Source organism: Phalacrocorax aristotelis, chromosome 14 (genome assembly GCF_949628215.1).
Source record: "Phalacrocorax aristotelis chromosome 14, bGulAri2.1, whole genome shotgun sequence".
Taxonomy (NCBI): Eukaryota; Metazoa; Chordata; class Aves; order Suliformes; family Phalacrocoracidae; genus Phalacrocorax; species Phalacrocorax aristotelis.
The window spans coordinates 4,867,551-5,000,719 of NC_134289.1; the positions used below are offsets into that span (position 1 = coordinate 4,867,551).

General features: G+C 42.6%; 8 protein-coding genes and 1 long non-coding RNA gene across 16 annotated transcripts in view; 1 reads left to right on the forward strand and 8 right to left on the reverse strand.

Moving 5' to 3' along the window:
• Positions 1–10,788, reverse strand: part of LOC142064593 (hexokinase HKDC1-like) — a 19,252-nt gene extending 8,464 nt beyond the window's left edge. Inside the window, exons 1-9 of one of the 5 annotated variants that reach the window (XM_075109731.1) lie at positions 10,510–10,788; positions 7,546–7,708; positions 4,847–4,995; positions 4,637–4,756; positions 3,755–3,850; positions 2,287–2,386; positions 1,478–1,661; positions 795–950; positions 1–29 (exon numbers count right to left, since the gene is read on the reverse strand). The exon at positions 1–29 is cut by the window's left edge and continues 205 nt beyond it. In XM_075109731.1, coding sequence (XP_074965832.1) covers positions 1–29; positions 795–950; positions 1,478–1,661; positions 2,287–2,386; positions 3,755–3,850; positions 4,637–4,756; positions 4,847–4,995; positions 7,546–7,708; positions 10,510–10,572 — 1,060 coding nt within the window. In that variant the 5' untranslated portion in view covers positions 10,573–10,788. The other 4 variants (XM_075109734.1, XM_075109733.1, XM_075109732.1 and 1 more) reach the window with 4 other exon arrangements.
• Positions 10,789–16,609: 5,821 nt separating this feature from the next.
• SUPV3L1 (Suv3 like RNA helicase) lies at positions 16,610–35,003 on the reverse strand. Its single transcript, XM_075109725.1, has 15 exons — positions 34,728–35,003; positions 29,691–29,768; positions 29,313–29,420; positions 27,776–27,890; positions 27,012–27,180; positions 25,470–25,581; positions 25,093–25,170; positions 23,859–23,950; positions 22,760–22,940; positions 22,275–22,368; positions 21,378–21,597; positions 20,930–21,010; positions 19,244–19,420; positions 17,547–17,695; positions 16,610–17,166 (listed from the first exon to the last, which is right to left on the reverse strand). The coding sequence occupies exons 1-15, from the start codon at positions 34,963–34,965 to the stop codon at positions 16,671–16,673; spliced, it is 2,388 nt and encodes a 795-aa protein (XP_074965826.1). The 5' UTR covers positions 34,966–35,003; the 3' UTR covers positions 16,610–16,670.
• Positions 35,004–35,130: 127 nt separating this feature from the next.
• On the reverse strand, positions 35,131–48,634 carry VPS26A (VPS26 retromer complex component A). Of its 3 annotated transcripts, none has more exons than XM_075109727.1 (9): positions 48,525–48,634; positions 45,153–45,302; positions 43,422–43,497; positions 40,808–40,964; positions 40,190–40,354; positions 39,609–39,715; positions 38,447–38,515; positions 37,741–37,883; positions 35,131–36,895 (listed from the first exon to the last, which is right to left on the reverse strand). In XM_075109727.1, the coding sequence occupies exons 4-9, from the start codon at positions 40,858–40,860 to the stop codon at positions 36,782–36,784; spliced, it is 651 nt and encodes a 216-aa protein (XP_074965828.1). In that variant the 5' UTR covers positions 40,861–40,964; positions 43,422–43,497; positions 45,153–45,302; positions 48,525–48,634; the 3' UTR covers positions 35,131–36,781. The 3 variants fall into 3 exon arrangements, with proteins under 3 accessions (XP_074965828.1, XP_074965827.1, XP_074965829.1); XM_075109726.1 differs by having other exon boundaries at positions 48,441–48,554; XM_075109728.1 differs by lacking the exon at positions 43,422–43,497 and having other exon boundaries at positions 48,441–48,544.
• A 382-nt stretch (positions 48,635–49,016) lies between these two features.
• Positions 49,017–51,729, reverse strand: SRGN (serglycin). The gene is made up of 3 exons (XM_075109662.1): positions 51,527–51,729; positions 49,547–49,694; positions 49,017–49,370 (listed from the first exon to the last, which is right to left on the reverse strand). Exons 1-3 carry the CDS (start codon positions 51,615–51,617, stop codon positions 49,157–49,159), a joined length of 453 nt encoding a protein of 150 aa, XP_074965763.1. The 5' UTR covers positions 51,618–51,729; the 3' UTR covers positions 49,017–49,156.
• A 10,513-nt stretch (positions 51,730–62,242) lies between these two features.
• On the reverse strand, positions 62,243–75,334 carry KIFBP (kinesin family binding protein). The gene is made up of 7 exons (XM_075109666.1): positions 74,945–75,334; positions 72,886–72,984; positions 68,425–68,504; positions 68,130–68,313; positions 66,909–66,993; positions 64,481–64,593; positions 62,243–63,769 (listed from the first exon to the last, which is right to left on the reverse strand). Exons 1-7 carry the CDS (start codon positions 75,293–75,295, stop codon positions 62,891–62,893), a joined length of 1,791 nt encoding a protein of 596 aa, XP_074965767.1. The 5' UTR covers positions 75,296–75,334; the 3' UTR covers positions 62,243–62,890.
• Positions 75,335–75,899: 565 nt separating this feature from the next.
• Positions 75,900–91,041, reverse strand: LOC142064550 (nucleolar RNA helicase 2-like). Of its 2 annotated transcripts, none has more exons than XM_075109664.1 (15): positions 90,615–91,041; positions 90,251–90,430; positions 87,318–87,393; positions 86,186–86,364; positions 84,986–85,103; positions 84,127–84,312; positions 82,598–82,743; positions 82,188–82,337; positions 81,019–81,180; positions 80,309–80,428; positions 79,751–79,824; positions 78,469–78,628; positions 77,538–77,672; positions 76,630–76,674; positions 75,900–76,156 (listed from the first exon to the last, which is right to left on the reverse strand). In XM_075109664.1, the coding sequence occupies exons 1-15, from the start codon at positions 90,993–90,995 to the stop codon at positions 75,962–75,964; spliced, it is 2,307 nt and encodes a 768-aa protein (XP_074965765.1). In that variant the 5' UTR covers positions 90,996–91,041; the 3' UTR covers positions 75,900–75,961. The 2 variants fall into 2 exon arrangements, with proteins under 2 accessions (XP_074965765.1, XP_074965764.1); XM_075109663.1 differs by having other exon boundaries at positions 90,197–90,430.
• A 31-nt stretch (positions 91,042–91,072) lies between these two features.
• Positions 91,073–96,594, forward strand: LOC142064553 (uncharacterized). The gene is made up of 5 exons (XR_012663150.1): positions 91,073–91,210; positions 92,668–92,975; positions 94,484–94,816; positions 96,237–96,308; positions 96,498–96,594. It is a non-coding gene; the product is annotated as an uncharacterized LOC142064553 (long non-coding RNA).
• LOC142064551 (nucleolar RNA helicase 2-like) lies at positions 92,457–107,320 on the reverse strand. Its single transcript, XM_075109665.1, has 15 exons — positions 107,134–107,320; positions 106,263–106,529; positions 104,883–104,958; positions 104,005–104,183; positions 102,395–102,512; positions 101,080–101,265; positions 100,391–100,536; positions 99,244–99,393; positions 97,323–97,484; positions 96,443–96,562; positions 95,608–95,681; positions 95,264–95,423; positions 94,833–94,967; positions 93,882–93,926; positions 92,457–93,027 (listed from the first exon to the last, which is right to left on the reverse strand). The coding sequence occupies exons 1-15, from the start codon at positions 107,236–107,238 to the stop codon at positions 92,827–92,829; spliced, it is 2,124 nt and encodes a 707-aa protein (XP_074965766.1). The 5' UTR covers positions 107,239–107,320; the 3' UTR covers positions 92,457–92,826.
• Positions 107,321–108,503: 1,183 nt separating this feature from the next.
• Positions 108,504–115,188, reverse strand: STOX1 (storkhead box 1). The gene is made up of 4 exons (XM_075109829.1): positions 115,174–115,188; positions 114,084–114,282; positions 109,966–112,285; positions 108,504–108,847 (listed from the first exon to the last, which is right to left on the reverse strand). Exons 1-4 carry the CDS (start codon positions 115,186–115,188, stop codon positions 108,808–108,810), a joined length of 2,574 nt encoding a protein of 857 aa, XP_074965930.1. The 3' UTR covers positions 108,504–108,807.
• Positions 115,189–133,169: the final 17,981 nt, after the last annotated feature.

The following is a 133,169-nucleotide window of genomic DNA, read 5'->3' on the forward strand; positions in this document are numbered from 1 at the left end:
CTTTTGTGTTGCTCAGACCTTCCTTATATCTACCCCAACATAAAAGAATACATAGTCTAATGCAAGGATATTAAGGCAGAACACAAATCAATATCTGCATGTTGTTTCAAAAAGCAATGGGAGAAGACCAGGGCACAACCTATCAGGCAGCGTCATAATTGGTTCCCATAACCCAGTCACGTCTTTCCCGCACTACTCCCAAAAGTACCCAGGGGAGAGACAGACTTTTAAGAGGCTGCTTCCTGGGGTTCAGTTTTTGGTGAGACATACCCATTAGCTGGCCAAGAAGAGAACAGGATAAAATATTCAGTCCACAGAAGGAGAGCACAGGAATAGAGGCACAGCTTCACTAATACAAGAAAGAAAATTATTCCTGGAGCAACAATGTGAACCGGGATTCCTCTTTAAAACACCAGAATCTGTCAGTTTTCCCATGTAGTTATCCATTAGGTGATCCAGAGTCTGTATTACATCTCCACAACTCCAGTATTCTCACATCACAGAAGCTGAAAACTACAACAGTCATCCCATGTGCTCAGCCCTTCAAAGAGGTTATCTAAACAACCTGCATCTGTGTGGGTTACCAATACCTTTGCTGCTGTGGTACTTTGCTAAAACTTAATTTTCCACCAATTCCTACTTACAGAAGGATCAACTTTTCTCCTGGGCAAAAGCAAAATCGGGTTGAACAGTTCAGGATTGTTCCCAGTACTCACAGATTACGTGTTAATTATCATTGCTGTGCTTGTGAAAGACTAACAGCCACTTTCACACAGCATATTGCAGGTTCTTACTTTTCCATTGCAGACACGTGTTTCATTTCAATCTTGCCCTTAGTAAGCAGGGCTGTTGACACTTTCCCACCAAAGAGCAGACCTTCCTTTGTCATTTTTAGGAGAATGAGTCTTACAAGTTCCCCCAAATACAGGCTGCTGATCATCTTCTCAAACCTGGAATGAGGCACAGGAAGGATTACGGCCATGAGAAGTTCGAGCATCTTACGTTCTTATGCAGGTTGATCATATCTAAGCACATACAAAAGGTGTTCGGGAGCTAAGTTGCAGATGGGATGCCATCCTGAGGTCCTGGGACCCAACAACAGCCCCTCAGAATAACTGAGCGGTTAAAGAGAACATTCAAAAGACTTGCGAGCAGCTCAGACAGTAGAAGCAGTTTTGATGAACCAGGCTTTAAATATGCCCTTTGTTCATCTTCCTCCTTCTTTACCCCTCCACAGCATCACAACAGAGCAACCACCTATTTTTAATGACACATTAGCAACTGCGGCAGCAACCCCTTGGCCTGAGACGCAGGGAGGTGTGAAAGGTACCCACCCTTCCCAGAAAGGAAAGGTCCAGGATTAAGTCAACTCAGGTCACTCAGCCTGATTTCTGTTCCAAAGGAGCTCCCAGCGTATGCTGGAAATTCACTCAGAGAACTCAGACTGCTGAGGGAAATCAGCCAGGGAATCACTTACAATTGTTTTCCAGGATTGAGAGATCCCAGATCAAGCTCCCGATCAAACTCTGTGCGGAGGTCATCCAAAGCACCATCATCTCCAAAGGCGCCCCACTCTGTGTTAACGCACATCCTCCCTTCATCACCTTCCACCAGATCAATGTGCCTCATTTCCTCCATGTAGCATGCGTTGGTGCCAGTCCCTGTGCATGTTGGAGCCAGTGTGGATAAATTACCTGTTTGCCTCAGGTCTGCTTTTTGTTGGTTTTAAGTTCACATGTTTGGATAAGTCAATATATTGTCTTTGGAAGAAACTATAAATACATAACCCTGTGGTACAGGATGCTAATATCAAGCCACCTGCACTTCTTAAATAATAATTTCACAGTGAGTGAAAAATACTGGAAATTAATCTAAGGCTTGACTTGTTTTTCTTTTTCAAATATACTTCTATGTGCCTTAAAAAAGCCACCATGGTGCAAGAGGTGGAGACGCTGTGGAAAGCATAGCCGATCCTAACTACCAGACGTGAGAGGAATTCAGCTTTCTCTGGACAGACAATTTTCAATACAGTCAGCAGAAAAGTTTAGCATGCTGGTCACACAACCGAACCCAGACAAAATGGGGACTGTGGTATTTGATGGCAATGTGATCAGCATAAAAACAGCTGCTTTACAGAAGGCAGCCAGGCTTGAAAATCTAACCATTGTTTTTTCTATTTTCTTCCTGCTCTTTCCTGTACTGGGACACTCCCTTCTACTCCAGATCTGTTAGGATTAACAAATGAGGGGGGGAAAAAAAACCTACTTAGTGAACAGAAAAAATTACCAATTATGAGTCCAACTTCACAGCGCTGGTCATCATATCCGCAAGTCATCATGGTTCCCACAGTGTCGTTAACCAGTGCCAAAACATCAACATCTATGTCCTAATAGCATAAAGATGGGTGATTAACAGGAAAAAAGCTTAGAAAGCCTCCTGTGTGTTAAAGCAACAGCATGCAGACATACTCCCCAGGTCGTACTTTGAAGGCCTGGTTCAGGAAAGGCCTTCAGTTGAAAGACACACCACTTCCTTTTATAGTGCTATCCCCACAACCCTGTAAAGTAACAAACATCTCTGAATTCTCAAGTGTTTGGCCAGCCAGGATCTTCGCTTGCAGGACTTGTTTTTCCCCAATCCAACCTTGTTTGCCAGAAAAGCAACATCTTAGTGGTTTGACAATACAATTATTACATATGTATTTAAAATACAGTACAATTTACACACCTGTGTATCTGTCCTTATGGACTGCATGCTAGCATAATGTCTTACCCCTTGAGCAGATCCCACCAAATAGGACAGAAAATACACATACATAAAGGCAGCTATTCAACACAAGGCTACGCACCAATATCACACTCAAGCAAAAAGCATTTCCATCAAAGCTGTGCAGTCTTCCTTTCACACTGAGGTAACTTGATAAAGTAAAAATGAAAGTTACCAAAGGATTCTTGTACTCAGATGCCAACACTAACAGGGGGGTTGACTTCACCCAGGAAGTCTCAGATCCTTTGTTCCTCCTAACTACACCAAGACTGATGCAGAAAAAGAGGTGAATCAAAGTCAAGGCTGGATTTTAACCATGTGAGAAAACAGAAGAATTTCCTTTTTAGTACAAAGATGTCAAGGTGTGGAAAGATGCTTTGTGTTTCTTAGATGATGTTACCAATAGCACCAAACATGAAAAACAAGGCTTTCCAAAATATTAAAACATAATGATATTCAAAGGTATACACTAGTTCAAGGGCAGATTTAACCAGTCTTACTGGTGACCTTAATAATTACCATCAATCACTCCATCCCACAGACTGAAACAGGCTGACAAGCCCTGGTAGAGTTAGGTGTGCCAATCAGACGATAGGTTCCCCTCCCAACCTTTGTCCCACAAACCAAGCTACAAAACACGGCGTGTATGCACATCTTTACAAATAGGTTCACAACAGACTCCCTTTAGTTCAGACGGACAGTGGAGCCACACTGGTCCACCTCCACCGTCAGCCCAGTTTATCAGCACGCAGTTGCCATCACTGTTTGACCTGGGGCAGCCTGATTTGCAGCCGCATGTCCCCTTCCACAGCTTCAGTTCTGAGGGAGAGCCCTGTATACTAGATATACAGCTATGTTGGACATTTGTTACTGGCTGTCCCTGAAGGATGTCCGACAATTCCCAAAACAACCCACACACCAACAGCTGATTTCCCAAGAGAACAATCTGGGGCCACTTTGGTTCACCTCCTGCAGGTACAAAACTTGCCTTATGCTTCTGGAGGGCTTTGCGCAGAGAGCTGACCACATCTGTGTCCTGAACTCCTCGAACTTTGAAGTGTTTTGTCCAGGCAAGAAGAACCCCCTGCAAAGTAACAGTCCAGTGACCCAAAAGCTCCAACTTTAGCATAGAAACCTCCCACAAAGACAGCCAAAGTCTGTGGAGAAGCCCACTATGTCTCTCCACACATTAAAACGTGGGCCAAAATAAGTCACAGCAGAATATCTCACCTGTACTGGCAGGGGTGCCTGTCAGTACAAACACAACTAAACACGTACAGTTACAGAGTCCCAATCCTGCAAATGCATCTCCTTGTGCTTTGTTTAAAGCATGTGTGGCTTTCCTGATGCTCATCACAAAGTAATAGCATTAAGCAAAAAGCATTTGCAGGACTGGAACCCAAAGCACAGATGCCTAGAAATAAAAAAGAGGCTAGAATAAGAGGCCACAGAATAATTGCAACTAGCCCTTCATTTCCTCATGTGGCCTTTCAAACAGCTCTGCTACAAGTCTTTCCTATTTAGAATCAATTGTAAAAAAGAAATTGAATGAGTAATTAAAAAAGAAACATGCTTCAGGACACAAAAGTATGTGGTTTACACTCTAATATGTAGGGCATGTGGTTACTATGGAATCTCATACTAATTAAGTAAAAGAATAGCTTTAGCTTAAAGATCACGTTGCCCTGAGATGGGAAATGAGTGTTTGAACAGTAGCCTAGTTAAATGCTAACGGTTATCCATGCCTTCTTCAGAGAGCTATGTAAAAATGACCCCACAGAAAGGCCACAGGGTAACACTCCCATGCAACAGCTTCTCTGGGTTTTGCAAGGAGCCAGACTTGCTAATAATGTTTCTTTTCACATCTTACCTCTTCCAATTTGGTCTGTTTGCATGGAAAAGAAAATGTAAATCCAAGAGGTAACTTCCTATGCTTCAGGTTTTTGGTCTCCATGAAGTCTAACAGGCAGTCAGCAACGTAATCAAAGAGCTGCATGGAAAGGAGAGGACAGAGTCAGGCTGTGTCTGGCAGGCATGCGCTCAAGCACAGCACCACCACAGAAGACCCTGCGTGCCCTACCTCAGCTCCGTTCCCCTGTATGATCTCCTTGGGTGTGGGGTAAAACTTGCTCTCCAGCTGGCTGCTCTGCTTCCCGTCATCAAACACCTTCACCCGGTGGGCACGAAACTGGGAGCCACCCAGGTCAACAGCAAGGAAGTCACCCTTCTCTGCAACACAAGTGGGCAACCATCACCAGTGATGGCCGAGAACCATGGCCCGGCTGCCACGCTGAAGGCCACAGCCCAGGGCCCCTGCCTCACTGCAGCCACAGCCTCTCCTGCCCCGTCATGGCAGGTCCTTATCCTATGGGCCTGGGAACATTGCCAGGAAGGCTGAGAGCTGGCAAACCTAAAGCAAGGGCATCATGTCCCTCCTGTTAGCCTGCTACGTGGCAACTAATTTCATTTTTATCTAGCAGCCTGGTTTTGCCCACCCTGCTCCTTCCACAGTAGCATGTTTTCAAACTGCAGAGGGATAAGCTTTTCCACAAGAGAGGCCCAAAGCAACTGCAAAGCCAACCAGAGCACACAGGGTCTGCAAAACCTGCTGGACACCTGAAAAGTGGAGAAATGGAGTTCGAAACCATTACCTACATCCAGCAAAGGATGAAGGACTTGCAGTCCCATGTTAAGACTTGGCCCTACTGCAGAAGCCAACTTCCAAGTGGGGCAAGGCTAGTTTGCCAGTCAAAGTCAACCGACACAAGCATTTCCAAATGCCTTTAGGCGTTTCTGTAAAAGTACCATCCTGTTTCTCAGTCGGCAGCTCTCTTAGCTCAAACACATCTAGCAGGAGACCTCAGATGGAAGGACAGTTTGGCGTCAGTGCTACAATAAAGCAATTATCTATTCACCTCATGCACAGGAGAAGGCCATACTCCAAAGGAAAATGCAGTAGCATGTGCATAGCCTTGCATGATCTTTGTGCCACAATCCAAACATCTGACTAAATTTTATCAAATCTGGCCTGAAAGGGAAGGAAGCAAGAAATTCTACCTGTAATACCATGGTCAGATATCACAAAGGTGAGGAGGCAAATTGGGTTATACTCAGTAAACTGTGACATTAGTCAGACCATTAATCCCTAAATTATTAAAAACTGATGATGCTCCACATGGGTCATTTCAGGTAGCAACACTGAGGGCACTGAAAAATCTGAAAGTTTGTTGCTATTGCAAATGGGAAAATCCAGCCATGTTTGAGGTGTTTAAACCTTCTGGAAGCTTTTGTATGGAAAAAAAATAACGAAGAAAGATTTTGCAAGAGAGCAAAAAGTGACAAATCAATGTGATTCTTAAAATAGGCAGTGTATCAATAAGACATAGCTCAGCTTGACTCTGCAGCATGTCCTTGACATACCGGAAAGGTCACGCAGGCCAACAGAGCATTGTCCAAAGCTGGCCTTGAGGAACATGAAGTCTTGCAACAGTGATAACACTACATGCAATTTTCCAAGACTCCTGACCTCAAGTGGTCCCTGCAATTTCAGGACAGGGTCAGTGTCATGTAAGACCTCAGAACCAGTGACAGTCACAGAGCTAGGAAGGGTTAAGCTAATATTTCTTTTTTCTTTGGTGAAGGTAGCAGCAAAAGGAAGAGTGCCCAGTTCCAGCCAGGCAGTTTTCCAGTGGTTTGTATATAATTTCTCTCAGATGTCCCTCATTTCAAAGGACTGGCTTCCAAACATTCCCTTTATGCCATTAAAGCCATTATTTCTCATTTAATTGTGGAAAAGTTACCTTCAGAAGGAATGAAGGAATGAAGTCCTGTGGAAATGAGGTACAAAGCAAACATTTAAGTTTTCTGTATGAACAGCTGTTAAACACAGAGTCCTGACCTAGGCCAGACACAGAGTCCAGCACAAATTCAGAGACTTGGTTAAACCCGGGAAAAACATCATTTTCTGTCAGCCTGCACTGCTGGCAGCCAGCTGAGGCAGGAGAGTTATTTTGGATGTGCACACTTCCCCAAGACAGGCTCTTAGATCCTACCTCACTTCACATCCTCCCAGAGGACACCACTGCACTTTCTCCCTCTCTAAGTCTTGAGGGCAACCAGAAACAAGGATCCAGCTGCAGCAGCAGAGCAGGCTGTTTCCTGGCAGACCTCATCCAGAAGCAGATTTTCCCAATGCAGAAGGCAAGGAAGGGCAAGAGAAGACCATTTTTTGGGACCATAAGAGAAGGCAGTGCAGAGTTTGCTGTCAGAAGCCAAGAAGGGGTCACAGCTCTGAGAACGCAACATTGCTGACACTCTGCAATTTGAGGGGTTTCACTGCAGCATCCTGCTTTCCCTGTAGCTCCATGGACACCAGAGCCACAGCACTGCCCACATCCCCACACCTGCAGCACACTGCACTGCAGGGTCTGAGCTGTAGAGGCTGCCCTTGCCGTGCCCAGCCATAGCTCATGCAGGGAGGCCTGCACTAGGTACAGCCACGTTTGCAGATGAAAGAGGCTGTTTTCTGAGCACTTACTAGGTCCTTTCCTCAAACAAGCAGCACTAGGTCAAAATCCACCTGGTGCAGGGAAAAAACTCTCTGCCAGCACTCCTCCAAGCTGTTGTCTCCTCAATACACACCTGCTTTCTCAACATGAGATAGGCAGTAACCCGAAGCCACTGGCTGCCCTGTGTCTTTGCTGTGCTGTCCTCAAGTACTGGCAGCAACCCATCATCTTCCTAAACCAGCACTGCTGTGATGGAGCAGGGGCAACTCACCTGAGCCGTCGGGAAGTGAGCGCACAAACGACGGCAGCATTTTTACTGTTGCCGTGGGGTTCGTGTCTCTCCCCAGGCCCTTCACCATCTCGGCCTGGAAGCGAGCCATCACGTCCAGCAAGACATCGTCGGAGAGACGCATGTGATACAGGTACCTGTCAACCTGGAAAGATGAAAGATGTTACTCGGGAGGCATGAAGGCTCCTCAAGGCTCAACAGCTGCCTGGGATGAGCACTGCCTTCACACTACACTCCTGTGTATACTGTGGAGGCTTCCTTTATCTCTGCAAGCAGAGAAAATGTAGGAACTTCCTAGCCACCTGCACTAGTTTCTAAGCATGAGGGGTGCAGTTTGGCATGAAGGATCTGAAAATCCTGAACTCCAGTTCCAGCAGCACCCCTGCATTATGCTGGACAGGAATGACTATGCTCATTCCCACGCACTTGATGGACATGAGGCTAAACAGATCTTAAGGAGACAAAATAATTCCTTTCACATAGGTAACAAACTGACAGTGAGCACATCACCTACGCAAACCCCACCCCTCTGATTCTACAAGTTCATTTCATTTTTGAACCCAGCACCTAAATTGTTTAAACAGAGAACGCATGCTGTAGATAAATGGGCCTCTTCTGCAATTTGGACTGGCCACCTATATTAATGAGGCACAAACTAATTACCTATTCACAGTCCCATTTGAAACTGATGGTCAGCAATGAGCCACCTGAAAGAGCCAGGACCCTGAAAGTAACTCCAGCACTTACCTAACAGCAAAACACAGACACACAGAGGAGAAAGTCTTAAACTACAAGACGCAATTGGCAAGCAGCAGCAGCTGCCTTTGGATACAGCTGTGCCTTGAAAAGGCCATTATTTAGGTTTTTCTTTGTAGCCCTTGTTTGCACAAGCACTTGATTTCCTCCAAGGCTTTTTGAGGCCCCATCACTGTGTAGGATCCACCATCTCAGCCCAAGCACCAGCACTGCTTTTTTGGGGATACCCAAAAAAAAAAAAAAAAAAGAAAAGAAAACACAATGACTGGAGACATAGAGCACTTCTGCATTCTCACACAGAGCCAAGTAACCTGTGACAGAAGTCCCTGTGGAAAAAAACCTAAACAGTAATAAAAACTACCAAGTCTATTTGCAGAGAACACGCACTAGCTCCCTGCTCCCCAAAGAAATTGCATTCCTCACCTTGTTTACTTACAACCATAGGAGGAGAGTGTCCTCTCCAAGGAACTAGATAAGGCAGAGCCCAGGAAAGCCTGCTGACTATCTAGCCTGATTTACAGCCAGACCAAGGGCCTGCTCATATACCATTTGCTTGTAAACGCAGCAATGGCCAGGCCATGCAACACCAAGTTCTGTCTCAATGCCTCCCCACCACCACATAAGGACAGTTCTTGTTTCCAAGTGTCTTGCCTCAGTTATGGAAACAGCGCCGCTTTCATGGCAGGGAGGCTCTTGTTCTTGCCACCAGAGAGCAAATAAGCCTGGTGAGGGAGAGATGGGAAGGCATTCTTTCTTTCTACTTAGGGGAAACCACCTCTGCTCCATACACCCTACCCTGCGCATCTTAGAAGACATCTCTTATGAGCACATTTTCCTGCCTCCAGGTAGGGCTAGTCTGCACCTAGCAGAAAGATTTAACTTTTTAAATGGCTTTGCCAGAATCCCACTGTCCCCTCCTCCCCACTGTCCTCACTTCAGGGAAGTCCTCCTTCAACTACACTCTGGATATTCCTCTGAAAAGCCCACTCTACCCAAGCACTGCTCTACAGGGTCCCTCCCTATCTTAGTAAAAAGTAGGAAGAAATAGTGCTGTGTAGATGAGATCTTAGATCAGATCTTTACACAAGGAAAGGGCATTGGGGCCCCCTTCTGACTGTATTAAGCCCTGGGGATAAAAGGCCTATGACTGAGAGACAGTTGAAGACATCTGACTGTTGAGATACCAGGACCTTTCTTGGAATGCTTCTCTTCAAGGCAGAACAAGTGGAAGAATCCCCCCTAAGAACAAGCCACTCCATATTTAAGCAAGGGACAAACCAGTGTTTCTTGCTTTACTGGTGCAGGCATGTCTACCCACTACGACCTTACATTTACCACACTGCCACACATCTGCAAACAGCCCCACCTCCAGCTGGCTGGAAAACAAGAGGACAGAGCCTGGCAGCAATAGCCACAAGAAAGCACTCAGTGGAGATGCCAGGAGAACAGAGGACCCGCAGGGGACATGTCTAGAAACCAGAGGACCTCTGACCCAAGAAGCTTACAGGTCCCACATGGTGTTATGATGGAGAGCCAAAAAACCATCACAGCACAGCCATGAAGGTAGATTAGGGAAGAGCAACCATTAGGCAATTCACTCCCAGTTCTGATGGCTTCAGATCTGTGCCATTTTGAGCTTTTCCAATTGTAATTAAAGGTCACATCTGTAAACATCAGAGTGATCAACCATGTTTGGACAATGAGAAAGGAGACACAGGCACTTCTCCCACACCAACATCAGCTGGAACTGCCTCTTGAGTCCCAGAAGACCTGGCCCAAAGACCCTGGGAGTTTTCCCTACCCCTGCTGCAATGTGAGTGAGTCTGATTCCTACTCAGCTTTAGAAATCCCATCCTTCACACTACACTTGCAAGGCAATTCAGCAAGAGGTTCCCTTCTGCCCTCTGTACTACACCACACCATGCTAGATGAAGTTTAAGCACCACTTTTCCTTACTGAAGATCATTTACTCCATCACTAGAAGAGAACTTAAAACTGTTCAGGGAAGAGCACTAACCAGACCTTTTTCACACTCGTCAGGTGGTTTAGGGTCCAAATACTTATTACCCCATTTGGTTGTATGGCTTTAGTAGATAACGCCATTATCTAGTCTGCATTAAATACTGCAGACCCCGCAGTATCTGAGTAACGCAGTTCTCAAAATAGGAATCAGCTAACGCTGCATCTTACCTTTTTTATTTGATCCTCTTTTAGCTTTGTGAAATGGAAAGCTAGCAAGTGGACAGCAAACATTTTCTTGAAGCAGATGGATGAGTTAGTACTGACAGAGCTGCTGTTACTAACTCCAATGCGACAGGTCTTTATTCCCGAAGCTGGAGCTAGAGAAACTTCAGCTGAGGCATTTCCCCCAGGGATGAGATAGTGGAGTTCCTGGGAAATTGAGTCCAGAAATAAATCTGTCCAGCGTGATCAGTTCAATGACTAAACTTCTGTCTCTTTGTATCACCCCCTCCCATCAACCCAAAGTCCCTCCCTCCCCAGCTACACACTTCATTGTGCCAGAGCAGGCACCTGGAGAGCTGCCAAGCTGAAGGGGAAAAAAATCGATTTTGTGACTGCTCCACTTGGGAATTGTTACCACTTCACAGTGTAGTTGCTACGCAGCCTGTCCTGCTTCGCCCCGCTTCGTTCCCAGGGTGCTGACAAGCTCCCACCGGCACAGCATGCAACAAAGTGCTGCAGGGAATCTGAAAAGTTAGAGAGGATTTTAGGAGGTTTCTTCCATCTGCTCAGCACTCCCACTTGCGAGACAATCTCTTCTGCATGAATTAACTCAGCTCTAGTTCCACACAGTGCACCCTTATCTGCTGCTTATTTCCAATTAAGCTTCAGCCGTGTAAAGGAGCGAAGAGACGCGCAGACCCCTGCCCCCAGCTGAAATACCTCTTGCACAATTTTCAGCAGAGAGGTTTTGTGCAGATTATGCTCCCTCCACCCCTCCCTGAAGACCAAGTTTCAAACCAACATACATCCTGGGTATTGCAAAACCTGGGGAGGGAACAAATCTACCTGGCAGCTAACAGTGCTGATATCAGACTGCCTCACTTGATAAATGCCTTTAACTGGCAGCACAGAGTGCCTACAGCAAGAGCAGCTTCCTTACATCCTCAGAGCTGAATTTCACACAGCCTTTGACTATTACTCTCAAAAGTTCATTCTGAACACACAAGTGTTTCCAGGATTTTGTCATCGTATCAGGTGATACGGACTATAGAAACATCATCCAAAGGAAGCTGAGTGAAATGCTTGGCACAAAGGAGAGAAATAAAAAAGGAAAAGAAAAACATTCTCTTGGGGTAATTAGAGGCTCACTCTCAAACTACACCTACACTCACAGCGTGTTTCCCCCCAGTTACTGTCCAGTATTGCAGCCGGAACTGACCACACTTACTGCACTGGCAGACAATTGTTCTGCAAAATTTTGGGTGGCAAGATTGCAATTAAAAATTATTTTGATAAATTAGAAAAACCGCCTTAGGGCATGGGGAGAAGAGGGAGATGGAAGGGGGGTGTGCCAAGTAATGGGAGGAAACACACAGAACTACTGAGCAGAAGTAGAAAATCGTCAACGCTGATCCTGAGTGAGGCAGAAGCAGCCAGATGGCACAAAAGGATCTCAGGTTATATCAATTCATAGCCTAAAATGGACCTAACAATCTCATTCCATTGTCAAAAAAGTACAACTGATCATCATGCTGGGCTGTACGAACAGGAGTATAATCCACTGATACAGAACAACACAACTCTACACTCGGCACAAGGCACAGGAGGGACTCTGCCCAGTCCTGGCAGCTACAGCACATCAAGAAGGCACAGATCAGAAGGAGATAGCTCTGCTGAACATCAGGAACAGTCACAGGTTACATTTTTTTCAGCCTCTGATGACGAGGAAAGGCTAGAAGAGCTGAGGGAAGGGAAGGGAACTCCCTCTGCAGAGACAAAATACACAGAACCTTTGCTAGGAAAGGTTGAGGTCTTCCTGGCTTTTTTTCCCCCCCTCCTGCCTTGCATCAGGGATGAGCTCCCGACACTGGGAGATCCTGCCAGCTCTATTTATTTTCCACTATTCTAGAACAAGAGTAAAGCAGACAGAGTGGCTGAACAGTCCATAAATAGGGCTTGTTCTAAAATTAGGCCTTTGATCATCAAGACAAAGGAAGAAAAGGAAGAAGAAAAAAAGCCACGCTACCAGCCAGAAAGCACGGTTCACTTCTCCTGTATTCATCTTTTAATAACTGCTGGCTCGCTAAGTCAGACACTGACTCCCAGAGGGACTCATTGTTTACCCATGCCATCCGAGTCACAACCCCTCTGGCCAGCAAAATTGAAAACATCACCTTTCAAGCTCCATCCCACTTTGATCCACAGCTCATTGTGTCTGTAATACAGTAGATTTATTTTTCATTCTCTCTTTTCTTTCTTTCTCTAACAGATGACACTGGAAAAGGGTCTCAAAGATCTAAACGTGACTAAACTGGCAGCAAGCTCTTAAATACTTGACATGTCAGAATCACTGCGTAACTTTTTCGCCCATCCCTGGCACATCCTAGCTTCAGGCAGGCTGTTGTGCAAGAAGAGACAAGACATTATCTCATTTCCACACGGAGGGCAGTTCAATACACTAAGGGCCCAATACCCAAACATGTTACAGTCATTTTGTATGTGTTCTGGACAGCAGAGGGGAAACAATCCAGGACCAAGCGAACAGATCAGCTCCAACTGGATGCAGTTTGGAGGCTTGAGGCAATGCTGGTTTTTCCCTTTGTTAGAGCTGCACCCAATAAAAGTTTGTCACAAACCCTCCCTTCCCCCTTTGCAAGGGCCAACAAGACTTCAAAGTTATAATACCCCTCTCTCTACTTTCTTCTCCTCCATTTCTCCCTTCAAACCCTGTCTCAAGCCACAATGGAGAATCCTGAAGAGGCTGGTGCTCACATAGCCCACCCGCCTCCCACAGCCTTGCAGTCAAAGGCCTTCAGAGAAAAGGTGCTCACAGCCGCAGTGAGGAAATTCAGAAAAATGTCCAAGTACATCAGCTAAACGTGCACTAGCTACCTCCAGGAAGAGGAACCATATTAATAAGCATTTATTGCTGGAGAAACATACCTATCTTTGGTGAAGTATCGAGACAGTGGCAACACCAGTTACTGAGTTTGGCACCCAGGTTAACAAGGAGACAGCAGCCAAGAGTACAAGTGAGTCATCAGGAGAAATCCTTCTTTGTTATAGCCTATGCTTCCAAGACCAACCCTTAGAACACGTTTCCCCTCCCAGTAGCAGCATTGTTCCCCGTTATGTTACCACAAGTTCATCAAAACTCAGAACAGAAAGTGGTCCCTGCATTCATCCTGCATATGCCCCTCCTAGGGCAACACCAGACTGCAAAATAAGGCAGAACACCTAAGGAGACTGACTGGAAATTCCATGCCAAGGATAGACGCTATTTAGAAGGGATGGAGACAGCACAGAGACAAAAGAGCACATTGGCTTAAGAGAAAGCAAGCTTTTACCAAGTAGTGCTGTTACAATCAGCATTTCACATTTGAAGCACAACAAACACAAAAAAATTAAATTGTGAAATCAGTAAACTTCCAAACATCTGTAACCTGAATGCCTGAAATTCATCTGGAAATCTGAACACCCAAAATAAAGAGCTTTGCAAATGTGATTCCCAGATCAAGTGAACAATGTTGTTGACGTTGTTTAAAAAGTTTCAGCACAGCCCCGTGAAGAAGAGCAAGAGGCCAATCAATCCTCCCCCAGAGGCTCACTTGCACAGGGCACGTTAAAAATGCACAGCTGGCATAGCTTTGCACCACACCAGTCCGGACTGTACCACACGGGACCAATTTGGCAGCCATTCTAATGGAAGTCAATGACAGCCACACCATTAGCTCAGAAGAAAAGAAAACTTTCATAAAAAGTCAGCCTGGAAACGCCTGAATAAACTCCAGAGCTCTTAAAACAGTTACTATGGAGTCACTATGGAAACAAGCAATGAATTAAGCCAAGTGCTAATCTCAGCAAAATACAAAAAAGAATGCTTATAGTCATTTAGCTTCCTTATTGCAAGGCTTGCTGCTCAAACACAAGGCTGGCTTATACCCTGAAGTCCCCGCCATTCTTTCCTTGCTCAAAAATATACACTAGTACGCAGCTTAGCGTACAATTAAAGGATAAATTTATCAAAACAGACTAGAAGCAAATTACAGTAGCAAAGTGGGTCTCCTGCAACCCAACCCCACACACACTGGGGGAGAGAAACCAGAGGAGTCGTCCTTGTGCAAGTGTGGTTTTAAAGAGTGGTTTGCAGATTCAGCAAGGAATTTGCAGTCCAAGAGGTAAGTGGGCAAACACGGGCTGTCATAACCCATCTGCAGGCCTCCACAACTAAAACGTCCCTTCGAGCCTGTCAAGTGCAACGGGCACAAGGAGGCAACTGATACCACTCAATCACAGTACCCACATCACGCATCTGTTTGAACAGCATCAAACGGAATAAATTTACAAGGGTTAATTGCAAGGTGATATTCTGTGCAAGTCACGCTGCTGTTAAGCGGAGGCTATCAGGACTCTGGGAAAGCAAAGCAGAATTACTCATCCACAAACCAGAAAATTCACGACATTCACGCAGCCATTGCCACACATACAGAGCTGCTTGGTTTTTCTTGGGGGAAGAAAGATAGATGGGGCTTTGCAGGGGAAGGACCTAAAACTTTCCCTCCCCACTAGTCTGCTATTGAAATCAGCAGGAGCTCACGTGGACTAGAAGTATTTACTCACTGCTTGCTTTTTAGTAAATAATGGCAAAAGGATACATTCAATACACTGAAAACAGCTGTTAAAAACATTATTCAAACTGCTGCAGACTTTTTTTCTGAAGAGCTGCTTACAGGATCGATACTAGGAGGAAGCAAAGGGGATTCCAAGCAAACTTCAACCTGCAGAAATAGGTGGTTGATCGTTTTAGAAAATCAGGTGTTCAATACAGTGGAATTCAGTCTGGCTCTTACAAGTATCCCAACATTAACACAAGCAGGATCTGCAGAGCTGTATATAGCCAACCTCAGGAACGGGGTTGCTGCAGCATTATTCTCCGCAGGCAGCCCCACCAACATGTCCTAGTGCTGAAACACATTTCTGTGAATACACACCAGTTTCAGCATGATTCTTTCCACTCTCCAGTGTTCCTACTGGGAGCCTTAAAGCTGCTCACACTAAAAACAAATGACAGAGCATCTGTGTGTGAATAAAAGGGGCATAGCCTGGTGGTGCACTGCCTTAAACATTATTCAGGGACACTGCATCAGGAGAAAAAAGTCCTCCTCCTGAGAACTTAGTTCCAATGAATTAAATCTTCCTTCAGCTGGCATGCACCTAACTTTTCCAGTTTATGATAGCTGTGATAAAATAGGTACACGGAAATACTACTGGCACAAATATCAACCCACAAGCTGTTACTTAAACTATAAGCTGTTAAGGTGTGCTTAAGTAAAATATTTTATGTCTCCTCTCAAAATTCAGATATCACAAAGTGGCACATGAAGCAAGAAAAAAAATTATGAATTTTAACAGAACAAATTATTTTGTATGAAACTGAATTAGAAAAGTCAAGGAGAAAGATATCTGAATTTCTCAGAAGTAGACAAATTACACCTATGCCTCTAACATCTCCTTCTCCTCAAAAATCATAATCCAACTTGAGCTTTTCCTAGGAGAAATAATGTAATTTAAAGAGCAAGGACAGATTTTGCTTTGTTTCAGTAATTACCCCTCAGGTGACAGAACTGGAATTTACTCAGAAATTCCTGTGGCCAGAATTTCATCATTCCCCAATGCATTAACACAACACTTTTTGCCTCCTTCCACATTGTCACAGGACACAAAGGTTAGAGGTGCATGACTCCTAACACCATTCTGACCCAATTTCCTGCCAAGTTGTTCATTACTTGTTTTTTGCCTGTGCAACTTTGCCCTTTGGGAAGGGATGGAATGAGCAGCTAATTCATTACTAGTGAAATATCTGATGTTTATTAACAATGTGAGGATATCTTGCAAGAAGACATCAAAAGTTCAAATTTTCACATAGCAGTAGATCATACACTTATGCTGAACACCATGATTGAAAACGTGTATAGCTGACTGGTAAAAGCAAATTTATGGCCTCTGCCTGAGCTTTTAAGAGTCCATTTCTCTGAGGGCTTCATGTAACTGGTTGCAGAAGGCAAAACATCAAGGAGCTGCAGCAGTGTAAACATGAAATGCCAAGGAAGTTATTAAAATAGTATTTTATTTTATTAATAAAAACTAAACAGAATTAGGACATGGTTCTATTTTTTCTTTTTCCCTGTTTCCTTTGAACTACTCTGATCATCTCTTTTTGAACCAAGGCCGTATCTACCATTCCTATTCTGATCCTGCCACTCACTCTCCAGCTGTCTCAGCATTTCTTGTGTTAGAAGTCCTTCACGCAGCAATCTGTTGGCAAGAGATCCACGTCCATGGCTTTTCAGATCCTCCTGCCTTGTAGCAGACCGATAGCCTTTCAAGTTCTTTGCTCTTCTTTCTCCCGGAACCTCCACTGCAATAGAGAGTGCTTCTGTGGGTTTTACACTATGATGGTCTGAAACCGCCCTGGTATCCCTCTTAGTCCTTGAAAGAGGAAAGTCTTCTGACACAACTTCTGCTGTCCCAGGAGCAGCTGCAGATTGTGAAGCTCGGATCAGCTTTGTGATGTTGCAGACACCAACTTGTATGATGTTGTCTAGCTTTTTCTGAATATCCCTTACAAGGGCAGCATCAGGGAACATATCCATGAAGCGGTAACTGAAGAGAGGCAAAACAACACACAATTAAACTTTTTCGCTAAAGGACCGCTGACTGGGACAAAAATGAGATACGTACTATGTAAAGTGAAAAAAAATATTACGTGCTACATGGGAAGGCCACTGTATTGTAAGTGGCATTTCAGCTGCTCCAGTCCAGGATCGCCTTGTTTCTAACTTTCTCTGTCAGTCACAAACTGTTCTCTGCAGAAGCCATGACTTGCTCCCACAACATAGCTACATTTGCACGCCTCAAGATCCACTAAAGGGCCAAAGGAGCCCATACTGCACCACACACAGACCGGCTTGAAGACACTGCTTTTCTAGGACTGTAAGTCATAAACATTAGGGAAAAATAATTTCCAAGCACAAAGGCAATACCTTAACCACAGATAGAGGTCAAAAACATCGTGAACAGCTTCAAGGTGTACAAGTTCTTTGATGTTCTTTGGAGCAGCTAATGGCCATTTGGTGTGCCGACAGAGCCAGTCAAACGTCAGAGGCTCATTTCTACTGAACTGTCTTGCAAACTGAAAAACAAGCAGATTCAGTGAAGTCCTCAGTCAGAAAAGAAGAAATACTAAATGAGTTAAATTCCATTGAGCCTATGTACATAGAATACTCCAGAAAATAACCTGCTTTGTTTTACCCAGCCCAAATGCCACACATTCTTTCGCTTAATTACTCCACAGAGGAGTCACTCTCCTTTCCAGGGCCTCATTAACACAATTTGTCCATGTGCCATGCACAGAGTTAAGCAACTTAAGTATACAGCTCTCCAGAAAAGCAGAAATATAATTGCATCTAGTGAAGCAGATGGACTTTGCCTTTTTTCTTCTCCTGCTCCTATTCTGTTAATTATCTTGTTTCAGAATCTCCAGGATTTAGAACATGTTAAATGTGTTCCCTGATTTAGGAAACACACTATTCACAACCCAGATAACTCTGCACTAGAAATCATCCCTTCTGAAACCTAGACATCTTGGCTCTTTTACTAACAGATAAACAAGCCAAATAAGATTTAAATTTAAAATTTTCAGGACCATTAATGACCTGGAATAAAGGATTCCTAACTGGCTGATACCAGAAGTTTGGGGTTTTTTGCCAAGGAACAGGGCTTAAATTCACACAGGCATTCACAACAGCCTACCTCCCTCCGACATCACATTATGCCCCTCTGCACCTTCACTACTTGGGGATTTGAATGCTCAGCATTTTCTAATGAGGCACATCTTTTTTCAACTCTTTAAATCACTCTATTTTTTAAGAACGTTACTAGCAATTTTTGAAAAGCACAGGTCTAATATCTGACATGAGGGCACAACACCAGTTTCATTTTTATACTATTTTACTAAAAATGTTTAATGCAGTCTCTAAAAGGGGACAAAGGCAATACTGTTTCACAAAGTAACAGTCCCAAACAAAACTATTAATCCTGAAAAACTGAAATCAGCTGACTACAAATTCCTCAAAATAATCACTCTGGAGCACAGTGGAAAACAGTTCAACCAGGCCTGAAAAGTGAAATGATGTAATTCTGAGAGCAACTTACAGCACTCTAGTTTCTGAGGTTTTAATTCTATGTAACTGTATTATAACATCAGCAACCACACTTAATCCCATTCTTTTGTTGACAGCTAACACCTTGAAGCAGCGGTGTCTTGATTTTTTAAGGACTACTTTTAGATACACTGTAGTGCAAAGCTTAACAGTGCACAAATGACAAGGTAACACAATTCTTATCTCTCCTAGTTCAAAGATCATCTGCAAGGCAAGCAGTAGGATTCTCTGAGGCAAACAGCAGAAAAGCTATCCGAATTTTAATTTACATCACAAAATGAGAATCAGTTCTCAGAAGTTAAAAGCTTTGGCCAATAAAAATGGTGAAGGACGCAACTGGAAAAAAAATATTTCCCCAGTTATTTTATACTACTACCTGTGAGCACTTTAAGAACGCTCTCAAAACTACTGACAAAACCCACAATAAATATAGCAGCCAGATACAGTCTCAATGCACCAAGACCCACTTGCTCCGATAAAAACAACACATTTTTTTGAGGGGAAAAAAAACAACTGACCTTCAACAACATGGTACACACAAAAGGCTCTTTTCTGTTCAAGGGTGCAGTGCAGAAGACATATCGTGATCGTAAATTTAGTGGAATGTGCTGAATCATATCTGCTAGAAATTTAAAGTCATCAATATTGCAGACAAAGTAAAGTCCATCAACTTGTGAGAGACTCACAAAAATATCCTGTGAAAATATAACCAAATGAAGAGGACGTTATTACAAAAGAGGGTTGTTAAACTTTTTATTACCAAACCAAAAAATGATTTAGTGTTTCAAAGGCTAGTTATACTGAAAGAACAGTTAAAAATATTAAATTTGACCACAGTTAATGATAAAGTGGGCCAGGGATTTCCCTCTAGTCTTTTAATGCGATTTTCCTTAAATTCTCTAAAACAGGATCGGGGAGAAAACATAATGCACTACGCTTTATTTAAGCATTTTCAATTAGCCTCCTAAGTAACAAATACAGTGTTCTGGATGTGTACATTTTAGTTACAAAGAACACCATCACAGGAACCAGTTACTACTATGCTTACAACTTGTTCCAGGTTTGTCACTTAGCATGATCCAAAAAGCTAACTTTACAGCATAACATTCAATAATTGAGGTATTTTTAGCCCAATGTCAGGAACAGATCTATTTTAAGAATCACTAGATAAAAACAGTACTGCAATGGAGAAGTTCAAAGAACACCTGAAACACATCCAAGGTTTGGAGAAACAGGAGATGCCACTGCACACTGCAGGGGGAATTTTTATGGACCCCCAAAATTATTTCTCTAGTGTAAATCTTTGAAAGAATTCTGTTAAAAGATCTTTAAAGGAACACTGAGCTGCTTAGTTAAATAGGTGACTGAATACTGAAGAGATGAATAATAACATAGGGTTTTTAATCTTAATACTCCTGTGCTAGCCCAGAAATTCTTAATAGCAAAATTTTAAAGATGTGCTGTTACCCTGCCAGCCTAAGTCTTCCTGAAAGTCTCCAAGTATCATCTTTTACCTCAAGGATAGAAATCATACACTTCACTATGTAACAGTATATCAGGAGAGAACAATAACATGCATTTAAAGCCATGAAAGCTGCTAAGAATTTCTCAAGTGTACTAAAAACCGTTATACTATTTTTTAAATACAGCATTGGAAACTTAATTCCTACTTTAAAAGGTTTAGGCATTTACAAAAATTCTACTCTCCAGCTAATGATGAGACCGAGCAAATCCCACAAAATCTGTTTTCTCACAGTTAAGCAGACACTGTTTTACCATAAAGTCCACAGAACCAGGAAGAAAATCAGGTAGCTTGCAGATGTACAGAAATCTGACAGAACCAGCCCAGTTTCCCAGGAATTTTCACATAAATTTACCGAAATTTCAATCTCTAATATTTTCAGCCTCAGACCAAAAACTCTATGTTTAAAAAACAGGAAAGGTGAAGTGAAAAAGTTGTTGTACACTCTTCAACGTGTGTGAACATACGTACACACTTCAACAGCTTTCAAGTTTATTATAACACAAAAAAGTTAAGCGTTCTAAACGTATCTGCAGTCGCTGCTGTGGCAGAGAGAAGAATCCAACTGACAAAAGATACACGCAAGGCTGTCAGCTTCACAAAGTGCAGGTTCATACAAAAGCAGCGACTATAAGCAATGCTTAATTCTTAAAGCAGAAGCTAATATTTTGACCATTCTTACAATTAGATTGGATAGAGTGGCATCAGGGAGATGATAAGCAAACATTTCTATCTGCTCAGGCGTAGGATGTAGGCCAGCTGCCTAAAGGGAAAATAAAGAAAAAAGTTTCCATTAATTCTCAATATTGTTCTAAAATTAGAGCATCAGAAACAAAATATAGAAAGACAAAATGCAAGAAACCAAAGCACCCTACAAAAGCCCAGTTTATTTAGCACACTTTATCTGGAACTTAAGAACTTTTGTATTTGAGCTTAAAAGGGCAGCCTAAATATAAATGAAATATTGCAAACCTCCGAATGGGACATATTTTCAAAGTCACTCCAGCATCACACAATCCCTTTTTATTACTAACTTGTAAACGGACACAAGAAAAAAATAATTTGGGATAGAAACGTAGTAAAACAGCTCCAGAGCACACCTTTTACAAACTGGGGACTGAGCCTCTCACCTTCACAGGGCGCACAGGCTCACTCAAAATTTCTTTCAGCTGCATGAGGTCATCACGATGCATTGTAGTGACTTCTCCTTGTTTGAAGGATGAGCCATAACGCCCAGCTCTGCCTGCGATTTGTAGAGCCTGGGAGGTTGTAATGGAGTCTATTTCCTTTTCTCCCTTCTCATTGACAGTTGGCTTTACTATAGAGTTAAAAATTATTCTTTTTATACATCTGAAATATGCGAACAAAAACAAAGAGGAATCCTTTTTTGCAAATTATTTTCCATATACAACCTACTAAAGAAGAATGAAAGGGGCTTTTTTTTTTTTACAGGGGGAGGGAGCTTTTTTCCCCCTCTATAAATCAAGGGGCCACAGCTGCTACTCAGCCACAGGATATTCAAAAGGACAGCACAAGACTACTGGTTAGTTCCAGGAGAATCATCATCCCTACACACATCAATCGTGTTCTAATAGAGTCCCAATCCATTCATCACCATCTGCCTCAGCAGTTCATGGCAATATGACTGCATCGCCTTCAGCAACAAAATACATCTGAAACTGGACTCGACTTGCTCCACATTTTAGAAATGCAGGAGACCGGTACTGTGACCACCTAGCACATCTGATTCCAGTGAATCCAAATTATCTTAACAGTGCCTACTATCACACAGAATTAGGCCAAGTGAACCACTTAATTCTCAGAACCAGTTTTAAAATTAAAGCTTAGTTCTACCCAAACAAATTGATCACTATTTCAGAATTAAAATGCATGAACTGTGTTATCTACACATAGCAGATATCTACCCAACTTAGTCAAGCCGGGGAGAAACAACTGAGGAGATCAATGCAGTTATCACACCTGGGGGGGTGGGTGGAATCATACCATCACCTGCTCAAAGTACTTACAAATTGAGTCCCATTCCAATTGCATCTGTGGCAACCAAAATTTTGCATGGATCATGAGGATCATTGAATTTCTTTGCCTGTTCAAGCTTTGTTCCTAACACAGAATGACAAAATACTTCACATAACAAATTCTTCTTACAAAACAAAGACGATACATGACTAAGCTCAATGCCTTTATAATAGGCTGAGAAAAAAAAAATTGGTATTTGGCTGTTGTTGGGGGAAGCGGGCAGAAGGAATTCAAATCATTCCCAGAGCTGAGGATAGACCTCATTTAGTTAAATCTATCAGAAGATCAATATTACATACATAATAAAGGTCTAATCCCAAGATTAAAACACCAGTCAACAAAAGTTGATTACTTTCTCTAACCATATAGAGATGTAAAACTAGGAAAACTTGTACCCACTTTATTTTGAAAGTTTTTCTAAGAAAGCAGCAAGAGGCAGATCATTCCTTTAAAAATACAAGGACGAGTGCTTTACCTGGTGGCAGACTGCCATATATGACAGCGCATTCTAATCCTCTGGCTTCAATCTGTCGACTGACCGAATAAATGTCATTCTTACTGAAACAGACAATGCAGTCCCCAGGACGGAGGTTGTCTAAAGATTCTAAGGCATAATCGAGCACAGTAAGAGGAGTGAGTCTCTTGTAGTTTCGGACCTAGAATCAAAGGGGTTGTCAAAGATATTACATTTTTAAATGAAAAATTCCTGTGAAATATCAGCCAGCATGGTTATCATCACAACTGGTGGTAACACTGAGGGACCTCTCAGTCCTGAACAGATAATGACTGGGGAGAAGGTGACATACACCTTACGCACTTGCATACTTGCAGCACTTCCCAAACTGAGAACTATACAGCCTTTTCAAGAAACAGAGAACTACATATTTTTACATGTAAAGTAGACTCGAGAAAAGAAGTATACAGGCTATGTAGCAGTTCTATCAAGAAACGCGAGTCTGTTTTCACTCAGTCACCTGAATGCTGTAACCAGTCCCCTTTCAGAATCACACACCCCACCACACACAGATATATACAGCTACAGCTAATTCAAAGGAAATCAAGCAGGCTCGACTTTCTTAGTACCAAATTTTACGGTTTTAAATACTCTTCACAAAGAAATCTTCCCAAGAAAAAAAATACTTATGACAATAAAGTTGGGTTTCAAAGATCTTTCGATCACTTTCTTCTGGAGGTGTTAGCTCTTTTAACTCATTTCCTCATCATATGGAGAATAACTTTCAACAGATCCAGTAACCTCAGCAAACTTGAGGACACTGTGCCCTCCAGGACAAACAGAACTGTGAAGAAAGCCCTAAACAGCTGTAGCATTCCCTGGCAGGAACTTAGCAAAGCACTTATCTTCTTTAAGCAAAACAATACCACTATTGAAAAGATAAAAAATCAACTTTGCAACATCTCCTTTGGTTTACAGGAATTGAGAAACATTCTAACAAGAACTCCTGCAAGAATAACTTTGATCAGTGATACCCCCAAAGACCCTAAATTTTTTGCCTGTTTTCCAGCAAGGAAAACCTGACGTTCTGTCTGTAACTTTACAGAATTAAAAAGCTTACTTCAACTTCCTCCCCTGTAGTGTACATGAGCTCTGTCACCAAGTCAATAGCAGCAGCTTCTCCACAAACATGGATTTCTTCCGCACAGAGCCCTGAGCAAGATAGAATGAAATAAAATGCAAAATGTTACATATTTATAGGCAACAGTAGCTTTAGTTGACTTTTAAGTTACCCAAAAATTACTTTTTCCTTGCTAAACACATCCATGAGGACGGTATTTCACCTCCTTCAACATCCCAAATCAGTACCTAAAGCCTCTCCCACAATATACTACTTCCTTAGAGCTGCTCTTGATCTCATATCAGCAAGGGATGCTTGGAAATCCATTGGTGTGATAAGGAGAGCAGCTAATACCTTGTTGCACCCTCTCAGCCAAAACGAGAGGTACCCTCAACCACAGAACAAATAGAGCAAAGCTTTGAGTTAGTTTTCTTTACTACTAATGTTTTACTAACTCTGAAACCACAGCAGAAATAAAGAGCTTTCTCTTCTGCATGACTGCCTAAAATGTGAACACATCCCTAATGTAGTCAGAATAGAAAAAGGGGAAAAATAAGAGGTAGGGGTAGTGTGATAAATCATCTTGTTAAACTTAGCATCAAAAGCAACGAAGGGAAAGGCAGAGGGGTGGAAATCAGGTTCCAAATTTCTGTTCAAAATCTGAGGAAAAATAAGTTACAAAAATTCCTCTTGAAAATTCTAACATTATCAAATGATGCATTCTTCTAAGAATTTCACAGATAAATGCAGCTCTATAAATAAGCCATAAGAAATTACCATTATAAAATATCTAACGTTCACCATGTTGCCATGCATTTAACAGTATCTCTCCATTATGAAATCTCTGAAAAACTGTGTTGGTTTAATTGAACAAAAAGGGATACTTCTAGAAAATAATCAATGTAAAAGGATAGCATGGTGTAACAACACAAAGACTCCGTATTATCCAAGGAAGCAAAACTAAAAGAGGCATCTGTATAACTTAGAGACTAAAATTTTTAAAAAACATTACTTCAGTAAAACATGACAGGTACCTTGCTGCCATACAGACAAATCCCTTGAGGCAGAGTATCTCTCTGCCTTACTGTGAGAAGACACGTGAAGAAACAACACATGCTTTTATTTTACACCACATATTGTAACCACTTACGAATAAACTGACTGCTAGGCTTGAATTCAATGTGCCATTTATTGTCACATTAAACTAGTTCATTGTCAACACACACAAGCTTACCTAGAAGGGCTCTTGTCCAAGCCCATCCTCTGGCAGGATCTCTGATCATCTGAATTTCATCAATCACAGCAACTTCGTCTTACAACAAAAAAAAAAAAAGAAAAGGAAAAAATATGATGCACCAAGGAAGAGCATCTAGAACAGCAATACAACACAGGAAAGAACTCAAAGGCTTTCTAAAAAAGGTTGCTCAAATCAAGTTAATCCTCTACCACCAAAAAGCTATTTGAGATGATCCAGGTTTTATCAACTGCTCTAAGATAGCTCAGAAACTGTTCAAATAAGAGTGAAAAGGAATAGCTCAGCTAGTTCAGAGTCCAAGCAATAATACACATGAAGATACCATAGATATGACTGAAACAATTACGTATACATACAAGGCGTATTAGTGCTGCACATTTCAATGGTACAAGCAATATGAGGAGCTTGTCTGGCTTCTTCACTGGCATACACACGCTCTTCTCCTGTCACCAAGTCACATGGCACATTCTAAAGGAATTCAGAAACTCATGTTAAGTTTCTTTAATAACAGAATCCCCCTTCCAAAGGGGAAAAAAATATCTGCTTCTTAAAGTAGCTTCTAAGACAGTATAATGGCAGCTCTCTAGAAAATAACTACTCAGCCTTTTGAGAGTTGTGTCCTGTATTTAAGTCCTATCAGACTGAAGGGTATAATGAAGAGGTAGTACCTGTAATTAGATGCCCTCCCCTACGCCCGCAGGAGATTACATCTTCCTCAGAGTGTTTCAGAGCTGTCACATCTGCCACAAAAAACTGTCAGAACTGTAGTACAAAGGTCTCATAGAGCAAGGCCCAGCAGTGAAGTAGCCTTGCAAGCTCCAGCCTCTTCCAGTTCATTTGGTGACTGCCCTATTGGATGTCTCACCTGCTGCCTTATACTCACACAGCAAGAGTTCATGAGGCCTAGCTGTGAGAGATAGCAGGGGCCACCACCCTGTCAGCTCTACACTCGCTGGATCTCAGGCAGATGGCTGCTCCTCCGTATCTACAGAAACCTGTAGAGCCAGGCAGGAAGCCCTGTTTGAGCCTCAAGGGCTACATATGATCCACGAGCTGCCAAGTGAAAAGTCTTCACACACACTAAACACATGGGAGAAAAATGCAGTAACTCTACTAAGAAGGAACATCACTACATGGTATCCACATTGACTACACAGTACACATTACAGATATCTTGTAGAACAAGGCAGTCTTTCTTATGTGTTGCTTTGATAAACCAGTTATAGGAATTGCAAATTCTAAATCATAGAGTTATTAAAAAAAAGAGAAATCACAAGACCATTTGGTAAACACTGATGTGTTACTGTAATGCTTCAGAACTGGTGTGGTTGCAGCTGGAAAAACACTGGTGAGGAGCCTTCAAAAAGAGATACTGGAAGCAATAAAAAAAAGTACTAATGAAAGCTTCCTCTAGAGACCTGATATAGGGCACTGCTCTTCAACTCAGCACATCTAAAGCTGCACAACTTTTTATTAGACAGTTAAGTAAAATATATTTAAACATTGAAGCAGAAGATTGAGGGGAGTTAAGTAGGGTAATTCTTGCATACAAGCCAAAATAAAGGTCATGGGCAAAAGAAGCCATGGCTTGCACACTGAAAAAGCTAATAGTAGGACCTGGTTAAACCCAGGAAGGGAAAAGTTACAGGAAAATGGAGGCAGGTGCCTGCACAGCATGTGCTTTGGGGAAAGTGACGTTCCATTTGGGGAAACAATGCTCCATTCTGCACACCTAAAGCAGCAATGCACAACTGGCACTGACACTACTGCAAAGTAACAGCCCCAGTTCAAGCACACTGCTTCATGGACTACCTTAAGCAACTACAGTACTTTACAAACATGCAGTCATGAGACCGTTCCAGCATTAAGGATGTAGGTAAGTAATATAACATACTGACAGCATTATTACTGTTTTGGAAGATCTCATGAGCCAGAAGTTTTAGTGGACCGCAGTATATTCCAGATTTTGCTGACAGAAATCTCTGGATAGCATGGTAAGTTTTTCCACTGTTTGTAGGACCAGCATGGAATATTATCTTTCTCTGAATAGCCCTGGCGTCTGGATACCTAAAACATACACAAAAAAGCAGATCTGTTGAACATTTACCTGGTGTTCTGGATACTGATTCAGGGGAAACTGTAAATTAGCTTGAACATTTAATTATTAATAGACTTTTTAATGCGTGTTGAAAGCAGAAAGATCAAGTTGTTTAAGAGAGACAGTATAAAGTGGTTACTATGTCTTATGCATTCATCTTCTAAATCATACAATGCTTACAAAGATTTAGAGTGGAATTCACACATTGTGTTCAAAATAGTTCTCATTACTGTGGTCTCTCTCCTTGGGTGTATCAACATTTTAATGTTCTGGCATGCCACCTCCCCAACAGATACAGCCAGGAGAAAGCTTTCTGGAAAGGCAACACCAGCTCAGTGACTTTCATAGCTGATATAATCTTACTTTCCTTCTAACTGATTGCAACATATCTTGTAAGAAAAGTAAGAGCTCCTGACACAAATTATTGTAAAAAAAAAAAAAAACAACAAAAGACATGGAACTGAAAGTATAGTGTATTTGTATTTCATAAAGCTTAATCCCGCAGACAATGAAATTCTATGAAACTAAGAAAAGAAAACACTGAAACCACTTAAACACACTGACCAGTTGGGCGGCAATCTTAAATCACTGATCTTGCGCAGATCATCCATACAGTCCAGCATCGGAAATATCTGCTTTGCATGCCTCAGGAAAAATGGAAAGAGATCATCCACGTGACCTAAAAGACAAATCCTTTTAAGAAAGTTTGTATGTTTGTCTAAAGGTGTATATCTTCATAATAAACTTTAAAATTAGAAGCTATGGAAAAGCTGGATGAGAAACAGGTTTTCTGTCCCAAGAAGATTTTAGCCCTTTCTTCCTGAATTCATGTGCTGCCTTGGAATAAAATAAAATAAAATAAAAGCTTCTAAAATGCTTTTATGAATATACAGTGAAAAACAGTTTCCAGCTTCTCTAAGCTACTAAGACTTGGGAAGCTGGTTCAAAATTTTGAGTCTCCAATCCCTTGGTGAGAAAACAAAATTAGAAAATAGAATAATCAACTCAGAAGAGACATCCACGTTCACTCTTCTGAATGTCTGCAGAGGAAAGATGTGGCCTTAAAGGTCTCATTTCAGGTCACACTCCAATTGCCCAGCTCTCATAGAATTTCAAAGAACTATCTGGATCTAAAAAACTGTTATTATCAAACACACACACACAAAAAAAAAAAAAAAAAGCAGCATTTTTTGGTGGGGTTTTTTTTGTTTGATTTTAATTGAGAATTAGTAGTCAATGAATCAAAATTGTTGTGAAAAATTTGAAGAACTTAAAAACTGTAGTATTTTCAATTATCAGCTTTGGACAAGCAAAACTCAACAAAAAAACTTCAAAACTGCCACAATAAACAACCCTTTACACTCCTATATATGCAAGTTTAAAGGCATAAATGAACAATATATGTAAGTAAATAAGGAGTCAAAGTGAGGAAAACATGTGGAAGATTTTATGCACAATTAATATAAAAAGACGCTTTTAATTTTCTGAGACGGTAAACATTTAAAATCTACATTTACATTTTAAGACAAAACTAACGGCCACTATAACCTTTAAATTATCATCATTAAAAACACATGGACTATGCCAAAGTTCTGCAGTTCAAACTGTGAAGAAGGCTGTTTCTGCTGTTGCCAGCTAGCATCACCTCTTGGTTAAGCGCCACTGATTACAACACAGGATGCACTAAGCAAGCAAACAGCACTCCCTTCTAAAAGTGCCACAAAGAAACAGAGCAGTCACAGGGCGATGTTCCCAAGTAGCCACCTGACCAGGAGAAAGCTCTCAAAGTGCCCCCTAGTGGCTGCTGAATTTTTAAGAGAGGAATAGATGGAACAAGTACTATTTTCATTTCAGCAATGAACAGATGCTATAAAACAACAAGCTGCTTCCTGCTAACACCTTTATCTCTTTTCTTTCCACTTCAGAAGATTTAAGGGTAGAACACTCCATAGGATGGACACAAATGTTTTTGAAGGGGAAGCAGCAATTTTTAACCTCTTTTACAGCAGAGTAGGGGAGTCCACAGGTACGTAGTTAAGCATACAGGCCAAAAACAAGAAGAAAATGCATATTTTATTTTACAAGCATTCCAGATACTTGCCTGCACCACAGCATATATCATTGAGAATAATATGCAAATCAGCACTCACAGAACTGGATTCCATGATATACTTCCTAAAGCTTATAAATGCTTGGTGAAACAGACGAGCTGCAAAAAAAAAGGAACAAAGTGAATGTGACTGGGACCGCAAAACCATATTTGTAAATGCCCAACAAAGCACTGAAGTAGTCTAATAAAAACCTGTACCTTAACGTAAGGTATTACATGTAAATGTAATGGTTATTTGAACCAAATGACAGAGACAACCTAAACAAGCAGTGTCAGGGAGACCCATAAAAGATCAGATCTACCTGATACCATGTCCAAATAAAAACAGATTTCACACTTAAAAAAAAAATCCTTAGAACATTTTCTTACCATCTAGTCCGTTTTCTGCTCCTAGTCTTTGGATTTCTTTTCTTTTGTAGAACTTATTTAAGGATTTCAGAACTTCACCTGCAGAAAAAGAGTAAGTTTTTTTTTTTTAGTTTGCTCAAAATTAAACCAGTTCTGCTGACCCGAAGATCATGGTTCATATGCTCATTACTTTGGAGAGAGGGAGTCTTTGCCACACTGGACAGACTCAAATTATTTCCCCCTAAATTAAATACAATCAATGATTGAGCCTACTGTAGAAAAGGACAATCCTAAACTGCGGCAGACTAAGAACTGCCATCAAGATGAGGTCAGTATTTAAGGGACACTATTTAAGGTACTTGATAGGAAAGCATAAAAGTGGGAACCTACAGCCAACATGTTATGGAAGAAACTAATTAAGGTTTTGGGGTGGATTTTGTTTGTTTTTTATCAGCACCCATCAAGAAACAGCAGTATTCTTCCTATTTCTCAGGCTAGATAAAGGAGGAGAGAAAAAAACCTCACAGATTTTCTTAATATATATCAAAAATTATTCAGATTTGTTTGTATAAAATATCTTCTTATAAAGTTATTCACAAATGCCTTTCCTCCCCTGAAAGGCAAGTTCCGAGTTGCAACAAAACTGTATTTACTAATGTACACTCTGAATTTAGTTTATTAAATGTTAGTTAAATCACAATGGCAAAATTGTGTCCCCATCCCATCTATAACGGATCAGAAATTCACACCAGCCTAGCAAATATCAGCAGTGCTTGTCTATACACATTATCCTCAAAATTCAAGTCTACAAAACCTATATCATAAAATGCTAGGACTGATCCATAGTTCAGCACACCACTGGTCTGCCAGCACAAGTCACTGAACACAACACTGCCAAGCTCTGCTCTCCGCAATTAACTCTGTAACTCTTTGGAGTCTCTGCCACAACATGGAAAGCTTCCCACGAGAACAACCTTGCCTCTCTTTGTAAAAAACTATATTCTAGAACAGAGATAACCCACTTTGCATAATGCGATTCATCAGGTGACAAGAATATGGCAAAGTTCAACTGCAGGCAAAGCCAGATGCACAAGAGCAGTGGCTACGTCCCGTACCCCGTGCATGGTTATAGTAGTCTGTTAACAGATCAGCCTACCGTCTGAAATGTTCACACAGGTAACTAAGCAAGGCTGCCAGCAGGCTTACATTTACTACACAGGCATCCATACTCTCATCAGAAAATGTTTAAGGGCCTGGAAATCAAAGACAGATTGGCATACACTACATTAAAAGTAAGCACCAGGCTAAATTCTCTTCAGAGCTTCCATGAGAAGTTCCAACATTTAACACATCACCGCTTATGTGTCTCAATTCACAACCTACTGGCCTTACTACACTATTAAAAGGTCAATGCCAGAACATTTGTTACTATCCAAGGCAACATGACATTGGGACCATCCCAGCCCTCAACATCCAAGGTCACAATCCTTCCTAAGCACAAATACCTGTCGTAACAGTAGGGTATTATCAAAACAAAACAAAGCTGGCATTGCAGTCCAACTCCACATCCCCGCGTTAGCTTAATCCAACTGCATGTAGTACTGTTCCTACACCAACAACCCTGTAGCAATCAGGGTACATACTCAGGAGATCTGTGTCCTGCCTCTACCATTACACCCTTTTTACCATCCACTCCTGTTTGAAGATGTCCCTTTCTTTACCATTTCCTCATTCTAGAACAGTGTTTTAGACCTTAGTCCTCGATTACTTTGTCTTCTCAGCAGCGTTTTTTAAGCTTCTGTGTAAAAAGACAGCCTGACTCTGCAGTTAAGTTCAGAAATTATGCAGTTAGCCTCCAATGTATCAGGTTCATTTTGATGTCTCAGCCCTATTTGCAGTCATTTTCCTGCATCTGAGGTGACAACAGTCCATTTCAGAAAGTCTGTATGCTACCACTGGAACAGTTGACTGCTTTATTTTAAAATTTCTCCAGAACTATTGTTGTCCGGCCCAAGTGACCTTCTGCATCTAACTAATCCCCTTGTTCAGGCACCTCCTGTTTCTGACAGATGAATTGCTGACAACCACCTTGTCTTCCTTAGCTTGCATGTCTCACCAAAAAGCACAGCCCCATGGTCTGACAACCGAAGCCATAGAACTGACATTCAATATGACAACTGAGCATTAGGGCTCCAAATCAACAACTATATCACGGGTTCTGTGAAGCAACATGGCACAAGGTGATCTTTCATACAATAGATTTTTCTGTTTACGTTTATTTAAAAATCATTAATGGTTCATCCCCATAGCAGGAGGCCCACATTCAAACCAAACCTAATTTGTGCTGCCCACTGAGTTGACAACATTCAGGCCTGGTACTGAAGATCATGAAGGCCAGTACCAATCTTTCAACCTCTGTACCGACAGCAGAACACTTTTCTTTAGAACATCTTGTCTCATTGCTCTTTATGCTCCTCTCTTTTGATACGACATGCATGAGCAGACCTCGTGTCCCTTTCACCCTCCTATATAATTTTAAGATCACAGATTCTTTTTTTTTTTAATGTAACTGTTCCATAGATATTTCACTATAATGTGCTTGTGTATTACCTAGTCACTCAACAGCTACCTTATTCAACGAGGCAATCATACAAGGGGGTTAGCAAACACCTACTTAGATCTTAAATGATTCCATCATACAGTGATTTTCTATTGTTGTATGTTACCCATAACCATCCATTTGGGTTTTTCACGAGGACGTCACCATCACACAAACATAAGAAATATTACTAATGTAAAAACAATGAAAGGCTACAGAAAGACATATTTTGCCATAATCTCTGTAAGAAAAGCTCAGTAGCAAAGCTCCTTCTAACTGTAACATACTTGATGCACCAAAATTGAAAGCATACATCACCACTCATAAAGATCCACTTCCTATGAAGTCATAGGACAGATGCATCCGTGAATCAATTCCACTGCATGCCATTAAGCGTGGTTATAAGGTTTAGCTATAAAGGTTACGGTTTGTTATAAAGGTTTTGCAAAAGTAAGCTTCTAAAATGGCTTCTGTTATACTGACAGTGTTTAGCTAGCATGAAAGCTATAAGCACTCTCACTTCAGCAAGTAACAAAGTTTCTTCACAAGCTATAATCAGTAAGCCTGTAAATACGAGTTTTTCTTTATTAAATCTAGTTCAGCATTTCACAGTAGAATCTGACAGACTATCTTCATTCAAACTACAAAAAAAACCAAACCACCAGATGCATGATACTGTGTCAGGTCAGAATCTGAGGTGGGGAAGCAGAGGAAGATTATTTCATAAAAAAGAATGGATATTTGCTAAGGAAGGTCTCATTCAGTTTCCTCTTTAACATTATTGATGAGTTTCAAAATACAGAATTACTGACAGCACCACAGGCCAACAAGCCACACGAGCACCATACTGGTCACCTGGCTGGTATTCCCTGCCAGCCTCCCATGAAAAAACTTCAGGCTGTTTGAAGTAGTTAATTTTCACCTGCAGGAACAGAAATAATTTTAGCCAATTTGTTCTCTCTCAGGAATTTAGCAGAAAAAATAGAATCTACATTTATTTTCCCAGAGCATTTTAGTTGTAACTTTGAAGAAATCCAACATAACCGCTCATCTAATAAATGCGACGAGTAACGTACAAGTAAGATACCACCACTGATATTTAGTGGCATCTGAGGAATGCACTACTGATTTATGCCGACACTCAAAGGCAAGTCTGAAAATAACATGGACTTTTTGCATTACAGCTGTTCAGGATTATTCCTCCTAGCTAGGCTTTTAGGCCCTCAGGGCCAGGTATTCTTTTCTCAAGGGCTCTGAACAAGTTAAGATCATTTTTCTGTGTTTCCTGTACCTGGGGTTGATACAAATAATATGCCATCAGAACACTTAATTAGGAGAACATACAAAGAAAAAAGTTTCCATTTACACCCTCAATGCATTGGGATCACCAAACACCAAAAGGAGCAAGAACTTGTTTCTTATTTATCAAGTCTTCAAATACAGTGTTCAGGCACAGCTAAACAAAATAAGACAATTCCTGAGCAGAACACTGAACACAGATGAAGAATGAACAGGATGAAAACACTGAAAAAGCAGTTACAACTCAATCGTTCTTGAGATATAATTACACATAAAGACATCAAAGCACAGAAGTATAGAGCATCAACAACAGAATTTCTTCTGTTTCCATTTAAATATCAAAAAATATCATGTGTCAAGTAAAATAACAGGATATATACCTAGCAAGTACATGAAGGAAACATCAAACACTAAGAAAGATGTTATTTTACTTCAAGGTTGAAGTTCAAACTCCTATTCTGCTTCTGACATTCTCAGGAGCTCCCATAACACTTGACACAGCTTTCCCAGCTGATACACAGAAAGCTACACTTAACGTTTACTTGCTCATACTTTAAGACATGCAAACCCAAGAACACTAAAGAGACCTACGCTGCTATAACTGAAAGTTGAACTTATGTTTCTGACACTGACGGCTAATAACTAGAAACGCCGAACGCTTTGCCCAATTTTGAACTAGGTACATTCATACAGAGACAACACTCTTCTGTCTAAAACACCGATATTTGAGAAAACTATGACTTCCGAGTTCAGATACGGTTATGGTTTCAGTTTAGCTGTGGGACCTGCCCCCACGCCATCACCTTTATCCTGACTGCGCCGAAATAGGGAGTGGAGGAACTAGAACGAGATTTTTGCTCGACAGAGAGCACACCTAATGGGCCCTAGTAAAAACCTCACCATCGGTCGATTTACCTCACCCGCAGCTTTCGCCCCGCATTCACCTTCGCGGGCGGGAGCGGCGACAGCGCTCAGACACGCCGCAGGGGTAGCCCCGCTGCCCTCGGGAGAGAAAAGCCCGGGAAAACCCTGCGCCGGGGCCCGCCCGCTCCTCTCAGCCCTCGCGGGCGCCCAGCCCCGCAGACGGGGCGGAGGAGCAGCACGCCTCCGGGTCCCTGCCCAGCGGCCGCCGCCGCCGCCTAACGGCCGCCCGCGCTCACCCTTGTCGAGGGGCCGGGTGAGCTCGGCGCCCACGTCTTCCTCGGCCGCGTCGTCAACGGGCTTCAGCGGCACGGGCACGAAGAGAGAGGTATCGGGGGCCCGGGAGCTGCCGTCCCCGGCGGCCGAGGAGGAGGAGGAGGCGGCGGGGCGCAGGCGGGTGGCAGCGACCCCGCCATGGCGGAGGACGAGACCTGCCCGCGCCGGTAGGCGCAGCAGTGGCCACGCGCACCGCCTCATCGGCAGCCAAGGGCGGCAGCAACGGCGGCGCGGGGCTCTCGCGTCATCGCGCGGCGACCGCCCGCCCTCCCGCCGCCCCGCATGCGCGGTGCCGCCCTCATCCTCGCGCCTCCCTCGCTGTGGCGCCGCCAAAGGGCTGAGGCGATCAAGGAGGCGACGCAGATGTTAGTGAGAATACAGCTGTTTTAATTAAAAGAGCAGCTCAGTATGATTCCCGTTTATTATACATAGTTGCACAACCTGAGGCTGGTTAAATACAATCAAATCTTCAACATCTCTTAGAATCACTTCCAGGTTACAACATGCAAGTGACCATGAAAATATTTGGCTTTTTACTTCGTTTTTTTAAATTTCTGAACAGGCACTTACATGAGGGAGTTAAATTTGCTCTCGTTCAAGGATATCCATGTTAGAAGTATCCTACCATAAAGTACACAGAGGCGTTGTCTGCTTTATCAAAGTACCACAGTAATAAAACAGTTCTTACAGAAATGTAATTTGATTATTTACTTACTCATAAAGTAAGATTACCAATGACACTTGCACTGGAGTCGAGAAGTCTTGGTTTGAAGGCCAAGTGAACTACAAGCGCAAGTAGCCTTCCACGCAGCAGGCTTCATTTTATGCCCAAGCCACAAGTCTGGTAACAGACTGCATGCTCAGTTGTGAGTAGATGAAGGCTAACTCTTTTAAGCTATTTCTTCAAACACTGAATGCATATGAGATGATTAAGACAAATGATCTGCTGTGCCAGACAAGCTTCTAATGGTTTTAAGGCTCACCTGGCTTCAAAACACCTTTCCAGAAGACCACAAAAAGCTTGTTTGCCCTCATCACAGGCCCAGACAGACTAGGAGGAAGATTCTCCTTTGAGGAGATTTTGCCTCTCCTGTCAGGACAGTGAGGAGACAAACTGTGAAGACAGTGGAAGCACGAAGCCAGAAGGGACCAGAGTTTTGTGTATTTGCAAAATAATCAATGGTACCAGCATTTATTTCATCAATAAGAGATAACAACTCTGTTCAAATGCTCACCTGCTCACCACCTGAAGGTGAAATCATGACAACATCCCTACAGTCACTAGTTACTGGGCAAGGAACCCCTAAAAGTCAGGAGTGGCTCACATAGAAGGCTTAGAGAAATATGGTAGAGAGAGAATTGGGGGAGGTAGGGCAAAGATGCTTCCTAACATTCTTTGCTACTGACAGACTGAAAGCTTCTTCAAAAACTTTATAAGGTGTCTGAAGGCTCCAGAGTTATCATAGTCACAGTACATACACATGTGTTTTCAGTTAAACCCTGTCCAACATACTAATTAGAAGTCTCAGGACAAATTCACTGTAAACTTCAATTTTTAGTGTGATTTAGTCAATTGTGTTTTACTGTAGTTTCAAAACAAAACAAATGCAAATAAGCAACATTGGAAAGAAACATGCAATAAACAACATGGAGGAGGGAAGTGCTTTAGTCTACACTGTATAGGTGATCAGCAAAAATCAAATATACCAGCCTGCCATGCATGGAAATAACTAGAATTAAGCTTACACATATCCAAGTGCATATAACATTATCAAATAAAAGTAAATGTGCAGTATAAAATAGTAGCTTAAGAAAGTTCCAGTGTTTGAGAAAGCACTTTATTTTAAATGTATATACATACTTGAATGCTTAACTGAAGAATGCTTTAGTAGTATGGTAAATGCAGCACTGCAAGATGAAGGAAGACAGTTGTAATGGAAATTCTGGCCTTCTTTTCCCACAGGCTGCTGCCGTCTTTAACCCGCTGAAGCATCAAAGTTTTTCACCTTATACCAGTTCACATTTCAGGTTGCTCAGCAGATGCTTGTGATTCTGGAGATTCAAATCGCTGGTGAAAGTTTATTCGTTGTTTCCTCAGCTTCTCGGGAGCTTTCCTCCATAAAATTATTTCCTATTTGAGGAAGCAAACACCTTTGAAACCACCATTTACCATTAAGCCAGCAAAATGAAGTATCTTAAGCTCCTGATAGGCAAAGATTGGGGGGGGGGGGGAAGAAACCAAACCACAAAAAAAACTCTGCATCCCCATTACTTACAGAACAGTGCAGTACATATGGAAGGTAACAGAAACATGACACATAGTTAGTTACTGCCTGAACACTTACCTTTATCAATCTTGAGCAGTCACCTCTTCCTTAACAGCTCTAATCCCCACTTTAATGGTATTAAAAGGTCCAAGAAATTTTTCTTTTCTCAAAATCCAAAGCCCATCATAGCTGTTGTATGCTCAACCTACCTTTTGTTTTCCATATTTAATTATATTGCCTTGTCTATTCTTTAGGAGGAAGATTCTGATCTAATTCACATAACTTCATTCCAGTGACCCTCTTCACTATTCCTTTCCTCAGCACATTCTCACCTTTTGTTACATTTTCAGTCAAATGTCTTGCCCCTTATTATGATTTTGCAATTATTAACATGGGCTAATGCTGGGAGGGGAATCTATCTGCAAGCAAGCAAATGCACCTGTAGCTCATTTTTACCCACGAAGTGTTTTGTCTGGGTATTTGCAACGCAAGGTTGTTCTGTGGCACTGAGCATCCTATCCTTGCTGAAATAGCACCTATCATCCCCTTGGCTCCTTTTTGCAAGTTAACATTTTCTATACAGTCTCCAAGGTGCTCACCCGCAGAAAAGCTTAAGCCATACATGAAGCACAAGTGGCTTCTAATGTGTTGAACATTCAAGGCAGCATGCACAACAGTGCAGACAGTTCTGCAACAAGACTGACCATACCTGTTGTTTGAAGTACCGCCTGTCTTCTTCATCCACGAGCACTAGATTTAAGAAGTACCTCACTGAAAATTTCTTGTTCACATCCCTCATTGTTGGAGTTGGGTCATAGCCTGCCAAGAACAGTCTGATAGGAATTGATTCACCTTAAAAAAGAAAGCTTCAGTTAGTTCCGTAAAACTGGATGTCACTAATGCAGTATCACAAGACATGCAAAACAAAGGCAGTTTCCCAAGCACTGTCTGTGCCCCTTCCTTGGTTTAAAAAAAAAAAGACAAAAATAAAATAAATAAAAAATAAAAAACACCACAGACACTGAGCACAGAGGTGTGTGAAAGCAAAAGTGGGAACACTTTCTCAGTGGAAGCATGGTAGCCAGGCAAGACAGAAGGATCAGTATCTTGAACTCTCTAGAACTGGTCTACACCATGGAGTCAGGTTTGAACCAAAGTGATAAAAGGATTGTAGAATTTCCAACGGTAAACAAAGGGTAAGAATTACTAGGATCCCAAGTGAAATGCCTGAAGTCAATGAAAATATCTGCATTGAATAGGAAAATCCACTATCATTTCAGCAACCTAAGCAGAAGTGTGGTTACTCAAAAAAAAAAAAAAAAAAATCTGTAAAAGTCACCTGCTCTCCCCCAGATTTTTTTTAAATGCAGTTTTAACTCAGAAATGCTTACCATTTAAAACAAGCAGTTATTTACCTTTAACTGGTGCACCATCCATTATTTCATACTTTGCAATGGTTTCAGTCTCTGTTGTGGTACTGGGTCCTGGTAAAACAATTTTTCTGTGAGAACACGTGCTTCAGTTTTAAACATTTACAAAGCTTTATCACAGCAATTTCTGTTCTGCAGCATTTAAATTACATTAAACCACATTTTTTGCTTTTGTCTTGCGTATAAGTTACACACAGCTAAAGCAAGCAAAACCCTCTCCCCAGGCACAGCATCTCTTTCTTACTCTCTCCTCCTCACACTGACACAGAAGAGGCAGTAGCCAGTGCTTCAAAGGAGCCCTGGATACGTGGGCTTCAAACAAAGAACAAGCATGCAGGGTAGGTCTTGTGCAACAGTTCTGTTTGGTGGGCAGTGCTAGCGACTGATATCTTAGGCCGTGATCAGACTAGAAACCCGAAGGGTTATCACCCAGCACAGGAGACACTTTTGTCCAGAGCCCAGGATGAAGAAGCCAGAGTACTTAATTTAGCCACAAAAGCCAACAATAGTGTTTTCTGCCCTTCCTCTGTTGCTATGGAGGCTTTCTCATTCTCCACACAAGCAGCTCACTAGGGCTCCAGCCACAGGGGACTGAAGTCATGAGCCACAAGCTCTTACTGCCTTCCTAGTTCAAGGGTGTGCAAGCCTGAGCTGCAATAATTAATCTGTTTCTGCTTCAAAGCCTCTTAATATTTCCATCATACCCGTTTTAGGCTGACTAAAAATGACATTTCTAAAACATGAGAGGCTCATGCTAATCTTTACCAAGACCACTTTCCCAGCTAATATCAGCAGAAGCAAGGGCGTCATCAGGATGTATTTTACACCTTTCCCCTTGTTCATTATCTATCAAGGCTGCTTAAGCTGCTGCATATTTACGCCTGAGTTTCATTAACTATGGGTCATGTTTGTGAAGCTAGCCCAACATTCACAAGCCCAGAACAGTGCCACAGACCTTAGGTAATGTTGACTACTAAGTATAATTACCAAAGCACAAAATGCAGATGATAGTCAAACACCAGTGAGAAAGAAGCACATGGAGCCCCAGTTTAGCCAAAGCTGCAACTATTGACTTCACTCTCCAGGTCTGCATAAGGCTTAACTGCCGTACCAGGCTGCCATTTCTTTTGGACTTTGTTTCTCTTACCAATTCCAGTAATCTCCTTTTTGATCAGCTGCAGCTCCATGTGCTGAATTTTTATTCTCACTAAGAGGAAATAAATTTTTCCAACAATCACATCCTTTAAGTGATACCTTTAAAAGAACAGAACGGGGAGGGGGATGTTCATTATAGAATAAAGACAAATTTTTACACCTTCTTGAAAACAAGTTATACAGGCAGTTACCACCTTATCTGGACTGTTATTACGCAGAGCTTGCTTCCCCACTGAGCTAAGCATCTCAGCCAGACCAGAGCAATTAGCACCTTTCCATCACTGCACTATTAGTAAAATACTGTAGTCATATGCAAAAAGATTAAATGCAGAAATCAAGTATAAAATATTTGCTAGTGACCTTCCTATTAGTACTGAAGGCAGAACAGTCAAGTATTCTTCAAAGAGAGGCCATTGTGTAATTAGTAACCAAACAGCTCAATAAAATAATCATCGAATATATTGCTTTACATTTTAAGTCACCACATGCCAAGTTGTTCATCAAATATTACACACTCTACCTTTTTATCCCGAGATATTTACCTGAACATGTTTTGTGCTAAGTGACACTTACTTTGACTTATTGTATTCAAACTCTATATGAAGGCAGTCTTCAATGCCTACTTCCATTTTAATGGAGTTATTTACATCTGGGTATGTAGCAAGCTGATGAACAATCAGATCATATTCTTTCACCAAGTCTGACAGCCGTCTCACTATTGTCACTTTTAGAAAATACCTAGGAAGAAAGCCACCAAGTTAGCCATAATTATTCAGATTTGCATAAGTAAAAGCCCTTATGTTCTGCAGTACAGGTACTCTTTGAAAGACAAAAGTACATTCGCTTAAGACTAAGCAGAAAAGAATAAGACTACAAAATATAGGTGGAAATGTGGAGCAGGGGTTGATTGGCTGTGTTTGGGGTTTTTTTAAAGGAGAGGCATGGACTGTTTTCACTCGATTAAACAGAAAGAATTTTATCTACCCAAACAACACAGAGCAGTTCCAAATAAAGTAGAAAAGCATACATTATAACAGGATCTCAACAACTCCAATCAAGGCACACTAGCTACTGGCTGTTACATGTCTGATTTGAAATCCAAAAGGAGGAAGCAGGGGAAGGGGACAGCATAATTGCTAAATTGCATTTGCTGCAGGGGTACAGGGGAGAGAAGGCTTAACTGTTACAAACCTCAGTTTGACATTGGCACCAATGTAGGATTCGTATGGCTTTTCAACCTGCATGAATTCAAAGTCATAGCTTCTGTTCTGGGTCAGTTCTCCAGGTAAGGCCAGTTCTTTCACTAAGTTTACAAATTCATGAGTATTGCTTTTGTCATTGAAGAGCTCTAAAGTTGAGGAAGTTAAAGGAAAACATGTTTCAGTGTTTGTTTTTAGCAAACAGAACTGTCTCTAGTTTGGCAGAAGCAGGTGGAAGAGGACAACAGAAGCAATTTCATTTAAGTTACACATATTTGACCAGATGTTTTATCCAGTTTTTCAAAGTTATCTTCAGTTTCAGCAACCTACAGTAAGCATTCCGAAAGAGCTAACTGCAATAAACACAACACAAATTTGAAGCTTCACTAGCACAGCATCTTTTTTTAATGACAGCTTAGCTAGCTTTAATACGTACTTCTTGCCTTGCACTCTCTGTAATTAGCATTGCCCGAGTTTGGCTTCCAGCATTTATTGCTGAAGGGACAAAACTCTACGCAACATCAAGCCTGGCTTATCCGGGACAGGCCAGCAATCCCAACTGGTATCCCGAAAATCAACACCACCTATACGGTTTATTATTATTACTAGTCTACAATCAAATGGCTTATCATGACCACTGGTCTAAGTCAGTCATTTGGAAACAAGTTCTTAATACATATGCATAGACACACCAGTTTTGCGGCAACGGCATCTCCTGTCCCCAGACTAGTGTTGTCATTATGCATCCCTAGATCTATGTCATACAATTCTCACCAAGATAAAAACTTAGAAAGTTAGAAAAAGCTAACATTACCATAAAAAAAACAAACACACACTTTAGTATATAAAAATAAGCTTCTCTACAATTCACAACCAAAAATATCAGCTAAGGACATTAGTGGTAGCTGGTTTTTCTTCTGAAGCTTTTCAGAAGAGAAAAAATGAACTAAACACACCAATTCCACAGTTTATCATTGCCACTTTGGTAAAAACTGACACTAACTAGTAACTGCTTATTTTCTAATATGACTACAAATTATCTAGGGTATACTTTGTTTGCTATAACAAGCATTTCTATAATAAAAAGTTTATTTACTATTGCATATCCAATACTACTTGTGCCAGTCAGAAAAGTTGTACTCCGAAGATCGGATTTAAAGCAAGTCTTTGACATGCAGCTGGAGCTAGTCTCCAAGCAGTGCAGAGACAGATCACACTACCGGGATGCTTTTTGTATTATTGTATTAAAACCTGAAAGGATGCAAGAAAGCATGGACAAGTATAAAAAGCAGTAGCTTAAACCACTTCTGCATAACTGAGGATTTCTAAACGCCAGCACAAAAAGACCCAGAAACACACAAAATTCAAGAAATACTACATCAAATTAAAGTAATTCAGAGATCAAAATTTATGCAAAGTAGATGAAGCACAGCCTGTACAGCTACTAGAGGACCGACTAAATGAAGTTGACATATGCAAGTTCTAGTTTTTCCCTACCTCCAAATACCTCATTCCCATCACACTGCTGCTTTATTCTCAAAGTTCCCTTTTAGAGCCCCACTGATCAAAACCTCAAAACATAAAGCACTCTGTCATACCTGCTACATAACAGTTCAGACAGAGTACTGGAGCCTACTGACTGATCAGGAATACAGAATTTGTGAAATTCCAATCAAAGTCAATTTTATGAGGCTGAAACTTGAAGATTTCCTTGTAAAGGGGACAATAATGCAAGCAGCCCTCTAGCAGAAGGAAGGAATTTTAGCATCAGCCCCTAAGGGTACAGAGGTTAGTTACCTCGAGTAGTAAGAAGTTAGATGTGACCAAGATTCTTCGTAGTTCAAATCTAACCAGACTTAGATACAGTTGTAGGAAAATTACATTTTTAACTTTGATACCACATTATCTTGCTAAAAAGCACAGAGATCCTCTGAAGCTTCAACAGTATTTTACATTAATAGTAAAAAACTATGTTTTCAAAAACCAACCACCAAAAAAATTATTTTAGAAGTGTTTTCCTGTAGGCTGCCCCATCATTTTTTTCCTAGGCTTCTCTTTCAGAGCCAGAATTAAGGTAGGTTAAATGTCTCTTAAGAAGCAAGAAATCTGGCACAGTAGCTACACCTGATGTTTTGGCTTGGAACCTTAAATACAGGCAAAAAAGGCACAAGCAGAAAAAAAAAAAAATCCAGTGCTGTGATTTTGCTTTTTTCATCAGGGTCATTTATCAGTTATAGTCAGAGGGAAGACTCTGTTTAAGTTAAAAATTAATAGTTTGAAATGTATGAAGCTGAAGCCATTTGTACCATGGTCACAAGTCTAGTTTTTAAGAAATCTCTAGTGGTTCTCAAACTCTTAACTGGGCTGAGACGGATGGAATACTCGGCATCCCAGTTCTCCCTCACTTGTACTCATCTTCCCTCCCAACAATTGTCTGACTAGCACAAATCAGTACATCACTTACATTAAAACAAGTAGGTTATTAATCTTCCTTCGGCACTAACTCGATCAAGTTGCAATGTCTGAGGCAAACTGCTGACAGTAACAAGTGCAAAGTTCCATAAACCACACACACCTAACACCCCTTTTATAGCTTTAAAACTCACCAATTTGTCCTACAAATTCAATTCTAATTCCTTGGTGCTCTAGTCTCTTCCCATGCTGCTTAAAGGAGATGTTCACCTACCAAGGCAAGAAAACCACCAGTTAAACTTTTCAACAATTTTCAACATTAAAATTAAAAATTTTCAACAAATTAAAAATTTTCAACAATACATGACCTTAGTAAAAAGGGAAGTACATTACTACATGCCGATGAAAACTGAGACTTCTTGTCAAAAGCACTGTCTGAGCTTGAAGGCAACCAAATCAAACAGCTGATTATGAAATTAAGCATTATCCATGTGCCACTAAAGCATTTAAGAAAAATCTAATCATCCACGAGACTGAATTTCATAAGTAAGCTTGAAACTTTCAAGTCCCAAAATAAAGAATCTAAGCCAGAGCTTCAGTAGAGTTTGCATAAGTCAGTCATGATCCTCTTGCCATCTTTGAAGACAGAGAGCTTCAAAGCATCTTCTGACAGTCACATTTGGAAGTCCAAAAAAGACCTGCCACGAGATGCATTCCTTTCAAGTCAAATGAACTTCAGTCCCTTCCTCAGCAGATGGCTAAGTATTGGTGTTAGAGAAGTTAATGAAAAAATAACAGATATTGAAACCTACTATCAAGATTTGCATTTGTGAATTTGAGTCTCACTATCAGACCTTGCCTCACTAGAAAACTTTCCATAAGGTGACTTTCTATGGAAACATGTAAATATTAAGCATATATAGTTTACTTATGAGGTAGCAATGACTAGAGGAATTCCTGTATCTTAAAATCCAGTACATCACTGATATCTGAACAGGAAGGAAACCACTTGAAAACTCTTCAAAAACTCAAAAAACAACCTCATCAGGCACCTCTCAGGCATTGCAAGAAGTGCTCAGGCCACAGAACATACGAATGCTAGTTCCTTCAGTTTCCTGAGTTTGAGGCCCATCTTGTCAGAGTTTCACATCCATGACAGAGTCTTTCTAGAGAACCACCATCTCAGCACAGAAAGGTATCTTAAGAGCAGGAAGATACCAAGTGACAATAGGTCAGTCAAGATCCAAGTAGGTATTTAGAAGTCAATCTCAGAACCCAGTACCTGGCTCACATTTCTTGAAGAAAAAGCAAATCATAACAGAAATATTCAGAGAATGAGAATGGCTCCAGTAAAACCAGAGTGATGGCAAGGAGTTCCTAGGTGCAATACTAAAAGTAGAGGAATCCCTCTGGCAATCTCAATTTTTTTTTTCCCCCCCAACAAGAAAAACTCTTGTTGACTCAGCAGCCAGTTGAACTCAATATGTTGCTCGTCCGATGCAATTCCATGAGCCACTGCAGGGCACGAAACATGAGGCTTAGCTTCAGGGTATGCAAAGCAGGTTGGCTACACCAGCCAAAAAATACTGTTACACATGTCACACTGTGCATTTTGGAGTTCAAGGGGAAGGAGAAGCAGGGGGATCCTGTTTGGGACAGTTTTCTCATCAGAAGCAACAACAGGATTTCACACAGTTGCACAAAAAGCATAGTCATAAATACAAGATGACCAGAAACAAATAAAAAGCTACTGTTTAGAACGTTCCATTTTTGCAGTTGCCTGAATGACTATGGTTAAAAAGACTGTATATAGGAAAACACTGAAATTACAGCTCTTGCTTGTATCAGTTTTCATTTAACTTCCTATATGCATCTGCATGCCAGGATCAGTACAGTAATTAATAGCAACCTTAAAAAAATATTACCTTTCCCAAAACAGATTCTCCATCATAGAAGAGAAAATGCTTTTCTACTTTACCATCTTCTGTTTTGATTTCTGCCGTTTTTCGTGTGTCAGCATCATTAAGAATAACATCAATCTCGCAACCAGGACCAAAAAAGCCTCCAAGAAAACTCTGGAATAACAAGAATTAGATAAGTTACTACACAGCGGACACTCCATTTTAAATGTGGTATTTACTTGCAGCTGTACACTATACATTGGGGAAAAAACATTTGAGCTCCCATGAAGTTACAAAGCCGTTAGAGACCCAAGAAACAGCGATGACAAAAGACAGCTGTTCATCTAGCAAATAATGGAAATCAGGTCAGTAACAAGCAGCGACAGCTCTTAGAAAATATAACGTTAATAAAAAAGTACACAGCATAATTGCCATTACTACTAGTACACTGAAATGCTAACAAATATTTAAAATGTTACTGTTGCAAACACAACTTTGGTTTCTGTCACTGCAGTTTCCAATCACTGATTTCACTTTTAAAAAATTAATCATTTTTAAGCCACAGTGCAAAAAAGAATCTTTTTAAGAAATTTATTTCATCTGGTTTAGGATTTCAGATACTATGCCAAAAGCTACATACTGCTTTATACCCACTATAACTTCCGGCATAAACAGCAGTACAAGGATGATCAGAAGCACCAAGAGTAACAGAGCAAAGTAGAGTGAAAAGAAACAACAAGAGGGGATATACTACAAGGCGTAAAGCATCCCCGGGTTGGCAAAGGGGAATAAGGACTTCCATTAGCTGCCTCTTCCTATGCCCCATATTTCTCTTAGCAAACGAAGGAAGCACTAGCAGGTTCGAGGGCAGTGGTTCTTCATCCCACCTGCATTAGCTACACAACTCTGCCATCAGATCAGGTGGATGTTACAAGTTTACCCGCAATACTGCTCCACCTTGTAACAGCATTCCATAGGAATGAGCTCTTGACCGGCACCAAACAGAAGAAATCACAACAGGCCATCCTTTGACCTTGCACAAACATTTCTTACAAGAAGCTGCAAAACACATTAGCAGCTCTATGGGAAACTCAACAAGATTAGTACAAAAGCCCACATTTTCTCCTAAGAATCAGGCACTAATCTGCTTTGATGTACTAAAGCAGTCAACACTTCACTAATTCAGTGTGATTTGGGGGTTTTGGGGAGAAATTACACTATGTTCTCAAACGAGAGCATCTGCTACAACTAGATGCATTTGGTATACATGAAAGAGTCATTCCCACTTCACCAATTTAATCTCAGAAATTGAGTAAGAATACATTTCAAGACATTCTGGGGACCTGAGGTTTGAAATGTAGCATTAATAACAAAGTCTAAAAGAAAGTTTGATCTGAATGCTGCTCCCTAGCAGGAGGTACGCTGAGTGCCCTTCGGCTTAGTCCTACAAGTCAAGCAAAGACACGGTGCAATTTTGAGCAATAAAACAAGACTAAACCAGCTTTGTATTTGTTCAGATAGCAAGCATCCCTAGTTCATTCCACAAAGATGTGTGTAACTAACTGAAACCTAGCTGCATCTACTTCACATTCTCACAGAAAAGAAGAGGCAGATGACAAACAACGTGGTCAAACTAACACCAAATGGTGCTCCAAGTCTCTGCCAAGCACGTATTCACATTAATTGCTGAAACAAGAAATAAAACTTTTTTTTTTAATGACTGCACACTAGAACCATTCTTGATTTTTGGTTCCTGGGGAACGGGGGAGAGAGAACAAAGAACATTTCAACAAGAATTCCAAATCTTTAGACCATTTTAAACTGTTACACAGACTACTTTTGGGCATGCCCGTATATTTTTCTCCTCAGAAATTCTGCATTCGTTCTCCAGATTAGCCTTACACTTCTCCCTCCCATCCCCCCAGCAAACAAGGAAGCACATTACCTTTAAAAAAACATTATACAAGATGGTCTCACAGTGTCTTCCAAATTATGAAGCTGTACCATCGGTTTAACGCAGTCAGCCAAAACTAGCGTTGACAACACATCACTTCAAGACACTGCATATGAATATTTCAGCTCTACCCCTTCGAGATTAGTCATGATCTCACCCAGAGAGGACAGGAATATAAGGAATAAAGGAATCAACAGCTGGTATCCCCTCCAGCTGCTATCGGAGATACCGCTATGGTGAAACTATGCGAAACAAGAAGTACTTTAAGAAGCCATCATATGGCTTATTACATTACAGCTTAAGAAAATGAAGAGAGAACTAAGGTTTTCAGAAGCTGGCCAAACGCTAGCCTATGTTCTTGATTTCTTGCAAAAGACAGATGCTTAAGATTTTGCTACATCAGGACTGAAATCAATCTGCATTTGGTCCTTGTGTGTTATAGATGTGCTACAGGACTTGCAGAACTCCCAGCAGCTGATAAACGGTGCAGAAACCCCAGCCTCAGCTCCACACGGAGCCCTAAAAAGATTTTGCATATCCAAGGGATATAGGGACAGAAGGAATCCATGCGCTTCAAAAACCTGAAGCACGTTGATCTAGCTGATTCTTTAAAATATATCTTTTTTTTTAAATCCGTACAGGATGGCACACCAAGCACTTCACCTAGGCTAAGCCTGCTAAGCACAAAGTGGCTGCTATTTCCCCAGCCCTGAAGAATTACTACCAGCTGCTGTCATTTTAACCGCTGCCTTACGGGGCTGCCGAAGGATTTCCTGATGTTTGCAGGACTATCACATGCACTCTCAAAGCGCCCCCCGGCAGCAGCCGGGTAGGAAACATGGAAGCCAAGTTTCGTGACTCTACCCCGTATTGGCATGTTTGCACGAAGGAGAAGCGGGGGAACAGCCCAAGCCTTAATCCATAAATTATATATATTAAAAAAACAAACAGACCAAAGCTTTGCTTTCCACCCCCCGCTGCTTTGCCAGCTCCCCCCCCTGCCCACCCCCCGTGGGGAGGCCGCCAGGCCCGCCCGCAGCTCGGGGCGAGGCGGGCGGCGGGACCAGCGCGGCTGCGTGGCGCAGGCCGCCGGTGGCGGTACCACCGGGAGCTCCGCGGCCGGGCCGAGGGGTGAGAAGGACAACCGGCGGCACCGGCGGGCACACCGCGCCCGGCGGAGTGGCTCAGCCCGGAGCCACAGGTGGCGAAGGAGGGAGGGAAGGAGGAAGGAAAGGGGCACCGCCCGGCCCAGACCGCCGCTGTCGCCTCAGGCGGCGGCCGCGCACGGCGCAGCGGTTAGCGGGTAACGGCCCGAGTAACGGCGCGGTACCGGCCGCTCCCCCCGCCCCCGTACTCACCATGGCGCGTGCCCCTCCGCGGCCCACTCCCGCCCCGCGCGCCACCAACAGCAGCCGCCCCGGCCCGCGCCCCTGTCATGTGACCTTACGGCACGCCACGCCCCCCCGCCGCACGTGACCTCCTCCCCTTCCCTCCGCCTTCCCGCTGCCGCCGCCACCGATTGCCCCGCGCCCGCCGAGGGCCGGCGCATGCGCGCCGCGACGAGAGGGCGCCGCCTGGCGGGCGGGAGGTGTCTCCGCGGGGAGGGGCTGTCTGACACAAAATAGCGGTCGTGATCCCAAAACAAGCAATATTTTGTGGGGTTTTTTTAGGGAAGCGAGAGCAAGGAGGTGCGAGGCAGCCACTCGGGGGGATTTTACGCCCTTAACTGAGTTTTGTAAAAGCGCAGGCGACTCCCACCGCACAAAGAATTTTAATCTATTATCCCTGGAGCACGATAACATCCACGCAGATTTGGCAGGGCCCCCAGAACCTGTTTTCCCCTGACTGGGACGGTTGCCCCACCCGCAAAAAGCAAAGAGCAAGTTCTGACTGAACACAGATTTTTTTTTTTTAGTGACTGAAAGCAATAAAAATCATAAGGCAAAGTTTTTATTGACTTGGAGTTGGTTTAAAACCGCTCCGTGGCCATCGCCACGTCGGGTCAGGCAGCGGGGAAGGGTCGCAGGAGGCGAGGGAAGCCGCCACCATCACGAGCAGGCACACATCTCCAGCCCTACAGCAGCAAATCCTCCTCCGTTAGCTTTTGCTTCAGCTCGCTGCCCCGCGGGCCCGCCAGGAAGGCAGGCAGCTTCGCCTCGGAGAAGCCATTGCCATCACCAAGCCCCGACCCAGAGGCTGGCTCTGCTTCCACTGCGGCGTCAGACCCGGAGCCAGACTCCTCATCCGAGAGCGGGAATATGTCACCCAGCTCCTGGTATCTCTTCATCCTGAAACACAGAGTGGCAGCTAGTTTATTCCAAATTTATCATTTTGTTTATTATCTCTTAAGTGAACACTCTGAAGCCTCACATTCCCATGGGTGAGCCACAGGACTGTTGAGATGGGAATGCCGGACATTTTCGGGTGCTGGCATTAATGGCGAATGTGCAGCAAATGAACTTACAGGGACGGGTCTGCCATGGGAGGAAGGATCCTGTTGGCTCCACTGGTGGGCATGTAAAACGAGGGCCCCTTCTCTTCAATGCAGTTAGCGGACCAGGCGTCAGGTCGGCATCTCACTCGCTTGTACCTCGCCTTCTGCACTGGAGCACCTGTTTGAATCAGCTGTGTGTTATTCACTGGAACCAGGACGTTATTCACCGGAACCTATTAACTTTACGAGCACCTAGTAAAGCTTAAGGGCGTGGAAGAAAGTAATTTGTGTAGCCCTGATTGCTCAACTGCTGAAAACTAAATCAACCCTGAAGACATTTTTTAAATGGCTACTGGTATCCTAAGTGACATCCTTGCTATCAGAGACGTCAGGCACGTCTCACGCATGGCACCGGGAAGTCCACGGGAATTAGAAATGGAAATCCTGTGGGAAACCACTGCCTCGCACCGACGTCACGGCAGGGCTCATCCCCAGCTCAGTGCGTGACACATCCATGGGGGACCTGTGGGCTTGAACACATGCAGCTCTCCCCAAAGCTGGTGAAGGTATCTCAAAATTTCCTGGGGACAAGCCACTCCAGTGGAGAGGTGGCTCCTGCGCCCTCCCTTTCTCTTTTGGCTTTAGCAAGGGTCAGAGCCAACTCCACTTTGGCTTTGCGTGCCTCAGCTCAGCCCCTTTGAGTTCAGTGGGATGAGTTTTGGTGGGGTGGTCAGAAACTCAAGGCATGCCAAGAGCCACCTGCTGTGGGAGCAGATTTGGGGATTACACAGGCTCTTGGAGTGTGCTGCCAGAGGAGAGACCGTTCAGGTGTCTCCTAGACACAGCCCAGGGTTACGTAAACCCACAGACTCAATTCTGGTGCCCCCTGGGCACCTGATCAAGGCTGACGCTGAAAAGCAGGTCTCCAAAAAATACCAAAAGGAGAAAATAATCATTGCATAGTAAAGATAAAAAAAGCAGCATTTTGTCCTTCCTCTTGGTCTCATGTAATTAATTTGTTCTGAAACCTCCTGGCGTATTCTCCTCCTGGTGGCACTTTATCTATTTTTTTCTCGGTTTCTTGGGAATATCTTTCTGTAATTACACTTCTCTATTGCCCTATATATTTCCATAATGTACTAGATGACTTTCAGCTACCTCCTACACTCTTCTGTAAGAGAAAAAAGATCTCATGGGTATCATTTTCTGTTTCTTTTACAGCACATTCCTTTTTCATACTTGTTTTCTTCTCGTAGCAGTTATTAAGAAGGTTTTTAATAATAACAGCAGCAACAAAATAAACAACTGCAGCTGAATAATTTGCAAATAAACAACGTACAAAAAGCAGGCCATAGTCTCTCAAAGATCTCTGAATGGTAGATACATAATGAAAGCCTATCGCTATCACAGCCTTGTTTTGGGGACAAATTATACTCTACATGCTTGAAAAGCACTTTATTCTTGCAAGAAACAAATCCACAGGGTACATGTCATCATGAATCAACGTTTCCTTTTAGCTGTTTTAGTGCCGCCTGTTGCAATACTGTACCGAGTAAACCGTTTAATTTCCTCACACTTACAACTAGTTTCCTTTTCTGCCCCAACAAGAAAGTAGACTGTAATAGTTATGACATGGGAACTGTTACATACTCTGTCCGTAACTACCTAACTGAATAACAGTACATGACCGGACCACTACGAAAGGGCTGGTTAAAATCAAAAAATATATTGAAATATATGTTTTGAAAATATACCCACATACAGCAATCTGTTTTATGAAGTCTTTTTCTCCTAGGGGCTGGGAAAGGGGCACAGAAATGCTCCAAAAGCAAAAAGCATCTTTGTTACCATTCCCCATCCAGAAAACAAAACGTTAGCAAAACAGATTTTCTGAGTAGATCTCAGTACCCCTAGAAGAAGGTCAGTCTGAAAAATTTGGGGGCTGCCTACTTGGCCTATACTGCATAGCCCAGAAAGAGGATTACCGAGAGAACAACCGCCCCGTTTTACCTTGTGCTGTGTATCCCACAAAGAGGATTAAACAAATAGCCAGGAAAATCCTCCCGTTACATCTGATAAGGAGCTGCATTTTGGCTGGCATCCCCCCGCTCGCCACCAGCCTTCACCACGGCTTCACACTTCAGAAATACGGCAGGGCGAGGAGATCGACTTTTAGAAAAGGTTTCCAAAACCTCAAACCCAACCCATAACCTGCGTCACCGCTTCCTGATTGACGAGAGCGACACATGCACAGAAAAAGTCCGGTGCTCTGGCCTCCCGGCCCTCATCACTCCAAAAACAGAATTCCCACTGCCTTCGTCTCCGGTTTTGCCCAAGGAGAGAAGCAAAGCCGGGACCAACCAGCCCAGCTGAAGGCATGTGCTGCCAGCAGCTTGTGGTCCAGGCGTGAATCCTGCCCGGCGCCTGCCCAGTGCTGAGTGGGGTCTGGGGTGTTTGCTGTTTCATCTGGAGACAAAAAGCAACACTTCGTATCCCCTGATTTTCACCCAACTGCATTTTAGCGTTGGTACCAGCAGCTATTTTCCCTGCCTTAAGCCCATGTCAGTCCACTGCAAGGGTTAGGAGCTGCCTGTTTTGCGGTCAGTGCAAGTTTCACCAACTGGGAAATAATCTTTTTCCCCAAAAGTGAATTACCCCGGGAATCTCTTGCCTTTGTTTTTAGGAAAGCAGGTCCTTAGGCATTCACAGTGTAAGTGAAAAAAATTATTCATTTAGCGAGTAGATCCTGGTAGAAATGTGTCAGCTCCTTTCCAAAAGGGCACAGCAGATTTGCTCAGCCCCGACGGCTGATCCAGGGCAGCCGGCTCACCACTCTGCAGCCTGAGCATCCCAGGGAGATACATGGAAGCCGCCTTTCGGCTGGTTCATAACTTTTGCTTGCTTTTTAGTTGGGATTAAACCAGGCTTGAGCTCACTTAAGCATAAATTCTGTGCAACAAGGTTACATAAGCAGTGGGGGTTTTTCTTAGTCATACCATTAGCTGCTGGATTAACTGGGGCACTGACAGGCGGGCCTAACGTGGTGCCGGCACCTTTGACAGTGCTGTGGCTGATAGTGCAAGCTGTCTGTGGTAAACCTATTTTTACACAGCGGAAAGTCCACCAAGGCCCCCAGTAGGGACCCAGGCTGAGTGGTGACTTTCCCTGGGGCCCTGCACCAAAACCCCGCGAGTGGCGGCGGAGACCCCTCCAGCGGCTCTGCTCTCCGGGCTGGGATTCGCCACCGAACCAAGGGGTCGAGATGCGCATTTGGCATCAACGCAATTAATTTTGAACCGTCACATGTGAAGGTTTTTTCCGGCATGGGAAAAATAAGAGATAAACCAAACAGGCACAGAACTGACATGCAGAGGTTAGTCCTAACAGACTCTTTTCTACTTTGTATTTTTAGCATCAACTCTTTTTTTTTTTTTAAGGTGGTGCTCAGCATCGGTAGGAAGCCGGGCGAATGCGTGCGGGGAGGTGATCAGCCTCCACCCACTGAAGGCTGCGGAAGCCGTTCCTGCAACAACACCTCTCATTTTCCACTGGTCGTGGGCACGTCCCAACCCCTTCTACACCCCTCTAGCGTGAGCAAACAACTCCCCACACAGGGGAAAAGCTCCCCTCCGCCAGCTATTTCTGCCCTTTGCACCACCCCGGTACTGGGAGCCCCACGGGATGCAGCCGGAGTGGTGCCCACCAGCGGGCACAGTCGTGGTAGGCCAGGGATCCTGCAGGAGTGGGGGGAGCCACGGGGGGGTAGGTGGGAGCTGCAAAAACCCCATATCTGGAGAGTCATCTCACAGAGCTGAGCTATCTGTCTCGTACCATCAGCCCATGAGGGAACTTGTAGCGCTGGCAGTTTTGCCACACATTTTTGTTATTTTCTTGTGTGTCAGCAGCGCGCCTCAGGAAATGAGTTTGCTTTACAATTGGTAACCATGGGAAGACTGAAGCAAATTTTCCACTCTCCCATCTCACGTACACCTGCATGACAGGGGCCAGAAACCCACAGCGAGCTTCAGCCTGTGCCCATCTCCTCCTGCCCTGCTGCACTCCAGCGGTGCCCCCGCCCCGCCGTGCTTTGCAGGCAAAAAGCTTTCCACCTTCCTGCAAACGTGGAAGTGATAGTGGAGACCTGGATCTGAAGCCAACTGGGATGTGCAAGACTTAAAAGTAAAGCATGCCCTTTTGTGGAGTGTCAAGGGATGCCAAAGGAACACCATGCAATTATTTACCTCTCTGTAAGCCACTCAGTGCATAAAATGCAGATAATCAGCACACATTTAAAAAAAAAAAAAAAGACAAAACCCTCATCTTGAGCTAGAGGCCACAAGCTGCGGAAAGTTAATGCTCTTTTTTTAAACAGAAAACAGCACACAAGCTATACTATATTGGACCGCTAACCTTGAAACATGCCATTGCATGGCTATCAGAGTTTAAGAGAAAGAGGGTTTTTTTTAAATAAAATATTTTAAATCACAGAGGAGAGGTCAGCTACCTCAAGATTTACTTCCTATAAACTGCAAGGAAGGTTCATAGGATAATATTCTTCTTACACAGATCCTGTGTGTATAGATCGGAAGGTTAAATGTCCCAACAGAATAAGCCTATAAAAAGAAGAAGGTAAGTGAGGAGCAGGCATTTGAGAACTCGGCTCGCCCTGAGGTGTTTCTTACAAATGAAGCGTTGCCATTATTTTCAAATCACATGCAAAGCAGATTAAGAGCTCTGCATTTTTCTACGGCATTAATTTGGGGAGCAGGGGGCTGGTGGAGGGAGGAGGGTGCCTCAGCACTGTGCCCCTTGACCAGACACCCAGGACTCTTTGTTACGTGCCTGAAAAAGCTGGGAGAAGCCCCTAAACGCTTCAAAATCTAAAGTGATGAGCTGCTCCTTAGTCATAACTCTTGGGGCTGTTTTATCTCCCAGCTGGCTTCAGGAGTAATGAGTAATTTAATAACATTGCTAAACAGGGACGGCAGCACAGGAGCGCTTGGTGTGAGGACATTCGTCCTGCTGTTGAGGGCAGGGGATACACAGCAAAAAAATTCCCGACAGGCCAATTTCAGTAACCTGGAGGGGCATCACAAGGGTATTTCAGCCAGTTCCTCAGTGGACACCAACCCCTGCCCTGCTCTAGCCTGGATAAGTGCTGCCAGCGCAGCGCTGTCCAGAGGAGCAGCCTGGTGTAGCTGATGCTTTTCCTCGCCTGGCAGCACAGGTTTGCTTTGCAACCTGTATTTCCAACAAGCAGCCGGTCAGCGGATGGGCTCCCATGGGTGCACAGGCACCCACGGTCCCAGCACTTATCAGCAAAGGCAAGCAGGCGAGGCGATACCCATCCAGACAGGAGATCCCGATAAGGAAGTTTCTCATTCATAACTGCTCTGAAATCAAATAAACCCTAACTGCTGTGGGGTCACTCTGCTCTCAGGCATTAGGTTTTCCCCTGCCCCGGCCAGTGGAAGCTCGGTCCTCGCTTCAGGGGGGATCCAGGCTGACCCCTGCACCCCTAGAATGCTCCTCCCCAGCGGAGCAGCAAAGCCAGCAGCTGGCTGTAGCAGCCGGGGGTCCGAAAGCACTGGGCCCTGCCTGCAGTGCTCAGCTCTTTATTTGCTCCACTAGGAAAGTGGAAATATGTGTTTTGCACAGGTCACTGCTCTGGGGAGCAGCCAGTACGGAAAAGGCTACATCTGTTATGAGCAGAGCTAGGAAAGGGGGTAAAGAGAGAACGATGGCAACAGAACAAAAATAGGCGTCAGCCTGAGCAAGGGGAAGAGCCTCTGCATGGCAGCTGGGTTGAACCTGAGCAGTTTTTTTGCCCATCTTGGGAAGGCAGAACAGGTTTCTTCCCACACACTCTCTGCTGAGGTGGGACGAGGTCCATCAGACCTGGACATCCAATGCGCCTTGAGCACATTGATTCATCTCAGAGAGTACCCATGAGCTCCCCTGTTAAATGCCCCAGAATCACCCTAACCCTGCTCAGCAGCGAGCTGCCCTCCAGGCGGGCGGCCCAGCTAGATTTAAGGGAGCTTTTTGCCACCAGCTCATGTTCAGCCAACCAACGTTTGGGGACTGAAAGCAAAAATATATCCTGCCTCAAAACAGCAAAGAGCTGGCAACCCAGGGAGAGAGGTTTGGGTCAACCTTGGGGGATTTCTAAATCCAGCCCTGAGCAAAGATGAATTCTTAACCTGGCCGCATCTGAGCTCAGCGCCTGGCCCCTGTGTTCACCCGTGTACCCGGAGCACCGTGGCACACGCAGCAGGGCAGTATGCGGCATCCCTCGCCTCTCGTGCCACTGCCTCTTGTGTCCGAGGGCGGTATCAGGACCTGGCCTGTGAAGATAAGAGTCAGATCTTGCAAGAAATCATTAACGTTCACATGCATCGCGTAGAAATCAGAAATTCGCTGCCATCTAGATGGCACAGAAGAGCAACTCCTTGTTTTTTCCGATGATGAAGGTCAAGCAGCACATGGGGAGATATCTTTGCTGGAAAGCTGCAGATGTGTCGAGATCAAATGGAACCACTGTCTGATAGGAAGCTGCCAATGGCCTTTCCCCACCAGCGATCTCCCCTCTGCCAAACCATTAACTGGGCAATGGGCCTGTCCTTCAGGAGGGAAAAAGGAGCCTTCCTTCATGCCGGCAGGTGTGATGGTTTCTGCTTGCACGCGTTGAAGCCCAGGAGGTCTCGGCTAGCAAACTCAGGACTATAGTTTAAAAGCAACAACTTGTTAAGACACGACACATAAGCCGACCCCCAGTTTCTGGTTAGGGAGGCAACTTCAGTAGCCATCCTTCCTTCTTTAAAACTGCATCCCAGAGCAACTCCAGCCCTGTGGTGGAACTGCCCAGCCCTCACTGGGCACAGGCCCTGCTCAGCAGAGCAAGGGGGAAGGGACCCCTCTTCACACAGCTGCTCGTTGGGAAATTGCCCCTAAAACCACAGGGAATTAACTAGGGAGAGAAAGATGATAGGACAAAGATGTTTTGAAAGGAAAGCGTGGTGCCCTGTTCCTCTGCTGCTTCTCCAGGAGTGTCTTCTCGTTGCAAACAAGTTGGCGTTGCAGCGTACGTAGCTGGTTCCAGCTTGGTTACCTGGGTATTAGCACAGCTATTTTTCCGTAAGATGGTTTCTCCAGCACAGGACACCCTCACGACTGAGCTGCTCAGCAGATTTTAGATGTGTTTTATCATCCCTGGGCTCTTCCCCTGTAGGCCCACCCCGAGCAGCTCACCTTACCTCTGCTCCCTGTGCGAATGCAAACCTATTTCTAAGCACAAGCCCTGCCAGTGCCACATAAAAACTTCATACTGTGGTGGGAGAGAAAGGGCATCAGCAAATTTGGGAAGATGAAAAGGAATGGGAAGCACAGACATGCCTGCAGAGATCTCCCTGTGAACCAGATCCACTGCTCCCTTTCCATGTGTAAACCAGAGCTTCAGGCCCCAATTAGGCAGCCCTTTACCTACCATCGTAGCTTTGCGACCTTTGCTGTGTTGTGGGGGAAAGAGATGAAATTACATTTAGACTAGAAGAAAACAGGTTTTTTGTATTTCCTATTAACCAAAGGAGCTGGGTAGTTTTTAGCTAGGTTTAAGCATGTTTCTTTTAGTAGAAATATCCTTTGTTTTGAAGCGTGACACGCAGAAGAGAAAAACAAGGCGTGTGAAGCAGGCCTGCCATGGGAGCCCCTCCCCGGCGGGACCGCACACCCCAGCCCACCGACCTGCCCCATGCTCTAGGGGTGGGCGCTGCTGCGGCACAAAGCAGCGCATTACAAATGGCCCTCCCTCGCCTCCAGAGCCAGGCCACGCTGCCAACGAAGCTGCTCTGCCCTTGGCAGCACAGAGGATTAAGAGGAGAACGTCCCTCTAGAAAACACAATTTGCATTAATTAGGAGAAAAAAAGCATTTTTTGCCTTTTCTTACTTCAAAGAGACAGGCTTTATAATAGCTCTATTTTTAAATCTCTTCTAGCACAGAAGAGCACTCAGACGGGTCAGCCAGCAGGGAAAGCCAAAGCCGGAGCAGGAGTCCTCTCACGGAGCGTTTCCAGCAGAGAGTGCAGCAGGGAGGCCAGGCCAGGCTGACCAGGAAGGCGCTTGCAACACCTCGTGCCTTTATGGTCTTTTCACGAGCCCTATGTAACACCGGCAGCTCGGTGCCGTAAGAAAACACTTAAGGCAAAGCACATGGAGAAGTTAAAAGGATTTGAGGGTTATTGGCCAGAAGTTCCAGATGTGGACGGGCAGGACGGACAGCAGCGTGCAACACTTGCCAGGGCTAGGTGTCCGCACGCAAACCATGGGTACATGTTTGGTGTTCAGAGTAAACTTTGCTGGCAGGGGGTTGTGGTGTTCTTTACTGCCCCCTCCTTGCCTGCAGCCTACGTGCTGGCAGTCAGATCCAGCGTCCCTATTTTAATCTCCTTGTCTGTACTAGATGTCGCTTCTAGGGTGTCACTACCTCTGTTACTTAAAAATCCCTGGCTTCTGGCAGACGGAGGCTCTGGGCCCACCCGATCGCGTCCTTGCGTGCGCTGCTGTGAAACGTCCCTGGCGTTTGCTGAACCCACTGGCTAACAGCGATGGGCTCAAGGAGAGCAGATGGCCAGCACTGAGCAGTTTGAGGCCCTGCCTGGGAACCACTTGCTCTTGCTCCCTCCAAGACAGTTGGTGTACAGAAAATCATCTTGTTAATTCCTTTGTTTCTTTTCGCGCCACCCATTTCACCTGTGGATCTCGGAGTAGCTGACGCAAGTGCTTGTACTCCTCTTATGGCATTCAGTGACTAACATCAGCTCAATCCATCACACGCCCGTCGTGATCTTGCACTCAATCACTCACCCAATTCCTGTTTGTTTCAGCAGAAAATTGCGTTAAAATCCTCGATCAGTTAAATCTTTGCATTGGTGTCTGATGCGAACTAGTACGTCTCTTCCACAGCGACAATGAGCACGTAAACAGACTTGAAGTATTTTGTGTGTAACAAATGCCAAAACCTCAAGCACTAAACATTTATAACATTGCTAAAACCACCTGAATTAAGGTCTTTGCCATTAAGGGACCAGATTATCAGTCACTTCTCTCTAAACAAGTGCTCGATACCACAGATTTTCTGTTCTGAAGGCAAGTAACATGTTTGCAAAACGTGCCCTGCTTAGTGTCCTCTGTCCAACAGTCTGCCTGGCGCATCGTCCAGATCTTCAGCTGTAATGACACAATCGTACAATGGTTTTGGAAAAAAAGGCACCCAGACAAATAGTCCTCGCAGGAAACCGCTGACTGTTTGTACGCCTACCCGTGACAAGAAAGAGCTGGAAACCACCAGCCAAACTGTAAAATTAAAAAGTACTAGTAGGCACTTTGGACAGAGTTCCTGAGAAGTTCATAAAAGCCGTTTTCAAACCAAATTTAAAATCTGCATTAGTCATTTGTGATGAGCTCTACAATAGCCAAAGATGTTGCAACTGAAGAGGAAAGAAAGTTGACAAACGCTTCTCACCACAAATTTACGCACTTGATTTTAACATAACAGTCTTCAGTTCTGTAACTCCAAGACTACAGAAAGGTTGGCCTTGTGAGCTGCCAGTCCAAGTCCTCCTTTGCAGGACTGTTCTTGGGCATTTTCTAATGAAAAGTTCTCCAGAAGACATCTAGGAAATACTGACTAGCTCAGCCTTTTAAAAGAAAGACACGAGTAAAGCTCATCTTCACCCTCTCAGTGCTGAGTGAAAGGAAAACACCAAACAAAACTGAAACGCGCAAAGCCCCACGTTAACAGGATCAGCCTTGTTTCTCGTTGTCTGATGTCAAGCTTAAGCAGGCTCCTGCAACAGCTCCAGACATGGAAGCGCTGCACCGATACCTTGAGGCAACTCCATTTTGCAGATCGAGAAGGAAACAATCTGCCTCGCCAGGACCACGCGAGCCTGGGCCGTGGGAGGATCAAATCTCCCAACAGAGGAGCTTTGGGGTGCGCAAATAGAGCAAACCCAGCCTGGGGACCTTTTGCTTTTGCCACACTGAGGCAGCAACCGCCACTCGCTGCTGCCGTTGCAACACGGAGGAACCTGCTTTACTGCCGCAAAGGGGAAGCGAGGGCTCGCTTCTGCCCGCTTCCCCTGGTATTTTGGCTGGCCTAAGAGAGGAGAATGGCAAAGGACGCAGCTGTCACCTCCTGCTGCTCCCCTCAAGGGAAAAAAGAAAGAGCCTCCCTTGATGGGCTTGTAGGGAGAGACAGACAACAAGGCACTGGTTCCTTTCTCTCCTGAAATACTTAAGCACAGCATAACCTTCCCAATAAACCCGTTTTATAACACATACCATGTCTCTGGCCAGCATGAGAATTAAGAGCATTTCAGCTGAAACAAAACTGTGCTTTTAATCAAACCAAATTACTTCTCCTACTACGCACTATTTGGAGAAGTACGCTGAGGTTATAGCCTCTGAGTTCAGATCTCACCCTCGATATGAATTCTGCACAAACATGGGCTTCTTGTAAACTTCGCTGCTTTATGCTAAGGAGGAAAAACTAGTAGAACAACAGAAAGGTTTCAGTTGTAAGATTTTTTTTGCTGTACAAAAAGGAGTACAAATGCAGGTTAGATGAAGTTCACAGGAACCTAATCTTTAATTAATCTTTGAAATAAATGCCTGACCTCACACATACTTTACAGTTAAAACTCAACATTCCTGAAGGGAGCTTTGCTGCCTAATCCAACAAGCTCCCCACCCCCTTTTTTTTTTTACCTAAATACACCATCTTAAATTCATTCCCTCAAATCATTGAACAGGAATTATTCAAAAGGTTTCCTTAAAAAGACACGTCTTAAAAGGACCACAACATAGTCTTGAATATTTACTATAGGAGAAGGCGACTCGGCGTCATCGGTCTCTGCAATTCTCTGTGCATTTATATGAAATGTATTTGCATGGTACTGTACAGTTCTGAAGAGCTGCAAAGCTGAAGCGTTCTGGGATATCTTCAGAGGAGAGAGGTCTCCAAACCACAGCACCAACCACACAGCTGTGTCGAAAAAGCTCTGATCTCTCTTATTTCCGGGCCTTCTTAACTACAGACCCGCTCCTACCTATCTGCTGAGCTCTCGCTAGGATTTTGGCAAGCGCAGGGTGCTCCTCTGCACACAACTGCCAGTTAAAAGGGACGCGCCGCCCCGCACCTCGCTCGGCTTTGCCTGCCCTGCAGGTAACTTTTAACACTTGGTTCAGACCAGTATTTGAAGGATATAGCAGGAAAAAGAACAAAGAATTAGTTCGTATGCTAGATAGCCCACAATCTATCCTTCCCCAAATTACAAGTAAACTAAGTTTGATGAGCCAATCCTTGCTCTAAAAAATTTGCTCAGAGGCACTCAAAGGAGGAATAGTGAAACCAAATGCCAGTGAATCAAACCCAAACATGTATCGCCACCTTCTACTTGAATATGAAGCTAGAAGATAGTAGAAAACAATTTTAACTTTCCAGTTCTGAGTTTGTGGTAAAGCGCGTGCTACCCTGAATTGAAGTCATAGACAAAAATAACGCGCAGTACAGCCTGCCGAGAACTGTTCCACGGCGAAACTACGGGCCGTCCTACCTTCAGGCCATGGGAAAAACTGAATTAAAGATCTGACAGCAGAAAAACACCTAAAGGCTGATGTAACAATTGTTTAACGAAACAGAAACACCACACACGCATGTGCACACACGCTCTCCTTTATATGCATGCAGGTTGCTGGTCTAATTTTGAGTTTTGCTGCCTCTTGTTTCCAGTACCCATTTGCTGGCCTATTTGTGGTTAGACATCTTCTGCAGAGAATTCTGCAAGCTACAGATTTTTACCACACGTTTAGGATGTACATGCTTTCTTGCTTGCACATGCTTCCCCCTCACGCTCTCCAAGCTAACATCATTTTTTCCCCTCTCACTTTCTTACATTTTCCAGAAGAATCCAGTTGTTTTGACTGTTCTCCTTCAATGCCTTCTGTTGCTGTAAATGTCTTCCCACGACCTTGATGGTGACAAGACTGCTGGTACAGACTGGCACACTCCTGCGCACCCCATTATCTTGTCACTTCACTTTCCCCATATCCCCTGGCATCTCTGACCATAATCTCTTCATATAGTTGGACAATGTGCTCAGCGTACATTTTATCTAAAACAGTTCCTGGTCCATAATCCTTCTATGGACACCAGGAATGAAACCCCTGTGTACATTTCAGGTCAGAAATGCAGCCTGGACTTCCATAAAGGGTAAATAGGTGGCTAAATTAGAACAAAGCAAAGGTTAACAGGTTGCATAGAATCAGGAATGTTGCCAGATCAGGTGGTCCTCGATGTCCATCAGAACAGCTTTAATAGAGAATTCGGCAATCGCTGGCGCACAGGCAGATTTTGAATAGTGCCTCCGCAGCGCTGGGAGCTGCACCAACTTCAGAGGGGTCCCTGCTTGCAGCTCCTGCTAAGGCAGCGCCTGGGCTCCCTGACCAGCACAAGGTAAGAAGCCTTCCACACCATCCCAGGCCTTCAAGCTGTACTCAGCAGCTGTTGGGAGCACTAGAGCGCAGCACCTCTACCTTGTGAGATCTCTACGGTGCGGTTGAGCAGGGCATCTCTCTTCTCCACCAGAAGCAAGAAAGTTTGCAGCTTTCTTGCTCTTGGTTTTGGTACTTCAATTGCTCACACTTTTACCAAAGACAGTCATGGAAACACTTTCACAACTATTTATTTTGGCCAAAGTTGTAACATATATCGGATCTCAGTAAGACACAAGGTAACAGAATTCTAAGGACTCTGAAAAAAAAACATTTAGCCAAGCTAGTCCATTTATTGAGCCTCTATCAACTAAGCGTTGATTAACAGGGGTAAAAACAGAACACTGAGCAACACACAAAATAAATACCAAAAATAACATAAAGCTCCCTTCATACAGGGGAAGTTTTCTGGGGACAAAGGTTAGAAGAGATAGAATATGTTCTACATAGAAGAATGTGCCTCAGGTTTCTCAGAAAAATTTTCCAAGAGAAACAAGAGATACAGCACTACATTTAGAAACTGAACCATATGCCGAAGGAAAAAAAACAGAAGGGAGAAAAGGTTTATATTTACATACAGGACAAACAATACAAGGCATTAGCTGGACATTCACTTTACATTTAAAGTTTATACCATTAGTGTGGGCGAGCTACTGAACTGGAGAGCTCCGAGTTTCTCACAAAGTTATACTACGGCAGGCTCGAGGCGGACTGCCGAACTGCAGGCACCTTAGTTCTATCAGTCGGTACAGCAGCTGTCCGACAGCACTGGTTTTGACAGATACCATTTTAATAGTACACATTCCCTTCAAGGCAAGTGTTTATATGAACGGACAGAGTTTTGCTCTTAGCCTCTCCATTCTTGTTGGAAGAAGACCCACCATCTCCTTACTGAGTTCCAGTTCAGTTTCAATGGCACGGACAGCATCTGGGTACTTCTCACAATAGTCTACCAGAAATGTGTAATATTCCAATGATGTCTGCATGTTTTCCAGCTGCTTTTTGCTATCCGAAGTAATAAGCTTACCATATAGTCGTGCAATATGAAATTTTGCCACCATTGCAGGGCGAAGAACATCTTCCTCGAGCTTTTCAGGAAACACCTTATCTGGGTTCCTCAAAGAATCTAAGAAGAGTTCATAATACTTGATCGCTAACTGAGCCAGAGAATTAATTTTTTTAATTGTGTGGGAGTCTAGCTCCTCCAACCTGTTACCAATAGCTACCTTTAAATCCATCATCTCATAATAGGTGTCGGCCAGTTCAAACTGAAGCTGCCTACTGATCAACAGGTAGTACTGTGGATTCAGGTCTGCATAGATAGGCTCCAGCATGTCTATTCTACGCTTGTGCATTTTGCAACGTCTCTCATAGTCTTCTTCAAAGAAAGCAAGGACCTTAAACAAAGCACTGTGATCCTGAACAATTTCAATATGGTCAGTAACATAACCATCAACCTGAAAGAACTCTTTTGCTTCCTGAACATAGTTCTGACCAACTAGAAAGATTTCTCTGGCTTCTTGAAAATCTAAAGGATATGCACTGCTCACTTTCTCTTCCATGGCTAAGACAGAGTCACATATATCACTTGTCCCAAAAAGGACAGCCTTTTTCCTGCCCTTCTCTTTTTCATCCTCTTCTTTTCTCCTTTGGGCTTTAAGTTCCAATTGCCTGTCTGGATCCAATTCTCCTATGTTATCCTGAAATGACAAAGCATGCTAATTAAAAATGCAGGTGGCTTACAAAGAGTGACTTACACTGAATCATTTTATTTATGGGGTACCTTTGAAATGCAAACTACTTAGCAACAAGACAGAAGAGAAGATGCGTCGGCATATTAGACCTTATGTTCACAAAATATCATGTAAATTAGTCTCAATTCTGTAAAAAAGTAAGACTAAGACAATTTAGTCTCCCTACCCCATGTGACAATACAGCCAAAACAATAAACATAAAGCCCAAAAGGCCCTGCTTCTGCAAAGCACTTCAGCAAATGCTGTTTTAAACATTCAAAAGAATGATTACATGAATGAAACAAACGCTTGCATGAATGAGAACACCAGCACGCAAAACCATTGCATATTAAGATGTTCTTACTAGCAATTAAATAAGTCATCTGTCAAACCAAGCCGCAAGAAAACGCAGCAGAGAGGAGAGAAATCTGTGAAGTTGCCATACAAGCAGTGCACTGATCACACTACGGAGCTGATGTCCTATCGTGCTTATTTCTAAATGCTGCATTGAAGTCAGAGCGCACTATGAAACACCTGCTACACTGCAAGCATCGACTGTATTGTTCACCAGGCAATCGTTTATGATTTGCTATCAACTATGAATTGATTCCTGTTACAAACATCAAAACAGACACTGTTTTTAAACAATGGCAGCTACAGAACAGATCTGTTTGTTACCTCAAGTAATTTCCGAGCGCTTTGCAGGAGATTGAGGCAATACTTAATCCAGCACCTTGCAATTTCAGCTTTTCTCTGTCGAAGGTCCTGTTGGTCTTGCTCCGTTTCATCTCCTGAATGGATGTAAACATGTGAAAACCTTAAAAGAAGTCAAGCACTCCAGCAAGAAACTCAAATGTTACATGCAAAGAATACATTACTTGTATTAAATTAATTTTCTCCTCATTTTTAGACAGAAACATGTTCTCCGTGTTAGTTTATATAACAATTCTGTAAACTGTCATTCTGGTAGAAAACCATAAAGATGAACATGGATTTGTCATGCAAAAATTCTTCCCAAAAAATGATCATAATGTACGTTTAAGATGAGCTTTGATCTTAGAGGTGTTTTACTGGAAACAGTTTTCATGTCTCTTTTCTGAGATTCAGCTGCCTGCCCAGTAATTGTTTCTGAGGATGATTACAGTATCTGTATTGCAACGGGCCCCAGACTTGCTACCAAAAAAGGGAACAAAAGGAGGGGGAACTGCCTTTGGTTAATCTACCTGGTACAAACACAAGATTTATTAGCTCTACAACTTCTGTATTTTTCTCCCCACAGTCTCGCCACTGTTGCAAGTAGCAGGACTGCTGACGGCTCAAGATAACGTTTTCAGAAACCAAATGGATTCCAAGGAGAGCTCATCTCCCAGTCTCTAGGCAGAAGGCAGTGAATTAGCTGACCAATGAGGGGACGCTAGCATTCCTGTTCACCAAATAAAAAGCCAACTTCAGACTCAGATCCACTGTGTTCATTATCTTTCATTAGAGCCAATCAAGCTGTTCTTATTAAGGAAATAAGAATTTGTTACTGTGTTTATGTTCCGATTAAGATGATAAAAAGAATGCGCTTGAGAGTGGCCAATGCTGGCTATGTATTAAGTCTTTCTGTACGTTAGACCTTTCTGCGTAACGATCAAGTCCACAGCCCAGCTCTCTGTTCCACGAAAAGGGAAAATAGGATGAACGTTTACTCCACTGAAACAAACACGCTACTCCCATTGGTGTAGGAGAATGTCAAGATAGAATTTAGCTGATCAAAAATCACACAAGAAATCTATAAAAAGCCATTAAAAATACGACTCTTATCTACCACTTCCACTCTTCACGTGAATTTGAAACCATAACTGACTGTAGGTTTCTACACATGTGTCGAAAACATAACCTCATTTTTTTTGGCTTAAATATCATATTAACGAACTCTGACAACTGTGCAGTGAGGTAGCTATGGAAGCCCACAAACACTGATTCAGACCTACTGAATATTTCCTCATATACTGTCTTCAAACACCCTAACAGAATAGTATAACCTGACTCTTGATGGCCCTGCTTCCCTGAAACTAAAACGCTTTTGGACACGATCCTCAAAGTACTTAAACAGTAAGAAAGGCAACTGCATCGAGTTCTATATTTTTTAAGCTACAAGCAATTGCTAAAAGCAATTAATGTACTGTCACTGAACTTCAATTAAATAAAACTCAGTTGTGTCTATTCAGGTTATATTTTAACCTGAAATAAAAACAACAAATGCATTAAAGAACTTGTGTTCTAAACAGCTCAAACCATTAAAAGTTAACCAATATATTCACTGTTCAAAGTCAGAGTTACCAACTCACACAGGGGCTACTCTGAGTACTCGCTCACTCTCTAAGGGTTAAAGCTGTATTGATGTGAAGCCTTCATTCGCCCAAGACACAGAATGTAAAAGGCTGTGCTGTAGGTACATCTGGTTTAGGCTTAGTCTTTGTTTATGTTGCGTACTGACACTGTCATGTAACCACAGGTCCTAAAATTATGGTCTGTTCTCTGAAAGTTTCTTTCATCTATTTTTGCACTGAACCACAAAGTTGTTCCTTTGCATCAATACTCAAAACAACAAGGAGAGGAGATACAACCCCAAAAACAGCCGCTAATGAGGCCGCAGCATCCAGCAACTCAAGACAATATAAGTAACTCCTGGATTTCAGGCTTTTAAGAGCTGCAGTTTCCCTCCCCCTTTTAAAACTACTCCCAGGAAACATCTGGTTTGGTTCATTCAACCACTGCCCTCTGATCATGGAGAAGCAAAGGTTAAGCTGCATTTTAAGCACATGTACAAGGACAAACAGTGAACAGAGACATTGCCACAATTGAAATGGATATTGTTTTAAGTTTCACTTTTATTCTGGTATGCTTTCTGAAACACCAGCAAGAAGCACTTGAGTTGTTCCTCACAGGCAGTCTTAAGCTGTAGTAGCAGCTCTTCAGAAACATTCCACTTTCTTGTTAATTAAAAAGATTTTAGAAAATTAACACTGGGCTAAGTTTTGTAGATACTGCCAGACTTCACTTCTAACATTATGTATGCTTAACTCACAATATTCTATTCAAAACTTTTATATGAACTTACTGTCTTCAGCAGATGGCACCTGTCCAGCTTGGCTAAAGATGACACTGGCTGCTGCTAAACAGTGTCGAGACTCCATAAAGCATTGCTGAGAAAAAGAAACAGTGTTTATCACTGGTATAAGCAGCCCAAACACTGCTCTCAGCTTGGCTAAACGCCTCACCCCAGATAGTAAAGATACATGAACACAAGGGAAATGGTAAAACTGAGAGACTCTGAGGCATATTCCCCCGGACACTGGAAGAAAAGACACAGTTCTTCCACATCTACTACTGAACACAGTGTTTTCTAACCAAGCGTTTTCTCTCTGCCACAGCCACAACAGCAAGCCTTGCTTTTCATATTAGACACATACACATTGTGAACATTTTCACTGTTCTGATCTATGCTACTATCGCTTCCTTGCGGTAAAGGAAGTGATGTCTTGTGGTAAAGATTGTATCACGTTAGTCAGAATGAGCTGGACATACGAGTCAACATTATGAGTCAGATTTAGATTCCTTTACTTATATTCGGCAATGCATTGTTTGATGATTAGTGCTACAAATACATCAAAGACACGGAGATTACAAAATACTACTGAAATTAGCATTAGCTGTCATTAGATGCCATAATCAGATAAGAACATCTGAATAGTCTAGAATACAGAAATTCCTAGATAGGACTGAAGTATTTCCTAACATAGTGGATTATTTGGAGTCAACACAGATGTGTGAAAGCAAACAGTTACCATCTTACACATCCGCTTTGATGTTCACATAGGCTCAAGGAAGTCTTAAGCGCATACTGAAGTACAAAGGACAATAATTTATAGGAAACATACAACGTGCAACACCTCCATTCTAAGATGTTTTTGTTTTTAAACTCTGTACTGCAAGAGAACAATATGATTGTAAGAAACAATTTAAAATTGATTACTTAAGTTTAATTTATAAGCATCACATAACATCACTGCTAAGACTTCATAAACTATTGAACTTTTCTAATGTTTACAACCCTGCTCGTTTTTCTCCGCTGCCATCACACCACCATGGGAAAGCAAAGCCACTATATCCTCTCAGAAAAAACTAACAGAAGTTTCATGTCAGAAGACAACTTGTCCTTTTGCAGGACATTTTTAATTCGACAGGGTACCCCTTCTCAAACAGCTGTCTGAACGATTGTCTTACTTGATAGTTACACATTTATGATATAATTAGAGCAGAAAAACATTTGTTATATTACCTTGGAGAGGTAGTACTGTGACAACGTAGCAGCATTGAGTGCCCATTCTACTGGGTAGTAGCCACAATACTCAAGCTGCCGTTTCAGAGTAGTATGGCAATACTGAGCAGCCTTCTCAATCATCTCCAGGTGTTGGTAGACTTGTGCCAGGTAATACAGAGTATGTGTATAGGCTTTTTCAAATCTAGAAAAAAACAACAGTCTCTTTAGATTTCTTTTTTTTTTCCCCTCCCTAAATATACCCTCATAAATTAAAAAAAGGAATAAACACCTAGGTATGCTGTTACACACCCACCTTTTGGATCTTTCTTGGTCTGTGAGTTTTTCTTCTTCTGCCATGAAATGTTCACTGGGATCCAGGGGAGGATTTCCATCCTGCAAGAGTTCAGGATGTATTCAGTAAACTACATTTCTCTTACTTTGTAACATAGTGCTCCCTCTTCTGGCTGCAGATTTACCATTTTTCATTCCCAAATTCAATAAAACTTCACGTAACACACCTACGCCTATCTGAATGTCACATCTCTGGAGCAATGCCACAAAACTCAAGAGATTTAAAGGAAGAAAGCCACAATTTCACACGGAATTATAAGGTTTTCAGCTTGTAGAAGACTTCTGCTTACATACTTTAAAGTAATGCATGCTGTCCGCACCTGAAATACTAAACCAGGATCCTACAGATCTGTAACTGGGTGTCTTTAGTTTGTACAATAACATAGTGTGTTTTAAAGCATCATTTTAATACTAAGCATGCCTTCAAGTGTGAAATATTCGTTTGCCCAGCTGCACTAATCAGTAACAAGAAAACATCCTGCAGGAAGTACTGCAAAGAACATGATGTGCCGAGCGTTCAGCAGACCTGGTGTAAAAACTGCTCTTGCTACTGTGAAATGACTCCCTTTGTTCACAAGCTGATAAGACTGTTTACTCAAATACATGAATGAGACAACATCTTTGGAGGGTGAAGGCGCCAAACCTTGATATAAGGCATGACCCACATGCAAGTTATTAATGACGTGAACTACTTCATTTAGAAGGGCTTTTTTGTTTTTTAAACCATGATTTCTGTCAGAATCCTTATGCAGCAACGGGTCTCGTGACACATACAAAATAGTTCATTCTCCTTGATCAAGAACACAAAGCAAGGTATTGCTGTGCACACAGAAGTTATTCTGATTTTAAACTTTTGTTTAAAGCATTCCGTGACATTAGTTTCTGAGATGAATGTGGAATGGTGACAACTATACATCTTTTAGGAGTGCTCTCTTCCACCTTTCCTTAAAACAACTGTTAATAAAGTTACAGCAGCATAACTGTCAAACCCAAAAGACGAACATTGCTTATGGCAAAGTTTTATTAGTCTGCACTTATCTGATTTCCTTCGTAATTGTGAATAAGTTCAGATGCCAATTCTAATATGCTTCAGCTGAAGATGTCTTTCTTAAAGCTGGCTTTTTACCACTGCACAGTGCATTCTGAAAAATGCTCAACATGTCTGCTAGCAATGGAGCCCAGTTTAGTATGCAATTTTCCTAGCCCTTTCCTAAACCCATTAATATCTTAGCCCAAGAAAAATTAAGGCAATAAATAAGCAGCGGACCAGAGAAATACTTTTCGTAAAGTAATAGAGACTCAAGCAGGGAAGGAGCAACAGTAGAGACTGCATTAACTTTAAAGGGAAGAAAACATACTCTCATGTTCATAATTCTTATAATTAAAAAGATCCTGAAGGGATTTGTTTGTTTGCATCTAATGGAATTTTTTAATTCATCTTCAAACATGAAAAAATGGGTCCAAAACAGACAGCAACAAGTAAAAGTGTTTAACCTGCCAGAGAAGTATAAATTTTTATATGACCTTTTAAACTTTAGGGTTTTCTGCTTATACCTCATTGGTTTCTAAGTTGTCAATTTATAACACTCCATCTTGTTTTCTTTAGAGATACAAAGGCTTGCAACCTTACATAGGCTCCCAAGCCTTCCAACAAGATTTGTGGTATATTCTGGCAAGACCAGAGCTCATAGTCCTGCAAAGAAAGCAGCTGAATTGACACAGTAAGCCAGACCTTTGTCTCCTTCCTGCATCTACAGATTTATCCTGATGTCAAGTTTTATGCCTTTAATCATCCCAAGGAAGAGGTCCGCAATTCTCCTGTTTCAGGTGGACTTCATCAGCCCAAGCTCCAGCTTGGGAGCAGCCAATAGTTTAGCACCCTCAGTTTTTCACCGTACTGCATTAAACAATCAAATACCTTTCCTAATAGCAAGATGTTGGTACAATAACTAATTTTTTTTTTTTAATAATTTAAAAATAGATGTGAACTCAAAGCATTCAGGAGCAGAAAGTAAAGGAATCTTTTAACTTTACCAAAATAAATATTTTCTTGCAATTGCCTTGGTTGCATTCTAGTTGCTTGGCAGGGCATCCTGGTTTCAGCTGGGAGTTAATTTTCCTTCTAGTAGCAGTGACAATGCTGTGTTTTGGATTTAGGATGAGAATAATGTTGATAGCAACAGCTAAAACATCAGTGTGTTAAGTAGTGCTTACACTAATCAAGGACTTTCCAGCTTCCCATACTCTGCCGGGTACACAAGAAGCCAGGAGGGGGCACGGCCAGGACAGCTGACCCCAGCTGACCCAAGGGATATTCCATACCATGTGATGTCATGCTCAGCATATAAATGGGGGTGGTGGGAGCGGTGGTGTGTGTGTGTTTGGGCGGGGTGGGCCAGCAATCGCTGTTTGGGGACACACTGGGTATCGTTTGGTGGGTGGTGAGCAATTGTATCGTGCATCGCTTGCTTTGTATATTACTATTGTAATACTACTCCTATTTTACTTTATTTCAGTTATTAAACTGTTCTTACCTCAACCCATGAGTTTTCTCACTTTTACCCTTCCGATTCTCCCCGCCATCCCACCACGGGCAGTGAACAAGCAGCTGTGTGGGGCTTGGTTGCTGGCTGGGGTTAAATCACAACAGGGGGGAACAAACCAACACTACCCAATTTGTAAGTTAATGAGACCCAGTTAGAAAACAACTAATCCACCAGTTCAGGAAAATCACCAACAATTTACCAAAGATTCCCAGAAAGGAAGGCTTCCTAATAGCCTAAAAATGGGGAACCTTAAGAAAAGTATAGTCATATCTTTATAATTTCTGAATTATGATTGTTGACACAGTTGTACAAATCCTAAAGATCAAACACCACTGCAAGGAACTCAAGTCCTCTTTATAAGCCATAAAGCAGCTAGACAAGCTCCTTCATCCCCTGCTTTTAATTTTTTATCTCAATTCTTTGTGAATTACGTCAAATACAGTTTAAGTCTTTTCAGAAAGATATGACACAAGCCCAATAAAGTTATCGCAGAAACAGTCTTTTTGTGTAGTTGCTTTCTAAAAAAAAAAAGTGTCTTTAGACATAGACGCATTTGACTATAAAATGCCCTCAAATATGGGGGGGGGAAGAAAAGGGGGGGGAAATGTGACAAGTGATTTGATGTGGGCTTATTGACAGTCATGCCTGTATACCCCAGCCGGGCAGCAAAGCGCCAGAAGGAACGCTCACTGCCATTACCCAACAACAAACACAGATAACTAACAAAAATTAACCATTTCAGAAAAGCCCATGGTAAACAGGTGAAGCACTTGGCAGCATGTTTAATCAACTGAAATATGTGGTAGCACTAGTACAAATCCATAATCACTGGAGCAAGTGCCAGAACCTTTTAGGGGCAATGTAGAAGCCAACTATGTCGTGCTTGGCTGGGTATAAATTTTTAGGTTGAACATCAGGAATTAATTAGAGAGAGGGTCTGCAGAGAGATGTACTATCTCTAGTTAGACCAACCGATCCAGAGGGCAGAAAACAAACAGACAAGCTTTTCAGTGCAAGTGTTTTTTCTTTTTTTCCCCTCCTGGATCCACTACCTGGCCTATCGCTGTAGACCGGCATGGCTAGAAAGGTGGTAATACAGCAGGAGATAACCGATAAGAACTAACCCATTCTAAAATTTCTGTAATAATCCATGCCATAAACCAAGTTCACCTAAAACCTGAACTGCAATTTCATTAATCTAAGTTCTGTCCAACCTTTATAGCTGCACTGAAGCACAGATACTGCTCCTTTAAGGCTACAAATGTTTCTAGCACACTCACAAACTCTCCCTGAGGCAGGTCAGTGTAGGAAGAGCTTTGCAAAGAGCTTAAAAAAAGCACAAGGGAGTCTTTGTTGATACACAGCAGAATCCACAACTCAAAAGGTTGTTTAATATGCATGAGAGGTTTAGCTGTTTATAAGGTTGTCCTCTTGGATATGGAACTAAACTACTTGCCTCAACACAATACTTTGCAGTCAGAGCAAACCATGCAAATATTAGTTTTGTTTCCCTTTCCCACAGAAAGCAATGGATTGACATTCTATAGCATTTCCAAGCGAAGATTAAGAACAGTCTTAATTAAAAGCCAATTTCTGCCTAGCTTCAACTTCGGATTATCGATTCAAAGAGCTTTCAAAAAGGACCGTTATTTTTGAGGAGAATTATTTTCCTGAATAAGCCAATTTTGAAATTAGCAAGTGATCTTCTAGTTTGCTTCTTCCTATGCTAGCAGTACAAATCAGATTGCTTTTCAAAAGTATCACAGCAGCCAGCATACAGCTCAAACTCCAATTCCACTCCATGTTTTTTCAAAGATTACTAAAACTGTAAGTGCCACATCGAAGACAACCTGCCACAATATTAATAAACACAGTACCTCTTTCATGTACTGATTATACAAAGCTTCTGCAGATTCCAAGTAAGTCTGCGCAGTTTTAATTTCATCCCTTTCAGACCACAGGATACCTAGATTGTTCTAAAGGTAAAAGGAAAAACAAAATAGTTATTTTCTCATTACGTTCCACTTACACCACACATTTTCTCCAAACAATTTATCAGTCTTCATCCTTATATGTACATGTACTTCGTAACTTGTTACTGCATCTGTGTACCCACCTTTTACCAAAAAGTATCGCTTTATTAACAAAGACTGAAGGCATTAATAACAATCCATGTCTGATGTGCTAATTTAATTCCTAGGCAGCATTATTACCAAATCCAACAGGGCTAAAAAATAACTTAAAAAGAGTTAGGATGTGTAATTGCGATCCAGCTCCGTGTCCCTTTCAATTCCATTTTACGATTTTTAAAAGAAAACACCACGTAGCATGACGTTTATGAACAGAAATGCTTTGCCCACGGCCCAGCAGTGGAATGGACCAAATTTAATTAGACAGGAAGTGTCATATGCATCCTCATGCAGAAGCTCAGAAATTAAAAGTAGGGCTACAGAAACAGCCCCAGCAAGGAAAAAGAATGCTCCTTTCAAAACAGAAGTCAGCTCTGTAACAACATACTCTATACAACCTAGAACATGCCAGTGGCCGCTGGTGACATAACTGCTTTTATATCAGGTTGGTTTTTTTTTATTAGATACTCAAGTCTTTTACATCCCTGGGGACAGAAAACTGAGGGCACGCTCATTTATCATCATTGCTCTGAACTGCATGCCTGATGATAGAAGACCTGTCTTCTGCTGGACCAACAGCACTTCATATGCATAACACAAAGTTTATCCTGCTGTTTCCTAAATGTCCCAAAACAGGAAAACCCATGCAAAGGACAACATTAGTCCCGTAGAGAAAAGTACTGCTTTCCAACCCACCCATTCAAAAGCACAGTGGAATCCCTGGCCCTCAGCCACAAAAGCAACAACTCCCCAGCAACGCACACTGGGAAGATGTTATCTTATTTTGACTGGCTTCTCGAGCAATCTCCACTCGTATAATGAGTAAGATATTTGTAGCCATCATGCTGAAGGACAATGAGCAGATGCAACCTCATGAATTCCAGACAACTCAGTTAATTTAACCAATGCAGGACAAGTCACTGTTTAACTACTGCCTTTCCACGTGAACACACAATTCCTTAACAGTTTTGCAATGTTTGACAAGGAAGTACTACTAAACCTGTTCTAATTAGGGCAGCCATTTTTGACAGTGACATCTAAACTGCTCTATTCCATTTAAAGTCTAGAGACAGATATCTAACTATATGCCAGTTACCGTGATGGAGTAGTTGAGCAAAGGCCCTTTTGTGGATCTTCATGTGATAAGAACTGATTTTGTTAACAGTATTACTTTCTTCAGAATAGAGAGGGGAATATTATTTCTAGCCCTGCAAGACTATATTTACTCATCTGGAATAAAATATAATCGATTAAGAGATAAGAGGCAAGGCTGAAAAGCAAACAAGTAAATGAAATCTTCTGAGAACAATTTATGTTTTCAAGATACTGCATAAATAAAAGCATCCCCCCAACTTTACTTTGACAACAAATGACAGTTAATGAATCACGAAAAGGTTCTGGACATACTGAGGTCTTCTACTAATTTATTCTCGCTCAGTTCTTACAAGTTCTGTCTCAAACTATCCTGAAGAGTACACTGCTTTGCCTACACCCAGTTTTTATTAACAGAACACTGTTAGACGCTCTGCACACCCAGAGGCATCAGCAGCAACCCTGAAAGAGTGCAGCATCCCTCCACAGCCCTCACCCGCGAATTATTTGTTCCAGCACAAAATAAACGCCAGCAGCCCTGATGTTTATTACTTAACAAGCCGTACTTGTCAGCAGGGGAGCGAAGTGCCATGAATCCCCCGTTCCAGACCGCACAGCTTGGTCCAAGCACCCTCACACCACCCACATACAACCACCGAACCCCTCAGAGCCCCGCACCACAGACAGCCCTTCGGCCCCCACAGCCCCGGCCCACCTGGGCCTGTATGTAGAGGGAGACGCAGTCTGGGGAGAGGCGGTGGGGCTCCAGGAGCTGCGTGCAGCGCTGCAGGTGCTCCTCGCCGGCCGACAGCTCCTCAGTGTCGGTGTGGTTGACGCCCAGCTCGTACTCCAGCACGGCCCGCCGCACGGCCACGAGCCGCGCCTCGCCGCCCTCCTCGGCGGCGCTCAGCAGCTGTTTGACCTCCTGGAGCAAGGCCCGGGCACTGTACTTGGAGCGGTAGGGCTCAGTCTCCGGGTCCTTGCGGGACTCCACGGCCGAGAGCGTCCGAGCCGTGCGGAACTTCTCGCACACCTCGGCCCATCCGCCTCCCGCCGCCGCCGCCATCTTCTCTCCCCCCGCCGACCAGCGTCACGCGCACTGCCGCCCAGCGCGCCGCCGGCCAATCACTGCCGCGCAGCGGGGAGGCCCCGCCCCCTCGCCCCGCCTCGCCCCGCCGACATGGCGGCGCAGCGGCGCCCCCTTCCCGCCGCCACCCAGCCCCTCTCTCCCGCTGTTCCAAAGCGTTTTCCCCCAACAACCTCTGTGACGGGGTTGAGGGCAAATGGTGCCAAGCGTGCATAATCAGCTAGACGGAGACTGGCAAGCAGGAGCACCCCCCCGGCCACTGGAAAGGGTGCAGAGTGACTTGATCTCAAATTTTTCTGAGAAAAAAATTGGTTTTAGAACCAGATTTTTTCACACAATGGGTGCTGAGCAGGCAGGGTGCAGCAACTACGTGTTCAGAAGAGCACTGATCTGCCACAGCACCAAGTCTCCAGTGAAATGCTCACCCCTCCTGACACATATGGCTTTTAATGGCAGGAAAATGGAAGGTGGTTCTTCTTGCCCAGCAAACCAGCTGCTGCCAAAAAACCCGGTCACTTCAGCAAATGTGATTTTTAGCCATCCTCAAAGACAGGCTGCCTTATCAAGGAATAAAGACAAAGAGGAATGTCTAACAAGCTTTTACTTTTTGATAAAAATCAACTCAGTCCATATCCGTACCAGAGGTTAATCAAGTGACCTGTTAAAATCGTGTCCCCGGTTTCCATTCTTAAACCAGTTGTTTCTCTTGAAGCCACTGTCACCGTGTCTCCCATTTCCAAACCTGGAGAACCCTCGTCCTGCCTCCTGGGGGAACTCTTCCAGCTCTGGCAATTCCTTTGCTACCGACAGTTGCCAGCGCCTGGTGTCCCTCCACTGCTCCTGAAATAAGACCAATGTAATGAGACTTTATGTGCCTGCAGGTATGTCCAATATATCATTAGAAGTAACACAAATGCAAAGTCATTTCCGGACAAATCCCACCCTCACCAAAATAGGTCGGCAGATCCCTCTTGGGAGATAACTCAGTCCTGTGACAAAGGGACAAGGGGGAGTAAAGTCAACAGAGAACTGGTTAACTCTCAAATACACTAGAGAGGTCAAAACCCAGAGCAGCCAAAGAATACAGGATATTGGTTAGTAAAATCAGGTAATATAATAAGAACAGAAATTAGAAAGAGGCATGACGGTATTTTCTAACGACTGTGCTGTGCTCTTTCTAATGACTGTTTTCTATGCAACATTACAACACAAACCTTATCCTCCCAAACCACCCTATAGTCAATCCTATATATGACAATCACCAAATTCCAAATCTCCAGGTTCCAAAGCCAATTCTGGCTACAAAAACATACCTGTATGTTACTCAGTTCATCAACAGGGATATCAAAGCACACCCCCTATAACAGAAATACAAAACAAAACATAAGCATTTGCTTTCTAAAGATATATCCAAGAATAGAGACACACAGCTCCAGAGAGGCAGCACCTGCTACTAGCTCATACACACTAACTGTAGAAACCAGAAATGCTAGAAAGCATTGTCTTTTGGGGGAAGCTTTTTATAAGCCAAAGAAAAAAAGCAGTTAAAACACAAAAGCTCAGAGCAAAATGCAGATTCAAATGCTCCGTGCTGACAGCTGCATTGCCCGCAATCAGCCTGTCTGTTTGAAAGTAAGAGAGACATCACCTGGCACCACAAGCTCTCTGAGAACACACTTACACAAGAGACAAGTGTCAGGAGCCAGGCTGACAGTCAGATGAATACTGTGCCGATCAGCTCCGGCATGCAGTCACTGCCCTGCTCTACAGCTGTCTTTTCAATGCAATGGTATACAGTGTTAGCAGGAGTTTACAACAACAACAAAAAAGGTCACAACCACCACTCTAACTATATACATATGTCTGATGCCTTTTTTGTGGGGGAAGATAATTCCTGCATTACCATTTAGGAGCAATGCCTCCATTCAAATTAGTGTCTTTTAAAATCCTCGACTAGATGTAAGGATTGGGGTGGGTTTTTTGTTTGTTTGGTTTTGGGGTTTTTGTTTGTTTTTTTTAAATAGGTATGCACACAACCAGCAGTTACAGGGGAGCCTCACAATAGGTTACCATTTTATGAGAAATGAGATTGAGTAGGGAGAGTGAGATATCAACATTTGTGTACTGGTATTTCAGAACTCCTGCCTCAGTCGCTGCAAAAACTGGCCATATGGGTATACGCACCCACCCACCCTCCTTCCACAAGATTGGCCCATCTTACCGTCTTCCCCTTGAGGAAACGCATTGCAGATACTTTGGAGTCTACCTCCTCACCAAGCTGTTCTTTTAGTCCTCGCCAGGCATAGCTCATGGAACGCATTTCTATTGAACACTTTAACACCATGGTCACAAAGCCCTTCAGGAAACAGAAAAATATTTACAAAACTAACCTTGGTTGGACAGCCTGTAACTCACTAACTAACGAGCTATGCAATAACTTGTTATTGTAATGTAGTATTTAATCCTAAGAAATCAGTGTCCCAGAAGTGAAGCAACTAAAAGCCTTCTAAGAAGCTGAAAGCATCAATCTAACTTAGGATTGTGCATTGATATAAAGGCCAATAGCATTTCTGTATTTTAGCCAGAAGCAGAGACACATTTCTTCAATACATACAGAAAGTTACTGCTAGAAAAGGGGTAAAAAAAAAAAGAAACACCCAGTCACATGCTATTACCAAAATTATGTTACCACGTAACAAACTGGGCAAAGTTGTCCCTAAATGCATTAGAAAAAGGAAGGGCTGTACTCTTCTTCTGTCAAGATCTCTTTGAAGTCAGGTAGTCACATGCCAGACTTACTTGAAATATTACAAAAATGTAAAAGCTTCCTGGGAAGGGAAAAACTACAGGAGCATGAACCAATCTCTTAGCTTGTAAAATGTCATTAGTTAAACTCTCTTAGAGCATCAAAGTCTCCTGTCACTTAACTTCTTCTAACTCTCGTTACAAAAAAATTTACTAACTGATCTCGAGTTTCTCTGGTTTCCCACAGAGTGCCAGTATTTCAGTTAAGGAATAAGCAACAAACCAGAAGCTGGGTATAACAGCTATTCAGAAACCCTACTGGAAGAGCCTGAGAAGATGCCACACTTGGACTGGGCGCAAGCAATTAATTTATCCGTTCTTGTTAACGTAGGTATAATGTTATTTACCGCCGTTGAGTTGAGTAAGGAGCGCTGCTGTATGTAAGATGCCCCAGAAATATGAGCTAAAGCTGCAGCCAGGGCAGCAACCGCCCCTTTTTCATCTATGAGCTCTTGAGCAGATTGTCTGAAGTAGTCTACTGCAGAAGGAGGAATGGTCTCCAACAACCTACAGGGTGACAACAAAAGAGGTCAGCAAAGGCCAGTGTGAAGTGCAGCCACGTTTGAGAGACAGACTTCAGACAGCTTTCAAGATTAATGAATTATCTCTAAAAGCTAACAAGTTATCTCTGTCATGCTCATGCTTCACTACCACTCATTTAACTCAACACCTGCTGGATGCTGCATACCCACCACCTCTGTCCATTCAGCCAAGCCTCTTGAAAGCTGTATTCAAAACTGAGAATGTACAACTTGGCATGTTTGAGCACATGGATAAAAACATCAAGGGAAGGCTCTACAGTATCAGCATTCTTAAGGCTCCACCAGAAAGTGTGGCCAGCAAACCCAAGAATCCCTTGCTTTTACTTCATGGGGAAAAGAAGCAAACCACTTCAATGCCACTGATGGGCTGGAGCAAGGCACTTCTCGCTCTCAGCGCAAGCTGATTAAATTGGTTATTTCTGGGAGAGGCAGTGAAAACAAGCTGGGAAACCGAGAACAGCTACTTCTGTAATGCTATTTTTGGTACACCAGCACATCACGCCATTTTTCAGCATGCGGTGAACCCAACACCATGCCCATGATCTCCTTTACACTCGTCAAATCCTTGCCAACTATAATAATCTCTGTCAAGGCAATTTCCACCAATGAGGCAGCAAATGTAAACAGAGCTGCATGGAATAAAAAACACAACCGTTGAGAACAAAACAATTCAAAGAAACACAGGATGGGGCTACAATACCCTCACTACTGCAGGTTAACTCCTCAGTATACTAAGTATTGCTTTTTACACACTGCTACTGTATCATCTGAGCAGACAAAATCAGTTTCCCCTCATGACAGTAATTCCCTGTTCTGCTATTGGTTTCTGATGATATAAACAAAGGTTAATTTTTGCAAGAACTTAAAGAACATTATGTTGTATGAAAAGGTCTATGTTCAAGCACACAGAGGTTTATTGGTATCACCTCATGAAAATAAGGCAGTGTCTACATGCAAAGCAGCTGACTTCTATGACATAGGCAAAGACATGCTCACATAGAGGTCTGATCCCTTAAAGCTTTGCATTAACAGCATTGCTGTTGGTAACATGTCTAGACACCTTTTAAGAACAGACAAATAAACTTACTTTTTGGCATCATTACTTGAAGCTTTAATTACGTCTGTAGCAGAGGGAACACCTACGCGCTTAAATGTAATCCCCTGAAATCAAGAAAACAAATTACAGTTAAAGGTATTTTCAGCACTCTACAACTCAACCCTACCTAAGTCACATTACTGAGACTTCTAGTTACTGTTTATAACATCAACACAGTCTTTAAGTTATTTATAAAGCTAGAAGAAAGCTTTTAAGTTCCTGCCTTTGTTATTCTGGAGCTACTTTACACCAATTTACATGCAGGCTGTAATGTGAGGTATGGTCGTCTTCATGCATTCCTGCCACAATCTGCCTGCTGACATCAAAAGAGTACTACCAACATGAGAAAACTCATGAGACATTAGAACAGGCTGATACAAAAGCACTTACAAACACTTACCAAATCTCAATGGTTTAGGCCTACCAGTCTACGGCACGTGAGTCCTGTACTGGACTCAAAAGGAGCCCATGGTAACAAAGCCTAAGAGTGACAGAGTCTTTTTAGGAGCTGAATAATTTCATTAAGCAGAGGTCTGAGGTACAACTCACCGCTTTGTGCTCAACTTGTTTCAGAAGATCTTCTTCTCTTCTCTGAAATAAACAAATGCAGATCCCGGTCCGGCCAGCTCGACCCGTACGTCCAGAACGATGGATGTAGGAATCAACATCCTTCAGAAATCCAGATTAACATGAGATAACCTTATGTCATCTAAGATGTTGACATTTATACATTGTAAGAGAGAAGATGCAAGCTAAATGCTAATTCAGAAGCCTAAGGAGTGATACTTTATGTCTCTATACCCAAACCTGTAACTACATACAAACCATTCAGGTTTGCATATGCTAGCCTGCCCAAGGTATGCTGCCTCAGGTTTAACAAAATCACTATTGACAAAAGTTTGTTGTGGCTTTTTTTTTTTTTAAATAAAAAGCTCCACTGGAGTTTCAAAAGAAGAAAAAAGCAGCAGGAGCATTTTAGAATTATTATGAAACTCAGCAACGTACAGAAGGGATTCAGAAATGCTGAAACAACATAACAAGCTATCTTACGACCTTCCAGAGTAACTGAAAACCATCACTTTTTCTTTAATCAAAGCTCAAAATATAAAAGCTTAACTAGGAAGTTCTAGGCCTGCATTTACAAAAAAACACACATCATTTTTGAATCAGAACATACTGCTGGTGAAACAAAGAAATAACCCACTATTCTGCCACAAAAAAAAAGAATAATACAATTTTAGTTTCCCCTGATGACTTACTTTTGGTGGTGAACACTGTATAACAAGGTCAACCTCAGGAATATCCAAACCACGGGCAGCTACATTTGTTGCAATCAGAACTTCAAAAACACCGTTTCTAAAGCCTTTTAATGTAATTTCTCTCTGTTTCTGGGGAATGTCACCATGCAATGACTGGGCATCCTGCAGTGAAACAAACCATTAAGATGTCATTCAACAGAGGAGTCTAGGCTGCAGTATCTAAAGGCATTTAATTACAAAACCCAAAACATTATGCAGATCAACAGAAAATAATTACACAGCTGATACTAAGAGAATATAAAGCATCCTACTTTGTGGTTTCATCCTTCTCTGGGACAATAATACTCATTAGTAGTAGTCTTACCATAACGTTATTTTTTGTAGCATACCAACAGAAGCAACTTTGACAAGGAGAAAGACAAGAGTCACAGGCTCAGAACTCAAATGAGTAACATACTAAAGCAGAACTTACTAACGTAAGAGAAAAACACGTCACATACTGACACAAGAATAAAGTAATTGGATTTACTGTGAAAGCAGTTGGGCCAACAGACAAAAATTGTTGCTGCAAGATTTTAGTGTGGAGAGTACATTATATTTATCAGATATTGGGCAAACCATGTATTCCCACCTCTGCTCTTTCGCCATAAATTAGTGTTTCATATCAAACAGGATTTTCTCTGAAAAAATCCAGCACTCCCAAAAAAAGGGCGCTAATTCAAGCAAACATAGAAAACCCGCTCAATATGTCACCTGAGGTCTGAACAAACTATTGGACAACAGGGCATTCTGTCCTACCATATCAGTTGGATTTTCCTGAATACTGACTGTTCAAATAATAAAAGCCATTAAGAAATAGGAATCCAAAGAGCACACTAACATGAGATGAGATGTGTGCACTGTAGTAACAGCAGTAATAAATAGGAGCTATCTCTGCTTGTTCAGCATAAGCTGCTTATTTCCATTGATCCGGTCCTCCGTGAACAAATTCATAATCGCAGCCAAAAGGGTATTTCAACTGCAAAGCTCTACTTTTAGAAACAGCATTCCTAAGTCTTAAAACCACCCGCAGAAACAACTTTATCCGCACAGTTTCAACCTCATACTTATTTCACGGCATTCAGGTCCTGAACATCCATAACTGCCTCTCTCCATTCAGACCACAGTACCTGTTTGAGCGAAGCATTCATAGCCAGTTCATTTGCTTCCTTTTTGGTCTCACAAAAGACAATGGTCCGCCCATGGCTGCCACTGTAGACTTGAATGATATCCCCAAGTACTCCTGCCCTCTGAGATGAACGACACTGTATAGCCAAGTGCTGTTTGGGAAAGAAACACGACAAGCATCCACGTTAAATCTAAGCCATGCACAGGACAGACAAAATGAACACAGAAAGATTTTTATTCTTTTCAAGCTTCCAAACTACTGCCCGCATGTGAAAGCTTTGCTTAAAAAAATGTGTGTGTCTATCATGTGAAAAGTCATTCCACACCATCATTTGTAAATGCAATGCAGAACCCATCTCATCCAGGCCACATGCTCTCAGGACCCACACTGCTCTGCAGCAGAATCACTCACTTCCACAGTCGTGGCAGTCCTTTGAGTTTTCTTTCCAATCAGGTCAATCTGTTCATATTCATCTTTCATGTATTTTTTTGCTACATCATATACCCATCGTGGACAAGTTGCAGAAAACAGCAGGGTCTGGGGGTTGTTCTCAGAACCTGGAAGGAAATGCCACCAATTTCACTCATCACAACAGACTTGAGAACTGATAAAAAAGCAACAGAGTTGCTCTCAGATTGAGAGGTTTATATGTGCAATAAGTCAGCAACAAGAAGAAAACTTAGAACCAATGAAACCCTTAGACACCAAAGGCAAAATTACAGTAATTCTAACTGGACCAAACTGAAACCCTCATCCTGCCTGAGAAGAAATGCAAGACATGTTTCTAGATCATTGCTAAAAATGGTTTAGACCATGCCTGAAGTCCTCTCACATACCTGAAAGAACTCTTGTCTCGATCCCTCCTTGCCTGATATTCACAGCTAGTTAGTACTGGAAGAGTATGGCTATGTGCAAAGGTAAAAGGCTATTAGTGTCCTAAAAATGACATTCTGCAGACTGGGGTGGGAAGAATAACAAGATTGATTACCCCAGGAAAGAACAGTTTAACAAACAGTATCTTGGAAGAGCTTAACCTACCTTCATAGCTCCACAGGATCAGACAGAAAGAAACACACACTGCAAAAGAACACTATTATTCCCTACAATTTATTTTCCAGTTATAAAGAAAACTTTTAAAATTGAATAATTATGATGACTCTTCCAAAACCTAGATAGATATCTCCTTTTTTAGGAGATTATCTGTACTTTTTGGCTGTCAGGACAAAGACCAACTCTGCAGAAACTGGGAGAATGTAACAGTCGGGTAAAAATGACAGCGGCTGTACTGGGCCAAACCTAAGATCCATAAAGATCATATACTCTCTCCAACAACAGTCAAGTGCAGTTAACAGAGATGTGAAGAAACACAGCCAGCAACCAGGCTTTTGTGGCTTCCAGAGCCAGAAGTGATACCCTTGGTTTTAATAACCCTTGATACTTCTAATTCCAGTAATTCAAGCCACTTTTCAAAACTTTTGGCATTAGTACAATGTGGCAAAGAATTTCATGCTATTAAAATAACCTCCTTCTGCTCTGTACCTGCTACCTGGCAGCTTCGCTGAATGCCCATTACATGAGAAAAGAGCAAATATTCCCTATTTGTCAACTTTGTGCAATGACAAGCGTACAGACACGTCATAACCCTGATGTTATGCTCAGTCACCTCTCTCAGGATGAAGAGCACTAGGGCTTAGGGATTTGGGTTGGGTTTGTTGCTTTTTTGCCCTTTTCCCCCCACTGCTCCCAGAGATGCCATTCTGGCCCCTCAGACATCTGTCACCTTGCTTTGAACCTTTTCCAACTCTACCTTACCCTTTTCTCTGAGGTCCAATACTAGCGTCACACAAAGGATTCAAGTTGAGGGTGTACCAGCAGTTTTCAAAGTAGCATAATTGTGTTTTCTGCATTGTCTGTATTCCTTTCCTGATGTCAGAATTTACCTTTTTTATAAGCAAATCCTAAGATTTCTTCCACTTGTTCAGCAAAGCCCATGTCTAACATGTGATCAACTTCATCCAAAACAACATGCTTCACACTGGAAAGTTCCAGTTTGCTATTCTGAATGTGATCTTTGATCCGTCCAGGAGTTCCCACTAGAATATCAATGCCACTTTTAAGGAGATCAACTGGAAGACAGAAAAACAAGGACAGTGTCTGAATGCTAAGAGACAGCAAGGTAAAAAGCTAACAGTCACAGCAACACTTCTAATTTTAGAACCAGAAAATAACTGCCCTTCACTTTAATCTCCCAATAAAGCGCTACGTCCAGTCCAAGTAACAAACAAGTAAGCTCAACAGCAGTTCACGTTGCTCTGTCAGGCATACCAGCTAAACCACAAGCAAAGTTACAGTAAGACACGCCAATTTCTAAGCACCAATGAGCTGGCATTAAAAACCTCCAGAGCTTTATCACAGAAAAATGCCTTAGTTTTTCAGCTAAATTCTTTTTCACAGCTACCTCTGGAGACACACAACAGAGCCACACGCACATACACGGTTCTCTCTTTTCCTTGGACAGTCATCTAGTCCCAGTATTTGTCCACGCAAAACCCAGACAAACATGCAATAAAGAAGAAACTAAAAGGACTAGTCACTTTGCAGACCTACAACTATTTTCTTAAATAAAGATTTATTTCAACTAAAATAATTCAACCCAGGCTGTATGCTTCCTTTAGAAGCAATGTCATGGTTCCTAACTGAAGTGAAACTCTGTGGGGGGAAAAAAGCCAGTTTTATTCATGGAATGTATTCGGAGAAAGTCAACTCCAATCCAGTTGTAATTCCTTAGTGTTTACTTACGCTGGGCTTTATATGGAGTTCCTCCATAAAAACAAGCCACTGACAGTTTCCTGGTGAGATTCTTGAAGTCTTTGGCTACCTGAGTGGCCAGTTCCCTGGTTGGAACAAGAACCAGCACCTGGAGGGATTGAGAGACACACAAAAATGCAGCTGTGCTTGGGAGGGGGTGCTAGGAGAAAAGGCTTTACTTCACATCTAACAGCTTGTACTCCCATTCTTATTCTACACTTGTTGCAGAGGTGCCCACAGCTCCCCACCATCCCAGAAATATTTCCTGCCACCTGCAGATCACAGCCTGCAAGAGGAAACAAGGCAAAGCATTACAAGATAACAGAGATGTAGAAGAGCAATATAGTTTCCTTAAGTTAATGCCAGATAAAATAGACACTTTGGAAACATTGCCAAGGACAATGAAGGTGCAGTTCAGCATTAAAGGATAGGAACACTCACTAAATGATTTGTAGTAAGACTTTAAAAGATACATAGCATGACGCACTGTAGCCAAATATCCTCCTCCTTTACCTGCCTGCCTTCCTCCCATACCTATCTTTCCCCCTTCATTTTAAGAATGAAATGATAAAGAGCTGAATTCTTCTCTAGAAATCTTTCTGACAAGAAGATTTTAGAATTTACATCACTGTTAAAATTAATAAAATAGAAGGATGAAGTAGGTAAACTATAAACAGACTATAACAGTTTTTCAGTCTAACGATAATTCTACACACTTCATTTGCGTGGAAATATGATATCTGTTCTGGGTAACAATTCCATCTCACGCTTAAGTAGAAAGGTAAACACCGCTTGCATCCATCAAGCTGAATCTCCAGACATGAGGGAAAAAAGCCTCCAGTTATCACCATGGAATTTAGTGAGAAACAACCTCAATGAATGGAGACAAGTCCAGCTGACTCAACCACTACCTGAGAAGAAGCAGGGGCTTCAACCCCAAAGCCGCACACTAACTTCCTGAGGATAGCAGTGTCCCAAATAAGGTCACCAGGAACCCTAGAAGTGAAATGTGTTAGCACTGCAGTGCTGCAAAATCTGTCAAATTGTAGCTCCTGATCTGAGGAAAGTATTCAGTATTACGAACACCAATAAAGGAGAAGTCCCAAGAAAGTCCCCAAAGCAATTACAAAATAATTTTTGAAAACTGCCATATTCTAAGGTTTTGGTGTTAACCCTTAAGTGGTAAGTTACTTTTGGTGAACGGCCTCTTCTCCCATCTTGTGAGACACTCTGCAGTTTTTCAATCAGCGGAAGAGCAAAAGAAAAGGTTTTCCCAGTTCCTGTTCGAGCTTGAGCAATTAAGTCTTTGCCGTCATATATGGGTTGAAAAGTCCTCACTTGCACAGGGAACAGGTATTTTACACCTCGAGCTGTAAAATAATCCAAAGAGGTTTCATTAAAAGGTGCCGATTCTACTGCAAGCTAGACAATTAGAGGTCCTCATGTACAACAAGCCCAAATATGTAAGACACATTATGTCAAATCCTGTACATAACAGAAGTGTTTCCCCTTAAACACACAGCTGAGTATTCACAATGAAATAAAGCCTTCTTTATGTTTGGCATAAGACAACCAGAGGGAAAGAAGGGGGGGGAAAAAAAACCCCCCCAAACATGTTTTTTTCTGATACAGCCCAAGATTTTATGGTAGCTTGGTTTTGAGGGCAGAGGAGGAGACAAGGGTGTTTGTTTTAAGGTATTCTAAAAACTGAGAGAGATTTTGCACAGCAGAAGTGAAACAATTAATCCAAGAAAACTTCCAAGCAAGGAAAATCTAAAGCAACTACAAGAATTTAGTCTGGGCAACAAGAATCACAGTTTCCCAACACAGAGAACAAGAACTCTGCAGTGGTTACGTCCACAATAACCCAGAAGAGGTATGAAAATGCCTGGAAGTACAAGACTAACCAGAGACAACACATTCACAGGAGCCAAATAGTCCTCATACAGGAAACACCATTACACTTATTTAAGAAGTGATACTGCAGAGACCAGATACTGGAATTAAAATAAAGATAGGTTGAAAGTAAAATGAGGCCGATGAGAAGAAAAACACTGTCTCTAGAATGCATATGTAGGAATAACCAGACCATGGAATAATAAACTCATCTTAAAACGACAGCCCTTGAAACAGAAGACGACAGAGATTCTGTTCCTAGTAATGACAGCAGAGTCTTCGAGTCTATGGTAACTGGTCATGTGCATGTTCTTACTCCACAATAAATTTAGGACAATTTACCCTTGGCTTTTGTCTCTGCTTGCATGGGTAACAGTGCAATTCTGGACAACCATTTACAGAAATTTCTTTTGCCACATTAACTAACCTTCGAGAAGGTTGATGGTGTTTTCGGAGAGAGGAAAATTGGAGAAGGCGCCTTCTTTTGCTTCTTCTGTCAGCTCCTAACAGGATAAAAGACAAAAAAGAAAAAAAAAAAGATCAAGAAAACTTATTACCCCTAAGAGATGAGCAAACACCATACGCAGGCACACAAGGAAAGCTGTGCATTTACTTTGTCACTGCAGTTTTACCAGCTACCTCCTTTCTGTTTAAAGGGAAAGAAAACCCTTGTGATGCAGGTACTTCACACACAAAAATGTCATCACAGCCTAAAGTGGGAAACTGGAATCCAGCCACCCTGTATTAGAAGACAAAACACACTGACACAGGCTGCACCAGTTAGCATGACAGAATTCCTGCAAGTGAATCCTGTTTTTACACCATTCTTAAGTAAAGACTTCCTGCCAAAGGTCGTCTTGCTCTCGTTACCTGCAAGAACTTGTTCAAAACCATGACTACTGCTATCTCATCCCTATTTCAGATATACCTGCACCACCTTTTAAGACCCATGTTCCCAACAAACGGGAACAAATGACCTTTCCGTGGGATCTTACCACATTATGCATATATGCTTGGCAAGTCAGAAAAGGGAAACTACTTGTTAAAAATCTTAACTGGAGTCTACTGAAATCATTAGGAAACTGTTTTTCACAGCAAAACATATTTGGTGTCACAATTCACTGTGTGAAGCAGGAATTTCCCTCTAAATCACACCTACTTCGTACACCATGCAAACAGCTTCTAAACTTTGCACACCGTTACTTACTTAATACTCGCTATTTAGCAGCTAGTTCAAAGATCCGAGAGATCCCATCATTACACCCAATGTACAAAGAGCACTCTCTTGATCCGAATTCCCATCTTAAACACAAGAGAGAAACTTCCCACAGAAGGCCCTATACAAGGGAAGGAAAGCTGCAGGGCCGTCTCATACACACATGTAAGGCCAACAGTGAAACCTCAACAGGAAGAACTCCGGAAGTGGGAATTGATGGGCGTAACCATGACCTTCCCTTAGAGGGCACCCCGCCAAATGCTTCTTCAAAGTGTTTGCTAGGAGCAAAAGTGCTTTCACAGCACAAAGCAATACACATTTCTGGGATGGTGACTGCCTAGGCAGCAGGGAGACACCCTTACGCTGCAGGACAAAAACCAAGTTGCCACACAAAGATGGACATGGAAACTGCTTCCTGCTAGCTAGCCTCCTCCACTGCAGGATAGGCTACTCCAAACAGCCTGGCATTTACCATGACAGAGGGAGAAAAAGGAGGGATGGCTGCCAGGTTCTGGTGCACGTACTGCTGTGCTTCGCCCATCCACCCACAGCTCTGGTGGAAACAGGCATGGTACTGGGCCCTGCCTGATGCCCAGGTGCCATGAATCTAAGGGGAACAGCTTGCCTTGGCAGCCAAGAGGGCCAAGCATGTCCTGGGGTGCATCAAGCACTGCACTGCAGCTGGTCAAGAGAGGTGATTGTCCTGCTCTACTTTGCGCTGGTGCAGCCTCACTGAGTACCGTGTGCAGTTTGGGGTGCCACGGTACATTAAGGATACAAAGCTTCTAGAGAGTGTCCAGAGGAGGGCCATGAAGTTGGTGAAGGGTTTAGAGGAGAAACCATATGAGGCACGGCTGAAATCACTTGGTTTATTCAGCCTGGAGAGGAGACTGAGGGCAGACCTCATTGCAGTCTGCAGCTTCCTCCCAAGGGGAGGAGGAGGGGCAGGCGCTGATCTCTTCTCTCTGGTGACCAATGACAGGACCCGAGGGAACGGCAGGGAGATGTGCCAGAGGAGGTTTGGGTTGGGTATTAGGGAAAGGTTCTTCCCCAGAGGGTGGTGGAGCCCTGGAACAGGCTCCCCAGGGAGGCAGTCACAGCACCAAGCCTGGTGATATTCAAGAAGCACATGGACAACACCCTCATACACATGGTGTGAATTTTGGGGTGTCCTGTGCAGGGACAGGAGTTAGACTCGATGATCCTTGTGGGTCCCTTCCAAATCAGGACATTCTATGATCCTATGGTTCAAAGGCTGCCTATGACAGCAGCCTAACCCTCCCACAGCCCTTGAGTCAGACTGTTCAGGAACATAGGTGGATAATGCGCTTTGTAGTTTAAGATAATGTAGTCCTCAAATTGTAATTTGATGTGACTTAGAAACATGCCAGTAAGAGTAAGTGACTTATACAACGCCCATAAATGTGCTAAGGTTAGACAGGAATCAGAAACCCAGAACAATGAAGGAATCCCCTGGTGTGCACAAGAGAGAAGAGGAAGTGAAAAGGAAAAACACTTTATGAGGCCACCTGTGAAACCAGACAGAACCAGCTTTACAGGCTAAATCTACAAAAGGTGAAAAGGGCAAGGGGAGGAAGACTCGGAGCCTTCATCACCACGACCACCAGAGAGACAACCTGAAGATTCCGTGCGTACACAGGCAGAATAATTAAGGGTGGGGAGAAATGTAAATTAATTCTGGGAAACCATTACCATAATGATGTGATCAGTAGCAGACACAGTATAAGAGGATGAATACTGAAGCAAGGGGCATGCGTGCCTTTGGAGGAGTGATCCCCCACACACCCAGTGCCAAAATAAACATACCTACTTTATAACTCTTTGAGTTGTAAAGTTTGTTCCGCAGCTCACCCTCATACCCAAAAAGTGATAGAATCATAGAATCATGAAGGTTGGAAAAGACGCCTAAGATCATCAAGTCCAACCCAACACCACCACGCCTCCTAAACCATGTCTACACGTTTTTTGAACACGAGTCGGCACACAGTACCCAGTATGTTATTAAGCCCGCTCATCACCAGCGGGACTTCAGTTAGACAAGACAAGGGCTCCACTGGCAGCGTTACTACCTCGGCATCACTCTCCTGCTCTGCAGCGGCCACTGACGCCTCATCATTGCTTACAGCGGAGGTATGCTCGGAGCCGTTGCTCTTCTCCTTGACTTTTTTTGTCTTCTTGGGCAGGGGGGGCTCAAGGTCGCTGTCACCCAGTTCGCTCTCCTCAGGCTGGGCCTGCTCGCCCTCTGCTTTACCGCGCCGCTTCAGCTTCTGCCGCCGCTTCACCTTCTTCTCCTGGGTCTCCTCCTGCCGAGGGGAAGCAGGCGTTACACGGAGGAACCTCCTCCCTCGCCCGCCCCCTCCGACATAACGCCTGAAGCCCGGGGTGTCCCCCCCGGACCCCCCCAAACCCGCGGCGGGGCCGGGTCGGGCCACACAAAATGGCGGCCCCCGCGGCGGCACGTGGCACGCGGCCCCCGCTCCCTCTCACCTTGGCCTTCCTCCGGCGGCCGCGGCGGAGGGACTCGTCGCCCGCCGGCGCCTGGGGTTCGGCGGGGCCGGCGGCGGGGCCGGCGGCGGGCATGGCAGCCGGCTGTTCCCCGGGGGGGTGCACGGACAGGTTGCTGCCTGTCTGGCAGTGACGGCCCCAGGATCGGCGCCACGCCCCGGCGCGCAGGAAGTGAGGCGCGGCGCTGAAGGCAGCCGGCGGAGGGAGCGGGCCGCTGGGCAGCGCCGCCGCCAGCAGCAGCAGCGGACCCGCCCCGGTGCCGGACAGGCAGCCCAGCCACCGGCGATCGCTGACCGGGGCCGCCGCTGCCGCCCGGGCCGCGGGGAAGCCGAGCCGCGCCGTGCGGCCCCACACGCCGCCCATGCAGCCGCTGCGCCGCCGGCTCGCCCCGGCCCGCCCCTTCCGCCGCGCTGCGCCTCTGGTCCGTTCCTCCGGCTTCCCCGGCGCAGCCGGACCTGAGCGTCCCACCGCCGCCTCCCCTCGGGGCGCTGCCGTCGCACCTCTGTACCTGCAAAACAATACCCGCCGCAGGTAAAAATGGGTGTAACCGCCTCCTATGGAATCACAGAGTCGTTAAGGTAGGAAGACCTCTAAAATCATCAACCCAACACCCCCATGCCTCCTAAACCACGTCCCGAAGTGGTCGGGCACCCTCACAGTAAAGTTTTTCCTCAGGTTAAGGTGGAACTTTCGGTGTTCCAACTTGTGCCCATCGCCCCTTGTCCCGTCGTTGGGCACCACTGAAAAGGGCCCGGTCCCATCCTCTTGACACACACCCTTCAGATATTTATAAGCATTGATAAGATTCCCCCTCAGTCTTCTCCAGGCTGAGCAAACCCAGAACTTTCAGCCTTTCCTCATAAGGGAGATGCTCCAGTCCCCTGATCATCTTGGTAGCTCTTCGCTGGACTCATTCCAGCAATTCCACATCCTTCTTGAACTGGGGAGCCCAGAACTGGACACAGTACCACAGACGTGGCCTCACTAGGGCAGAGCAGAGGGGGAGGATAATCTCCCTAGACCTGCTGCCCACACTGCTTTTCATGCAGCCCCAGATACCCTTGGCCTTCTTGGCCACAAGGGCACGGTGCTGGCTCAGGGTCAACCTGCTTCCACCAGCACTCCCAGGTCCTTCCCAGCAGAGCTGCTTTCCAGCAGGTCAACCCCCAGCCTGTACTCATCCGTGGGGTTGTTCCTCCCCAGGGGCAGGACCTTACAGTTGCTTTTGTTGAATTTCATGAGGTTCCCCTTGGCCCAGCTCTCCAGCCTGTCCAGGCCTTGCTGAATGGCAGCACAGCCTTCTGGTTTATCAGCCACTCCTTACAGTTTTGCATCATCCGCAGACTTGCTGAGGGCATGCTGTCTCTTCATCCAGGTCATTGATGAATATGTTGAACAGGACTGGACCCAGCACAGACCCCTGGGGAACATCTACACATTTTTTGAACCCCCCCAGGGACGGTGACTCCCCCACCTCTCTGGGCAGCCTGTGCCAGTGCCTGACCGCTCTTTCAGTAAAGGCATTGTTCCAAATATCCAACCTAAACCTCCCCTGGCACAGCTTGAGGGCATTTCCTCTCATCCTGTCAGTAGTGATTTGGGAGCAGAGACCAACCCCCCCCTCACTCCAGCCCCTCTCAGGCAGCTGCAGAGAGCGAGAAGGGCTCCCCTCAGCCTCCTCTTCTCCAGGCTAAACCCCCCCAGCCACTCCCTAGCACACTTGTTCTCAAGACCCTAACATACAAACACGCTCCAAGCGTATATATTCAGCTACATTACTCACCTTTGCCCAACACACGCACTTTTAAAACCTAACATAGGATATGAACTTGTAAAATAATATTTTATTTTTCTGGAAAATGTACAGGTTTGACCAGGGGTTAAGATCTATGTATTATACAGTGAGCCAGGCAACAGTTTTGAATGCAACAGACATATTCTGGAATAAAGTAGGTCTTACAGTTGAAATGGCGATACAAGAAAGAAAGGAAACAATAAGTTTTATTTTTCTTGTGGTTTTTTTTTTTTTTTAAAGTGAATAGGATCTTGTTTATGACCAAAGCAGTACTGAGAAAAGAAAAAAAACTCTGAATGACAGATTTTTCCAAGTGGTACAAACAGACAGGAACAGCCTATTTTAATGTAATATAAAATACTGCAGTCCCATTTTTTTCCCACTTCTGGATTGTTGAAGTTAACGATCAAATGCTCTGTCAAAACTTCGTTTCTGGCCTCTGCTTCTGAATCTGTTTCTACTGGAGCTACCGCGCCGCCCATTCCTGGAACTTGAGAAGCTTCGGCCATTTCCTCCGCCTCCTCCTCGCTGTGATTCTACTAACTCAGGTAATTCAGTCGCCACGCACAAGCGCCATTGTTTTGAATCTTCCCATCTTGCCTATCGAAATAAAGTCAGACATCAGAAATCAAACTCAAGGAATGCAAACACATGGTATTTCATAATTATTAAATTTGCTCAACTGAAAAGGTAAAATTGTGAGCTAATATATGGGATTCAAGATTCTAACTAAAGTAGTCAATACTGGTTTCAAAATTTTGAGTGTACGAGCTACAGATGTCTGAGTACACCTCAGATACTATAGAACAGAACTGAAACCCACCTTAGAGCTTTGCAGAGCCACCTCATTAATAAACTCTTTCCCCACCTTTAATTTATTAAGAATACTAGTATAATTATTACTGATCACAAATCCACACCCTCCTCTCAATTCCCCTCTAATCCAGAACCAAAAATTGTTTTAGGAGTGAATGAATGCCAGGGCACAAGGGTATGGAGATGCACTAACAGAGAAATACCTGAAGGAAAGATTGGAAATCTAGAGAATTTTGGCATGGGAGTTTTAATTCTGCCAAGCAAAAACCTGGAATTCACTTTTCTGTGGAGAGAATTCTGGGTGAAAAGAATGGGCGGTGAGGAAGAGAAAAAAAGGGGATTTTACAGTGGAACGAGACTTGTTGCCTACAAAGATGAATCCAGCAGCAGTAACAAGGGGTGGATTGTTCACACCACCACTCTTCTCACTGCAAAAGTCTCAAGCTACAGATTTTTGGAGACAGAGTAATACTTTAGGAAAGGAACACTGTATGCTTGTTCTGTTCTTCAGTTCCTTCAAAGACATCCCTTTTGCCACTAGGAAAGGCAGGACAGAGGCGACATAACGTTTTCTGCCTAACCTAGTCCTGCCAGTTTTATCTACAGTCTGCTGTAACCAGAAATTTCAATGAATGTACCTCTATTTCTTTTTGGTCCGCTGCAGGAATATCAAAGCACACACCCTAGAAAGAGAGAATAATTTTAATGGATTGACTACAACTTAAAATTAATCAATAAATAAATTGAGCCTACAAATCTATTAGATTTGGTGGATGGATATGAACGAAGTATGCATGGCAATGTAGGTGTGTGAAAGCACCAGAAAAATAAAACAGCACAATAAAGGACAAGAGAATGGCATGTATTGACAGCACATAAATTAAGTCATCAAGATCACAGCATCTCTCTGCAGTTTTATTCATCAGGGTGTGCTGAGAAATAAGAAATACACCCCCTCCAAAAAAACCCACAAAGACAAAGCAAATCAGCAATAACAACCAACAACTCGCAAGAACAGGACATAAGCATTCCTTGTCCTCTGTCTCACCACAAAGAACTCTGGACAGACTATCTGATTGCACATTTTCATGTTTTCGAAAATGCATACGAATTCTGAGACAAGAAGGGTGAGGGGAATCACTTTTGTTTAAAATAACTGTCTCTCAGTGAGCTTTGCTACACTTGTTGCAACACTTAAGTACACAACTCAAAAATTAACTGTGTGATCTTTCACTTTCAGGTACCAGAAGTATGATGAACATGCACTAATCAGAACTAAGCAATCCTGTTCTATGTTCTGCCATTAAGGCACAGTAAACACAGTTCACACCTTTCACCTGTTCCACTCTCCCTATGGCCATGCTATACACTGCATTATACTACCTCCTTAGCTTGTCAGCGGAGCAGAGCCCTAAGCCCCCGAGATGCCTAAGCCCTAATGAAACAGATTGAGGCCCATCCTGCTACCAGAGTCATGTCCTTATCAACAGAGCCTGGAACAGAGGAAAAAAGGCCAAATTTCTCCCGACAATTGCTGGGAAAAGGCTACAACCAGGAGAGCTCAGCTGCAAAGGTACAAAAAAGCTTACCATTTTTCCCTTGAGGAAACACATTCTGTTCACCTTCCTGTCAACATCATCACCCAACAGTTCTCGCAGTCTTCGCCAAGCATAGCTCATATTGTTTATTTCTTCAGAGCAGTGTAGTATCATTGTAACAAATCCCTAAGGAGTAAGAAATAGAGCGTGCTCCATTCAGTCAGAGGAATAAGCTTCGGCACATCTATCAGACATGAGAAACAGCTCATAAACTAAGTTTTCAAGTGGATACTGTTATGGGAGAGCAAGTGTATTTATACCCACTATATTCTTGCTTGTAACTAAATTAGTAGTTCCTAGTGGCTTTAGTACAGTTTCCATAAACAAAATCATATGGAGACAAATAATTATCTATTTAAACAAGAGTGAGGTATGCTGGTTTTTTTCAGATTCAAGACAAACATTAATCCATACACCCTTACCGCATCCGAGTTCAGCAGGGAGCGCTGTTCAATGGAAGTAGCACCTGAAATATGGGCTAGAGCTGCAGCCAAAGCATTAACTGGTCCCTTTTCTTGTATTAAGAACCGAGCAGATTCTTTGAAATACTCGATAGCAGTTTGAGGAACAGAATCCAGACACCTACATAATTAAAGGGAAAAAAAAAATTTATACACTAGTATTTACTAGGCTCTGGAGTAGAAGAAAAACAGCAGTAACAATGAGCAGTTCAGAGAGTTCAGAGAGACAGCAAAGAGCAATCCAAACTGCCCTTCTGAGCTAGAACGATAAGAAGATACAAGAAGGCTTGAGTCACCAAACACACCTGATGGCATCTTTGCTGGAAGCCTTTATTATATCTGTTGCAGTAGGAACACCAACACGCTTGAATGTAATGCCCTGAAATTTAAAAAGCAAAATACAGATGAAAATTGTAGAGCATAAATACTTCCATTCTAAAGAAATAGTACTGACTCCAAGGAAACAACCATTTAAATCTATCATTTTTCTTCTTTTCACTTTTTAACTACCAACTTTTCTGAGTGAAAATTACGAGGTTAAGTTACAGGGAAATGGGTAACACTTAAAAGCCTTTCATGTATCAAGATCAGGTCAGTTTGTTTGATCCAGTGCCCTTAAACTGAATTAAACCATTTTGGCAGATTCCAGGGGAAAAGGTCCTACAAATTCTAAATTATTTATTATAGTTTGATTTGCTTTGATTTAAGTACAAGTTACACAACCTTTCTAAATATAAGTCTGAGTTTTACGTGCCAAGACTAAACCATCTCATCCCAAATGACCACTTAATTGGCAAGAGAACTACCACATGGAACAGCGCACAAAGTGCAAAAAATGGAAGTAACAGTTCTCAGTAAAGCTACACGTATGCAAATCACTTATCAGACATTAACACTAAACTGAAATCCTGCTAGCTTTTTCTCATTTCCACAGGTACAATCTTACTGGCACTGAATCCAAAAGCGTGGGCTTGAGAATCTCCAGTGCGGTCCCTGCTCCTGTAAGGTAACTGAACCTCAACTGGGTGCTTTATAAGCTATATTCTTTAATTGAATTATTGACCAAAACATGAAGATTTTACGTGCTACCCTAACACATTACATTTGCGTGCTTGTGATTAGAAGAAAACTATACTTTACCGCTTTTTGCTCCACGTATCTTAACTGATGTTCTTCCTTTCGCTGATAAAAACAGATACAGATCCCAGTCCGTCCAGCTCGACCTGTGCGTCCAGAACGATGGATATAGGACTCCACATCCTTCAGAATAAATAGCCTTATGATATATCTAATTTATTGTAATTTAATCAATTCATTGCATTTACATAGCTTAGTAGAAGCTATTACAGTTGAGCCTGAACAATATACAGTATCTGCATCAGAGAATTAAATGAAAAACCATTGTTTCACTAAAGTCAAATGAATAAGCCTTTCCATAACCCTCTAAAAATCACAGTTTGAAAGCCAGAACCATGAGAATGGATCAACTAAGTCTTGTTTGGCATCACCACAGAGAACGTGAGAAAACATTTTGAGCGTATATACCTCTGAAACAATCCCACTCACCCTCCTGCACATCAACTCAAGCGTGGTTACCAAGATATTAATAGCGAATTCACTGAAAAATTATCTTGCTCCTTTTAAACCCTCTTAACTTCAAGACAATGTTGTCACTGTTGGGGTCCCCTCCTCATATATGCCCCTACTTCTTGCAAAACAAATACCCTTTCTTCACTCCCACTGTTTCCAGATTTGCACTCACCATACATGGCCTTGAAGGGAGAGGCTTTGAACAGCCTTAAAAGAAGGCACTTTATGGAGACCATCTTTAAACATCCTAGGGACCAACGCACGCTGAAAAAAATCCTCTAAGAAACAACTACTGTGTATCGGGACATTTCTTACCCTCAAAGGCAATGCTGATAAACACTGTGTGGTGAACACCATCACCTAAGTAGCATATACTGCTTGAAAACAAGACTACAAATTATTACAAGGCACCCAAATAACCTGCTCCTACCTTTGGTGGTGAACTTTGTACAACCAGGTCAACTTCAGGGATATCTAAACCACGGGCAGCCACGTTGGTTGCAACCAGAACTTTAAATGCACCGTTTCTAAAACCTTTCAGGGTGATCTCTCTTTGCTTCTGAGGAATGTCACCGTGCAACGACTGGCAATCCTGAAAAAGTGTTATTACAGGACTGTACCAAAATCCAAGACAGTGCTGCATTTTATGGTCAGTTTTGGGTACGATATCTTGGTATTTGATAGATACCACATGGCAAGATACAGAAGAACTGAATTACCAGAGTTTATATTTTAGCTGTCTTACCATATTTACTCAGTATTTCTTATTCATATACCTCACAGACCTTTAACAAAAGTAGGGAAACAGAATTGCAACATGCGTCTTATCTCTAGCTCCGATTACTGTGACCTATGAAAAGAACAATGCCCTAACTTGCCATCCACACCATCTATGCAAGGCTTAGCTGTTTCAAAAGTTATTGACAATTTTCTCAGGCCTTTTTAGTATTCATTTAGAGATCTTTTCCAGAATATTTTTGCTTCTTAATCTCCCTTAACACACTAATTTCCCCCACTACCAATTAAAAAGCATTAAAACATAAGTGGTCCTAAAAAAAAAAACTGCTACAGCTTCAAAGATAATTTTCTTTCAATCCAAACATTCTGAAAGTCCTTCTGTATCATAGCAATAACAAGTACAAAGACCAAACATACAAAAATTGGTTTTTCCTCCACTTCACATTTCACAGCTTGCCTGTAGATGGCTGCCACGTTTTCCACATGTAAACAGGGAATGATTTGAAAAAAGTACTAACACAGCATGAAGGTCAGCACAGAATTCAAAAACTATTTTTGAGACAGTTTTGGATTAATGTCAGCTGGTAAATGGAGGAGGCACATATTCTGTTTTCAAATATCAATATGCTAAAACAGAAACATCTAAGTAATTTCCTTCTCTTACCTGCCAAGATCAGAGTTCTGCATCGCCTATGCAAGATTTGATATCACTAACAGCACCAGTAACGTAAGATAAGGCTCCATGCTCAGGTTTAGCTGTTACTGACGTCATCTAGGAGTGTGGGAGAAACACTCCTAACACAGCTGTGGCAGATGGAAAAGCTTCTCCTTTCCCTAGGAATGTAATGCTATACTGCTTTCTAGACATAACTCAACCCACCTCCTCAACAAAAACACATACAGAAAAAGGAGGTGCTGTGATACCACCACCAAAACCAAGCATGCAGTAGCAGTGTCGCTATACATCATAAACATTGCACCACTACATCGACGAGTTTTTTTCCACCAGTGCTAGAGCATGCCATACCACAAATCTCAGGAATACACTAGAGGTCATTCACAAGAGATGGCAGATTGAATTCTTCCTGTGTATACATCATTAAACTCTTCATAACAGCTAACAAACATCTGAATGAAGATACAAACATAGCCTCTGTTACATTACAGCTCTAAACCATACTTGCGCCCTGCTGACAACACTAATGTCAGCATAACAGCTCAGAAACTGCAATTCCAGTATCATGACCCGTTATCCTAGTATTCTAAGTCTACTGCCAACTTTTAAACCAAGACAGTCCTCTCTGCAGAGAAATTAATTCACAACTGCTTCATTTAATGTCAATGAGAACTCTTCTTCTAAGAAAAAGTCCTTTGTAGCCCAGTACCTGTTAGTGCAGCGTAGTCCTGAAGACTATAACGCTGTAAATTTTCAACCAGTTTGGGGTTTTTTAAAGGGTCTTTTTGGCAGTTTTGAAACTATCTGGCCACCTGCAAAAGCCTGCCTTACCCACTTGGAAAGTCTCCCTTTAAACTTACTCAGCATAGGTCTGGTATCAACATAGGGTTGATAAGTCTCTGACAGGTTTTGTTACTTAATGCAGATGGTAAAATACCTGTTTGATTGAAGCATTCAGAGCCAGTTCATTTGCCTCCTTTTTGGTCTCACAAAAGACGATAGTCCTCCCATGGCTGCCACTGTAGACCTGAATGACATCTCCAATAACCGCAGCTCTCTGAGACCAGTGACACTCTATTGCCAAATGCTAGGGAAAATAATTCCAGTGTTAAACTTACATAAAATCACAAGACCCCTTTTTAATACATTTGAAACTGTAAAATCCCAAAATACTGAACAGTTAAACAGTTTCCTGAGGGGAAAATATGCTAAATCATGTTGTTGCTGGAACATGCAAAATCCATAAGGCTCTTACGTCCACCACAATTAGTCTAACATTCAGTGAAATAATTACAGTAAGAGGAAAAAAGATGACAGTCCACAAATCACTTTTTTAAAGCAAGGAAAAAAACCCAGGAGGTGTTATACCACTTCTCTGGAGGACAGTCAGGGCTGCAAGATTTTGTCACAGTTCTATCAACTAAAGCTTTATAACAGATAAAGTGAAACAAATACATACAGTGTTAACAGCTTTTTTCAAGCACAAGAATAACATTCTTTCAAACCAACTGATACAATTATGATGTGTCCAGCTGACCTGTCAAAGTAACTGCTAAGCAGTACTTAAAATAAGATCTTGGTTTTGCCTATCACAAAGATAATTAATTCAGGCTTCTAGCATATGTGTGTTGCATTCCTTACTATGGTATTTACTGCATAGCAAGCAAAGGCCTAGCGAGGTGAGATACCACAGGAAGTTTGAAAAAAGTCTTCTGTATACAGAATAGCAGAATTTGACTGTGATATCTGTGGTGATTTAAAAGAGTCAGGTTGATGTTAATGTGTGCCTTTTGCTTCCAACTTGGATAAATTCAGGTATTGCTTTTCTCTGAAAACCAACAAAACTGATAACTGAATCTTCATTCTACCCAAGATGTTTATATGGTTACCAGATCCTGTGATAAGAGAGGCAGATCTGAAACGCAGAAACAGTTTGACTCGCTGTGATATGCCTTACGCTTAAAAAAAAATAATTCTCAAAACTCCTTTCAACATTGTTCTGATAATGTACCTTAGGATGGGATGACCATTTGTAGCACAAAGGAAAAGGCCTGAAAACATTCCATATTAGATAGATTACTCACTTCTACTGTTGTAGCAGCCTTTTGAGTTCTCTTCCCAATAAGGTCGATCTGTTCATATTTAGACTTCATGTATTTCTTAGCCACATCGTACACCCAATGAGGGCAAGTTGCAGAAAACAGTAGCGTCTGGGGATTGTCTTCAGAATCTTAAAAGACAGAACAATGTTTCACAAACTTTAAATGTTTCTTCTTACAGATGTTCACAAGTTGACTATATGGGTTATTAAAAATATGAGGTCAAATATCAGTAGATAAAACGAAGAAGGCAATTCTGCTTTTTAAGTTGATGCATTACCAACAGCTGGAGAAAAAACACTCTAGAAAGTATAAGTACTTTCAAGATTAGGAAAAAAGTTACTATGACCAAAAGTCCACCCTATTTTCAAACAGTGAAAACAGTAAAATAGCTTCTAATTCCTTTTAACCGGAAGACGACCAAGCACAACTTATAGATAGGTGTAAAAGAAAGTTATTTACAGATCCCTAGGTACTGGATTTTAAGCTTTGCAAAGGTACTATGAATGATTCCCACATTTACAACACTTCACATGCTACATTCACAGTATGTTTTCTACAACACAGACACTTCTAAACAAAGCCACCTTGCAACTTTCAGAAAAATATACTGAATTTTAGCACACTAAATTATTACTAATATTTCCTACTATTTGTTTAAATATTGAGATTACCTTTCTTGTATGCAACTCGCAAAATGTCTTCCACTTGCTCAGCAAATCCCATGTCCAGCATCTGGTCAACTTCATCAAGTACAACATGCTTCACCTTGGTGAGGTCCAGCTTGCCATTCTGAAGATGGTCTTTGATTCGACCAGGTGTCCCAACCAAAATGTCAATGCCGCTTCTCATGAGATCAACTGATAAACAGGAAAGAGCAGAAGAGAAGTTAGCAGTAAACACATGGTAGCTACGTAATAATTAAACGGTTTCTTAAACCATTCGTATGTACGCCCCTTACAAATGTGAGAACAAATAATGAACAGGAGGAAAAAACTTGGGGGGGGGACACAAAACAAAAACTGGTAAGGTAGAAGTTCTACTGCTCTTCCTGAAGGAAGAAAGATTTCCTACCTCCCTTCCCTCTCCCCATGATTTAAATAAAGTGGCAAACAAACTGCTTCTTTTAACATACTTTGGAAATAGTTAACTTTTCCCAATTTGTCCACCTTCATTGGAAGCTTAAAAAAAACAAAAAACACTTCATTCATTTGACTATCCAAATTACTGATATCACCTCCTTCCTGAAGTTCTGCAGGAAAAAAAACTTCATCCCTAATATCTCAAGATATGTGATGATGAAAGAGCTTATTCTCACTTGATTAAAACCTTCAAGATGGCAAATTATGCTGTCACAATAAATGAGTTGTTCTCCACTTTGTAAATCCTCTAGGTATCCTGTATCACACAAAAAAAACCCACACCCGCTCACAGCTCTAATACTAAACATTTTTTAAAGAAAACAAATGTTTACAAGAACATAAACCCATATACTGTGTATAGATAGATACAGTATAGTCTCTGTCACTTTAAAGTACGCGAGTAGAAAAGGAACACCATGAATATAACTGAGAGCTATGGTTATTTCTCACCATAAGAAGATATATTCCAAGTTACTGAAATCCCTATGAATACTGTCCAGTTCTTGAGTTAAAAATATATGTTTGGAAGGACCCAACTGCATTTCCCAAATACGTCAGTCAATAACAGAGTCACAGAATGGTAGGGGTTGGGGGGACTTCTGGAGGTCATCTTGTCCTGCTTGAGCAGGCACACCCAGAGCAGGGGGCACAGGACCACGACCAGGCGGGGTTTGAATGTCTCCAGGGAAGGGACTCCACAGCCTCCCTGGGCAGCCTGTGCCACTGCTCTGGCACCTGCACAGGGAAGGGGTTTTTTCTCATGTTTATGTGGAACTTCCTGTGTTCCAACTCGTGCCCATTACCCCTTGACAATTGACATTTCAATTCTTAGTGATGTGTCACTTACTTTGTCCATTATATGGAGTTCCCCCATAAAAACAAGCTACTGTTAGCTTTTTTGTGATGTCCTTGAAATCTTTGGCAACCTGATTTGCCAGTTCTCTTGTTGGACAAAGAACTAGTACCTAGACAGAAGAAAGACAAACATATGTTTTCTCAGCGTGGCTTCTGCCAGAAAACGACTAGACTTCTAATCATCAGTTTAGGTCTGACCATTTACATAAATTAAAAACAAAATCTGGTTTAAATAGTTATCTAAGCAAAGATTAGGCAACACACTGCTTAAGTCTTTTGTAGTATCATTCATCTCCTTCAGCACATACTCATTTAGGACAGCCTAACTTCTTTTTAAATGAGTTAGGAGGTACTTAAATCTTAGTTCTTGAACAGATCATCTACAAGTTTTCATCTATATGCGCATATGCTTTTTAAGTACAAGACTGAAGGATTTGGGTAATAGAAGGGTTTTTTACACATGCTTGGTAATGCTTCACAGTCCTGTGAGAAGGTGTAAGAAAGAGCTATCAACTGTCTATCAGCTTCCCTGAGACTGAGGGAAATGTATGTTCAGTCTGCAAAGCTGGTGTTCTGCATGATTCTGGAGCCTGTGCTGATATCTCCAAAGAAGCAACCAAGGAACCATCCTCTCTTCCAATACACCGGCTTCGCCGCAGGTGATGGACAAGCTAATTTAGTTTAACATGTGATTGCAGTACTGCTCTCAAACCTGGCATTAGTGGCTTGACAAAAGGAAACTTAAAATCCTTATCATTGCTTCTTTCAACGTTGAAACACATTACAAAAAAAGAAAGTAGCAGTCTACTATGGTAGAGAGGCCTGAAATCTTTTCTATTTTAAGACTTGTGACCCCCTCAAAGAAAGCTTTCCCTTCTCTGCAAGACTGCCAAATCTAGAGCCAGCATTCTCAGTCCTACAGCCAACATGATGGGCAGAGGCAAATAAAACACCTAGTACTAGTTTTGGAATGAGTTTCAGGTAATCTATGAGATGGGTGACAAGATGAAATAAATTGGCAAAAAAAGTATTCCACTATTAATGGGGATCCAATAAGCTTTGGCCCATCTAGTTTTGGAGGGCATCATAAGACTTTGGTGAAAAAACATACATGGTATTCCCCAGCAGAATGCAGACAGCTCATAATGAAACTGCATTCTCTGGAGCAGAAGCTTCAATATCTGGTAGTAGTCCTATTGAAAACTAAGCCTATTTTTAAACCCTCCCACTATTCACATGTTTAAATAAACACGTTTAAATAGACAGCTTTTATCAATCAGAAAAAGTCACTATCTGGGAGAAAACCCAGCATCCAGTAACAAGTAAGGTGGCAGAACAAAATTAAACAGGAACACTTTGAACACCTGTAGCTTTGGTCTCCCTGTAAGCAGAAAAAGGAATTGACATGTGGATACAGCTATTTTGCTCTTGATCAGAGGGTATGAGGCAGCACAGGATGCAGGCAAAGCTCAAGAAACACGACTTTTAAAGCAGGTTAGCTTATCCCTGCACAAACTTGAAGAACTTTTCCAGCAGGTTAAAACAGTGAATCACTCCAACATGAGAAAAAACAAAGTCAGCACTCTAACTAAGCATAGTTACCTTTGGTGAACGGCCTCGTCTTTTCTCCTGTGAGTCTCCCTGAAGCTTTTCAATTAAGGGAATAGCGAAAGAGAATGTTTTCCCTGTTCCAGTTCGTGCCTGAGCAATTACATCTTTGCCAGAAAACACTGGGTCGAAGGTCTTCACTTGCACAGGAAATAGGTACGTCACTCCTCGAGCTGTGACAATTTCAACAGACTTCTTTAATATGATCATTTTACAAGTGTTCTTGCATACTCTTCAGAGGAAGCTATCCTAAGCAGAACTGCCATCACTTCTAAAGTAAGTCAGGACTAAATTATCCACTCCAATGATTTATTTAATCACAGAGGTCATCTGTAAAGAGTGCCCTGGGACTGTCCATTTTGTTCTCCCACTTCATACCACCAGACAGTGCTAGCTGTGACAGATGAAGTTAGCCTTCAATGTAAGCCTTTAATGAAAGCTTTTAAGTACTGTGGCTTTATTTATGTAATACTCCCAAATCTCTTCCTTTCAAATAAAAATATATCAAAAACACTTCTATTCTCTTAATTCATACTAAGTCATGGACAAACTAATGGCAAAGTTACTAAACATAGCTGGTTTTCCTTTACTCACAGTGAAATAACTTTTAACTGAAAAATTCTCACACAGAATTAATTTTTTTTATCTTATGCCATTTGAAATTGTACTGTAAAGGCTGAACTGGGCAATACTGCAAACAAAAAAGTCTATGTTCAAAGATGTATTTATATGCCAATCAATATGCCTTGGGTATAGCATCTGTGCTTGCATATGCACAAACAGAGCACATCTCAAAGATCATTATGTTGAGCATAAAAACACATGACAGAGATAATTTACCTTCTGTGGTCACACCATGCCGAGAAACTTACCTTGAAGAAGCTGAACAGTCCCTTTGGAAATAGAAAAATTGGAGAAAGCACCCTCTTTCTGTTCTTCAGTCATCTCCTGTTAGGTAAACAATAAATCAGATAACATTCCATGTGAATATCATATGACCATCAGAAAATTCAAAGTAATGGCATAGGCCCTGGTGTCATACCCAAGGGTCAAATTTTCAGTGACAGTGTCACAGCTGCAGCTAAAGAGCCTTCTTTGTTTTACTTACTGTCATATTTTAAAGTTAGACAAAAGTGATCTGTAATTTAAGACTGTTTCCTATCTAATGGCATAACCCTGAAAATGCAAAACACCCAAATTAAAACTCTGAAAACTCTTAAATTCTAACATTTTATTTTAAATAATTACCAATGGCCTAACAGATTATGCTGTAATATGCAAGAATCAGGGTTGATATCTAGCCTATTTCCTACTTCCCAATTAATAGAGCAGTACTTACAGATACAGAAATCAAACACCAAAAGAATAACATTACTAGGTAAAGCATCAAACGTGCCTACTTAGTAATGCATCATTTTCATATACATTTTAAAAGCACAGTGATTAAAATGCTAAATGGGAGGAAAGAATGCTAACCATGGAAACCCTGGATGCTTTGTGAGGCATCAGCTGGAACAAGAAACAAAAGCAAGCAACAGTAGAACATACAGGTATACAGACTTTTCAAAACAAATCCTAGGTACAAGATATGTTTCCCTTAAAAAAAAAAAAAAGGAAAAAGACCCAAAAAAACATTATGGTTCATGTAGCAATTTTAAAGGAACTTAAATCAGACAGAAATAGTCAGACAAAATAAAAACATTCTTACAGAAAGGTTTAAAAAGACTTACAAAATTATTACAGCATGATGTTTTATTATGTTAAGGACCATCTTATCACATTAACTACTACTTAATAAGATGATACATAAAACATATTCACACATAACTTTTCTTTTTCCACTAGCTAAAACCAAATAACTCTTATTTCACTGCAGAAGTACTCGTAATACCAAGAAGTCAATTAAACTATATCTGTAGCAATTACAATCACATCTAATGATGCTGAATCATATTAAAGCACCATCTCACTGCAGCTTGTCCGTCTGCCAACAGCTACCACAGTACTGGACTGTTGAAGTGAGGAAATCATGGTGCACTGATCTTGAACTTCATGACTTTCAGAATTTAAAATTTTGGAAATAATTGACAGAAGGGTCAGTTCAAGTAGCTTTAAACCCTGAAATTTTACAGCAGTCTTCCCAGTGATTGGGGGAAAAAAAGAGGAAAATAACCTGTTTAAATTTAACCTTGTTGCAATGCAGTAATTGAAAGCTAAACACACTGTTTTAACTAAATCAATCTTAGTTTTACCTGCTCTTGGTCACTGTCACCATCACCACTTGATGTTTCACTAGAATTACTGTGCCGTTTTTTGTTGGTGGATTTACTGTTCAAAGAAGATAATCTCATGTTTTCTGAGCTTTCTTCTCTCACACTGCCGTTTTGTTTAACTCCACTCCTCGACTTCTTGAGTTTTGGGGGGTCAACATCATCCTCCGACTGCTCGCTTTCATCCGTCTGAGTCCTTCTTCTCTGAGATTTGTCATGGCGTTTAGACTTCTTCTCCTTTTTCTCCTTCTGGCAAGGCACAGAGCAACACAGCGATACGTGAAAATGCACGCACATGACCCAAGCAACAAGAAACAGAAAAGACTTTGCAGAACAACTAAAACTTTACGTTCCAGTTATTGACCAGGGGGGTCGTATAAAGCAATCGATCCCTCCCTGCCACAAGCAGGTGCCGCCAGGAGGCATTTCCCGGCCACGACACACCCGGGCCTTCGTTTCTGGGATTCTTGTTCCGTCCGAACGCGCTCCCCGGGCCGCTGCGCGACCAGGGCAGCCCCAGCAGGCCCACCCCGGTCCCCGGCAGCACCGTCCCGACATCAGGCGGTGGCCGTGGGCCGTCCCCACAGGCCTCACAGCCCGCCCGCCTCCCAGGAGGGAGGGAGGAAGGCCCCGCCGCCACCGCCGCCGCGCACGTGGCCGGCCGGCCCCTCACGCCCCGTGGCCGCGCCGCTCAAACCCGCCCCGGCCCACGCCTCGGTGGTGACAAGAGAGCGAGGAAAGCCCCGCTGGACATTTGCCCCACCGTGCAGGCGAGGCGAGGCGAAGCGGCGAGGCGGCACGGCCAGGCCAGGCCGTACCCGGCCGCGGAAGGCCCCGCCGCCTTCCCCGGTACCTTGTGCCGCCGCCGGCTGCTCTCCAAGGCGGACTCGCTCTCCATAGGACACTCGGGATCCGACTCGGCCCCGCTGCTGGCGCTGAACCGGGTAGCTTCAGGCATCTCCGCTCACCGGCAGCCGCGCCACGCCGCCACCGCCACCGGCCGCCGCTGTGTGACAGAAACAGAACCCGCCCACTGCCCCGGCAACGCGGGGCGGGGCCGCACCGCCCAACCGCCGCCCGGCAGCCAATAGCCTGCCGCCCCGCCGCTGTACTACAACTCCCAGCGTGCCTCGGGACTCACCTCCGGACTACAGCACCCAGCATGCCCCGCGCCCGCCGAGCGCGTGGTGAGCTCCGCGCCTTGGCCGTGAGGCGGGCGCCGTGACGGGCGGAGCGGGAACGGCGGGTTGCGCGGCGGCCACCGGCTTTCCGCCGGGGCTTGCCTTCTGATGGACCCCCTTGCGCGTCTGAGCCCCTGGGAGGAGGGTTTTTTTTGAGGAAGCGGAAAAGCTGGTGGCAGCGTGAGGCGTTGCGGGGGAAATCCCGGTACCGGCGTGACTGAAAAGAGTCCATGGACTGAGGAGGACGGGGGACAGTGCTGCAAGGGCTCTGCTCGGCCCCAGCCAGCACAAAGGCAGTTTTTTCAATTTCTTCACAGCCAGAGACACCTTCCCTAAAATAAATCTCCAGTAGCTTTAAAAAATGATAACTACAACTTTAGCCATCTTTCTCCATAACTGCACGGACAAGTTCTCAGTAGAAGCGAGCCTAACACAGCAAGTAACAGTATGGCCAAGTGCCTCTAAGATTTAAAAGGACCGCAAGCATTTGGTGATTAGCAGCATGAAACCAGCACAGTGCATTTACCTACAGGAAGAAAACAGAATTAAGAAGTCAAAATTAGCCTTCTGAACTAAAAGCTGTAAAGTGATCCTGGTGTCTGCTAGGATGTTGATTCCTTAAGAGATGGAAAGGGGTGGCTGGGGGCAGAGCGGGAACGTGCCGGCCTGCAGCAGGGTTTCTCTCAAAGCAATGCCACTGACCTTACCTCTTGTCCCCTGCACCAACACATTTTAATTTGCAAAGACTAAATCCTGCTTGCCAGATATAAACACACCGAAGTAGATTCAGGAGGACAGCTGAGGTTTCAGGCCACAGTGAAAGAACCTCGGTATTCAAGGAATGTTTGTAGTAACAAGGTACGTGCCTATCTAGCTCGTTGCTTTGTTTTCTGACAGGGGAGATGGAGCGTGCTGGTATTTCTGTGGCACAAGTATAGAACACTTTCAAGAATTACAGTGTAAAATAGTCCCATCCAACTGATACAGTTCCTCTTAGAGCAACAGATACCCTTTCCAGGTTAATGGTGTGATCGGAATTAAGTATATCCGTTCTCATTTTTATTATCACAGGGACACAAAAACTAATTAAGGATGAGATTAACAGAAATACACATTAGCTCTCCAAATACTATGGTCAAAAGTTTTAACTAACAGCTTTGATATAGAGACAGCCTCACAGTTGTGACTGGTCACATTTACAGTATGGTTACCTTGTAACAAAGGGAAAGTTTACAAAGCTCATTAAAAATATAATCAAATATTCATGACCATAATTAGCCAAAGCAAGGAATTTTGTTGTGATTGTCCTTCCACTTTGTCCTCCTCTTTGCGTTAGTAGCTATGCCTCAGAACTTGGCAGGAAGCTTCAGCTTTTTTTCAGTCCATCTAAAATAACAGAATTATTAGACATCAGACTTCACAATCTAAAAATAAACAGAGTCAGCTTAGCTTCTGTTACCACAGATGGCATCAATACAAACAATCAAAATGACTCTTTGAAATATATTTTGCTAAAGAGCATCCAACAGATTTCAAGTGTTCATGTCCAAGTAATACACTAGACGTCTGCTTGAAAGAAAGCACAGCCAAAAGCTGCTAAAGGGAGGAAACAAAAAAAATCAGCAGAATTTCATTAAAAACTGTAGTACGTGATTTGTTCATTCATATAGTAGCTTCTCAAGGGGGTGGTACATATCTAATGAGAACTCAAATGGTTTAATTACACTTAAATGCCAGTTGTTTACGATCTTAAGAATATGTGATGCTATTAAAAAATTGGTATGATTTTTCCCTCACACTGTTTTAACTTATGTTCTTGCCAACTTAGTTAACAGTTTTGTAGGTCTTTTCCACGTGCAACTGTGTAAAACGTTGTTTCATACCAATTTGTTTTTGATTAAGGGGTTTTTCAAGTAGTTACAGGCAAAACGTACCCTATGAAAGGAAGCAGAATCTTCTAGCATAAGTGATCTACAGATTCTACTGTCTATTGTGAGCAAGTCGGATGGTATTTTGTACTTTAAATTGTGATTGAACACCTTTGTAAATGACTTTTTATCCTTTGTCTACAACTGGGGAAACTATGGCGATATCCATAATGTCATATGGCAAGATCAATGCCAGCTGAACCTGCCTGCTAACAGGAGATTAATCAATCACCGTGTTTAACACCGAGTTTATCAGTCACCATGTTTCTTAATACTTCTGCACTTGGCCATCTCCATCTGCAAGGCAGAGGTCATACTATTTTCTTGACTCGTGAAAACAAATGCAAAATATAAGCAGCAGCATTTGCATAGCTGATTTACAGGGAATGTTCATTTAAAAAGACATGGTAGAACTATACAGTTTGAGTATTTCCAGGACATAACACCAACGTTTTTAAAGATAATAAGAATTTTGTTGTTGGGGGGAGGGGGTATGATTTACAGCAACATTTCTGCCTAAATCTGATTGTTAATTTGAAGGTAAAACGTCTAACATAGTTTCATGTGTTTTCTTACCTTGGGGAGTCAATTCCACTGTCTCCTGTAATGCTGTGGTTTTCTGTCCCTTCTGAGTGTTTCTGTCCTGGTACCACAGCACACACATTCTTAAAAAACAGATCTTTTTTTCCTAGAGGATTTCTCATGTCTTTGGTCTGTGATCCCAAAGCACAGCATGCCACTACTCTACCCATCTCATAGGTGAAGTTCTGCAAAGTGTCAGCATCTGAGTCAGCCTGATTAGTGTGGCAGAAGTCCACTATAGCTGAAGCCTTCGCACATTCAGTAAGGCCATTTTCTTCTTCCTTTCTGTGACCCGTCAGAAGAACCTGACTGCACAAACAACTTTCGTCTGTGAAATCTGTTTTTGGATGCTCTTTTGAGCCATTTATTGATTCTGCAAAACTAGCACTTTCCTTATATCCATGCTCTCCAGGGTCATGCTTATTTACAGTTGTGTTGTACTGGGCAGGATAAGTATTAACCTTACAGTTTTTTAGGGACATAGCTTCCCCCAGCTTTTGCACAGCTTGACTCCAGTCTCTTGTATCTGAAAAAGCACGGCCAAGAGGCAGGTGACATGGTTCGTTGCCTTCAAAATTGTCATCCAGATGTAACGAGTTACAGGTGTCACCATCATGTGCTTTTTGGTACAAAAGACAGCAGTTATCAGTAAATCCTTCACTTTCCAGGTTCATTGATCTGGGATGGCTGGTACAGTCATAATTAAATATAAGTTCAGTTGTCTTATCAGTCTTTTGTCTGTACTTCACACCTTTTTTTTTTGCCAGGTTAACATTGGCTGTATAATTTGACAGATGGACATTTTGAAATTCATTTGCTCTTTGATCTAATAACTGACATACTGTGTCAGCTTTGCACCTGCAATACTCATCTTTCAGATATGAGAATTTTGCATCTTCTTTGCATGCACCATTATCTTCAGTGTAGGAGTGAGGGGATGTTTTAATACCCCCAGGATATTTTTTTAATCTTCTTCTGTAGGTGTTTTCTTCAGAAATATTACTCTCCAGAAAGTATTTACTTTTATTATCCATTTGCAAAGTACTGCCTTGCGAATAACTAAAGTTTGCACTTAAACTGTCTTTCTTCAGTTGGAGGGAAGACCTATTAGCATGGAGTAGTTTATTTTGCTTAGTTTTGTCAGCCTGCATTGCAGTAGCCAGCTGTTCAGTTTCATAGACAAAGGTTTTTGAGGAGTCCAAGGACCGTGGCCTTTGTAAAGCTCCTTCTTGCTTTCGAGCCCTGGACTTCAGCTGACTGCTAATAGTACCTTTGTACCCTTTCGCATAAAAGTTGCATCTCCATGACATACCCTGAAAAGGGTTCTTAATTTGTTTTTTATATATGACCTGAGATTCCACTGCTACATCAGATGGCTGCTGTTTTCTGATAGGCGGTGAAGGGTTCTCTTCCAGTTTCTCATTTTGGGATGTTAGCTCATGTATAAAAGATTTCCTGTTGCTTCTGCTAATCTGCCTCTCTTTCTTTGACTTGGTTTTCCTGGTGTGTTTTGCGGTTTTGCTTTGTGTCTTTTGAATAAAATCCTTTGAAAGATGGTTTTGTCTGACTATTGATGCTTCAGCCAAGGTACCCTTACTGATGTTTTTTTTTTGCTCCTCAAAATTCTGCATTAATATTGTGTGTTTAATCAAATTATCAACTGTAAGAGTAGGGTTAATACGCTTGATGATTTCATGTTCAATATCACGTGGAATATTATCTAAGTCATCTTCATCCCTGACTGGCCATTCCTTGGGGGGAAACTGGGCTGAAAAAGTGGAGTACTCCTTCTTACGTTTTTCTTTTTTAGAAGCACTTCTCCAGAAAAGGCCAAGGCCAAACCTTTTGCTTTTCAGTTTTTCTTTCGCAGATGTCAGGGATTTGATGGTGTCCCAGGAATGGTTTTCAGCAGATGTGGACATCCCTTGAGTTTGAATTGAAGGCTTCACTTCACTGCAGCCTTTCTTACCTCCTCCATTAGGTTCGTGGTTCATTAGCTGCCGATGTCTTTGTTCACAGAGCATATTCTGGTCGAGGAAACCATGGCAGGATCTGTAGCAGGATACTGTAGGAATGTTTTCTTTCACTGAGTCTGCACAACGCTCAATGTTTACCAGGTAAGTGGTGGAGGGTGATGAACAGCAGCAACTGCCCTCCAACAGGACCCTTCTGTTATCTTCTGTGGCGTCTTTTGTGATGAAGTATGGGTTGGGCATCACAATGAAATAGCCTTCTCCCATATGATAGATTTTCCTTTCTTTCTTTAGAGTGCCAAAGATATTGTATAAGATATTGTGGGAAGGAACTGCAATGCCTACAACAAAGATACAGATACTTCAAATCAGAAATAAGTTTTCAAATAAAGTGGGAGCTGGCCAGAAAATAACTTACATAAAACAGATCTGGAAGCCACTGAACATGAAATACCCAATGTATTTAGTTCACAGGATTCCAAAAGAAGTTTGAAACTGACCTGGCAACTGTAGTTTGAGTAGGGCATACTCAATTTCAACATGAAAATGCCCAGTATCAGCAGACAAAAGGCAGGGCGTCTGCACCTGCAGGGCAGCAAGGGCTGCCCCACCTCTCGGGGCTAGCACAGGCTGCAGCCCTGAGTCAGGGAGAGCCCTTCTGGACCAGCCAGGTGGGGCAGCACAGAAACATCATCCATCCGAGGGCTCTGGTAGGTACAATCCTACCCGTGTCTTACAGATCAGTAAAACCATTTTTAACTCTGCTGAGGCCATTCCTCACTGATGAGGCAAGGTCACCCCTGAGGAAGAAGGTAAAGGCCAGCTGCGTTTTCTGGTTATTGTCACTGCAGCACTGCTGTGATGAAGCTCAGGATGGTCTTCAAATAAGCAAGGATGTTCTCTTTGTGTCTGTCAGGATATGATATTAATGAGAGAGACCTTCTGCCAGGTACAAACCAAACAATGTGTTGTTCAAAGCATTTTCCTCTTGGCAGGTTATCTAACAATGACTTTTTTCACTCTCTTTGAAGCTTCTGGAATAATTTTGTCAGATGACAACTGCTTACCTCACTGAGACTGGTCTCAGCTACTGGTGTCACAGTCCCAGAGTCATTAGCCTAGTGACATCTGATCTACTGTCCCAGGCTTCTGCTGATCTCCTGCCCACAGGAATGAAAACTTCCAGCAAGGTGAAAACATAGCAAGATATATGCTCTCTTCCTACAAACTTTGAGAGTGCTACTGCTGGCTGACTTAAAAATGCTACCTTGTGGTTGTCTCAGTGCACATATGGACTACAGCACGTTCCTGGCAGGGTTCTGGACCTGTTCATGGGGTTGCGTTAAAATTTTTCCCACTAGTGAAAATGCCTACCAGATCAACCTGTAACGTTTGCAAAGCTGTTAAGTTTACGACTCAAAAAGGAAGCTCAGTGTCAAACGAAGCAACCTCCTGCAGAGGGCCATCATGAGCCTTTAGAGTCTCACATGCACACAGACTTCAACACTGCAGATCTAAGGGTAACTGAACATTTTTCAGACTGAAAAGAAAACGCAGTGTTTAAGGGAGGTGGCTGCTACCCCATCAGAAGAGAAGGATTAACGCTCATTTAGTGTAAGTAATTTGCTTTCAGGAAGGAAGGGACTGGAATTTGACCAACCTGAATTTGAGGCCAGTTGTGTTTTTTGGTAACAAACACCACATGTAGACTCCTACCCACTCCCTTTGCTGTCAAAGGCAGCTATGTTCCTGTCTCTTAAAGGAGGACTCAAAGTCTTTGTGATCTGACACACAGTCTCTTTTATGCTATTCTATATCTGGCACCTAAATGCCTCATCTATGCTTTCCCACCCTGTAGAAAGGGCATACTCTCAAAGTACTACTGCACTCAGTTCCCTCTTGTTCTCAAAGGTTTATTTAAATCTGTAAAAAAGATTACATTCAAAACAATGCTAGTGACTCTCACAGATTGATGAGGATAGTATGCACATTCATGTATTATACCGGCTGCCTGTTAATTTATATTCTTTCATATTGCCAGCTTTGCTTGTAAACATTCAGTGATCTCTTGCCCAATATCAGAAACTCAAGCTTGATGATACAGTCACTTTTAAAAGGAAGGAGAAATTAACACATTACCTGGATAATTTTTCACTAATTGCTCCATTAAAGTTTCCTGTGTGACCATCACATGATCTGCGTTCACGTCTGATATGGTACAGCATATCCCTTCTGCCGGAGAAATGGAGTGTGACTGCGAGAGAGGATTCATGAGAACAGGTGTCACATCACCTGAAGTCCGGAAGGAGAGAAGGAAAAAACCAAAAAGATTGTAACACTACTTAATTCAAACTTTTTTTCTATTAGCTGTGACAGATTTTCACTGAAAGTTTCTTGTGTTACCTCAGAACAAGCACCTTATCCTCAGCTAATTTTCTTTGGGAAGTTACTCGGAAATATTTCTCAGAGAAGGGAAATGACTCTAGCACTTTTCAAGTGCCTTTGTAATGAAGGAAAGAGAAGGTTACCTTAAGCACGTTAATTTGTTTGGTATTAAATTTCAGCTTAAACCATCATTTAGCTTAATAAACAGGCTGCTGAGAGAGAGAATTATGTCTGATGACTGATGACTTTTTAGATGACTGTTTACATATGAAACAATGCAGAACCTGTATTTCTCTAAGTAGCTACTGAAAAAAGGTCAACATCTAATAATGTAAGTACAAAATCTTTTCACTGAGTCAGAATGCAGGGGAAAAAAGACCAGGAACAGGCTTTGTCCCTTGTCTAGCACACAATTTTGAATAGAAATGGTAAAAAATTCCATTTGTAGACCAGGGTCTAGAACTAGAGATTATCTACTTGACTGGGCAGAGGGCAAAACCTCTTGTTACAGCTGCATGCATTTTTCAGGCTACATCACCATCTCTCCCGGTAAGAGACAGTAATGTTGCTCAGAGGGGCTGAGAGTGTGACCCAGCTCTCCCAGTAACTCCGCAGTCCCAGCCCAGGGGGCTGAAAGGGATCTTAGTCCTTCACCTGAACACCCCCATGCATAAAACACAAAGATAAGCACTGCCCTCTCCCCTTCTCCCCTTTACAAGATGGCAAGGCCAGTAAGAGCAAGCCCAAAAAGTACTTCTGACATGGTACCGGTGAATGATGTAGGAAAACCTGAAATAAGTATTTTCCCTGAAAGCTGATGACAAAGCACGAAGCAGGGACTCACCTGAGGTCTGTGCATACAGTAAGACAATGACTGCATACACCTTCTCAGACAACAACAACAAAAAAAAAAGGTTTCTTCTTTTCAATAGACCAAAGGTCTCTTCCTACTACCTGGTGATGTTCTGTGCTTCCCTGTTCTGTGTTGCACAGAAAAAAAACCTTGAGTATCCTTAGCTACCAGAGCAGGCAGAAGGCAGCAGGGACTCCTGGTTACTTCACAAGGCAAAAACTAGGGTTAAACGCTAATGGTAATTTTCTCGCAAGTAAGAAGTAACATATTAGATTAAGTGATATTCACGTTTAACTAAACTGCAATTGGATAGTCTGTTGGATGACTCTGTAACCTAATATTTATTCTTTAGGCAGAAAACTACAATGCAAACATTTCTCTGAGTAAATGAATTAAGCAACAGCACTTTGAAGAGCTTAAATTGCACTTGACCTTTGTTTTACAACTGCGGCTCTGCTCAACAAAAAGCACTCAGAAAAAAGTCCTGGCATACAGTTTCCTCAGTGATGTTGCTAGGATACTCCTTGCAGGTGCAGAAACCATTGCAAGCTTTCTTTCTGTGTGGGAAAAGACCATCAGCATTCAGTAATAACTCTTGTGAATAGTTTGCTGTCTCAGCTGTATGCCTCTGCTGTAGGCATAGTGTGCTGCTGCCAGTTTTACCATTTGTTCCTGCAGAGCACCAAATTGCTAAGGAGTAAAAAATTTATTCATTATCTTTATTATTATTATCTTGCTATAATTTCCTGCATATGACTTGCAGCCTCAAATCCCGTGTCTACATACAGGGAAGATCCTTTCAGAGTAATATTTAAAACAAAGCATTAAGCAAAAGTCAGCTTGGTACTGAAGGAAAAAAGTGTCTCACTAAAATTGTGTTCAAATGCAAGTCTATTTAAAATTATTGTTGCAGATCAATAGTGCCAGAGTACACACATGCTAACAACATGAATATTAGATACCATTCCCTCATGACTTTGAAATAAAATCTGAAATAGCGAAAGCAAGAATTAGATCATTGGCAACACTGATAAGTGATTTGGGAAAAGGCCCGGATAGCATGCTACAAGTGTCTATTAATTTCTTATTAAAAACTTAATTGATTTACTTTCCATAGCTAAATAACTGTTGTGGTTGCACTTCAGATGTTCTCCCAAGTTTAGTGGAAATACATAAAAGCTGCATCCCATAGATTTGCACAGGGAGCAGTCTTAATGATTTGTGCAGGCTATGTCTCATAGGCCTGATGCACAATCACCAAAATACCATGCTCATTAAAGCCCTTCACTGTCGGTCCCTTTACAGCTCAAAAAAGACCGCAGAATCCCCTGCCCCCTTCCCTATGCTACATAAATAATCTGATGAGAATCATCTTTCTGGTTTCTTCACAGTTTTTACCAAGGACTTACTTATGCCTATGCGCAAGGTACTTGTCAGCAGGCTAATCCTCTTGATTGTTTAAATACAACACAGTTCCTGTTTCATGCTCTGCATCTCTTACAGAATCATGTTTACCAACACCAGTCCAGGCAGCTTGCCAGTACTTATGTATTATCATCCTGCAGTTTGGTTTACCTGTCTATTCAAACTCTGCTCATTACCTGGGCACCTGAAACCCAAGAATTCCCTTTGGGAGCACGTATTGGTCACAATGTGGGGAAGTCATCTGTAATACGAGCATCAGATAACAAAACTCAGCACACAGAAAAGCCTCTGGGTATTCTTGACCAGCACAAAGTGTTTTTTTGTTCCATCTCTCTAATGTGAACTTTACCATTTTTCACTGCATTGTTTAACAATTGCAGAATTTTTGCATCTCTGTCTGTAAGAAAAATTACATACAAGACAAGCTTTATCTGGGTAAAAGCCAGGCTACTTCTAGGGAAGTAAACAGAGAGGCAACTTATTACAATAACGCTCAATTTACTTCTTAAAAGTTCAGCTAAACAACTTATATAACAACAAAAGGTTAACAGTAAATTCATTCCAGAAAAAAAAAAAAAAAGGCAAACGCAAATCAAGAATAAACTCCGTTAAATGATTCCACTCACATCTGCTGAGACAGAGACGATGAAGCACGAGGAAATGGAAGATTGACTTTTCTGTTTTGTAGCTGGAAAGATCTGTCTGGAATTGCTTTGTATGCTCTATTAAGTACAAGAGATCCCACAGATCCTGCGCCTCTTTGCGTGAGAGCCCTGTTAAGCTTGATGCACTTCACTTTTTGCAGAAATGCACCAGGAAAGCCATAAGCAAGTACAGTTCTGCTAGAACTGCAAGGCTTCTGCTTTTCTGTAGACTAGAGTGCATTGTGGTCATATTTAATACAAAAAAAATATTATAATTAAAGACAAAGATTTTTAAGGAACAAAACACACCAAAGTGTCAGATTTCCGTACGAATTTCCATACCTACTGATTCATGCAAGGACACTTCCAGATCAGGACAATTAGGCAAACAATGTACTCCATTTGGACTCAGTTGCTGATTTTTACAGAAGATGATGCCATGCAACTTGGGGAAAAAAACACAAACAAAACCCTACCACTTTTTTCTGCTTTCCCAAAAAAACCCAAAAGCCTAGTCCCAACTGCAAGTGTTATGAACTTTAAAAAATATGACCTATACATGCTTTCTGAGGTTCCTAGCCAAGAGCCACAAAATCCTTACTCTAATCTTAGGCCTAATGGCAACTCACAACCACCTTTTCTTTCATTAGCAATAAGAAAAACCCACAGGCAGGTATGTGGAAGACAAAACAGGATTCAAGAAGAAAGGCAAGAGCTCTCTCCTACAGTCTTGGTTCAAGCCCCCAGACAGGAACACAAGCTACACCGCAGACATCAATATGTTCAGCGTGGGATGGGTTTCCTTAAGCTGAGCACAGTGGGAAAGTTTTTGCCCTTGAAATGTGTATCTCTGCTATTCAGAGAGATCAACCCCTTCAACACTTACCGAGGCCGCTGACACGTCCACTTAAATGCTCCAAGAACACCTTGAGACCAGGTTTCAAGCTCCAAAGGTACAGATCAAACACATGAACAAGCATGCAGCTTCAAATAGACTGTTCAAAAGAAAACAGCACTTCTGCTTGCTTGAAGACTAGCAGGCAAGTTGTCCAGTGGAGATCTGGGTTTCACCTGCAACAGCTGGCAAAATAGCCAATGAGCAAAACAGTATACAGACATCTGCTTTGGGGCACTCCTGCTGTTCACTGCATAACTGGCAGAGAAAATGAACTATGAAGAACTCAAGATAATTATTTTTCATGTACTTTAGCATGCCAATAGCTTTTAAGTTAATTTGGATATGGCATTGAACATAACCAGCACAACTGATAGTGAGGAAGATTGTCTTTAACCGTTTCAGCATTCAGTGTCAGGCTTGATCGTAAAAAGACAGATTGATTCAAAAGCTTCATTGCAGGGAGCTAAAAATAAGACAAAATGAAACAGTCCCAGTTAAGTTGCAAAACTGACTATGACTAGCCTGTGGAGCCAAACAACAGAACAGGAACAAATAAGTCACTGGCAACATCTCTGGCTCCTTTAACTGTCTGCAGGTGCCGCCATCCACCACTACAGCAATTTGACACAGGCACATCTTTTCCACTTGGCCTGGTCTAGACAAGCCCCTTTGCAACCCTGCTGTTCCTTCACTAAAATAGTTCTGCCTTTTCCTAGCTCCCAGCGCTGTCCTCTTCTGAATAAATCTCAGACCATCCAAATAGCTCTTTAATGTCAAAACCTTTGTTCTAAGCAGAAAGTGCTACGGGGTGTTGGTTAGGTACTTACCTATACAGTGAAAGGCTTACTATAAAACCATCAACACTCAGTTGTGCACTCCTGTGCCTGTTCAGCTAAAGGTCAAGTCCAACTGCTGCACTATTCACAGGGCTGATTCCTTTGCCTGGAAACGTGCTGTCACACAAAAGGCAGCCACAAAAACTATACAATATAAAACTAGTCATGGGAGTAAGATATACCTACGGTCATGTCTCCCCTTCTCAGAATGGACAAAAATTCACTTCTTTGCACACTCACTGGCTTCAGCTCACATTTACCCCAGCCAAGGAAAGTCACACACTAGTATTTCAGAGGAACAGCACCCACAGAGCTATTCAAAAGAGAACATAACCCCTGCAGAGGGTTTCCAACAAACCATGAGTCAGTGGATACATGGCAGCTATTATGTCCAACTCACTCCCAGGCAACACTTGCCCAAATATTACCCACCACTGTCAGAGAGTTTGGTGCAGTTGTAGCTTCCCTCAGACACAGGCCTCTGGCTTGCGGTGAGGACAGGAGCCACCATCACACACTGAGGTGGAACAAAGCAGGCCTCAGATCTTGTTTCAGGATGTATCCCACTGCAGGGAGGGTTTTTCATTCAGCTGAGAACAGAGCTTTGATGGTATGTGGGCAACTTCACACCTGCCTGAGCAGCTCCTGATGTTGATGGATGTGCACAGCCACTTTTCCTTCTACTCTCCCTACATGGATATCCAACTTTAAAGATGTTCCCTATGCTAGAAAATAAGTTTCTGCGCCCTCTCATTGGGCTGGAATTTATGGCCCAGAGAAAAAAAAAAAAACCCAAAACAAAACCAACCAAAAAACAGAGTAGAAATGAAAAGCAGCATCTTTACCACCACACAAGAGGACTCAGAAATGTTGTTTGGATGCCGCAGATTAAACAGCACTAGGGTGGAATTGAGGACCTTAGCCTGCAGTTCCCAGATCATTCTCCATGGCTTTAGCACTGTTAAACACGCTTTCCACGCTTCAGTTCATCTAAATTTCAGCCAAAAGGAAGTCTCAGAAGACAAACAGAGCAACTGAGCACCTCCACTGTGTTACAGAAGACTCAGTAAATACCTTTTCAAAAGCCAGGTTAGCAGAAGCCTTACTGTGAAAATACTGGGTGGTTTGATCTCACAGGCTGAGGTAAAGCCTCCAATGGAAATTACAAGACATGTAATTCTATAATCCCCAACATCCCTGTGGGATGTTGAAAATGTAGGAGAACAATTTCAGGGGAAAAAGTAAATGATGCAGTCCATGAAGTACCTTAGCAAATTATCTGCATGACAGGCTAGCTTTGCTGCAATATTTTATTGGGAACAGGCAAAATATTTCATAATTTCAGTGGAGTTTTCAACCTTGGAAACTTAGCATACACCTAGCCATAGCCCACAAAAGAGAAATCCAGTATCCAGGGAAAAAAAATGTGACAAAAAATAAAGCTCGCTCTTTTTTTTTCATTTAGAAAAGCAGAATAAAGTTCACAGAGGTTCAGTTTATTTCAGTTTTTCAAATACACAGTACTTCAGCTTTCAAAACAGATTGAGTTTGCTAAACAAACAGCAGTTTCAGTTGTTTCATTGCCCAGAAATCTTTCTGCTTCAACACAAATCAGGCTGCTTAAGGAGAAGCTATGCACCACTAGCAAATGGAACATGGATTGCTGCTGATGCATCAGTATAGGATAAAGCATACTAGGAAAAAAAAAATTGTTTCACATCATATATTAATAATTCCCAAGGGTTTCACTGTATTCTTATCAATGAGGGCAGTTTGTTGGGTTTTGCATATTGAGCTTTCTGTTCATTAGCAGTTTGGTAGCACTGTGTGAGTCACATCAATGATACACACTACTAGCATCTCTTTACTTTAGTTCTCCCAGGAGTGTTTTTATAAAACATAGTAAGGAATTGGCAGCATGGCTCTAGATGTATGTTGTTTTAGAAATGCAGATACCTACATTTCTCTCACCTAATGTTTAAGAAAAATCCCAAAACAGCTAGCAAGAAAAATCTTGTGCAACTACCACAGCAATTTTATCAGGTTAAAGAAAACATGCTGCCATCAACCTCAGCATCTGTGTGCACATCATGCTTAATTCTGCAACTTTTTAGCTCATGGACTGTATAATCAAAAGATCACTAAAGCTCTTTAAGTATGAAACAAGAAACAAAGTTGTCTGAACAAAGCTACTCATGTCCTTCTACTGATACTTCTAAGGAATCTTTATTTAGTATTGAATGAAAGCAAGCTTTTTAACAAGGCTCCTCAGTATTGAGGAGGCTTGTATTACTCACAGCAACAAAGGCCAAGACCATCATCCTAGGCTGTATTAAGTGCAGAGTGCAGAGCAGAGTGAGTAGGTCAAAGAAAATTATTATCTGCCTCTAGATGGTGCTTGTTAAACCATGCCAGGCATACTAAGTCTAATTTTGGGTCCCCAAAATGGAAAAGACATCAATAAATAGGGGCAAATTCAGCAGAGGGCCACAACACTCACCCTGTGAGCCAAAGCTGAGGGAATGGGTCTCACTGAACCTGGAGAAGAAATAGTTTTGAGGGGACCTGACAGCAGCCCCTTGAAAAGATGGAGCCAGGCTCTGCACAGCAGTGTGTGGCGGGAGGATGAAAACCAGGCATCAGTTGGAACAGGATAGGTTCAGACAAGCTATAAGGACAACCGTTTTACCTTTAAGGACAGCACAGCAGTGGAGCAGGTTGCCCAGAGCGGTTGTGCAGCCTCCAGTCCTGGGGTGTTTCCAAGATGTGACTGGATAAAGCCCTGAGCAACCTGGACTGACCCCATAGCAGACCCTGCTTTGAGTAGGAGGTAGGATAGGCTCCGAGGAATAAAACAGTAGTCCAGTCATCTGGTTTAGTTGGACGCTGGTACCTGTGCCTCCCACAGCTACTCTTGCCCCCCACTTTGACCACCCTGCTTTCCGTGACCCAATGCAACAGCACTTCTGACCTCCACTAGCTGTGAAGTTTCCTTGGGTTACACCAAGTTAAAGAAAAAAAGGTTACACTTATATCATGCTGTTAATGAGGCTATGCAAAACAGCATTCGTATGGTAAAACTGTTGGTTTTCTCTTCAACCTTCAAATAAATAGCTACTGGTTTTTGAACATTTTTTTCATAACTGAACTCCATCTGTGGGGGCTCATTTTAGAGCTGCTCTCCGCAGTGATGGAGTGGGCATGTCCTAAAGCAAGATGACAGTGTAGAAAAGCTAAAACTAGCCTTGAAATGAAACCTCTGATTTTGAAACCATATCAATGACCATAGCAGAAGCACTACTAATTAATGCAATTTATTTATTAACACAAACTATTGTCTTTTTCTGTCTCAGATAAAAAGTTACCAGTGTTCAAACTACCCTCATGCTAAAACGGCATTAAGGCAGTTAAGATCTGCCACTTAAGATTCAAGGTGCAAGAATTGGAAATACTGAGGATAGGATAGCACAGCTCAGCCTGTTTTCTTGAATTTTATTTTCTCACTCAAAAGAGAGAAGCAAGAGTTTCTTCTGCTAAAAATCTTTAGCACTGAGAAATACACAATACACACCAAGTTCTTCACAACTGATCTTGTTAGAGGTTATTTTTAGAAAAAGTCAGAGTAAAATAAACTGAATGGAGCTTATTATAAAAAAATTATACATTCCTGTTCAGGGGTACTTGTTAAACTGCATGACTAGAGACTACTTGCCGAGACAGGGAAAAAATTTTCACACACAAACACTTTTGCAGATCACACCTCTCAGGTAATTCAATCTGAGCAGATCTGGTAAATGCTTCAGGATTTTGAAGAACATTACAGTACCTTGCTGCTGTCAGTTCAATCAGTAGTTCAAATATAGCATCTGGGTTTAGTGCAATACATATTCAACTGAGAAAAGGCTTTTATAATACAGGATCAATACCTTAGTAATAATTTTATATGGAAATGCATGAAACATGCAGTGGTATCATCTCATCTGAAGTCAGTGGTAGGGGCTGAATGCCAGCTAAAATTAGGTGCTAAACATCGTGAAATAATGTAAGGTTTACATAGCCATTACACAGAGAGAATGAAATTAGTAAGCAAATAACAGCAATGCAGATAAAATGTTGTCCTTCAAGGAATACAAATGCTTTCTTCCTTTTTTTCTCCTGAAAATATATCAACAGAGTCACCACTGGAACAACTGTGAGAACCAGGAAAACCCAGTTACAACAGAGAATGCAAGTCAGTAAGTTCTGAATCAGATACCTTACTGACAATAACTTTAAAAGTGATGTTTGATAATAAAACAGTTAAAAACTCCATTAAACTGCTCATGTTCTGGCAGCCTATACATAGTGTAAAATAAAGCACCATTTTAGGTCATCCGCTCTTTTCAGACCTGAAGAAAATAAAAAGGAACAGAACTCTAAATAATCCTAAACAGTCCAATATGAAGTATGACCACATGCTGAGAGTTACATTTCACAGAAATCACCACCATTGAAGTACAAAATTATTCTCCTTTGACTTGCAAACCTACATCCCTGTTTGTGAGGCAGGATGAAAGACACTGGAAGAAAGGGACTCCAAAAGAAAGGAATCCCATGAAGCACATCCCCAGCCTCTTGCTGGGCTGCCATCCTCATTAATACCGTGTGTTCCTGTGTGTCACTACAGAGTGCCTGACAAACAACATCCACTCCGGAGTCATGACCTTTTGTAGGCAAAACATGAATCAGCTACTCACAAGGCCATAACTTAATCTATAGCTTCATTAGACACACAGCAGAACGATGCCGATACTGACATTAATTGCTGTGAAAAAAATTAAATTATTCAAATGAAAATGAATCTGTCCTAAAAGCTTGCAGGTCCATTTTGGAAAATAAGTTGTCCCTCATTTTATGCAAGTTTGAGAATTGCTAAGAAGCAGAGAATAGATGGACTCCAGGTGTACCGGTTCCACAGCTGGCCCTTCAAAACCGCTCCTGAAAGCTGGCACAAACATGCAGAGAAGCTCAGCATGTGAGGACCTCTACAGCAAAGCGGCCAGTGCCTGGAGAGCCCCATGTCAGCACTGCAGAGGTCACTAAAGTTACACTTGGGAGTCATCACACAGGAACAAATAGAGCTCCCCAGAACTGCCCCCCTGCCTTTGGAAGGTAATTACAGCCCATAAATACAATGAAAGTTTTACTTCTCAAGCTGTTGCTGAACCTTTTTCAGGAGATTTAATTCCACCCCTCTCCTATCACAGGAATTCTGTCTGAATGTCAAATTAGTATTAAACCCCCACAAAATCAAGAAGCTTCAGAGACCATCTCTGCCCACTTTTTAGCTCCTTTTCTGAGTGCTCCTCTTCTCCCTAAGTTCTGGGAGAGACTCACACAAGCTAAAGAGAAGTGAGGAGCCAGACCTATCAGATTACTCCACAAATGCACAAACACCACCACAAAACAATTCCTTGTCTGATCTCCTTCCAGTTCAGTCAATACCTCCAGCAGAAATGGATAAAACTAAACACTTCACAGAAAAATGTACTGTCCTTTCAATGTCACTCTTCAATAGGATGTTTTCCAAACGAGATGAATTTGCAGCCTGCAGCAGGGGCTTAGAGGCTCAGCAGAGCTCAACAAGCAGACCTCTCATTGAGTGGTAATCAACACATGATGTGATCACAGAAAAGTCACAGTCTGTGTGCCAATCCCAGCCCTAGCCTAACTGGAAAGTGCAGGGCTTCCCTAGCTTTCCTTGTGACTAGTTTGTAGCCCTGCAACGGAGTTGCTGAACCTGCAGCAAATTCAGCCTCTAAAGGCTAAGCAAAAATGTTTTAATTTTCACTTCTACCCGATAGGAACCACAAAAAGGGAGTCAGGCAGTTCAGGCACATAGAAAATGCTGGTGTCAGGAGAGAAGGCGGGCTGAGATGACAGAAACGAGTTCCTTGTGACCAAGGACAACAAGCTACTGAGATGCATTCATTCTCCTGGACTGATCACCCCAGTTTCTCTCTTCAAAGGCTCAGGAGGTCAGTGCCTTCAGACTGAGGTATAGATACTGATGGTATCTATAAATCTCAGCTGAGCGCCCCCTACTCCTCTCCCATCACTGCCCTGCATGCATCCCCCGTGGCTGTGCAGGAAAGGTGGGAGGGAGCAGTTTTCCCCTTGTTTGGTTAACAATTGACTGAACAACTCAGCTAAGCACAGGAGATGGTCTGACAGAGGGACGTTAGCATTTCGACAGAGACTGCTCAGTTATCTGATCAAGAGGAAAAGTTTTTTTTTTAAACTAGCCCCTATTTCACCCTCAGAGGGAGATTTGAATTGCCATGATGTTCCCTTCTTCCCTCCCATCCCTCCAAGGAGGAGAATATTCCAGCTCCAACCCAGTCCTGGGTGTACCATGCAAACCGTGCAGAGCTGGGCTCTGCATCAGAAGGACAGAGAAAGACATTTTGGATTTTACCTGGGAATAAATACAGAAGGTCATTCGTGATTCTTTATAAGCTTTCGGGACTGGATTTTCCCTTTAATCTTCTGGTGGAAGACATCAGTCAAGGTGTAGTATACTCTGTAAATTCAGGATGCCCAACTCCCCAGTATGTTTCTCTAGAAGAAACCTCATTTGAACTGCTGGGACAAAGAGTAACACAAAGATCTGTGGGACCAGAGTGTCTTATGATGATGAGCAATAGCCAGCAAGGCTCCTTGAGATACAGCAGTGAGGGCTTCAGAGTGCCAAGAGCTTTAAAACCAGCATGCAACAGGGACTGGAGCGTGACAAGACCCTAGTATAATTCTTCACTGAAATGTGACTTGGCAAAATTTGGTTCTGCAATGCTGCATGCCCACTGCTTCTTGCTTACTGTCCAGCAAAAATGTGGTTGTGGATTAAAAAGGAAAAAACTCAAAATGGTTCTCTGCTTTTTCTCATGAGTCTGAAAACTCAGACTTAACTCTCTTCATGTACCATGGCCAAGGATAAAGATTCTGCAGGCCAAGTGATTCCCATCACTGACACCTGGTGCACCCAGATACCTGTGACAATTCACCCAACACTGCTGGGGTTTGCGGACACAGCTGTTGCTATGGGCTGCAGGAAATGTTTCCTGCGAACCACATAGGACATTGCTTGGTTCCCAACATCCCAGCCTTTAGTCACGAAGCATGAGAAACCCAAGTGGCTTGAATTCCACATTATTGCAAACAATAACATAACAGCAGGTAGATTAAAAAAAAGCAGTCAAATCTCTCTCTATGTAAAATAAAGACAGCAAAGGTGATACCAATAGCTTCATTTTTAAATATTGTCAATTTCTTTAAAAAACAAAAATCAAGAAACCTTTGTCCCTTGCATTTTAGTTGTCTAACTTGTTGCTTGCTTTTCTAGAGCAAAATATATATAAGGAATGAGAGAAAAGTCTTCCAGAGCAGAAAATGGTCATTATGACAACTGATAGAAGAGAAGGCACAGAATACATCAATTTTAACCAGAAAATTACCTAAATAAAGACAGTCGAATTGCAAATTTGTTTCTGTTAAGCTTCCAGAAGTGGAAGCAAAACCATGAAAATGTCGCTTCAACATTAGTTGTCTGAAAAAGTAAAATTCACAAAGAGGAGCTTCTTCAAAGGCGTTCCATTAAAGAACCCGTGAGAGAACTCTAACTTGTTAGAAACCCCTTGCAGTGTTACTGCAGCGAGACACAAGATAATAGGGGAAATTCTCTAATTCATTTACCAGAGTAATTGACATTTGGATTCAACCAGTCGTCTTATGCATCAGAAAAGAGATTACTGGGAAGCAAGGAGGTAAAAAACAATGGAGTCAAGGACTCTCTGTAAATCATCCCCAGAAGACCAGCAAGTAACATATCAATATTCAGCAGTGATATAAAACTTACCTATAGTAAGAGAGAACCATTCACACATACCTAGAGGTATTCCTGCTTTTTAGATGGACACCAGTGAGTAAAACGCTGTTCTTCCTTACAACACCTCACCTGGCTCAATAGTTAAAAGGTTGGCAGGTTACTTGTGATCAGGGAAGATGACCTCAAGCTGGAGCAGATAGTACCAGATTTTTAGTAAAGTTACCGGAGAGCCTGAGAAGCGAGACTGCATGAAGAGATCAGTTTTTCTAGTCAGAAAATGGGGCTGCAACAGGGAGTGGCTAATCTGTACCAATTACTGGGAAAGAAGGGTAAATACCAGATAAAGAAATCTATGTGATTTAAGCTAAAGCCAGTGTTAAGAGAAGCATAAAGATGTTGAGCTGGCCAAGGACAACACAGGCTAGACATCACAAACTTTCATGTTAAAAATTTTGAAACAGAATATTAAGAATTCCTCAAGTCTTCCAAAAGTTGACAAATTTATTGCTTCAAGAAATAATTCATAACTGCACTTTTACTCAAAGAACCACTAGTTAGCTTTAACAAAAAGCTTTTGCAACATTTATGATCTAATTATTATTATTTGTGATCTCATTGTTATTACCTGCCTGAGGTGAAATGTACTTCTAGCTTAAAATATAATTCGTCCTTGGACAGAGAGGATTACAGAGCTACACTCGGGAAAATAACAATAAACCGCTCAAATAATGACAGCTATGAAAACCCCTACTAACCTTTGGAAATCCAATTGAAAAGGGATTTGTTTGCACTTCACCAGGTACCTAGTACTTACTGCGGGGTTGAACAGCTGTAAGTCTTCAGCATCTTCTACTCGGTCTTTGTTAGCAGCATTCCTGGCTTGGTTGCTACGGCTTCCGATCCTTCGGTTTTGGGAAAGTTAAAGCACAAGTGGTTCGCATCGAAATGTGAAAGCAGGCATCTGAGCTGACACAAAGCAAGGACTAGCCGCTCACTTATCACTTACCGGTGTTATGGGAGGTAATTAGCACTTGGTATCGCCTAGAATCACCTTCGACAGAGAGCAAGCCTAATTAACCATGTCAAAACCACACAGAGAATGGCAGGACCTACAGAAGTGCCACAGTATTGTCTCTTCCCGCTGAAGGCTGGTCACAGAAGAGCAGCCTTCCGGGATGCTCCGCAGGATGAACTGACACAAGCCCCGCAGGACCAAGGGTAAAACAGTCTCAAGGATTAATGACCTCAGCCTACCGAAGTCTGTCCCCCCTCCAGGAACTGCAAACAGTAAAGGGATTTACTGACCAAAACCAATGCCTCGAGTGAAAACTGAAGAGCTGTGAGGCAGCGGTCAGTACTGGGAGCAGAAATTTAATCTGCTCTGCTTGTGAACCACAGTTATCATGCTGGCTGAGGTATTCTGCAACCACCAAGATCTCAGAGGACTTTTTGTGTCAGCCTTGCATTAGGAGCACTTGAAAACCCAGCAGCTGTACTTTTATGTGTAGACTAAGCCCTTGATTGCAGCCTGCCCTCGTTAGACTGCAGAGGTCACTAGCACAATTGATTGAATATGAACTAATTGCAAGTAGCAAACAGAAATAATGGCTAAATAGCCACCAGTACGTTGTAGTTAAAAATACTCATAAATTTGCCTTGAGGTTGTTTTGTCATCGTTGTTACTACTGCCAGATGATAGCGTGTTCTCTGTGTATCCCATGAAAGTGAATAAATTAATTTTAAATGAAGGGGGGAAACAAGACAGTGCTGCAGGAGGTCATCATTTGCAAAATTCTCATCTTCTGGCTTTTTAATGTGAATAATTACATATTTAAGGTAGCAACCTGAATGTGTCTGAGCCTGATTTCTTATATCTTCCATCAATTTCAATTTTATGCATATTTAGAACAGATTTAACAGATCCCTTTGTAGGGTTTTGTTTTGTTTTGTCTTTCGGTCAACATTTCTAGAGGAATGAAGACTAAAAGCAGCTGCTGACTTAGGAGCATCATGTCTGCATTAGGAGGCAAAGTCCCTTCCCTCCCCGGCAGCCGTCGCCCCTGCCACAGTGCTGTGTGCCCTCCACCTTTACCTTCTCCAGCGGCAGCATGTTCTGTAGCTCTTTCTCAGAGAAATCTTGGTGCTGAGTCAATCTGTAACATCCAGCCCCAGCGTTTCTACACATCATCTTTTGTCTAAAAAGTTTCATGATGAATGAAACTAACTTAGTCTTCCACTGGTTATGAGTGCACCATCCAGTTCATTGCAGTATCAGTCTCTGGACACATAATATTCAGTCACCTCCTCCAGGAAACATTACCCGCAACAAAACACCAAAACCAACCAGCACACCTACTTCCTGTCATATTTTTCCTAAATATCGAGTGCCCATGTCTACATTGCAATGACTCACCAGGTCACCACTGACTTGACTTCAAACCGGACTACCAGCAGCTGAAACCCAGTTTGTCCCAGTGTCTGTACTGATGGGGAGGCTGTGCCTCCAGAGGAAGCTGTGGTGGTGATGCCCTGATTACTCCCCACTTTTCTGTCAGCCAGGCTGCAGGATTTTTGCCTGCCGGGATTTATACTAATCCCGCCGATCACAAAATGCCACAGGCAGAAGTTATCTGCGTGCCATGAGAGTGTGGTTTGATACTTCCAGCTGATAAAGCCTCTGATGGCAGCTCAGGCTACCTGGCTTGAATCAACCAGCAGCCCTGCAAAACAGAGAGGATCTCAACATCGGGATCACGTGGGCAGGCAGCGAAGGAGATTAGAAATAGTCAAGATGAAAGTAAAGAAATTCAGCAGCACTGGAGGGCTCCAGCACTGGCCATGTGCTGCTGCTGCCGTGGTCAGCCTTGCCCCAGGTCTCCCCTCCCGTCTGTGCTGCTCCAGGACCGGGTGCTCACCCTCCAGAAAATCCCGCTCTGGGCTGGAGGAGCCTGCCTCTATTTTACACTAAAACTTCACAGACAAAGGACTCCCTCCTCACCCCAGTGTTTTCCTCCCCCTGCACCAGGGCCCTTGCCCTGTCTCAGATTACGCTTTCACGAAGTGAGGGCACCAGTGCAAAGGCGCACAGGCCATGCTCCAGCACTGCTCCGTGTGCTTTTTACATGTTACTCGTGCAGTTTGTTCCTGTTCTGCAGAGCTACAAATTGCATCTTCTCATTTACTGTGGAAAATCCTTGACTGACAAGATAAGGGCACTGCTCGCTTTGGAACCTGGTGCTCACAGAGCGATTTTGTGTCCAATTCAGTGCATTCTTTAGGGAAATTGTGTAGGTTCTTAAATTGCAGGTTGCATTCGAATAATTTTTTTTTCAAACTGCCTTAGCTGAAAAAAAGACCTAAAATGGATTCATTTTCTTTTCCTCTAAACTTCAAGGATGAAGTAGATATTTGAATGAATTCAATGCTCAGAATATCTGCACAGCCATCTCTTATCAATCCTACCTATTCTGAGCTCCTGCTACACAAAGGTCACGCTTTACAACTTCAGCTTTTGTCCACAGTTCATAATTATTGTATATTGTACTACCCCCACAAGCCCCCTTTTGTGCTGTCCATCATTACATGGCCAAATCACAAGACTGAAAATGCTGCCTGCACATTCCTTGCAAGCATATTACTGGATCCCATGGATAGTCAGAAGATTTATAGATGTGCTGCCCACTCATACATGTCCCAGTGCGAAAGGTCATCTATTTTTCCTCTCCTCAGGGTAATGAAAAGATATGTCCACACCCCCCAAAAACGAGGTCATTAACTTGATTTCAGGAAATACACTAAAGCAGAAAATCAGGTTCAGTATTGGTAAGCAGCTAATCCTCATTTTCATCTGCTTAGTCACATTATACATGGCTTCCTTATATCAGAGGAGATATTTGACAAGTAGAAGCTTCTCTTTGTAACAAACTTAAGAATGCTCTCAAGTTGCATTTCAAAACTCTTCCCCAAGATCTTACAGCTTGTAACATGAACCTTGTAACAGTTACATTTAATGTAATGTCCTTAATAGAAGCACTTAATTTGCTTGAATAGTACTTTGATAAAACAAGGCATCAGGAGACAAGCTGAAAGGATAGCCTCTGATGGGAGACCTAGACTAACTCTTGTGAAACAGATTCATCTTTCCAGGTGTTTAAGAGAACTTCCACAGTTCTCTCATTAGCACCAAGCTGAAAGTGTAACAACCTGTCTCCCCAAGCTGGGGGTGAAAATTCCCCACTTCTCCTTTGACTCTTCCTCTGCACACACGCAATGGCCTGTTTTACAGTACATCAGGTTGGTCTGTGAGACAACTGGGTTTTGAGACCAGCATTGCAAAGTGCTTTTATCTCCATTCATTTCTATGACATGACATGTGGCAGCAATTTCTGCTTGTTTATATGCAGACCTGCTGGCTACCATCCAGCCCTGCTAAAAAGGGACCAAAATGAAGGTTGCTGTTCTCCAGCTGTTTCTGCCCCTTGCATGACGAAACAGGAATGTAACCAGATGACCCCGTGTCAGGAAAACCAAAAGGAATTAAGCAATACAGGGGGAAAAAACCAACTCACACTCAAACAAATCCTTTTCTACACCACTAAAAAGACTGCCAGCAAGGAACAAAGCAAAGTAGTACTCTAAGATTACTTGCTGAAAAGCAGAGCGGGGGGAGTTCAGGCTGGGATTCTCTGCAGTATTCTTCCTCTCCACTCTTCCCCTCTACCCAGCTGCGTGCAATGACATGTGAGCAATGATTCAGTTAACAGGATCCTTTCACTTGTGCCCCTCACTAGTTTGAGGGAAAATAATCTAGGAATCAATTTCCCATCAAAGCATGTGGCTTTTGGAATCTGTTGCCTTGGCGGAAATCCAGCTCAGGTACTTTCTCTGAATATTCAGAGCCCCCTCACAGGACTATCACTACCTACTTGTTCCAAAAGATCGCTACAACAGTCTAGTGTCTGCTGAAGTGGAAGATCCTAGAGCACACAAGAGCAGGGACTTTTAGAGGCACCACATGGACTATAACACTTGCCTCCCACAAAGAAAGGAAACACACTGGGAGATTGCTTGCCTATGGGAAGTTCACATGAACATGCCGTGACACTGCAGACCAAGTTATTAGCAAGAATAAAAACTAGCTACGCAAGCTCCTTCCTCAGCCTGGGGGTGACACAGAAGGGAAGACTATTAGTTCCTTACAGAAGGACGTCACTGAACAATTTCAGCCAACAAAGCATTTCAACATGTACCTGTGGCTTAACATGCTCTGTAAATGGTCTAAGTGTAATGAAGTACTGCAGGAACTAGAGAAAAACTCTAGTAGTTTAACCTTGTAACTCAGCATCAAACCCCCAAATTTCAGCATGCAACAAACAAATCCCCTCAGCACCACTATTCTGCCGTCATTTTAGAGAGAAGAAAAAAAGAGAAGGGAACTGACATTGGGCTGGATACAACAACTTACAGGATTAGTGAATCACACCTGAAAAGATTCTAGTTCTTACACGTACTGTAGGGTACTTAGCCTGAATCCTCAAACAAGTTAGAATCCACTTGTTAGAGAGAACAATTTAAAAACCAGCAGGATACAAGAAATCGAGAGCAGCATGCGACTGCAGTGACATAGTTTCAATACAAATTCAAGTATCGATATCTAGAAATTCAAAAGCCATTTTCCTAACGACAGTTAAAACACTACAAAACGTATGACTTCAGGCCGTATTTAGTGTGTTCCAAAACTCTACATTTATATTCTGTATCATGATGCTGTGGATTGTAGAGTGGATGAACGAAAAAGGAAAATGGCTTTTGCTTGAAAGAAATGCATTTTGTTATTAGAGCATTTTACTGTGACTATTTCCGTGCAGTACATCTAATGAGGCCCAGTATGCAGAAACATAAAAAGTTTGGTGGGAAAACACTGGCAGTTTTGATAGCTGAGAAGGCGTATTCATTATTTATGCCATTTTTATTGTCACACTACTCGGCAATACACAAGTCCCAGATGAATTTCTACTTGAACCGCTTCTGCTTTCTGGAAAATATTCGCATAAGTGTACTGACTGTGCTACCTACACATTTTGCAATCTATTGCTGGCCATAAGACTCAGTCACTCAAAATGAATTATTTTATATTTTATATCTTTATATATAAACTGCACTGAACAAATGCATTCAGGGTAAGAACCTGACCTGGGTACACACAGATTACAGAGAAGGAGAAAAAAAACATGGTTTGTGCACATTCAAGATTATCAGTGAAAGTTAACTGTGTTACATAAATCCAAACAGTACATTACTCAGCAGAAAGATGGACTGAA

Bases quoted from the DNA above. Each gene is read 5' to 3' on its own strand.
- LOC142064551 (XM_075109665.1), bottom strand. From the start codon at position 107,238: ATGCCTGAAGCTACCCGGTTCAGCGCCAGCAGCGGGGCCGAGTCGGAT. The intron at 106,530-107,133 runs GTACCGGGGAAG...GTGCCTTGCCAG, and splicing joins GCAGCCGGCGGCGGCACAAG to AAGGAGAAAAAGGAGAAGAA. The intron at 93,927-94,832 runs GTAAGCTTTTTT...CTCTCTTTCTAG, and splicing joins GTTTCCTCAAGGGAAAAATG to GGTGTGTGCTTTGATATTCC.
- SRGN (XM_075109662.1), bottom strand. From the start codon at position 51,617: ATGCCAGCCAAAATGCAGCTCCTTATCAGATGTAACGGGAGGATTTTC. The intron at 49,695-51,526 runs GTAAAACGGGGC...TGATTCAAACAG, and splicing joins TGTGGGATACACAGCACAAG to GTGCTCCAGTGCAGAAGGCG. The intron at 49,371-49,546 runs GTAAGTTCATTT...TCTGTGTTTCAG, and splicing joins CCCATGGCAGACCCGTCCCT to GATGAAGAGATACCAGGAGC.
- STOX1 (XM_075109829.1), bottom strand. The intron at 112,286-114,083 runs GTAATGTGTTAA...TCTTTGTTGTAG, and splicing joins ATTAGTGAAAAATTATCCAG to GCATTGCAGTTCCTTCCCAC. The intron at 108,848-109,965 runs GTAAGAAAACAC...CTGTTATTTTAG, and splicing joins AGTGGAATTGACTCCCCAAG to ATGGACTGAAAAAAAGCTGA.
- SUPV3L1 (XM_075109725.1), bottom strand. From the start codon at position 34,965: ATGAGGCGGTGCGCGTGGCCACTGCTGCGCCTACCGGCGCGGGCAGGT. The intron at 29,769-34,727 runs GTGAGCGCGGGC...CTTTTTCTGCAG, and splicing joins CACCCGGCCCCTCGACAAGG to GTGAAGTTCTGAAATCCTTA. The intron at 27,181-27,775 runs GTCAGTGTGTTT...TGTATGTTTTAG, and splicing joins TTAAGATTGCCGCCCAACTG to GTATCCAGACGCCAGGGCTA.
- LOC142064550 (XM_075109663.1), bottom strand. From the start codon at position 90,995: ATGGGCGGCGTGTGGGGCCGCACGGCGCGGCTCGGCTTCCCCGCGGCC. The intron at 90,431-90,614 runs GTGAGAGGGAGC...TCCCCTCGGCAG, and splicing joins GCCGCCGGAGGAAGGCCAAG to GAGGAGACCCAGGAGAAGAA. The intron at 77,673-78,468 runs GTAAATAACATT...TGTTTCCTGAAG, and splicing joins CCTTACTCAACTCAACGGCG to GGCTTTGTGACCATGGTGTT.
- VPS26A (XM_075109726.1), bottom strand. The intron at 40,965-43,421 runs GTGAGTTTTAAA...CCTCAACTTTAG, and splicing joins TGAATTTGTAGGACAAATTG to AGCTCTTCAATGACAAAAGC. The intron at 39,716-40,189 runs GTAAGTGTCACT...GTTCTTTTAAAG, and splicing joins TTTGAATACAATAAGTCAAA to GTATCACTTAAAGGATGTGA.
- KIFBP (XM_075109666.1), bottom strand. From the start codon at position 75,295: ATGGCGGCGGCGGCGGGAGGCGGATGGGCCGAGGTGTGCGAGAAGTTC. The intron at 68,505-72,885 runs GTACTGTGTTTA...GAACTCTTGCAG, and splicing joins ATAATCAGTACATGAAAGAG to GATGGAAATCCTCCCCTGGA. The intron at 66,994-68,129 runs GTAATATAACAA...TCTTTTTCTCAG, and splicing joins CACAGTACTACCTCTCCAAG to CAATGCTTTATGGAGTCTCG.